This window comes from Notolepis coatsorum (assembly GCF_963971535.1).
Source record: "Notolepis coatsorum genome assembly, chromosome: 9".
In the NCBI taxonomy this organism is placed as follows: domain Eukaryota; kingdom Metazoa; phylum Chordata; class Actinopteri; order Aulopiformes; family Paralepididae; genus Notolepis; species Notolepis coatsorum.
The window spans coordinates 74,434,119-74,578,297 of NC_140173.1; the positions used below are offsets into that span (position 1 = coordinate 74,434,119).

At 41.8% G+C, this 144,179-nt stretch overlaps 3 protein-coding genes across 6 annotated transcripts; all 3 read right to left on the reverse strand.

Annotated features, from left to right (window-relative positions):
* Positions 1–20,482: 20,482 nt before the first annotated feature.
* Positions 20,483–38,465, reverse strand: rel (v-rel avian reticuloendotheliosis viral oncogene homolog). Its single transcript, XM_084321115.1, has 11 exons — positions 38,411–38,465; positions 37,920–37,949; positions 33,218–33,357; positions 32,414–32,562; positions 31,684–31,775; positions 27,854–27,994; positions 27,010–27,114; positions 25,906–26,124; positions 25,073–25,135; positions 24,905–24,970; positions 20,483–23,691 (listed from the first exon to the last, which is right to left on the reverse strand). Exons 1-11 carry the CDS (start codon positions 38,415–38,417, stop codon positions 22,805–22,807), a joined length of 1,899 nt encoding a protein of 632 aa, XP_084177241.1. The 5' UTR covers positions 38,418–38,465; the 3' UTR covers positions 20,483–22,804.
* Positions 38,466–41,895: 3,430 nt separating this feature from the next.
* LOC311234880 (poly(A) polymerase gamma-like) lies at positions 41,896–114,608 on the reverse strand. 4 transcript variants are annotated; one of them, XM_084322139.1, is made up of 24 exons: positions 114,247–114,608; positions 113,255–113,413; positions 112,315–112,381; positions 112,022–112,103; positions 110,740–110,849; positions 109,841–109,894; positions 109,564–109,675; positions 95,614–95,703; positions 95,213–95,351; positions 83,227–83,299; positions 62,110–62,230; positions 61,908–61,992; positions 60,603–60,656; positions 57,397–57,510; positions 52,300–52,409; positions 51,533–51,654; positions 51,007–51,170; positions 50,461–50,564; positions 50,127–50,338; positions 45,327–45,416; positions 45,171–45,230; positions 44,634–44,737; positions 44,350–44,450; positions 41,896–44,124 (listed from the first exon to the last, which is right to left on the reverse strand). In XM_084322139.1, the coding sequence occupies exons 1-24, from the start codon at positions 114,261–114,263 to the stop codon at positions 43,946–43,948; spliced, it is 2,523 nt and encodes an 840-aa protein (XP_084178265.1). In that variant the 5' UTR covers positions 114,264–114,608; the 3' UTR covers positions 41,896–43,945. The 4 variants fall into 4 exon arrangements, with proteins under 4 accessions (XP_084178265.1, XP_084178263.1, XP_084178264.1 ...); XM_084322137.1 differs by having other exon boundaries at positions 45,171–45,416; positions 50,461–50,561; XM_084322138.1 differs by having other exon boundaries at positions 44,377–44,450; positions 45,171–45,416.
* Positions 114,609–133,603: 18,995 nt separating this feature from the next.
* On the reverse strand, positions 133,604–141,789 carry hcar1-3 (hydroxycarboxylic acid receptor 1-3; the record flags this gene model as incomplete). Its single annotated transcript, XM_084321913.1, has 2 exons — positions 133,604–133,833; positions 141,036–141,789. The coding sequence occupies 2 exons, from the start codon at positions 141,787–141,789 to the stop codon at positions 133,604–133,606; spliced, it is 984 nt and encodes a 327-aa protein (XP_084178039.1).
* Between the last annotated feature and the right edge of the window lie 2,390 nt (positions 141,790–144,179).

The window sequence follows — 144,179 nt, forward strand, 5'->3', positions numbered from 1 at the left end:
ATGATTTTCACTATAAAATCATATTTCTAAATGACAGGAAGTTGATAAACTGGCCGGAATAGCTTTGAGCTAACTATCTTTCCCGACCCATGTATTCATTCCATTCTAAACGTAACGTTAGTTGTTCAAAACATTACCCGTCTATATAATTTGTTCCTCAACGTTATATAGACAGGTCATGTTTTGTAAACTAACGTTATGTTTAGAATGGAATGAATACATGGGTCGGGAAAGATAGTTAGCTCAAAGCTATTCCGGCCAGTTTATCAACTTCCTGTCATTTAGAAATATGATTTTATAGTGAAAATCATTACCAAAACGTCCGGAAAAACCTAACGGGAGCATTATAGACGGTCATACAAATGTACAAATGCTATAAGGTGGCAAGAAATGCACTATAAACAATACTTTATGCATCGGCAAAGATCCTTAGCTCAAAGCTATTAAGGCTAATGCTGGCTAACAAGAGGCTAGCGCAAGAAACGACGCCGCAAAGTATTGTTTATAGTGCATTTCTTGCCACCTTATAGCATTTGTACATTTGTATGACCGTCTATAATGCTCCCGTTAGGTTTTTCCGGACGTTTTGGTAATGATTTTCACTATAAAATCATATTTCTAAATGACAGGAAGTTGATAAACTGGCCGGAATAGCTTTGAGCTAACGGATCTTTGCCGATGCATTCCATTCTAAACGTAACGTTAGTTGTTCAAAACATTACCCGTCTATATAATTTGTTCCTCAACGTTATATAGACGGGTCATGTTTTGTAAACTAACGTTATGTTTAGAATGGAATGAATACATGGGTCGGGAAACATAGTTAGCTCAAAGCTAATCCGGCCTGTTTAACCACTAGCTTCTGTTGGCTAATGCTGGCTGAGCAAGGAAACTAACAGTAAACGTTTTTACATGAAATACAGCCCAAAAACCCTGCTGACAAACGTTTGCTTATTAAATACATTGTATACTATAATAATACAAACGTTTCATTGCCTCTCTGTGACGACAAAGTTGTTTAAATAAGGGGAGAAAAGTAGCTAAAACCAATGTATTTGGATGGGACAGGAAGTGCCATTGGCAACCGGAAGTCAGCCGGAAATGGCTACTTTGAGATTGTGCAAGTGGAGAATTGTACAGGAATGTGCAAGTAGATGCGAGCAGGTGCACTCCTCGTGCAGCACAGGAGCGTCCAGGTGGGTGGTGTCTCGGGAGTGGTGGTCCTGGGCACAGGGAGAACAAGATTAGGACAAGGTATGCAACAAGGACAGAGTAGCTGTAAAGTTTTAGAATGAAGGCTCCGACACATTGATTCCTGGTTTGACTCTTTATGAACGTCTTCAAGCGTACAGACACATTCCTGCTGTTATGGCTAGAACTACCACAATAACAATACTCCCGCTGCTTCTCCGTAGTGCACTCACAAGATCACCCGAGTGTCTCGCTCTTGAGGAGTAAAACCTAGAGCGCCCTCTATAGGTCAGAACTAAACATTACCAAGCTCACTGAACATATGAACATAAAGTCAACTATGTGAACCATGGACATTACAACCCTCCTTTCCTTACATTTCTTTTCTTTAACAATAACTACACATTAGTTGAACTCAACAATGTATTTTAGAACATTATTACATTATGCACATTATTCAAAGTCAGTGAGGTATGATGGGGGTCTTCTGCTTTCCCTCACTGGGTACCTGTGACCAGGTGGCTGTGGCCTGGGGCTGTCAGGGCATAAACGTTCTGCAGTGTAGTGAGGATCTATTTCAGTCCAGTCTATGACACCTTGCATGTCAGCTGATTGAGAGTGGTGATCATCCACCTTAGGTAAATTCTTAAAGTGGGATGAGTTTCTGGTGATGACATGATTGTTACGTTTAGCTGTCACCATGGAGCCTTTGATCGCGATGATCTTGTATGGGTGGGGATTGTAAGCAGGGCATAGCTTCCCTTCCTTCTTTTGATGACAGATAACTCTATCACCAGCCTTCAGAGCCAAAGGAACCACATGGCGCCTCCTTTCCGCATTATGTTTCATCCTGTCCTTCGCCATTGCATCTGCTCGTCGTATTTTTGCATCAGTCGGAGACTGATAGTGGACAGCAGGCGTGGGTAGCTTGATCCTCAGAGGCCTACCAAACAGCACATCAGCTGGAGCCATCCCAGTGGAGCAGTGTGGCGTGGCACGGTAGTTGCGTAGAAATGCATATAGAGTCTGTTTCCATGGACGACCTTCAACATGTGTAGCCCGTATATTCTTCTCCAAGGTGCGCATGAACCGTTCTGCCTCTCCATTCGCCTGAGGCCACAATGGAGTTATCTTTCTGTGTTTAAAACCCAAATATGTTGCAAAATCTGCAAATTCCGAGCTCTGAAAGGGGGGGCCATTATCCGTTTTGACCTGCAGTGGAATTCCCAGTGTTGAGAATATCTTGTCGAGTTTAGGGATAGTGGCCCTGGCTGACGTGGACTGAAGAATCTCAACCTCTGGGTACCTTGAATATTCATCAACAACTACCAAAAGATAATCCCCAGAGGGGAATGGACCACAGAAATCAACACTAACCTTTTCCCATGGTGACGATGGCAGTTCAGACATGCAGAGGGGTTCTTGTGTGTGGTTGGGCACAACAGCCTGACATGGGATGCAGCCAGCTATCATTGCCTCCACTTGCTTGTCAATTCCAGGGAACCAGACTTTCTCCCTGATCAGCTTCTTAGTTTTGACCACCCCCTGGTGGCCTTCATGTGCAAGTGATATTGCTCTGACTTGTAAAGAGTAGGGGACGACAATCTTTGTGCCACGCAGTACAGTGTCACCATTAGCAGTCACTGTCAGTTCATCTTTTATTTTCTTGAACGACACAAGAGCAGATCTGTCAACTCCATCAATAGAGTCCCGTTTGTCAGACAGCAACCTCCAAGAGTCATCTTTAATGAGTCGAATTACTTCACGTAGAGTGGGATCAGTTGTGGTTGCATCCTGAATTTCCGCCAGTGTCATCGCCTTGGGTACAGCATTTTCAGTGACAAAGTTTATGTATTCTTCAGCTTGTCTTTCGTCGTCTGACATAGCGTGAGAGATGTGTGATACCTGTGCCGGGTGGCGCGACATGTAATCCGCCGGGTTGTCTTTGCCAGCCTTGTAACAGACTGTGTAGTTGTATGGTTGCAGACGCAGGCTCCAACGCTCTATACGAGCAGGTGGTTTGGATTTGGGGTTATTGAAAATCCATTCCAATGGTTTGTGATCACTGACAAGTGTGAAGGCTGCGCCATAGAGGTATATGTGAAAATGTTCACAGCCCCAGACAATAGCAAGGGCCTCACGTTCTGTCTGTGAATACTTTTGTTCAATGGGGGACAGTGCTCTACTTGCATAGCTTATCACTCTGGCCGGCTCATTTGGACTGTTCCTTTGTGCCAATACAGCCCCAAGACCTACTGGGCTTGCATCAACAACCAGTTCAGTTAGTTTGTGTGGGTCAAAGTAGGTCATCACAGCGTCACTAGTAAGGCTGCGTTTCATCTCATTAAGAGACCTCTGGTGTTCTTCGGTCCACGTCCAATGAGCAGATTTCCTTGTCAGGTCTCGCAAGGGTTGAGTTATGGTGGCAAAATCCTTTATGAATCGGGCGCTGTAGTTTGCCATGCCAAGGAGACTGCGTATCTCACTTGCATTGGTCGGGGCAGCAGCATCATGAATCGCCTGAACCTTCTTAGGATCTGGAGAGAAACCTCCATCTGAGAACGTATATCCGAAGAAGTCAAGAGTGGTCTGTGCGTATGAGCACTTGGCCTTGTTGAGAGTCAGGTTTTTTTCTTTCAGTCGCTGAAAGGTTGCCCTGAGAGCTTGATCATGGGCAGCCCTGGTTTCCCCAAAAACCAGAATGTCATCACTGAGGTTGATGACTCCTGGAATGCCATCCAGGGCCTGTTGAATGGCATTTTGGAACACCTCTGCAGCCGACGAGACCCCAAAGCTCAGTCTCTTGTAACGTCGTAGCCCTACATGAGTGGAGAATGTTGTGATGTATCGTGAGGATGGATCCAGTTCTAGCTGATGATATCCACTGTTTAAATCCAGCTTTGAGAAGAACTTGGCTCCATTGAGTGCCTGTATCACGTCATCTACTGTGGGTGTGAGATGTCTTTCTCTTTCGATGGCACAATTTGGTACCCTCATGTCCACACATAGACGCACACCTTCCGGGTCAACTATCGGAGAAACCCATGGAGTGGGGCCATCAACCTTTTCAATTACATCGAGATCCTCCAGGCGTTGTAGTTCAGCTTCAACCCGCTTCCTCACATGAAACGGCACTCTTCTATGAGGTTGTGTGACAGTAGAAACGTCTTTATTTATGTGTAACTTGACTTGAACCCCATCCAACTTGCCCAATCCATGGAATAGACCATCGTACTCAGTGAGGATATCATCCACTGTATTCGCTTCTGTCTGTTTGCAAGCTGATGTGGGCTGTCTGTCGACCGGTTGTCGTGGAGATGTGAGCTGTTCCTGCTGCTCTGGGGATGTATGAAGGGCATTAGCAATCTTGATTAGCCCAAGTTGACTGGCAGTGTCATATCCGAGTAAACTGCCATTATTTCCTTGTAACACATGGAATGTTGTAGTTGTGAACTGTGATTTGGACTCCACCAGCGAGGTGAATTTTCCCAGGGCAGGTAGTGGCTTACGAGAGCCATAGGGAAATATGGGAACAGTGCATTTGGTGAGTGGGGGCTTATGTCAGTCTCTGGTAAGTTGCCTCATCAATGATATTTACAGTTGCCCCTGTATCCAGCATCACATTTATTTTGCAGTCACCAACCTTTATGTTTGCATGTGGGAGGTCTGATCTAGTTTGAGAACGTGTGTACAGATACTCCTCAGAAGATTCTCTGTCTGCATGTGTTGAGTTTGGTGTGATTTCCCTGTCACTGGTGTGCATATAATGCACTTCATGTCGGCTCTTGAGGAGTAAAACCTAGAGCGCCCTCTATAGGTCAGAACTAAACATTACCAAGCTCACTGAACATATGAACATAAAGTCAACTATGTGAACCATGGACATTACAGTAGCAAGGCTAGTGTGCGTCGTCGTACCTAGGTTGTTAGGTTAACACTGCGATGAGGGAGAGCAGGATCCGTGGGCTGTTGTAGGGGTCTGTTGATCAGGGAATCACTCACAGCCGCGCTGATTGATCTCCCTCTGGCAGTGTGGGAATGCTGAGGTCGGATGTTGCCCATATAAGGGTGTGGAAGGAGAAGGGGTGAGGAAGGCTCTCGCCGTGATGGTGTGGAAGGAGGAGGGGTGAGGAAGGCTCTCGCCGTGATTATGACAACCTGGAGGGGAGAGAACAGATGGTGGAGGTAAACAGTACTCTATCCACCCCCCCCCCTCACAGTGAGCTGTGGTGTTCCACAAGGAAGCATACTAGGACCGCTACTGTTCCTAATTTATGCAAATGACATGTCGTCAGCTTCTGACTGCAACTTGTTCTTGTTCGCGGACGACTCAGCCCTGCTGGTCTCTGACAAGAACAAGTTACAGGTTGAAAAAACCCTCAGCTCAGAACTCGGCAGAATCTCGGCAGTAAGTGGCGTTGTTTGTCTAGAAATGCAGTCAGAGGTTGAGTGCTACACTCTGGGTGCATAGTGGTAGACAGTGGTCAGAAACCACAGGCTCTCATCAGATGATGAACTGGACTGTTAGCTTTTACATCTAGTGAATTTGATTACGAATCAGAATGTAAATGTACCCGTATCCCATTACAAAAAAACACCCTGGTGAATCCACATTCACTGTCACTGAAGCAGCTCCACGGTTCATCTCAAGCCACGAGTCTCTGGTTCCTAGCTTCAGGAGAGACTTGTTCGTGTTCACAAATCAAGATTTTAATGTCCCAAGATCATAGGAGGGGGAGAACATGTGAATTCTGTTTAAAGGTGGATTTCCCCTATCAGGTTTAGCAAATCATAGGCTACACGATCAATGCGAACGTGACTTGATTCGTGCCGTTGTATGGGTTTGTTAGCATTACACCTGAGACAGAAGACTCTCTAAATTAAGAATACCAGTATTATACAAAAATAGATATAAAATCAAGATCAATATTACTGTATCTATCTGCTAAAGATGAATATTACTGTCTGTATATCTCTCTGGTGAAGATGAATATTACTGTATATCTCACTGGTGAAGATGAATATTACTGTATATCTCTTTGGTAAAGATGAATATTACTATATATCTTTGGTAAAGATGAATATATATCTCTTTGGTAAAGATGAATATGACTGTATATCTCTGTGGTAAAGATGAATATTACTGTATATCTCTTTGGTAAAGATGAATATTACTATATATCTTTGGTAAAGATTAATATATATCTCTTTTTTTATCCACTTTTTCTCCCATTTTCTATATTTTCTCCCATCCCAATTTTGTATCATCCAATTCAACCCTCCCCTGTCACGAACGCTGTTTCTTGCCTCCCACAAGCCGGCTGCAATGTGGACTAAGTCATACATAGCACAAGTCCCCTCCGGTACTTGAGGTAACAGCAGTCGCATCTTTTCACCTGCGCAGCTCGATCTCTCAGTGGCGAGGAGTAACGCGTGGGAGGCTCACGCTGCCCCTGACACTTCCTGATTCTACTGCGCAGGCGCACCAACCGACCTGTAGGAGTCGCTGTCCACAACGCCCGATCCCCACCCATCAGTTTCCCACCCCCTAATACGGCCAATGTGTATTAGTATGAACGACCAGCTAAACTGAAAGCAATGTGGAGCGCTGGGCTAGAAACGGGCGAGCCCAGCGTCTCCAGCATTCGTGGCGAGCGCCTTGCCCACTACGCCACGTAGCCGCCACAAAGATTAATATATATCTCTTTGGTAAAGATGAATATGACTGTATATCTCTGTGGTAAAGATGAATATTACTGTATATCTCTTTGGTAAAGATGAATATTACTATATATCTTTGGTAACTTTGGGGGACTACAGCCCCCTCAGCATCGACGGGGCACCGGTTGAGAGAGTGAACAGTTTTAAGTACCTTGGAGCCCACATATCCGAGGACTTGACATGGACCACACACATTTGTTTGTTTGTTTGTTTATTTACACATATAAAAACAGTTACATATATAATACAATATAGTCCACAAGGGATGTGTAGGAGAATTGCCTAAAAACCCTCAAGGGGCTTGCATGTGGCATTCACCAGGAAGCAAAATTACATTATATCAAGATAAATATAAAATATAAAATAAAATCCCCCCCCCCCCCCCCCCCCCCCCCCCTCTGAACAAACAAACACACACAAGCAGGCCTACATAGACACCGAAGTAGGCACCCCATGCCATACGATTTCTGGTATAGAGAAAACAATCAATGACAGTAAGAATATATAATAAAACGAAAATACAATAACACAATACATCAAGCCATCAGACTACAGTTTGTAAAGGAAGTCCATATGGGAAATATTGGTGATCTAGGAGATGAGATTTCAGTGCTCTTTTGAATTTCAGAAAAGAAAATTCCAAAATATGTGGAGGCAAAGAGTTCCACAACATTGACCCTCGGTAGAGCAAACAAAACTGAGATTGGGAAGTGCGAGAAAAGGGTGGTCTAAGCAAACAGGAACTACGTGTGGGGTAATTATGAATTTGGTGATTGTGGGCAAACATGTCATGAAAAAAAGGGGGAAGGGCTCTGTTTAAAGAACTATGCACAAATAAACCAGTCTGAAGATGATTCACTTGATAAACACTGAGGATACCTAACTTATGGAATAGAGGCTGAGAAGAATGACTTCGATGTACACAGCTGATTATTTTTAGAGCTCGTTTCTGCAGACGGTATATGGGCTCAAGTTTGGTCTGATGCGTACTACCCCAAACTAAATTACAGTAATTGATATATGGGTAAACCATAGAGTAATATAACATTGTGGCAACCTCGGTGCTCAGCAAGTGACGTGTTTTTCCAAGAATACCAATACTCTTGGCCATTTTTGTAGTTATGGCTGTGATATGAGGTTTCCATGATAGGGATTCATCAAGCAGAACACCAAGGAATCGTGTAAAACACACCCTAGCTATGGGGATGTCATTGATCACTACTTTAGATGAAGAGTTAAAAATCACAGATTTGAGACCAAAAAAAATGAAATTCGTTTTTTTAATGTTTAGTGATAATTTGTTGCATTTAAACCAAATTGATAGTTTGTTAAGTTCTTCATTTATGACCCTAATGATGGTATCAGGATCTTTATGTGAATAGAATACACACGTGTCATCTGCAAATAAAATTTTCAACAGCCTGTCTGAGACGTTAGGGAGGTCATTGATATATAACAAAAATAACAAAGGCCCAATAATTGAACCTTGGGGCAGACCGCAAAGTAAAGGAAGAAAAGGAGAATTTATCCCATTATAGGATACAGACTGACGTCTATCTTTAAGGTAACTGGTGAACCATAGCAGTGCATTGTTTTTTATTCCAAGATGTGAGAGCTTCTGCAGGAGGATATTGTGATTGACTGTATCAAATGCCTTTGATAAGTCTAAAAAAATACCTATAGTGTTTTCCTTTCTGTCTTTAGCTTTGTATATTTCATTAATTAGATGTGTTATTGCCATATATGTTGCATGTTTCTTTCTGAACCCGTACTGGTGAGTGTAAATAATATTGTGCTTATTAAGATGTTCAATTAATCTTTTATAGACCAGCTTTTCAAGTATTTTTGACAAGGTAGGAAGGATGGATATAGGTCTGTAATGGTTGAAGACGGCTGGGTCATCATCTTTATAAATAGGGATGATCTTAGCTATTTTAAGTTCCAGTGGGACGATTCCCTTCTCCAGTGATGTATTAAAATATGACATAATGGCTTCACAATGGATTCTTGAATGGATATCAGTAATCTGCCTCCAATACCATCATAACCCGGAGAAGAGTCCCCCAGGTTGATCAAGATCTCCCGAACCTCATCCTCTGTAACCGGCAAGAAGTTAAAACTGTCATTGATTGGAAGATTCATAAACTGAAGGGGACTATGGTTACTAAATGGAATCTTTGCAGCCAGTGTTGGACCAACTTCTGAGAAAAAGTTATTAAAGTTATTGGCAATTAATTGCGGGTCAGTGATAATAACCCCATCAACCTTAAATTCATTAGGCAACTGATTACGTTTATTTTTGTTGTTGAGGATATAGTTAATTGTTCTCCATAAGAGAGTCATGTTATTTTTGTTTTTAGATAATTCCATATTGTAGTAATGCTTTTTAGCTCCTCTGATAATGTGGTTTAATTTATTTCTATAGTTCCTAAATTGAGCAAGATAAAATGGAGTGGGATTGAGAAGATATTTTTTATACAATCTACGTTTAGTATTTAGGGATTTGATAATAGCTGGGGTTATCCATGGTTTGATCAGTTTATGATGAGGCTTGGGAGATGCCTGTACAAGGGGAAAACATAGGTCATAGGCCTGGGAGATACGTTCAGAAAACAAAGTAAAAGACTTTTGTGCATCAACAGAGTGGAGGATATCTGTCCATGGATACTCGCCGACCACTAGTCCAAACCTGGTCAAACTAGCTTCATTAAAGCGTCTCTTATATTTAGGATATAGCATAGTTGGAGACTTTTCATGTTCCCTATATAATATGAGAAAGATTGGACAATGATCAGCAATATCCATGCACAGAACTCCTGATTTCATGCTCTTATCCAACACATTAGTAAAGATATTGTCAATCAGAGTGGCAGATGTCTCCGTCACTCTGGTTGGTACTGCAATCATAGGATGAAAGTAGTGGGAATACATTGTGTCAATAAACTCCTTAGTTGAGTTATCATTCTTATGGTTTATAAAATTGATATTTAGGTCACCCATTAAATAGCATTTTTTCCCTTCTTTGGAAATGACATCCAGAACATTTGTTAGATCAGCATTGAATGCAGACAAGCTAAAGCTGGGAGGTCTATAAATACATGCAATAATGGCCTGGTGGGTTTCAACAAACACAGCCTCAGCAGAAAGGGTTAAATACTTTTCGATGTCATGCCTTTCTTTATACACCATGTTCGGATTGAGATATAGAGAAACACCCCCACCCTTTTGGCCTTCTCTGCATCTATGAATATGCTTATAGTTATTGAATTCATACAAATCAGCATTGTCTTTAGACAGCCATGTTTCAGTAAGCCCCATTACACTAAAAGAGAAGTCAAGGTTAGTCAAACAAAGGCATAAAGTATCATAGTTTTTTGGCAGGCTGCGGACATTGATATGAATGAGGGAAAAGTCACTCCTAGTATTTTGAGGGTCAACAGTGGAATTGAATTCGTTCACACTGAAGTAATCAGATATTCCAGAGACTTGTTTCATTTGAGCAAAACAATGTGTGTCAGGGTCATTATTGAATAAAAGGTTTGATGTTGATGAGTCCCGAGATTCACTTTCTGACTGAAGCAACGTAGTGGGCGGGTCCTTCAAAAGTTAATTTACTTGATCATATGGGTTGGAGTTAGAGTTTACATGTAATGAACCAGAGACAGATGTAGGGAAGGTTTGGAGATGAGCGCCAAATTGGTTGTGTGAGGAAGATGACATGATAGATAGGTGGAGAAAAGATCATTAAAAGGGGTCATCATAGCATGGTAGGTTCCCACTGACTTTCACTCGTGTGGTTGGAATCACCCCCTGAGGCTTTCGTGGTTTGAAGATGAATATTACTGTATATCTCACTGGTGAAGATGAATATTACTGTATATCTCTTTGGTAAAGATGAATATTACTATATATCTTTGGTAAAGATGAATATATATCTCTTTGGTAAATATGAATATGACTGTATATCTCTGTGGTAAAGATGAATATTACTGTATATCTCTTTGGTAAAGATGAATATTACTATATATCTTTGGTAAAGATTAATATATATCTCTTTTTTTTATCCACTTTTTCTCCCATTTTCTATATTTTCTCCCATCCCAATTTCGTATCATCCAATTCAACCCTCCCCTGTCACGAACGCTGTTTCTTGCCTCCCACAAGCCGGCTGCAATGTGGACTAAGTCATACATAGCACAAGTCCCCTCCGGTACTTGAGGTAACAGCAGTCGCATCTTTTCACCTGCGCAGCTCGATCTCTCAGTGGCGAGGAGTAACGCGTGGGAGGCTCACGCTGCCCCTGACACTTCCTGATTCTACTGCGCAGGCGCACCAACCGACCTGTAGGAGTCGCTGTCCACAACGCCCGATCCCCACCCATCAGTTTCCCACCCCCTAATACGGCCAATGTGTATTAGTATGAACGACCAGCTAAACTGAAAGCAATGTGGAGCGCTGGGCTAGAAACGGGCGAGCCCAGCGTCTCCAGCATTCGTGGCGAGCGCCTTGCCCACTACGCCACGTAGCCGCCACAAAGATTAATATATATCTCTTTGGTAAAGATGAATATGACTGTATATCTCTGTGGTAAAGATGAATATTACTGTATATCTCTTTGGTAAAGATGAATATTACTATATATCTTTGGTAACTTTGGGGGACTACAGCCCCCTCAGCATCGACGGGGCACCGGTTGAGAGAGTGAACAGTTTTAAGTACCTTGGAGCCCACATATCCGAGGACTTGACATGGACCACACACATTGACAGTGTTGTGAAGAAGGCACGACAACGCCTCTACTTCCTCAGGCGCCTAAGGAAGTTCCAAGTCAGTCAGAAGATCCTTAAGAACTTCTACTCATGTACAATAGAGAGCATCCTGACTGGCAATATCACCTCCTGGTTTGGGAATAGCACCGCACAAGACCGAAGCAGACTACAGAGAGTGGCACGTTCAGCCGAACGCACAATTGGAGGGGGGCTTCCCACTCTCCAAGACATTTACAACAAGCGGTGCAGGGGTAAGGCTAAGAGAATTATTAAGGACTCCAGCCACCCAAACAACTGCCTCTTTGAACTGCTGCGGTCAGGCAAGCGATACCGGAGTCTCATGGCAAGCACAGAAAGACTCAGAAGAAGCTTCTATCCCCAGGCCATCAGGTTGCTCAACGAACAATAACACTATGCAACAACCATCAAATGCACTCACAACACACACATCCATACGCACACACTCACTTTAAACAAACAACACACTGCAGTACCCACTCTCCACACTTTAGAACACCTAGACACACTTTATATTTATTGGTAAAGGATTTGCACTACAACCCATACCTCAGTACACCTTACTGTAAATTGTACCTAAATTGTACCTCATCCCATTTCTGCTTTGCACTATATAGTATTGTATATTAGTATATTGCATAGTATATTGTATATTGTACGGTAACTCAGTTACTCTATTCTGCATCGAACATTGTACATATGTATATACTGAACACTGTGTCTACGTACGTGACTTCTATTTTTACTTCTATTTTTACATGCTATACTATTTTATTTTATTTTATACTTATCTTTTGTCTAGCACAGTCTCTGGAGCGTAACAGAAAGAAGCATTTTGTGTGGCGGTCAGGTGGCGTAACGGAGATTGCGTTCGTCACCATTCGCCTGTTCGAATCCAGCTCACAGCTCCGGGGTTGTCACCAGCTTGGCTGGCCGTTCACACTAATACAATTGGCAGTATTAGAGGGTGGGAGAAGCTGGCGGGGTGGGTCCGGGTCGTTGTAAACAGCAACTCCTACAGTTCGGTCGGGGCGCCTGCTAAGCGCGGATAGGAGCGCTACGCCCTCTCAGTGAGAATCCGCGCTGCCAGGTGAAAAGAAGCGGTTGATTGGCTGGACGTGTGTCGGAGGAAGCACGTGGTAGCCTCCACTCTCCCAGACCGACTGTGGGGGGTAAGTGCGCAGCGACCAGGAAGGGGATTGGGAATTGGCATAACGACTAACATTGGGATGGGAGAAAATCGGAGGAAAAAGGAGGGGGAAAAAGATTAAAAAAAAAAAAAAAAAAAAAAAAAAAAAGCATTTTGTATAAAAGTATTCTGTACTTCTGTATGACAACTATTAAAGAAACTTAAACTTAAACTTAAAGATTAATATATATCTCTTTGGTAAAGATGAATATTACTGTATATCTCTGTGGTAAAGATGAATATTACTGTATATCTCTTTGGTAAAGATGAATATTACTGTATATCTATTTGGTAAAGATGAATATTACTGTATATCTCTTTGGTAAAGATGAATATTACTGTATGTCTCTCTGGTAAATATGAATATGCATATGAATATTTTGACATTATCTTGGCATGTTTCATAAAAACATAAATGAATAAATTATAATATATTGTATAGCTAATTTTAGTGGGTTATTTTTGTGTTAATGGGCCAATTATATAAAAAAAAATAGGGCTGTCAAAATAAATGCTTTAACTCTGGAGATTAATTTAAATTATTTAAAGCGTTAAAAAAATTATAATTCAACGTTCTGAACTTTCAGCAGTATATTTGCTTGTTCTTTTTTTGCATTGACTCATGCACCTTTTTGAAAATCATCTGACATGAAGATGGAACACATTTTTGTTGTTTGATTGATTGATTGAAAACTTTATTAACAGATTGCAGAATGGGTACAATACAGTACAGCTCAATACACACAATTGTTAAGGGGATGCAGACCAGAGAAAGACTTTCGTCTTGTTTACATCAGGGTCCCCCATTTTCAATTCATCAGGACATATATGACATACATGACATACAGATAGACAGTACTGCTACATCTATACATTTATGACATACCAGATTTGCAAATACAGTACTGTTTGTGATACAAAAAGAGTCCAGAAAAGGGAGTATATACATTTGACGTAAAAACTGTACATTGGAGGAGGTTGGGTGGGGTTGTGTGGGGGGGGTTGGGCAGGGAGGGGTTAATATGATTTATATTACTGGTAGTTCATACAAGACATTATCGTCCTCTAAGCCAGGGGTTCCCAAACTTTTTCAGCTCGAGACCCAAAAGAGAAATCTGGTGTTTCCCCGGGACCCAAACTTACAAAAATACATCATGAATTGCCATAACATACATTTATAAACTACTGATAAAGAACACAACAAACCATGAATTTCAAATGTATATGAAATGTATTTATTTATTTAATTATAAAAGTACATCACAGCAATAATCAGAGTGTAATGTTAAGTTGCTCACCACCTCATAACATTATGTACATACAATTTTGTAACACTTTTAAATGAACAAACATGTTCTACTCTCCTTTCTATTTCTCACCCCTTTTTCAACTCTTACCCCCTCCCTCCGTCCCTCAACCTTAAACCCCAACATTGAGCAACATTCTGATTAATTTGTACTGACTTATTTTTTTAATTCTACTGACCTGACATCATGTTATAAGGAGTATAATAATTCATCTATGGCACAATGAAATCTAATGAGAGGTATGTGGCTGGTTGATGTTTTCAACCAGCAGATCTATATGGGCTTGGTTTTTGAAAGTGCTATTCTGAGGTCATGCTGAGCATTTAGTCTGTTTCTGTATTTGTTTTTCAGGTATGCTAGAGTAGAAAACCCAGATTCACATAAGTATGTGGTGCCAAACTGAATCAACACATTCAATTTTATTTTTTATTGGCGACCCAATAAAAACGGCGATCCTACGTTTGGGAAACGCTGCTCTAAGCCAATCTGCACTTTAACATAGGCCTGGGTTGTTTTTATTTCTGTTAGTGCCGCGGATATAAGAAAGTGGTCTAGCCGAGTCAATGTTGATGGTTTTGTTGAACATTTATATTTCACAGGAGAGAAACTGTATTCAAAGAAAGCTATTAAAATAGTCTTTGAATCTAAATATACTTTATTTGTGTTGATTTTACATTAATTCCATGATTTTACTCAAGTAAATATCTGTTACAAGCTTCGGTCTTAAGTAGAAAAATGCGATTTTGTATCTAGATTAATTACAGAAAATTGTGAGATTAATTAGTTAAAATTGTTTAATCTATTGACAGCACTAAAAAAAAATATATAATAATTGTCGTACATTTTGAGGGAATGCATATACAAAGACAGACCCCACAAACACAAAACTAAATCTATAACCAAACCTAGACAATTTCTCTCAAAAATCTTCCCAAATACAGTCACATCAAGGCACAGATGGTGTTATCCTTGGCAGAGGACAATAGATTGTATCAAAGAGCAATGTTTGGACATTCCCAATTCCTCTTGTATCTCTCAAACACTAAATCCATCCAAAAGAAAACAAAACAAAATTGTATTTCTGTTTTCAAAAATAGATGTGCCAGTCTGACTATAGGGCTGCTTCTTCATCTTGCAGGACAGCATTCCTTTACTCTGCCTAGATGAGATCAATTCCAATGTTCCTAAAAGATTACACTATGTATTTTTGTTGGGCAGCACGCTGGATTGGCCTGAAAGGGATGTATGTACTTTTCAAATAATATATTAGTTCCTCTTGCTCTGTGTGTGTGTGTGTGTGTTTGTTTGTGTGTGTGTGTGCGACTGTGCGCGCATGTACATTTGTGAGTGTCTGTGTGGAAAGCTTGTGCGCATCGTGCCCCGAGCCGCGGTGACATGGTTCTGTATGCCTGCCAGTCAAAAAGGGAAGCAAAATGCCCGATTACATCGCTGCAGGAAAACAATGGCTTTTGACTCTTTCCAATTGCTCTCTATTGTCTGCTACTGTAGCTTGTGCTAAAGTAATAAAAAACACACCAGGCTCTATAATCTGGCTTATCTTATTCATTCACAATATAAGATAATAATGCCACTGTTACGTGTGGGTGTGTTTGTATCCTGATCAGGTGTTCCCCAGTGTGATGTGTGATGTCTGGTTGTAGTCCCCTGTCTTGGTCTTGTAGTTCTTTGTCGTTTCCCTCCCAGGTGTATCCATTTGTAATCAGCCCAGGTGTTTCTTGTCTCGTCATCCCCTTGTGAATATGTGTTCTGTTCTCCCCTGTGTGTGGTGGCTGATCCTGTCTGTACAGTCCTGTGGTTTGTTTGTCATCATTTTTATGTTATCCCTTCACTTTAAACCATGGTAAATATAATGAAACATATTTTTGTTACTTTGGCTACCGTTTCAATTTTACATTACATTGACAAGACAACAAGCACTTTTCATTAGTCAATGGTAACGTAATAGCCACGTATACCCAAAGGAGGCCCTGGAGAAGACACGTTCAGTTAGGCCTCTGTCCTTTTCTAGTGGAATATTCACACTATGGCCTCCATGGGATTTTCCCTGCTCTGAAATATGAGTTAAGTCTCGCATGAGGTAACCATTCGTGTTACACGCAAGGTGACAATAGCTATAATTAAAATGTGCTTCAGGAAGTTTGTAAATGGCAGGAGCAGCTAAATTGCACTTATAGGAGGGGAGTAATAACTGTTCTCCATATTTCACACACACTTTGCCATTACAGTATATCTCTCTGGTAAAGATGAATATTACTGTAGATCTCTCTGGTAAATATGAATATGACTGTAGATCTCTCTGGGAAAGATGAATATTACTGTAGATCTCTCTGGTAAATATGAATATGACTGTAGATCTCTGGGAAAGATGAATGTTACTGTATATCTTTCTGGTAAAGATGAATACCGGTATGCGAATATAGTGTATGACATTATCTTGGCATGTTTCATCAACACATACATAACTACATGTTTAAATAAAATATAATAAAATAAAAATAAGGCGGCTAGGTGGTGCAGTGAGTTCGAGCCCAGCTCTCCGCATTGCTATCAGCTTGGCTGGTCGTTCATAAAAAAAAATAATAATAAATAAATTTAATATAAAATAAAAAAAATATTTTAATAAAAAACAATTGGCTCTGCGCAGTTTTGGCGCCCCCCTCTATATCTGCAACCATTATTTTTACATAAAAAAAAATTCTAACATAAGGGCAAATGAGCCAAAAATCTAAAACGGTCGGTCGGTCTGAGCCTCAGCTTTAGGTGTTCACAGTCAGAACATGCTAGAGCGCTGTGCATTGATGGGTATCGGTCAAGTGTTTATAGAATTGAGGGTTGAGGAAAGAAAGACTAACGTTAGAGAACTATGAAGAGGCAAAAGCCATCCGGCCATCCAGTATAAAAAGAGAAGAAAAGAAGAAGACGAGAAACGTGCCAAGGTGAAAGGTATGCAATTTTGTACAACTTCCAAGACCTGCCACACCAAGAGCTGATGAAGCAAGCAGAGGCACTTGTACACACTTTAAACCATGGAGGGAAATCTGATTTGGATGGGAAGGAGCTGGCTCAGGAGTTGGAAAATTTGATGTGATTGATGACTTTGCAGCGAGGAAGGCCAGAAGGATTGCACTGTAAATGGAAACCAGTAGGAGCTACAGGCTAACCTTGAAGTGGAATGATAGGGAGTGGAATGTAAATAGTTATTTAGACAAAGTTATAGTTATTTATTTGTTTGTTTATTTAGCATATTATATTTTGATTATATATGTGTAACATATTTTACAATACATAATTTTCTTTGAAAGCTAATTTGCACATTCTTTTATTGTTTGTTATTGTTATTATTATTATTATTGTGTGTTAGCTAAGTTGTTTATTTGTTTTAATTCTTTAGTGTGCACTTTACATTTATTCTTAGCTCTTGTTCTTGCTTGTAAAAAATAAAGGTGCAGTACTTTACTGTATGACTGTTAACCCTTTCACTGCCACACGACGGAGGGTTAACCCTTTACTATCACACAACCGACGGTCGTGAAAGGGTTTGGGGGGGGGGGGGGCACAGTGGTGAACCTCGGCCTAGGGTGCCAAATGTGCTGATATATATATATTTTTTTAATGATAATAATAATAATAAATAGACCAAATTTTAGGAGACAGCTTCTAAATAAAACTCCAACGCATAATGTAAATATTTAAATTTGTCATACATTTTGAGGGAATTGCATACAAAGACAGACCTCGCAAACACAAAACGAAGTCTATAACCATTTACCATTTATAACCAAACCTCTCAAAAAGCATCAGTAATAAATAAAATCACATACTGAAGGAAGGAAGAGAGGGGAGGAGAAATCATCGTCACTTTATGTGCAAAACACTTCTCACCTACTTCCTGCTCAAACAGCAGCTCGCTCACTCAGGTAAACAGAAGTGGACACGCGTGCGGGTCGCTTCATTACTTCCGGGTCACAAGTGTCTGCAGTGAAAGGGTTTACAAGGTGGAGGGTGGGGAGGGAGGGAGGGGAGGGGAGGAGACTACGGATCAGGGGGCGGAGCTTTTACTGGAACTAGGTGGCTGGGCAGGTCTAGCCTGCCTTTTCCAGGACATGGTTAGCTAACACTGACAGAAAAAGACACTGTGGTCTCCAGGACACACTGTTAATATGCATACACAGAGGAACCACACATAAACATACACACACGTGTGCATACATAGACACATCCACACGAAGACACATCCACATGAAGACACATTCGTAAACAAAGACACACACACACACACACACACGCACACACACACTGGTACACAGATGCACAGGTACACAGACACGCACACTCAGTCAATCGGCACATGCCTGTACACACAAACATGGACAACACACATACTAACAATCACACAGACACACATGTGCGCACACATACACATGCGCACACAGACACATACACAAACAGTACACACACACACACACACACACACACTACAACAACAACACACCATTCCTTTAAAAGGTGCCTGTGTGTGTCAGTTGCACTCAGTTGGAACAGATGAACCAAACTCAAAGGCAGGTTATCAAGTCAATAGAGGCCTTGTACAGAATGCAAAACAACAAGCAAGTTGCTATAGTACTGTATGTGTCGATATATGAGAAATATATAAACAAAAACACTCCAGTGTTTTACCTACTCTACCACTGCACAGAAATTAAACATTTTCTTTTGAAAGTGGTTACCAGTGGTTACAGGCAGCCATGCTGGAAGAAAGAGAAATACACAAGCATTCCGTGCAAGGCCTCTATTGTTGTCGGTATCCTGTATGTTGAGGTTAAATCGCGGTTGATCATGGTTCATTACAACAAGACAGGAAGGAAACGTGTGGTAATATTGCCTTGGAATTTCATAATTAATATGTGTGAATAAATTAGAGAACCATACTGCAAAAAGGAATGTGTGCCCTTTCAACAGTGGAGGGTGTTTTAAGTGATACTGGTGTTACAGAAATAGTCAATAAACCCCCACTAGGTGATCAGATTAGTACTGTATGGTAAATAAGGCCCAAAGGGTCAAAGCGATCATGTCACACCCCCCCTCGTGAGACAAGCTAGGCCCCTTCATCTCAGCAAAAGATCACACGGACGTGGGCCACCGATGGGCCCCTTCTGTCTGTCCCATCATGTCGCCACAACCCCAGGGGGGGGGGGGCTGCTAGCGCCCACAAGGACACCCCCCACAAGAGATCAACCCCCACAAGAAGACGCTGGATTGGACCAGCCATATGTATTATTGGCTAGAAATGATAGGATATAAGGCCCTACATAGGGTTATTCGGGAGCTCTCAGGCCGGACCCAACCAAGAGGGTCTGGGGGCTCCGCCACCGCTTGACCACCCAGAGACTACTGTGAGCTGATGCATTTTACGTGAGTAAATCATGGGAAACACCAATGGTTGTTTATAGATTAGAGTAATGTACAGATCCCTGATCTGTAAACCAGATTTACTCATGTATAATGTGTACAGTAAACCATGTATGTTCAAATTATGTTAACCAAGTGACTGTTTGATGTGCAGTATTGAGGTTTGAGATGCAAACCTGATTGTGATATTTCTGTACAACAGACAGCTGTTAATATTCTCTGATCATCTTTTGTATGTAGAAGTCAACCTTTTATTCACCCTTGGCCCTGACTCAAATAAATCAGTTGAGTTGAAATACAATTCTGGTTTGTCTGGCGTAAACGTTTTATTCCTCATCTGCTAAGTCAGAATGAGGAGACCAACAATTCTATCAAGTATGAATCTTTCCTCCTCCTTCCAGATAATCAATCTCATTGTATTGTGCTACAATAACCTCAAATTATTGTAGAAAGTCTGTGGGAATTTACTACAAACGACATACAGCATTTCACCTCAGGCTCCCGATATAAGAGAAACAGAAACCTCTGCACGGCAGCGTCCTGTGTTCCTCTGTAAATGATGCTGCACGACGTAAAAGTACCTCGGGGTCTCTGAACGTAGCAATTTCGCATGAAAAAGATTAGAATCAAAGAATGGTTTCCCATTCAAATATGAATAATAACATTCATGCAGATCAAATCAAATCAAATCAAATGTATTTGTAAGGCCCGACAACACACATTAATGTCCCCATGGGCCGGACACGTCTTCTTTAAACAAGTCAAGAAGAAACATCACAATAAGTCAAGAACAAAACAAAAACACCATAAAGTCCCCAAAAAATTATAATATGCATAAATGCAACACTCCCAGACTGTAGTTGAATTTGATTCACGACGGACATATTTTTCTTTATACATGTACTTGTTGTTAATAAGTCTTCTTTGTCTTCAGGTTTGTCTGTGTGAGGCTGGGGAGATGAGCGAAGACAACACACAGTCAGGCCTCTGGGAAAACAGGAGACTTTCCATAGGCCGGCTGTCTCATGATGTAAGCCCCCCGGGAACAGCTCTCGTGTGGCGGTGGATTTCCCTCGCCGTAGGTTCCCAGGGGATCAGGAGAGGGCAAATAAGGCCGTGGTGACGCGAGAGAATACGTAATTCATAGTTAATCACGATTAACTATGGACAATCATGCGATTAATCAGATTAAATATTTTAATAGATTGACAGCCTTAATTCTTATTTTTAAATGTGATAAAAACCAACATTGGATGTTTTTTGTGTTAACTCTGTAAACAAGCCTAGTCGCCCATATCCTTTCTGAAGAGTGAGACCAGCAGTATGTCACCAAACTGGGCGGGACTGCAGAGCTCCATACTCGCATCATGTCATCCAAATGATCCGATTATGTAATATCAATCAGCTTTAATTACATTCTCATTAAGATAACAAACTGATGTAAAACCTTGTTACACTTTTGTACTATTGTTTTAACCAGTGGACACATTTTTAGATGGTGAATTGCGAGTGGCGAAATACCACAGTGCAAAGGTGTCATTAACCTTTGGTTGAGTTGTACATGCAATACAGTCAGCGATACATTACTGGAATCTTGTGTGTGTCAATAGAACGTTTTACAACAGTGAGTGCTCTTGCTGCAACCACAAGGAAACAAGGCCTCCTTATGTAATCTTCGCTGTGCCTCGATGAAGAATCAGGTAATGCCCCCATGGGCTGGACAAGTCTTCTTTAAACAAGTCAAAAAGAAACATCACAATAAATCAAGAACAAAAATCCACCATAAATTCCAAATATGCGACACTCCGACATTCCCCAACAAAGGTAAGGAAAAACTCACTCAAAACCTAGCAATATGAAAAAAGCACCACAGGTGTGGAGAGAAACCTTAGATGGGCCGTAATTTAATTTGGAACTGGACCATTTCAGCAACTTGTGGGTTGAGTGCCAGAAATACATGTTTAGGGTCTATTGAATACATAACATCACCCAATGGGGCCCAGGTTAATCTCAGTGAACATTCATTTCATTGGCTGTTAATTAACAGCTGGGGATCACCAACTTGGGTAGGTAGTCAAACTCTTTATTCTACACCAAAAAAGTTATTTGGTTACTAAATAATGAAGGTTAAGTTGGCTGATGACAATCTGAATCCTCTCACCACTTTGCTTATTAGTTTCATGACCTGGATATGATTACAATGTTATTTTATGTACTGGATATGTTTACAGTGTTATTTTATGTATACAGTTCATGGCTTAGTCCCACCACCCTTAGGTCTAAGATCACCATTGTTATATGGTAAGCTGATACTCATGTATACTTTCCTTCACATAAGTATGAATATACAATATTTCAGATAACAAAATAAAACACAGGATCTTCTTTTTATTCTCTTTAATTAAGAATTGGTCATATAAAAAAGTGTAAAAAAAAGTCGTTTTCAAAATAATTTTCTTTGTCTGACAGAAACGACTTTGAGAAGGCATGCGAGTATAAGGCATGTAGGTAAAAGTGATGGGGTGAAAACAACAACAGCTAAGAACGCTAACTCGTTTCGGGTGAGAACAGCCATCAGGTTAATGATACTCTGAGAACTGGGATAGTACAAGTGATCACTGGCATGACATAGTCATTACAAAGGGAATACACAGCAGAGCTGCCACTGGGTGCATTCCCCCTCACTTCCTCAATGGAAGTTTCATTACACTGCCACTTCTTGAGAGCTATAGCTCTAACTATTGCTTTCGCTCTCAACTGTGACTAACAGGAATGTACAGAGTGCATTTAAGTCTAAAGGGAACGACATTAATGTCGGCATTAACCGTTCTGACAATGAAAGAATCCAACTGACACTTGAAACACAAGCCTGCCTTACACAAAAAACGATAAAAGGTAAACACATTGAGACGTCCTTTGTATCTTATTGATAACATTATGACAGCCCGGTTTAGCCTAAATACAGCACTTTCAAAACCCCTCATATCTTCCCAAGAAAAATCAAACATTTTACACATTGGCAGTGAACCTAACTTTACCTGAGCGAGTCTGACAAAGAAGTACATTCATAGATTTAACATATTTTTTTTTTAATAGATTAGCCTTACGCGTGACTCACATTCACTGTTCCTCTGTTCTGGGAGTGGCTGAAGTTCTTTGTTGGCGCTGATAAAAAATTTTCATTCCTTGTAGTCATTTTGCCGACTTACTCTGACCCAATCAGCCAGAGAGGCAAAGTGGACATCACGGGCCATACCGTTATTAGAGAATGGGTTCTGTAGATCTTTGAGGGGTTGGATGCTGCTGTTGCTACCGCCGTCGTGCCTCATGGCATCCATGTTGGTGCCGTTGCTCATGGGCCGAGGGAGCAGGTTGGTGTAAGTGCCGCCCTGACTTTCCATGGGTGACTGCATGAGGGGAGGGTGACTCTCCTGTCCCCCAGTGGTCAGGGGCTCTTGCTTCAGAAAGCCTGGCTGAGGACCACCCCCCACCAGGCGGCTCAGAAAATCATCCCCTTCCATGCCCTCTAGAAATGGGAAACAGGGCAGGCCCAGGGCAGGCCCTCTGTCACCAGATACCACTCCATTCAAGGTGCCCTGAGCCGGGGTGAGGGGATTGAAACCAGAGTTAGACCATTGAGTGTGATGACCCGTATTCTGGTTCCCCTGGGCCTCGAGGGCGGCCTCTTCCCTCCGGTGGTGATGCTGCAGGAGGTGAGCCTGGGAGCTGGGCCGTGCCTGGCCTGCTGGAAGGACCTGGGAGTCTGGCTCCAAGAATTGCAGATCTGTCATGGTGAGCTGGGGCAGGGAGTTACCGCCACCAGTGTCCTGCCTTGGCATGTACCCTAGTGCAAAGTTAGGCTGCTGTTTCATGCTCCCAGATGGATTCATGTGGACAGCACCCATGGAGAGCATTGGATTGGAGTTTGACCACAGCTGGTTGACCGATACATTGGGTCCCTGTGGTGTCATCATTGTGCGCTGAGGTTGGTAAGTCTGGTTGGACATAGCAGCTTGCTGGCGCATCCCAGGGGTGGCGTGTTGCTTCAGGTACATGTTGGTGGGATCTGATGACAGATATAGCAAATGTTAGTGTGATTGCAGTGTGAGACTGTGCTAGTATCTGAACTATATAAAACTTACAGAAGCTTAGCTTAAAGGCTCAATCATTGATCCAAACATAAAACAAATGGGGACATGTCTTCAGTCTCTAGCTGATTGACTGAGCTCTTGATACAAGGATTAACACTAGACAACACGTTAATATCTTTAATTGTGTTTGTTTTTAATTGTTTTTGTGGCTATAAAAGGTTTGTTTACATTAGTGATGGTTTTAAGTATTAGAGTAAAATAGACCTATATTCTGTGTTACAATAAGACATTTCCACAAACTCTACAAGAATGTATAATAATATACCCAAAATGTATATGAAAAAGAAAAAGAAAAAAAAAACTGTGATTGGGGCTTTAAACAAAGCTTTAATGAAACAAGTAGCGACAGCTTTTGATTAGCAATACAAGCCAGATTCAAAGTAGGGGCGTGTGACTAGAGCACGTTATTTATATATATATATATATATTATTATTATTATATATATATTAGTGCTGTCAATCGATTAAAATATTTAACTCGATTAATCGCATGATTGTCCATAGTTAACTCGCGATTAATCGATTTTTTTTAATACCTTAAACGGATCTTTTTCAAGTTCCAAGTTTTAATACTCTTATCAACATGCGAGTCAACAAATGCTTGCTTTATGCAGCCATTTAACACAAAAGGATGACCCTCATGCATTGCATTTGCATCAAATTAAAAACAGAGTGATGCACAAAATAACTTAAAAGAAAATAATAATTTAAAACGATGAATAAAGTGTGCATGAAATAATAGGAGAAAGAAAACGTTAGGAACTTGTTACATTCACCCACACAAGGGCTGAGTAATCACACACCCCCCCTCTCTCTCTCACACACACTCTCCCATCTCTCTTTCTTTCTTGCCCCTTCCTCATCTCTCTCACCCCCCTCTCTCTCTATATATCTCACACACACACTTCAGAAACAAACATAGTATCAATGAGAGCATCAACAATACACCTGAGTGAAGTCTAATACATTTTTTATTTCTTTTCTTAAAAGTTAATCGTGAGTTAAAAAAATAGTGGCGTTAATAGAATCGGGCGATAACGCGTTAATACCGCGTTAACTTTGACAGCCTTAATATATATATATATATAATATAATGTTATTTAGGAGCAGTGTGAATATACTGGGTACCTTTTCTCACGGCCTGGGCCATCAGAGGAGTCTGCCGCACTGCCTTGGGCCTATTCATCACCAGCCCTGAGGAACCAACAACACAACTGACCTTTACTACCTGTACGCACACACACACCACACACACACACGAAAAAGGCTTGAATCTTGATGCACTGGACATCTTACCTGGAAAATTGACCTTCATTAAGTTTTCTCGTCCCCGCTTTTTCGCATTACAACCGTAGGGGTCTGCAGAAAACACAGAAAGACATTCATGTTCAACGCAGTACCAGTGCCGCATGTTGTGAAGACCCACTCCAGGTACATCTCCGAGCAAGCGTCTGAATGTCACTGAACAATGTTCACCCTGGATGGTTAGGTCCAAGGAGACTGTGCTATATCAATAGCTATGTTAAGCCCCGATACAATTCCAATCCTAATGATAAATGAATAATAAATAAATGAAAACAATTAACCCTTTCACTGCCGCACTACCAAAACGGTTAACCCTTTCACTGCGACAATTCACAGAAGGTTAACCATTTCACTGCCACACGACAGCCGGACCGTCGGTTGTGTAATAGTAAAGGGTTAACCTTCTGTCGTGTGGCAGTGAAAGGGTTAAGGGAAAGCTGCGATGTAGGCTATTATTTTCTTTAAGCAGAATTATTCAATTACCAAGCATATCCTAACTACATTAGATATCTGGCTGCATGTTAGCCTAGCTTAGCACAATGAATGGAAGTGGACATGACCGGTTAGCCTAGGCATTGTCCAACTAACACCTCTCCCGAAGGCTAACCGGTCATGTCCGCTTCCATTCATTGTGCTAAGCTAGGCTAACATGCAGCCAGATGGCTTTCTATTGAACGCACAAAGAGGAAACTGGTACCTATCTTCTTGTCTCTCTCTGGAGAAGACGATAAGCAAATTTTGCAAAATGTTGGTGTGTTCCTTTAATAACTCAGATCTGGATCTGGAGTGAAAAGACTCGATTGGTTTTTCCTTCGGCTGTTTACCTTTGTCATCAGGCAGGTAGCGGAACTCCATAGGCTCGCTGACCTCGAGATCGGTGGGCCGGCGCAGCTGCATGCGCACCGTGACAGAGGACGTGATGGACGGGTCGTAGTAGGGAGGGGTCTTAAAGACGATGGCCACCTGGCGATGAACGTCAGCCTGGGAGAAGGAACCTTTGGCCTCCCAGCCCTCGCTGGAGAAGAAACGCACCTCTATGTCATCTGGAGGACAAGAATGGAGGGATGGAAGGAAGAGTAGAGATGAGTGAATGAATGAATGGACACCAGAGCTGAACACAGAATGACGCCTAAAGAGGGGCATATAGAAGAATGGACAGACGGATGGATAGATGGACAGAATGAATGAACAAATAAAAGAGTGAGTGAAAGAGACATCAACAATAGCACCGCATGGTGCGTCAGCAAGGCACACAGGGTCCTGAAAGACCCCAGCCACCCAAACCACAAACTGAGCGCATGCCGTCTGGCAGACGGTAGCGCAGTCTCAGGTCCACATCCAAAAGAACACTGAACAGCTACTTAAGATAATATATTCCTTTATTGATCCCCTTGGGGAAATTCGGTATCATAGCAGCATGGGGGAGGGGGGAGGGGAGGTACAGGTAGTAGAAGACATACAGGTACAGGTCACAGAATTATTAAAATAGAATAAAAAGGCAGTGTAAACAATATAATTATAATTAACTCTGGACATGCATACCGGTATATGAATATATGAAATCTAGCCTTCTGGCGTATTTACATTTTTTATTGATTAATATGCACTGTCCCTTTTGCAAATAAACTTAAACATATGGGCAACAAGGTGCAAGATGAGGGTATGTATGCCCTCTGTTATTTTGCCCTACAATAAATATAGTTACAATATATAATCTAATAATCTAAATCTAATCTAAAAAATTAAATGCTAGAATGCTAAATGCTAAATATATGCAATATATAATCTAATAATCCAATAGTCTAAATAGAATCTAATATATAATCTAAAAATGCTAAATGCTTCCACCAGGAAGCATGTTTAAAGGTTTTAAACATGCTTAAAGGTAGCAGTGAGGTGACTGCTGTGGCCTCAGCAGAGCCCTTTACCTTTCTGTACTTTGTCACACAGCAGGAAGATCTCATCCCCTCCCTTTACACCCCCGCTGTTCCTGTTCACCCGACAGATCCGCAGCTCCGCTGTATTTGGGGCCCCTGACGACGCATAAAACACACGATTTATTCTATGTCCACAGTTACATATTCGCTTGCTCATTTGACAAACAATTCCTTGCTAACTGCTTGGCTCTCCAAACACACACAAATATAGGGAGAGACACATGTAGGCTTGTAGATCTCTCATCAGTATGTGAAACTAAGCAGTGCTGCGAGATTCAACCTTTTTCAAACAATTACCCAAACTATTGTTATATATATATATATATATATATATATATATATATATATATAAAAAAAAAAAGGGATGATATTAGATATTGAGGGCCTGAGGTTTAGCAAAGCTTTTGACTTTCAGTTTACAAATCAAGCCTCACCACATTGAGTCACATGTTTGCAGTCAAAAGAGGAAGTACACTATGGTAACAGGGCTGTTTCAGGGTTAGTGTGTACAGTGAACTTCCTCTCTCTCTCTCTCTCTCTCTCTCTCTCTCTCTCTCTCTCTCTCTCTCTCTCACACGCACACAGGCACACACACAGAGGCACACACGCACCACTATGCACACGCACACAGGCACACAGGCACACACACAGAGGCACACACACACGCACGCACCACTATGCACGTGCACACACACACAGGTACATGCAAGTAATTCAACTGAAACAAACAGACAGAGACACACACATACACAGGTAGACAAACACACACTGGTACATGCAAGTAATTAAACAGAAACAAAACAGACACAGAGTCACACACACCCTGGCCACTCACTGTTGTCATAGATGGGGTTGGTGACTATAGGGTTGAGGGCGCGGCTGTAGTGACCACTTTCATCCTGAAGAAACACCTGGATACACAGACGCACAACGTTCAGGTCATACTGCTCCGTCTGCAACAGCTGCTCCTGGGGCACTGAGGGGGGGGAGAGAGAGAGAGAGAGAGAGAGAGAGAGAGAGAGAGAGAGAGAGAGAGAGAGAGAGAGAGAGAGAGAGAGAGAGAGAGAGAGAGAGAGACAGACAGACAGACAGACAGACAGACAGACAGACAGACAGACAGACAGACAGACAGACAGACAGACAGACAGACAGACAGACAGACAGACAGACAGACAGACAGACAGACAGACACACGTCAATATAATGAATATACTAGTACATTTACATATGTACACATACCCACAAAATGGACCTCAATTATTAGATAACATAACACACAAAGAGATCTGTACAGAGAACTTTTATATATGCACTCAAATATACGCTCAAATGTATTTCTACTTACAATTTGATAATAATGAGTCCTTTTGGTATTAATTGTAGCACAGGATTACATCAACTTTGAGCCTTTTACACATACGGAAATATTGATATGATCATATTTCTGTTAATACCATTGAATGCGATTATGCGATATAACTTTCCCTCCCAAGTGACATGATCAGTGAAATGGTTATAGACCGGATTAATTATTATAAATTTTTTTTGGAGATCGATGTCATACTGTGACACTGAAATGAAAAAATATTTCATCAACTAAAATATTTAGTCAACAAAAATATTCAGTACGTCACACCCCGTGCCTCTCCCAGCAAGTGGCTAATCTTGAGTTTCCGACCCCCCAGTAAGCTAACCATGGATAAATCCAAAAAAAGGAAAGTCTGAGGAAAATAGCGTGGACAGCTTTATTAGATCATATACAATGTGACGCGTGGCTCAGAAGAGGGAGAGGAGATGACATGCGACAGAACGGGGAATTGACCTATCTCAAACCCCGCCTTCTTTTCTTCATCCTACAATCACATTGGAGGATCAACAAAAGAGGGTGGGGTTTGATATAGGTAAATTCCAACCCATGGCTGTGCATCTTAAAGGGGAACTATCTTATAAATGGCATTTTCCAGTGTTTAGCATTGTTTCCTAGCTATGTGGACTTATATTAATAGGATCTATGTCTCTAATTCTCATATTGGCGCATTCTTCCAATTCTCCTCTCACAATATTCACCCTCACTGAACTGAGTCATCTGAAAATGTGCATATCTGTGATGTCAGATATTTATCAGCTGCATAATAATGTGGCAGTTGGTGTGGCAGTTGGCACCAGGCCACACAGTGGTTGGAGCCCAGCCTCAAAACGGCTTAAGATCTTGAGGTAGAAAAATGCTGTTTTTGAGTACTTGATTAGAAATACAAAACAACAAATTATTTTGACAAAATACTTACAGAGGTGTTCCATAGACTCACAGGAATTGTGTAAAAGTGCCCAAATAGTGAAAGAAATAGTAAAATAGTTCCCCTTTAAGCCCACCGGGTCAGCATAAGTAAAGGTCATTTTAGGAGAGCAGGTGTAAGCTATGTCACTCACAAATATCTTACTTCTCTTCCTCACTGTACTGGACAGTGTGTCTTCCACTAGGCTACTTCCCCCTCGAACTACCTCCACTCTGGTTCTGCATAGATGAAACTCTTGATTAGATTTGTGATTTGAGCACAGAAGCGTATCAGGTATCACAGCGGCTAAAAAGCTGATAGCATCACGATGGTTTCAACGGGAAAAAATTTGTAGGAAGGTTTGGATTCTTACATATCTCGATGTGATTTATCTAGAAATATCTACAGCAAGGATTTTAGGTGTCAGTGAATCCAAAATTGCAATGTGGTTAGAAGTGGTGGAGAGAATAAAAGCTAGCATATGAATTGTAGTGCCTGGAAAGGAGCGAATGATAATGGATGGATTATCCAAGTGGGGGTCCGGGGGGGGGGGGGGAGCGAGCGAGAGCATATGTATGTAGGGTATTAGATAGCAAGTATTAGGTATATTACTCGTATAATACATTTATTCAAATGGTGATTTAAATTGGAGGTGTACTGTTAATTAATGCTTGTATATCTAATTTTATGTTGTTATGTTTATGTGTATGTTTAAAAAATAATAAAAAAAATCAAATATAAAAAAAAAGAAGCGTGACTGAGTTCTCTGTTCTGGTGGTGGGGGGAAAAGAGATCCATTATCTACACCAGTGGTTCTCAAACCTTTTCACGTCAAAGAACACCAAGAGATTAATACGTAATTGGCCAAGGACCCCCATTTCATAGGACTGTGTCCCTGGGACCCCCATCTGAGAAGATATTTGCAGTTACATTTAATCCAGAATTCCAAAACGGTCTACACTGACGGTGGACTGCATTTATATAGCACTTAAAAAGGGTCTAGTTGGCCTTTAAATGCTATATTATGACTGCATAAAACACCATGACACCCATACTGCTGCGGAGAGACTTATAATATCAAAGAAAATAGACCCTCCAGGGTTCAAATGAGTTCTAAAACTCCAGGGTAATAAACACGTCAGAGAGCACAGACACGGATGTGTGTATTCACAGGCAGGATATCACAGACACGGATGTGTGTATTCACAGGCAGGATATCACAGACACGGATGTGTGTATTCACAGGCAGGATATCACATAATGTACCATACGATGTATTTCTGAGTAACCAAAAAAACAACAGCATATATTTTCTACTTTTTCTCCCCCATTTTTTTTCTATTTTTCTCCCATCCCAATTTCGTATTGTCCAATTCTACCCTCCCCTGTCTCGAACGTTGTTAGACCATGCCTCCCACTGGTCGGCTGCAATGTGGACGAAGCCTTGCATCACGTGTCCCCTCCGGTACACGAGGAGGCAGCCGTCGCATTTTTCACCTGTACAGCGCGATCTCTCAGTGGCGAGGAGTAACGCGTGGGAGGCTCACGCTGCCCCCGATACTTCCTGATTCTGCTGTACAGGCGCACCAACCGACCTGTAGGAGTCGCTGTCCACAACGTCCGATCCCCACCCACCGGCTTTCCCACCCCCTAATACTGCCAATTGTATTAGTATGAACGACCAGCCAAGCCGGAAGCAACGCAGAGAGCTGGGCTCGAACCCAGCATATCCTGTGTTAGTGGCGAGCGCCTTGCCCACTGCGCCACTTAGCCGCCCTAACAACATATATTTTCCAATTCAGCCTCACAGTTTGTCGCTCTGCGCCAGTTTATCGTTGTCTTTTTACAAGCCTATAAAGTGCCTTTCCCTACTTTTATCATGGTCTCAGAGCAGGGGAACCCCCTTCCCCCCTCCCTCCTCTCGATGAATCCTGCATTCCCAACTCTCACGTGGCATCCTGCACCGGGGCTGGAATTGAGCAACTGTGAGAAAGAATGGGGAAGTAGCCCGGCGCTTGTTTGTACTTGAGAAGCTCAGTCTGCTCAGGAGGACAGAGGAGTGAAACTGCACTGGGGAAATGGCATTGTTGGATAGTGTGTGTGTGTGTATACGTGTGTGTGTGTGTGTGTGTGTGTGTGTGTGTGTGTGTGTATACGTGTGTGTCCACGGTGAAGGTTCTCAGGGTGAGGTTTTCTAACCGCCGTTAACTGCATTTCCACGCGAAAGAGTTAAATTGGGATAGACGGAAAGAGATAGAGAATTGATCCATCTCAAACTCTGCCCTCTTTTCCTCTACCTCCAAGGACGACTGTTGCGATTGGAGGAGCGAGGAGAAGAGGGCGGGGTTTGAGATAGATCAATCAGAGGGGAGGCTTGACACGGAGGACTCACCGTTGAAGGGGTTGACACCTCGGGCCATCCTCTGCATGATGGCGTCTTTCACCTCTCTCCTCCTCACACACTGGATGCCCAGATTCTGGAAGCTGCATGCACAGAGGAACGGAGCAGTGAGACACTGATAGGCTCACAGACACAAAATGGTTTCCTATAGTGCTCCAACAAGTGGTCTCACTAATTCCTTGATAATGAACTGTGTGCGCTCTTCTTTTAAACACAGTTGTCCAGAGTCATCTGGAGCCCTGTGCTAATTGCCATGAAGGATTTTCAAATTACACACAAAGTACATAAACGTACCGATTCATTCATCACACACATAAATGTATATACACGCATTTGCGCGTGCATAACGCGCACACACACACACACAACCTCTTTTTCTCTATAAAACACACACCAAGAGGGATGATGTCACTTGGGGAATTCCCACATTGCCATCCCCATCACAAATATGGTTAGACAATTATGCTGTGTGTGTGTTTGTGCTAATCTATACATGTAAAGGTGCATGTGTATAATCTGAGAGTTCACACTTTCACGTGACATATTCGTTTGTGTATGTGTGCCTGTGTACTGGTGAGAGAGAGGGAATATCTTTTTTTTTTACCCTGTATGAGGACAACACAATGCCAAGTGTACGTGATTACGTGACAATGATAACTTGGTATAACTCGATTTTTCCTTAAGGGGAACTCCCTTTGATGAAGCCAAAGTGTAAACTCACGCGATGACCCTGCGGTCGGGACCAAACTCTGCCTCGTAGTATCCCTCTTTACAGTCCCTGCCCACCAGGTCGTGAGGATGAGGCCTGTACGGCTCACTCTTGGTCACCAGGGACACGCACACCCTGCCCTTACCACAGTAATTCAGGATCTATGGTGGCCAGGGAGAGAAGGAAGGAGGGGGAGAGAGAGAGAATGAGGGATACATACTGTATGCATATGCATCATTAAGCAGGGGAATAATATTCATAAAAGCAAAGGTGGACACACGATTATAAACCAAAGACAGCTGTACAGTGGAAAATGGTTCATCTGAACTTGGCAGTGATGACATGTAGAATAAATGTACCACAATAAATCCACAATAATAAATGGTGGAAGTTTGAGGTGAACAGATGTCGAATAGCTAGCTGAAGTTTGATGCTTCTTATTGTATAACTTAATAATTATAATACTATATATACCGTTTTGGGTGAACGGACTGGATGTCAACTGGCCGTTAATTATGGAACGCTACAGTTGCTTCAGTCTTTTTCAGAGACATAACAGACAGACTGACGTCCACTATAGCATTGCTAATAAATGCATTGCTAATAAACGCTAACAATTTCTATCTCCGATATTCCAAAATCCAAAACACTGACGTCGGTGCATTTTGGGTGGATTGAGACGACTTCCAGTTTTGCTGCAAATCAGATGGGCTTCTTAAACAATGTGAAAATTCCTTTAAGAGGCCCTGATCTACATCATCGACGTCAACAAGAAGCATCTGCGCTGCCTGGCTACGAGTGGAGGCGCTCCCTCACCTGCAGACTGGGGTAGGTCCTGTTGTTGTCAGAGCTCCTCTCCCCTGGGATACTGCCTGCAGAGCGACCCTCACACTTGTACCTGAAACGCATGCCCCTCTGCTTTGGCTGTTCAAAAATCTGGATCTCTGGCTCAGCCACTGCAATAGACAGGTGAGACATCGGGAGTCAGTGAAAATAAGGAAGGGTGGATGGATAGATGGATGGATGGATGAATGGTGGGTGGGTGGATAGATGGATGGATGAATGATGGGTGGGTGGATAGTGGGTGGATGGATGGTTGTATGGATGTCTGGTTTGTTGTACGGATGGATGGATGGATGAATGGTAGGTGGGTGGATAGATGGAGGGCATCTGTATGCAGCATACACCGATAGACAAGTGAGTGAGGCCAGTTTAGAGATCTCAAACGCTAACAAACAAATGTTGCAACACACAACTGTGAACTCCTGAGACCTCCTATGTAATGGCACTGTGACTAACAAGCATTTCTGACTTAAATTAAATCATCACTTAGGTTCTAAGTGATAGAACTCCATAGAGTTCTAAGTGATATAAGTCAAGAGTTCTAAGTGATAGAACTCGATAGAGAACTTTTGACATAGAAAATGTAGGCATGCTGACTGCTGAGTCTGGGCTGTCACATTTTCTTACTTTGGAATGCAAGGTGGTTACTACGGTAGAGCTGGCAAACACATTTACGTCACAATACCACAGGACTGAGAACAGATGCGCATGCGCAGATTTACAAACATCAACATGAAGACAGAAAACACTCATCACAGACAAGCTGGATGTGGCCAATTACTTAAACATATTCTTTACAAACATTAAAGAAAATTACCCTCCCTCCCGCATTTTGGTGTAGAACACCTCCTAGCCTTCTACAAAAACCTAGGGGTTCGCAAAGACAACTTCATATTCGAAATGGTAACAACAGATGATGTGCTCAAAAAACTGAGAGCCCTCCAACCTAACAAGGCCACTGGCCATGACAATATCCCCTCCAAATTCCTCAGAGACTTAGCAGCCACCATCACCCCAGTCATCACCCACATAATAAATGTCTCCATAAAACAGGGACACGTCCCCAAAGATTTCCAAATTGCGAGAGCGACCCCCCTGCACAAAAAAGGCAGAAAATTAGACCCAGGCAACTACTGCCCTGTTTCTATTCTTACCTCCATCTCGAAAGTTATGGAAAAAATAGTCTACGAACAGGTCGAAAAGTACCTTGCGGGGAAAAAAGCTAACCTACGAATTCCAATCTGGCTTCAGAACATCCCATTCCACTGACACATGCCTTCTCTATTTGAACGACCACATCAAACACGAGGTGGACGCGGACAAATACTGCAGCATGGTCATGCTGGACCGCCAAAAGGCTTTCGACACCGTCAATCACTCCATTCTTGATCAACTAAAAGCAATTGGTTTTGATAGTTCATCAGTGAGCTGGATGCAATCCTACCTGGAGGGGAGAGAACAGATGGTGGAGGTAAATGGTACTCTATCCCCCCCCCCCTCCCAGTGAGCTGCGGTGTTCCACAAGGAAGCATACTAGGACCTTTACTGTTCCTAATTTATGCAAATGGCATGTCATCAGCTTGTGACTGCAACTTGTGCCCTGCTGGTCTCTGACAGGGACAAAGGCCCTCAGCTCTGAACTCGGCAGAATCTGCACCTGGTTCGCTGATAAACTATCATTACACCTGGGTAAAACAGAATCCATTCTCTTTGGATCAAATAACAAACTCAGCAAGGCCAACTGTTACCCACTCTGTTACCCACTCTGGTACAGTGGGTGACAATATTGTCACAAGGAAAGATGAAATTACCTACCTGGGTTCCATCCTAGAGGCAAATATTTCCTGTGACAAAATGGCAACCAATGTAATCAAAAAAGTCAACCAACGAACGAGATTATTGTACCAGATCTCCTCTCTGGTGAACAAGAATACCTTGAAGACTAACAGGAGCACTCATTCAAGGGTACTACGACTATGCTTGCACCTCATCGTACCAAAGCACCTCAAAGGCCCTTAAAACAAGGCTACAAACGTCACAAAACAAACTGTCAAACTACTGCTTGGCCTTACTCCTAAAACCCACCTTACCCCTGCCCATTTTGACAACCTAGAATGGCTTAGAGACAGTACAGCAACTTGCAATAGGCCTGGTCTACAAGATACACTACACCACTAAGATACCCAAAGGTCAGTGAATTCCACGACCACAACACCAGAGCGAGTTCCACAAATTATGTTCAACCCAGATTCAGCAGCAGCAGCATCACACCTGGACAAGAGGCAGGGGAACTATGTGAGAATGCTGTTCATCGACTACAGCTCAGCATTCAATACCATAGTCCCCTCCAAACTCATAGCCAAGCTCAGGGACCTGGGCTTGAACTATGACCTCTGCCAGTGGGTCTTGGACTTCCTGACGGGTAGACCCCAGGTGGTAAGAGCAGGCAACTGCACCTCCTCATCCATCACGCTCAACATAGGGGCCCCCCAGGGCTGTGTTCTGAGCCCCCTCATCTACTCCCTGTACACACATGACTGTGTGGCACAGAGGAACAACAACACAATCATCAAATTTGCTGATGACACAGTAGTGGTGGGCCTGATCTCTGCCAACGACGAGAGGGCCTACCTGGAAGAGGTAGAGAATCTGTCGCAGTGGTGTCAGGAGAACTGCCTCTCCCTGAACGTCAGCAAAACAAAAGAGATGATTGTGGACTTCAGGAGGTCGGGGGTCACGGACTACAGCCCCCTCAGCATCGACGGGGCACCGGTTGAGAGAGTGAACAGTTTCAAGTACCTCGTAGTCCACATATCCGAGGACTTGACATGGACCACACACATTGACAGTGTTGTGAAGAAGGCACGGCAACGCCTCTACTTCCTCAGGCGCCTAAGGAAGTTCCAAGTCAGTCAGAAGATCCTTAAGAACTTCTACTCATGCACAATAGAGAGCATCCTGACTGGCAATATCACCTCCTGGTTTGGGAATAGCACCGCACAAGACCGTAGCAGACTACAGAGAGTGGCCCGTTTAGCCGAACGCACAATTGGAGGGGGGCTTCCCACTCTCCAGAACATTTACAACAAGCGATGCATGGGTAAGGCTAAGAGAATTATCAAAGACTCCAGCCACCCAAACAACTGCCTCTTTGAACTGCTGCGGTCAGGCAAGCGATACCAAACTCATAGCCAAGCTCAGGGACCTGGACTTAAACTATGACCTCTGCCAGTGGGTCTTGGACTTCCTGACGGGTAGACCCCAGGTGGTAAGAGCAGGCAACTGCACCTCCTCATCCATCACGCTCAACATAGGGGCCCCCCAGGGCTGTGTTCTGAGTCCCCTCCTCTACTCCCTGTACACACATGACTGTGTGGCACAGCGGAACAACAACACAATCATCACATTTGCTGATGACACAGTAGTGGTGGGCCTGATCTCTGCCAACGACGAGAGGGCCTACCTGGAAGAGGTAGATAATCTGTTGCAGTGGTGTCAGGAGAAGTGCCTCTCCCTGAACGTCAGCAAAACAAAAGAGATGATTGTGGACTTCAGGAGGTCGGGGGTCAGGGACTACAGCCCCCTCAGCATCGACGGGGCACCGGTTGAGAGAGTGAACAGTTTCAAGTACCTCGTAGTCCACATATCCGAGGACTTGACATGGACCACACACATTGACAGTGTTGTGAAGACGGAGTCTCATGGCAAGCACAGAAAGACTCAGAAGAAGCTTCTACCTAACAATAACACTATGCAACAACCATCAAATGCACTCACAGCACACACATCCACACACTCACTTTAAACAAACAACTCACTGCAGCACCCACTTTACACACTTTAGAACACCTAAACACACTTTATATTTATTGGTAAAGAATTTGCACTACAACCCATACCTCATTACACCTTACTGTAAATTGTACCTAAATTGTACCTCATCCCATTTCTGCTTTGCACTATATAGTATATTGTATATTAGTATATTGTATAGTATATTGTATGGTAACTCAGTTACTTCTACTCTGCATTGAACATTGTACATATGTACATACTGAACACTTGTGTCTACGTACGTGACTTCTATTTTTTACTTATCTATTTTTGTCTAGCACAGTCTCTGGAGCGTAACAGAAAGAAGCATTTTGTATAAAAGTATTCTGTACTTCTGTATGACAACTAATAAAGAAACTTGACCTTGAAACTAAATGTCCTGATGAATTGAAAATGGAGGACCCTGATGTAAACAAGACAAACGTATTTTTCTGGTCTGCATCCTCTTAGTAGTTTGTATTGAGCCGTACTGTATTGTACCCATTTTGCAATCTGTTAATAAAAGTTTCAATCAATCAACCAATGAGTCTCTACACACACACTAACTCACATGCACACACACTTGAGATTACAACAATGTAAACTAACCAGCATGTGTTCATTTAAAACCATAGAAATATAAGATGAAAACTGGGAGCACTGGTCGCTGAACGCACTCATACAGAGCAGCTCTGCAATACAAGCAATGTCACTACCCATAAACAGAATTGAGGAAGTGAAAATAGGGACATAGTCAGAGACAGTGCATACTCAAGTCATTTCCCTAGGTATTTATGGGTTTTGTCTTGTATAGGCCGGACAATATATTTGACTGTATAAGAATAAATCATAATGTACTTACTTATATGTTGGCCCAAAGAGGGCATGAGGACTGTTGTGGGGAGAAAGGGTGATTCATTCATTATTGTACACTCTTGTAAATTAAGAAACAAGTAAAAACATTTATCTTACTCAGGAATCTGCCTACATAAAGCTATGGAGTCAAACAATAGGCTATGAGAAGGTGCCATTGCTTGATACCAAGATAAGATTAAATCACATGAATGATTTAGCTACAAGATCTGAACCATAAAGGTTTCAAATGTTTTGTTTAACATGTGGTCCAATAGTATTTTTGTCCCAAACTAAATATTCTACTATATCTACAAAATCGTGTAATTTTCGCGTGGGCTGTTCGTATTTTGGTCATGACCATAGCAGGCGACACATAGCTAGACTTGACACTTCACGGACAATCACAATGTGAACATCAGACACCACTCACTATGCCCATTGAAACGGTCCTCACTCCACTCGTCAGTATCGTTGTCATTAAGAAACGTCACTACTCACCGTCCATGATGTGCACAGCCCTTATAACGGGCTACTGTCTGTCTGTGAAACCAGGACTGAATAAGTGACAGTGTACAGTAAAATTAATATTTGTACAGACGCGCTCGCCTGGGAATTTCCCCTTATCACCGCCCCTTCTTCTGAACTGGCCAATGACAGAGATGAGCGCTTATAGGACACTGTACTTCCGCGTTACATGGAGCTCGTGAGGGGGAGGGTGGAAGTGAGCGCGTGGGAGGTAAATTAATGACGTAATGATCGATTAGCGCTACGTCAAGGGCTCAAGGCTCAACGCGCTCCTTCCCCCCCCCCCTCTCTCTCCTGAGCTTAAAGTGCCGAAAGTGTTGCGGTGGTCTATAGTTCAGTACGCCACAAGTAGACGTAGTAGTCGTTTTATCATGGTAAACAGAAAATACTGAACTAAGACATTCTTTTAAGCACAATGAACCATACGCCACCAACACACAGCAGACACATTTTGGTTAAACATAGTTTCATAGGCAGACTTGTTGGCTTGTTAATGAGTTTGTGTGCGCGCTGCCGCACAAGTGCACGGACAACCTTAGAGGCGGGTAATCCCCTCGCCCCCACATTTGATTTGAAAAGGGGAATCTCCCAGCTCAAATGAACAAAACACAGGGAATCCTCTTTATTCCCATTAGAAATAGTTCAGTACTACAGAAATAATTTTCATGTACGATTCCCTTTTTTTCTTTTGAACAAATGTTTTTTATTTTCCCTTTAACATGAAACTAGACAAACAATACAGTAACAGTAATAATCAATGATACATCACAGGACAATGACAGAAATAATAACAATAATGACAGTCCAGTAATTAAATAAAAATAAATGTAGATTAAAAGACATACAAATAATAAATACAATACATGTGCTCTTGCTCGCTTCCCCCCCCCCCCCCCCCCCAGGACCCCCACTTGGACTATACATCCACTATTTCATTTAACATCAGAAAATTACAAGTTTATATGCTACCCTTTATCTTCTCCACCACAGCTACCCAGACTGCTATGTTGGCTTCATTACACCTAAAATTCGTGCAGTAGATATCTCTAGATAAATCACATCGAGATAGGTAAGAACCCATACCTTCCGGCACATTTTATCCGGTTGAATCCAGCGTGACGCTATCAACTTTTTGGCAGCCGTAAGACCGGACAAAATTAGTCTCTTTACATGTACAGAGGTTGATAACTGAGAAACATCATTCAACAACAATACAGAAGGCAGTGTAGGTATGGTCAGAGATAAAAATTCTGATAATTGAGTGGTTACTTTTTCCCAGAAAATCTTAACAGGAGGGCATTCCCAATACATATGCATAAATGTACCAAGAGCACAGTTTAAACACAAGGAGCATCGAGGGTCATGTCTGAGACCCATTAGGTGCAAAAGTCTAGGAGTCAGGTAAGTCCTATGAACAAAATTAAGATTAATCTGTTGGTGATCCGGGTTGCGTGATGATAGCCGAACGTTTGCCCAGACTGCATCCCAATCAAAATCTACTTCCAAGTTTGGGATATCCTTCCGCCAAGGATATCTAGGGGATAGTCTAGGGCAGTGGTTCTCAAACTGTGGTACGTGTACCACTAGTGGTACTTGGTGGTACTGCTGGTGGTACTTGAAAACATTTCCAAAAAAGCTAAAAAAAAGATTTTTTTTTGTGCAGTCAGGCCACTGAACTTAGAAGCAGGCCAGGCCAGTGTTTCTGGTTGCGGCAGCGCGATAGTTAGATAATCTAAGTGGGGAACAACCAGGAGATCACTGTGACAGAGAGTAATGCAGTCTAAACAGTCATACATCTTTAATTCAACTTCAGCCCTGATCATAACCATTTATTTTTAGATTTCTTGTAATGTCAGATAAAAAATGAAATATTCCCACTTTTCTGAAAAGAGTTGGTGTTAAATCTGACATTACAAAAATCCATCAAAATATGTGTTGCTGCTAATCATTGACACATGCCTAGCCTGTAATAATCCCCCCCAGAAAAATGTACTTTGCATTCGATATATTGTAAATATTTTACTGTGTTTTTTTTAACAATAATTTTGTGATGCCATCACACAAACTGGCATTTAAAGGGTAAACATTCAAAAATGTATTGAATATGTGTTTTCTTTTCTTTTTTACAATAATTTGTGATGCCCACCAGAATGCAGGAAATTAAGTTTTTGTAACAAAATAATTGTGTGTGTATATGTGTGAGTGTGAGAGAGAATGACGGACAATTGCTTGCTGTGTGAGAGAGCGAGAGAGATAGAGATAGAGAATTAAGTACATTTGCTGAAATACAGTTCTTAATTTTCTCACTTGCTATGTGAGAGAATGTTAGTTATTATGTTCTCAATGCCCCTTGCATTGTATGAGTTGTGTGGAAGCGTTTGCTAGTTCTAGTGCTATCCCTTTGTACATTGTGGCTGTGTCTGACAAAAGTTAACTATGAATAATGGTATTAGGAATACATTTGCCTCCTACGTGAACTGTGCATAGCTGAATAGACTATTTTAACGCCGGTCATATGGTGGTACTTGGAGAGCCAGCTACGTTCTCAGGTGGTACTTGGTGTAAAAGGTTTGAGAACCACTGGTCTAGGGGAAGGACCGCATATGAGGACGTAAGTAAGTGACGATAAAAGTCAGAGACGAAGCCTCTCGATGTCTCCTTTTCATAAAAGAATTTGTGAAATCTGTGGTGCTCAAGTAGAATATTTAATGGGACTCCGTGAGCCTTCAAAGCTGCTCTTAATTGTAGATAGAAATTTGTTAAATATATCTTGATAACTGCAGAAACCATAGTCATCAAAGATATCCCCAAATGTGTGCATGCCTTTCTTTTCCCATCTAGGAAATCCGATAGGTTGTTGTGCAATAAGGAGTAAATTGTTATTAAATAGGGGAGAATGACTGCCATTTATGGTGGTTAGTACACTTTTTCTGTGTGTCACGCCATATTCGGATCACATGTGTAATAAGAGGGCCAAATCTCAAGTTGCGATTCCTGATATTTTAGACCATCCATATTACCGGTATATTGTTCTAGAGTTCTATTGTTAGAGTTCGGCTAATTTGTTTTGATGCAAAATTCAGGTTTTACAGTAGTGTTCACTAAAACGTTTATCAAGTATTTCAATTGCAAACAGAGCTTTTGGTTATAAAATGCAATTACATATCAGGTTCAGCTGTCAGTCACATAGGGAGCCCAGTCAATTTGAGAATATAAAAATACTCATTGAGCTACCCCTTTATTGAGGTTATAATTGAGTGGGCCTTTTGAATATACAGTCATTCTGCAAGCATTAAATTGTTCACCTGTGTGTGTGGCAAAAGAAAAATAATATAGGTGTGTATTAGTGACAACGTTCTGTTAAAAGAAACCTTCCAGTGGAAATTAATATAATCCATCTCATGCATAGTATGGCCAAAGGGCCAAGAGGGGCCTGAATAACACAAAAAGGACACATATTTAGGGGTTTAAGGATTTAATGGGTGTATGGGTTAATTTAAAGGAAGTGATACACACATACAAAAATACCCTCTCAATACAATTTAGAAACAAACATCTAAATGACCTGTTTTGTTAATCGGTTCTCGTGAACAGCATGAGTCCTCTGAAACAGTGGTGCAGAGTTCATTCAAAAAACACCTACCTGCTATGAAGGCTATAAAAAAAAACACATGGTACAAATATGCAAATATAAATAATGTGATAAGAAAAAGAAACCAATAATGAAGAATAAGCCTTTTCAAAAAATAAAATAAAAGATGCTTTCTGTACACTTGACCAGGGAAGTCATTGCTGGAAAAAAGAGCTTCCTTGTGTCACACATTTCTCTTCCCTTTCTGAACACGAAGAAAGCAGTTAGTGCATATGGATAGAACATCACAACTGGTGTAAGTGCCCGTACATACACCAATCCTATGCGTCGAGATCCATGCGGGATGATGCACTGGTGCCTCCTCAAAAAGAAAGGGACGGAGACATGGGACCCAAGGCAGGAGAAATAGACGCTCACCTCCCGGGCCACACCGTGACCCAGGAGGCGCTTTTTAAAGAGCCTCCATAGGAGGCGCAGAGGGCTAACACCCATAGCTAAGGGAATCAACTGGCTCTCTCTCTCTCTCTCTCTCTCTCTCTCTCTCTCTCTCTCTCTCTCTCTCTCTCTCTCTCACACACACACACACACACACACACATACTCATCAAAAGCATTGAACCATTTTCACAAAGCACCACAAATCCAGTTGTGAACACGGATCACCTCACAACCACGGCCCCTTGCTATAGAGCCTCACACACAGCTCTGGCTGTTCACCTGTATAGAAGCTGCACTGCCAAGAGTGGATTGTGAAAGAAAACGACAACAAAGTTTCAGTCTGATCCCATCAGTGCAGTGCAGCAGATCCAATAGACCTGTTGGAACTTTACAACATGATCGCTCTAAATGGGGCTCCGGGTGTATTTCCCACTGCAGTGTTTGCTAATACAACAGCCCATGGGAAATACACCGGGGGCCCACACCGTTCCCTAGCGAGGGAACTCTGTTGAGAAAAGAAAAAGAAAAAAAGGTCTATATAAGCTGGTGTGTCTCTGTAGACTGTGGCGGTGTAGTCTACACAGGGTCATGATTGGGTTGTCACCTGTATCCAGGCAAACCCCAGAGAAATCCTCCCTTGTACTGTATCCAAACCTATACAGTGATTTAAAAAAGAAACTACTTAGGGATGGAAACAACATTCTGTTGGAAAAGTAGAGGATAAACTAGAAAAGAAAAAAAATACAATTTTTGAAACTTTTTTTTTCAATTTTTTTTTAGATAATAAAAACTACAATAGAGCGGTCAAAGGACTAAACAGTGATTTACGGCCTTTTTTTTTTTAAGACCAAAAGTTATGTACATCAACATTTACTGTACAGGTTTGCGTTTGAAAAACAAAAGAAAAAAACACGCTCTGGGAGTGTGTGTAGCAAGCATGGATAAACGTTTTAAGGCCTTTTTTAAAAGTCTGTGACTAAACAGAAAAAAAAAAAAAAAAAGGGAATGATAGTTCCTTCTGTGAATCCCTTTTTCTTTTCTTTTGACATTTTTCATCATCAGTATCTAAACTCTGTTGGGGGGGGGGGCAGAGTAACAAAAACAATCCAGTGAAACCTATAGTTTCCATTTCTTGATGTTGGTCAGGAAGTCACTAACTGTACGCTGGGATGGATTGCTCGCTGGCCTTGTAAGGTTTACCAGAGTAGTGATAGAAATGAGGAGAGAGGGAAGAGGTCATCTGTGTTGGGAGAGGACTGGTTTTTGACTGAATGAACGGTGTGTAACCCAGCGGGGAGAGGAACGAGGCCAGGTGTTAATCAGCCGCTTCACACAAAAAAAAAAAAGGAAAAAAAAAACCCTGACCAGACCCGACTTGCTCTCCCCGCTCCTGACACCTTCTCACCAGTGTGTGGCGTATTGCAGAGGCCCACCTCCATCCAGCCATGTGTTAGTACGTCCAGTCTACTAGTTGTGTGTTCAGGCTATGTGGATCCTAGCCTTCTCCGTCTCTTTCAGCCGCTTGGCCTGCTCTTCCAGTGAGGGAGAGTGGGGCCTCTTGGACGTGGCGCCGTTCAAGGGGTCGGGCCCTCGGCTCACTAGTGTGGGGATGGTGCTGCCAACAGGGGGAGCCACAGGCTTGGCAGGAGATGTATGTTCTATGGGGAGAAAGAGATAGGAGAGATGAAGAGAAAGGACAGATGGAGAAAGGAGATTAAGAGAAAGGAGAGACAAATCAAGAGAAAGAAGAGATGGAGAAAAAGACAGATGGGGAGAAAGACGAGAGAGATCATGTTAACCAGAAGTTCCATTTGCATGCCGTTAAGAATTGCAATAACGAAACCGAACACCGCTAGCACTTCTTTCTCACACAGGACACTCACTTGAGCCAATGACAGGGATGGACATACCCTTCTCCTCCCCTGCGGCAGACACGTCAGGTACTAGCGAGTCCTCAAATACGGGCATCTTGGGAGGAGTGATGCTTCACAGCACGTGGAGGGAGAGAAACATTTAAATTAACAACAGAAAATGACAACAGACTAATAACAAAGTACTAGTCTCCAAATCACCATAGTCATCTTCTTCATCACTGATCGCAAGTGTTTTACAAGGCTTTATTCCAGCCCCTCTGTAGGGATTATGGAATAAAGGGAAATTTGCGTACTTGTGGCGGTTGAGCGCCAGCTTGATGGAGTTTTTCACCACGCGACAACTGTTGCTGGCTGGGAGGGGCGAAGAGGCGTCCGGTAGCTCCATACTGGGAAGTCTCTGAGACGACGGGGAGAGAAAACGCTGTCATTGGAAACTTGTTCGCAGTCATTGGAAACCCCAGTGAGGAAACCCGGTCTCATTTGTGACTCTCATTGTGAATCTCTGGGACATATACAGGGTTCATACAGCTTTTCAAGCATCTCAACACTTTTAGAAAGGATCATCCCCCTCAAAATGGGATTTTTTTTCTGCAATGAGCGAAATACACAAGTGGTAGTTCAGCTCTTCACCATCTATTAGACTTATAAGATAGACAATTTGTCATTAAAACAACCGTCTGCGCTGCAGTAAATTCCAAACATGTTTGAGCACTTTACTCAAATTTCAAGCATATTCTTGACCTCAAAAACACAATATCCAAATTCCAGTATTTTCAAGGAATTCAACCCGGTATGAACCCTGCATACAAGGCTTTCCAACGGTAAGGTACCTGTGTCCTTGACGCATCAACAGTTGGAATGGACTTAACCTTTGATGCAGAGAGACCAGTCTGTTGAGAGAGGGAGAGAGAAAGCAAATCAGATCCATTGACAGTCATCAGTACAACTTCGTATAGACATGAGTAGCAAGAAGACATGACACAGACGACATGAGCTCCTTCTCCTTGTGTGATGGAGTCGGCGGATGGCGGGTAGGGTTCCTTAAACGCAGAGTCATCACTGGACACAGTCTGCAACTAAAAGGAGAGGACAGTCAGAGAGAGGGGGGGGGGGGGGGGGGCAGGAAAGAAAATCACCATAATGAAACCAATCAGTCCGTCAACCTCTACCCGATTACCTCATTTATACGGATTAGGGATGGGCATTGATTTTCGGATATTCGTTAAGATTTATTTTTTTAGTTTTTTTATCTGATTGGCAGGGTTGGCAGGGTTCGAAATTAACAGGGGCTTGGGGCATAATGCCCTTGAAAATGGACAAAATGCCCTCGAAAATCAGTTAAGGGGGGCACAAAATGCCCCCGACAGTTGACTAATTATATATATATATTCATCCGGTAATGGAGCGCCTGTCTATCGTACGGTTCAGATGACGCGCAAATAAAAAAAATCATTTGGCGGAGCCGGGAGGTGAGCACTGGCTGCAGCAGCAGCACTGCAGCCATGGGTGCTAGTCAGTTTGTGTACAAATGGCAAGCACAATCTAAATCAATCTTCATTACGACTTTAAAAACATAGCCATTAACACTTTCTATGCCGGGAAACGTCTTTAGACGTCATTCCCGGCCATGCTCAAGTTGCCGGAGGACGCTTTACGTCGTCCTTATTTCAATATTTCAAAAATCTGCGATCGGATTCATATGTCCCCTCCGCTGGCCTGAGATCCACCAGCAGGACGCACTGAGCTCTCTGGCGGTTCAGGAGCGCCATCTGGTGGCCGATCGGCGCAATCGCTTAACAGGATGTGCCATAGAGGTTGTGCTAGACGTCCGTAGTACTTCCGGGCACTCGCTATAGGTCCCGGGACTCTGGCTCGTCACGCTACACAGTGATCGATTGCCAATAACTCGATAAACAACATGATTTGGACGTATATACCATTATACAAGCTGGAGATGGACCGGGTAAATTTACATCCCATAATGATAAGACTTCTACTCTACGATGATCGCCCAACGGCGCGCGGAGACTGGGGTGAGTTTCAGCGTGTAACGTTACCGTCTTCGATACTAACTGCTATTATCAACATTTGACCCACATTAGATGATTGGTATAACGCTGCCCACGGAATTATAAACGCCCCCTAGCCCATCCGGTCAACATCAGATGACGTGTAGTAACTTCTAGAAGTACGTCTAGTTGGAATTTTTTATATCGCGCTGATTGCCATAAAACTGTATTGCATCATCAATATAATGCATTTGGGGCTATAGATCACGTTCTGGAGAAAGCTGCAGAAAGAGATGAAAACATACTTATACATTAGACCATACTTTACTATGAATATGTGAATGAAAAAGTTTAACGTTGCTACACAATGAACAATACATATAGGACTTTGAATGGGCCCTAATAATGGCAATGTAGCAATAGAATTTAAAAAGTTATAGCCATGCAAAGAAGGGGTACTTCTCCATAGACAAATAGAGCCGGCAACCTATGGTATATCATGAATTTAACCCAAGGCAACCAAAGTGTTAAAATTACATAGGCATACACACATCTTAAGTTTGTACAATACAACGCACGTAGCACTGGTAGCACTAGCCCCAGCTAATACAGTCAATGAAATGTTATCGTAGCTACAAGCTAGCAGAGGAGGGAATCAGAGTCTGAGAGGCGGGGTGTTTAAAGACAATGATAGGTGTTACGAAGGATCAGATTAAACCGAATATATATATTTATTTATTGATATATATTGCATAGTATTTGTATATCGTTTGATATCCCCTGTATATTCCTTGTACATATACACGGAATATCCCTTTAGCCCAGACCATAATAGTTCATTCTCCTATTGGACAGCGGTCCACCGGCGCCAGGGACCGGCCTCCGGAGCCAGGTTAAAAGTCACCGTCAAGATGTGTCTGGACATGCCCGGCCTTGCCCAGGGATACGCGACAGAAATGAGATTGGAACTAGTTTGTTCACCGTGCGTATAAATACGGCGCAGGTGAATGTAGAAGCCCCTTAGCCCTTACCCCGTACCCTTCGTCCATTTAGTATGTTACCGATAAGTTGAAGCCTCACCCACGATACAACGTGCGGTGAAGTATGGCCTGTTTGGCCTCAGAATAGAGCATCGAGACCGCGTGCGAATTAATAACTGAATTGTCAGAGTTTGGCGCTATACCGTCGAGTACGACATATTTCTATTAAGTCTTTAATAGTCTATTTGCGTATAGTGTATCGTGCGGTTAGAATTCTACAGTGACCAGCATCTCCAACGCTTTCTCGTATTAGCTAGAGTTCTTATCCAGGCTGGGCCGACCGCATGGCGCTTTCACCCGAGGAGACCTAGGCGAGAACCGTATGGACATGTACACTGGATTAATCTACCCGACGACTGCATAGCCCTTTGCGGCTGGAATATATTTGCTTTGGTCCTGTGATTTATGGAGCGGATAATCGCAGACGCCTGCACGTGTTGGATTTACCCCGAGAGGAGTCAAGTCGAGTCGGCGCCCAGAGAGCCTGAGGCCGACTAGCTTTCTTCCCTGTGGAGCTACAGTCTACAAGAGAACCAAGCTGTATTCGTCTGTGGATCAAGAGGCTACTGCACCGGCTTCTGTACCTGAAGTCTCCCTAGTCATCGTTGACCAGACGTCCTACTACCGACAGATCTTCTACCCCCCCTGCTGGCTTACAACCAGTGGGAACCCCTTCCAGTGTCTCCGCTATATTACCAGTGTACCATAGATATAATTCCCTAAGATTCAGGTTGTATAATTACCTCCTGCGTAACCAGAGAATGGACATTCGTTATTGATTTGCCTACGCATACTCCTTTGCCTTACAAGTGCATTCAAAGAATAATGTAAAGTATCCTATGTACCTTTTGCTCCATTAAATACTTGATTAATACCTTTGACTGGAACCGATTTCATTGTGGGAAGTGTTCATCATATTCATATATCGTGTACTGTATGGCCAGTAATTAAAGTACATAAAGCGGTAGTGGTTTAATGATACCATACTTATCAATACAGTCAGGGAATTGTACCCCTCAGTTACAATAGGCGTTTATTCAACATCCAAGAAGGCTAACATACAACTGTGTTTACTAACTCCAACCGGGACTATTGCCGCTTCCGTGCTGCTTGTTGATGTTATGATCTATTCTCCTCCTAACGTTACCGGAGCTGAAGGTGCCACACGCTAAAATGTCCGTGGGGACCCGGCGGCAACCAATAGATAGTTCCAACTCACCGAATTATGTAATCCACCACAGTTGCACTCAATATTTAAATAATGTTAGTCTAAATAAATGTAGAGATGCATAATAATTTCAAGCAGAAAACGAATCTTTCCATTAAGAACTGACAATCAGGGAATTTAAACATGGTTGACATTGTTTTTTTGTGTTTATATTATAGAAAGGAAAGTCTAGTGCTGGCTGAGCATATTGTTTGTTTGCACTAAGTTAATACGACAAATGTAGCCTATATTTTTCAGTCAGTTCGGTCTTTGTGTGCCAAACATTATTTAAGGCTGTAAACACTAACACTGTAAACCTTTTTTTATATATATATATATATATATATATATATAAATGAGAAGCATGTTTAGATTTGAGTGTTATTTTTTTTTAATAAAAATTAACGTATATCGAACCGAACCGAAAACCGTGACCCCCAAAACCGTGATACGAACCGAACCGTCCATTTTGTGAAACGTCCCACACCTACCGTTTATCATAAAAATTCAGTGCCCCCGAAATACAAAAAAAAGCCCCCGAAAATCAATTAAGGGGGGCAAAAAAAGCCATTGAAAAAAAGTTAATTTCTAACCCTGCTGATTGGTTTATGCAAATATAATTTGTCTCAAAATATATTTGTTTTTACCGGCACATACAATGTGTAGTGTATTGAGAGGGGACCCTATTAACTGTTACACTGCTGAACGGCATGCTGGGTACAGGTAGCTAGCCGGGTGCGTGAATACTTTCGGCAACCAACATGCCCTTCCGCGTTGCTCTGATTGGACAGCGATCGGCCAGCCCTCTACGCTCGTTTTCTCCCTACGACGGTAACGCGCGCATGCGCATTTTCTTTTTGACGGCACTCGCACGCCAAGCAGGTTTTCGCCACACAGCCGCAAGCTGTGCAGGTTTTAATAGCAGGTTTTAATAGGTTTTGCCGCAGCGGCGGTAGATAATAGCAATACTTAGAATAATAATACTAAGACAAATGCACGCAATTGGCACAAGTGTAAATTATGCATTCGTCACTACTCTCTCTATATCAACACATTAATATTAATATTAATAGGTTCCCCCTGGTTAATAATAATAAATGGGCATCACAGAACACGCCATATTAGCAACGCTGGTTAATAATAATAAGCGGGTATAGCATAATACCTAGCTGCATCAGATAATACCTACCTGCATCAATATACGCCGCGCTATATACTATACTCCAACGCCTAACTAAGCAAGATTAACAAGATTAATTAAGCAGTACGTTAACGTGGAAGCTCAGATATTTCAAGCATCAATGATGCAACTTTCAAATGCTTTTGTTCCTGGAAACAACGTTAGCCTTCTGCAACTCCCAAATATCTCGGTTTTAATTAGGTCTTAATTAGATCTTCGATTAGTAATCGAATAGTAATTTTGTGAGTTTTGTTGCCCATCCCTAATACGGATCAAATAATGTTTTCACATCACAGCTCCAAATGATATGAAGTATTTCTTTGGCGGGGTTTGGCCAACCATCTCCTTACCTCCCCTGTGTCTCTCTGCCTCCTGGCGAGGTCCTCTTGTGCAGGTGAATGGGGTCTCTTGGTCGTGGCTCCATTGACGGAGCCCTCTAGACTGCCGGGCGAGGACTCCTCTTTGGGGCTACTGGCGCCTTCAGGCTGCACATCCCCACTCACCACCGTAGGAACCAAGCTGCTGGGAGGAGGGGAGGGGGACTTGGCCTTTGCCACCGGCTCTATAGTAAAAACGAGGGGAAAAGCACAAAGGAACATTGATGATCCCTCTTCAAATGGGAATTGCGTCAAATTACTTTGCAGACACCCATCTTGTAGTCATTGGTGGGAAAGTGGCACTCACTTGAGCCAATGACGGGAATGGACATGCCCTGTTCCTCGCAGGCTTGAGAGGCTGTGGATGGTGGGGAGCTCTCCGCAAACAGATGCTTGAGAGCGTCGACACTGCTGAACACAAGACAGAAACAAACTCGGGACTCACTTTCACATAAGTTAGTTAAATGTCAAATATCTCCTTTAAAAAAAATACGAAAGTAGCCAAACACACACATCGTTACGATAGACCTTATGGAAACCAATGTCTTGATGGGCTTTTGTGCAGTCTTTCATAAATTCATGGCTTGGAGCTACGAGAGTGCAGCCCAGTGAATTTATGGGCATAAATGGTAGTTTCTGGTTATGTCTGCAGGCACCTGATCCAACGCAGGGGTGCGTTTGAAGCTCCTCATTTCCATATACAGAACCAGCTGCATATGCAAGAACTACTGCACTTCAAAAAGTGTGCATACATGGATGTCAGAGAAATCCCTTCCATTTAGACTTCATCCCTATGCACCTCGAAGAGATGCTCCTTAAAACGGGGACTCTCCTGAGGTGTTTGGGGCCGTACCTGTCGTCTGTGTCTGAGGCAGTCTTGGAAGGCAGCAAGCTGGGGGTGGGGGAGTTGAAGGGGGTTCCTGAGTCTGTATCTCTGGAGCTGTCCAACTGGCTGCCATCCAACGACATCCGCTTAGAGCTACCCCCATTGGAGCTGCGGTTCAACTCTCCTATACTCTGAGGTAGAGAGGAGAGAGAGAGATGGAGAGAACAGGGGTAGAAAGGAGAGAGAGAAAAAGGAGATTAAGAGAAAGAAGATAGATGAAGAGAAAGGAGACAAATTAAGTGAAAGAGAACAGGGGTAGATGAGGGGAAAGAGGACAGGGTGGAGAGGGTTGAGGGATCAGAACAATTTATTCAAATTCTGAAAACTGAACAAAGTACAGTGACCGCCTCTCACAATTTTCATATTTATTGCCGAGCTTTTCAGTCTAGTGGACCGTCATCGCAGCACAAACAATAAGTATGAATATCACAACAGATCTAAGTGTTTGTACACAAGTCTTTATTTGAGTGATGAAATGTCATGTTCAGCTTACCCTCTTCTTCCTCTGCACCAGTTCAGGAGGAAGGTACTGGTGGAGCTGTTTCTTCTTCACGTGCGTCGCTTCGATCTTCATCCCGTCCTTCAACATGGTGATGTTGTTGGCCTGTCTGTACACTGCGGGGGAACCATGGGAATTTAAATAGTTTAGGGTGCAGTCACCAATCAGTCTTCTCCTGCCGTTTTCTGCCATACAACATGGCGCTATGACACAGCTCATTAGCCAATGATAAAACACCTGCTATTTGATTACAATCACCTGTTTGCGACCAAGATGTCCATGTAATATGTACTATGAATTGTCACAACTCAATCTTCAGAGTTATTTGGCAAATGGACTGCATTTACAATTTATGCCTCATTTACCCATTCACTCACAATCACGGTGGAGGCAACCATGCAAGGTGCCAACCTGCTCATCGGGAGCATCTAGGGGTCAAGTGTCTTAAGGACACACTCAAGGATGCTGCCGGGAGAAGCCAGAATTTAAATCGTGAACCATCCAATTACCAGACGACTGCTCTACCTCCTGAGCCACCGTCGCCCTTATTTCAGTAGATTTATGGAGTTTTGGCAGCTGATCATCAGCATGGAATGAAATAACTTGAGTGCTGGATATATTTCTTAATTTGATTTTAACTGTTTTGACGCTTTAGCACCTACAGTTTTTATGCATTAACAGAGTTGAGCATGCTAGTGTTTTGTATTGCTGATCAACTACTTACAGGAAGAGGAGGCACATAGTCAGTCAGTAAGAACTACCTGTGTCTGTGAAGGACTGGATGTCAAATGTCAGGTCAATGTTCATACTCTCTGCGTTTTCCATTTTCTTGAAGATGATGCCAATGAACCACATGGACACAAACTCCTTCCTGTTGAATCAATACAAACAGTTGAGTGATTTTTCTTTTACCTCAAAAGGCGACACTTTCTGGCACCTGCTGGCCGCAAGCAGTACTGTTGGGGAATCATTTAGTTAAACCTAAACAGATTATTCACGGAGGCAGACAACAGTCTGTCTGTAGACAGATAGGGGTGAGCGACGTAGACAGATAGGGGAGATGTGATAATGTAGAAGCGTCCTCTTTGCTGTTGTATGCTGGGGGGGCTACATCAACTCAAGGGACACCCAACAAACTGAACAAGCCTGTGAGGAAGGCTAGCTCTGTGGTGGATAGGCCTGCCGCGATAAGCAATAAATCGATTAATTGCCGCGATAATTAAAATGAATGCAATGATTTTGACGGGCGCGATTAATTGCTATTTGCGCGTTTGTTTTAATGATTGTCTATATGAATTGAAAATGGGGGACCCTGATGGAAACAAGACAAACGTCTTTCTCAGGTCTGCATCCCCTTAACAATTGTATGTATTGAGCCGTACTGTATTGTACCCATTCTGCAATCTGTTAAATAAAGTTTTCATTCATTCATTCATTCAGGCGGAACCAGTGCCCCTTGCAGTCTCTCTCCGTGTGGGTTGGCCGCTGGCGTTACTACAGAGCACAGCATGGGAGCTCCGTGGGGCAGTAGCAACGCCACATATAGCTTAACTACATTTCTCAATAGTGTTGCTCCTTTTAACCAAGTAGCGTTATTTGTAGTGTAACGTTAGAATAACACAGAATAACGTTAATACAATTACATGCATCATTGTTTACAATGAACGGGTGGGGCTAGTCAAAGCACTGGAGACGGGGAAAAGTTAAACATGAATTAATTTATTATAACGGGTCGTTTTCGAGTCGTGCTGCAGTGCCTACGCACCACAGCTATTCTATTATATACTGCTTTGACGCTTCCTCCTCATCGTTGATTGCCTGTAGTAGCTGCATCTAACGTTAGTAGCTAACGTTAAAACTAAAAAACACAACCGGACGAGACAAGTTGTCGGCTAGGATAATCACAACAATACTTCCGGTCCGGTCGGTGGGCTTCAAAATAAAAGTCTTAAACCGGAAAAGACGGAGCGGTGGGCTTCAAAATAAAAGTTTTGGGAAATACATTTCTCAAAAAAATTCTCTAAACCGGTCGCAATAATATCGCTTATCGCGATATTTTCGGGGGCAATTAATCGCCCAGCAAAATGTGTTATCGTGGCAGGCCTAGTGGTGGAAGTCGAGGGGTTCATGGAGAACCCCTCCCACCCCCTGTAGGCCAAGATGAGGAGCACGTTCAGCCACACTCATACCCACCCCCACGACCGACACACCACTAACTGCCTCGGCCAGTCCTTCGTACCAGTGGTTGTCACCGGGCTCCACAACTGTGGGCTCCACAACTGTGGGCTCCACAACTGTGGGCTCCACAACTGTGGGCTCCACAACTGTGGGCTCCACAACTGTGGGCTCCACAACTGTGGGCAGGGACTGCTGCCAGCAGCTGAAGAACTAGCTGCGGCAGAACTTGAGAACAACTAGGAATGTCTGACTCTTACCAACTAACCTGCACATATGACATATCATGGCAGTTAGGGTACCTTGTGTATACCGTTTACTTTACTTACTCATAGTATATATGCGACTCTGCAGTTGGTGGCTCATGTCGGAAAATTGGATTGCGAGAACATTATTTTATGAAATGTTTTTGTGTTATTTTTCTCTTCTTCATATTATCAGTTTGAATGTTTAAGAACATATTAACTGTAACGGCTAACAGTTACAATATCTCTAAATAGTAAAAACTGTTAAAAAAAAAAGACAGTTTTGAAATCTGAATTTGGGGGCAGAGTCACATTTACATTAGAATCACACGAGTGGTTTCGTTGGCTAATCTCCAGCCACCGGCCTTTGTTCTCGATAAACAGCACATGGCTTGTGTGTTGAAATTACGGCTATTCAACGGAATCAACTATCAGTTGAAGATATAACGTCTTGGCTTCCGTGTGTCAGGGACATCACATAGCAGGATAGGCTGCACCACCAAACTGCGCACACATGATAATAATAATAGTCTACACGTTTATGTCCAATTAAATGCAAATTCCAATGCTTGTTGAACATTATACCTTAGTCTTTTAGCAGTTTTATTATAAAACCAGGGACAAGCTCCTTTCGCTATTCCACACAACGCGCAACCAGTGCATGTCTGCACGGAGCACACTGGATTATTGAGAAACTATAGGAATTTTCCATAGATATACGATAGATGGATACAGTGACCAATCTAGATATTTCAATATTTGACTTGTTATGGAGTCTTTATCACAAACAGTTCCAAAGATATTTAAAGGGGAACTATTTTGCTATTTCTTTCACTATTTGGGCAATTTTACACAATTCCTGAGAGTCTATGGAACACATCTGTAAAAAAAAATCAATAAAATGCATTGTTTTGTATTTTTAATCAAGTACTTTGGTGCACCACTTTCTCCCCTTACAAAATCCAAGCTGTTTTTGGCTGGGCTCCGCCCATACTCGCAATGCGCTTTGAGTGACAGTCACCCACCTGCACTGGCAGATACCTTTGGGGGGGGGGGAGAGAGAGATAGAGGGAGAGAGAGGTAGGATGGAGAGAGAGAGACACAGACAGACGAGAGCACACATGTGTGTGCATGTGCGCTCGAGTCGCAAGTGTGTAAACAGCAGGGGGAGAGAGCTGAGGAGAGATCGCTCCAAGACTGCAGCGTATGGGCCCCTCTCTCTCTCTCTTGGGGAAGTGCAAGTGTCTGACAGGGAAACAGCTTCCGCATTATTTCCACTCGCTCCGTTTGTCATAACTTCAATGTTACACTAACTTCCTCGAATTGTTGATTGTGGGCGGTGGCTACAATTACAGAAGGAGCTGAGGTTACGCAGATCACTATTCTTGTACGTCACAGATTGACGTAAATTCAGAATGGCTTGGTTTAGTGGGGGAGGATCTTGTTTCAGCTGAACTGGAGGAATGCGCCTGAATGAGAATTTCACACCTAGTCAGTGTTGGTACAACCCCACATTTCTATAAAACAATGCAAACCACTGGAAAAAGGCCATTTATAAGATAGGGGACCTTTAATGTTTTGCAAAACATGTCTAGTGTCGTGTGGGCACGACACTGCTTTAGAGGGTTAATGTCTAGTTAAAATAATATGCAACGTGAGAAAATGCTAAAACTACCAACCCGCGGGAATATTGCTTAGTCTAAGTCTTTTTTTTATTATTATAATTTTTTTTTACCCAGGGACAGTGCACATTAACTCAATCAGCGCCAGAGGTCGCTGTTTACCGTGTGGTAAGAAGGCCACCGCTTTAAAGTATAGGGATACATGGCAGTGTTTGCAGGGCTCAAACTATATTATATATCATAGCTATGGATATAATACTATTGCCCATTTGACATCGAGTATCTATCATTAAATTTGTGAAAAAAAATAATTTTCTCATCCATATATTCCCGTTTTATACCATGGTGAATATGAGTATAGTTTTAGAGTAATCCTGTCTAATCCCAGAAAACAACGCTATGCAGCAATACGTGCATTTCACTAGAAACCGTACCGCTTCACGCCTGTATCAACAATCAATCTGAAATCCGCTATATTATCGGTATTATGTAAACTTTCATCATGCTTTGATCGTCACCAATGGAATACGTTACACACACATACGCTCGGATCGCAGTGAATGGATTCTTGGATCAACACAAGATTGATACCATATAGCCCTTACCTTGACTAGGATGTACTCCAAAAAGAATATTCCAATTATCTGATCGCCATTCCATATTGATATCGATCGTGTTGCCAACATAATCCACCAAAGAACATGAACTGGGAGGGCTCGATTCTCCTCAATCCATGAGTTATAAACGCTTGTCCTGCCCGACAAGGAAAACCCGCCCCGGACTTTTTAGATCGACGCACAGCCCAAGCCAGAGAGTTTCAAAGGATGTGCAATACCGTCCGCAAGACGGCGGTATTGGCCGTTTGCGATCTCAGACTCATTCCCAATGATAATACGATGGATTATGAATGGGAATATCGAATAAAAGAAATAACGATAGAAAACCCGTCTTTTCTCTGGTTTGGTGCTCAAACGTTGGTGAGTTAACCCGACTTTACTCGTGAGTGGCGTCCAATGAGTTAATCAACATCTTCAGTTTCCACATCAATGTAAATGTGCCAGAATTAGCTAATGAGCTAGTTTTCATCTGTAGTCGACCTACCATGCATGTCTTTATGGTCTAAATTATTTGTAGCATGAATAGAACAAAGGCATTATTATGATATAATAATAATAGGCTACATGTATAATATCTAATTAAAATAATATGCAACGCGAGAAAATTGGAGACCTATTTCAGAACATGCTGCATCTATTCAATTCTTTAAGAGAATCCATAATGCAGTGAAGTCTGACAGAGGACAGCTGGGGGAAGTGGTTAGGGGTGGACTTAAGAGCTATTGTTCACACCTAGTAACCGACTGCCAAGGTGTTAAAAATGCAGCCAAACTTTAGATTTTATTTTCCCAGTTCTTCTCTGCTCTGAGGTTTAACTAGATTCAAATAAGCATATCTTCTTCAAATACATAATTTGAACGCTTACATTATGTACTTCCATAATGTGTAAAGATACAAAAAATTACAGAGGGAGACATGTTCCACAAACTGTTGGACTCAAGTCACATATTCAGAATGCAAGTGTTTTATTGCCCATATCTATTGTAACATAATATAACTGCACCTTTGATTACACTGTTTACTTTCTCATTCAGTTAATTATATTGTTGTATTTTTTATCTTTACTATAATATTATTGCCTATATTTATGTATTTCTACTATTACCATGCCCATACCTGTACCCCCCATCCCCCATGCTGCTTTGACAGCAACAATTTCCCCAAGGGGATCAATAAAGGAATATCTTATAATAACTCACTGGTCGTCCTTGGAGCCGGGGAAGGACTGGGGGTTGACGTGGGCCAGGGTGATATACTCGTTCCTCTCCAGGTTTCCTACCAGGACACGTATCTTAGACTCCACCAGACCGATCCTATGAAAACAGTGACAAGACCTCTGGCCAGTTTGAAATCACTTGGGAATTAAATAAAATTTGTATACATCTCGTACAGGGGATTGTCCCCTTTTATCAACATGGCTATAACAGAGACCGGAAGAAGAGACATTGCTCCCCCTAGGTACTTCGGCCATCGGCTCCGAAAAGATATTATGTAAGTAAGTAAACTTTATTTGTATAGCACCTTTCACAGATAAAATCACAAAGTGCTTCACAGAAATAAAACATAGCAACATAGAGGTGAACTCACTACACATAAAACAATTCTGACAAGCATAGGCATAACATAAGAAAATTAAATACCGTACTTTTCGGACTATAAGCCGCGGCTTTTTCCCCCATTTTTCGACCCTGCGGCTTATATAACGGTGCGGCTTATATGTGGACAAAACCCGAAAATCGAAATATTGCTTTTTTTTACTGCATTGAAATGTTATTTATCTGTTCCCTTATTTGCTAAACTTAATACAACTTGTAAATGAGTTAATGTTATTTGTCCGACAGTATTGTGTCCCAATGGGAGTCATTCTCTGTAGAGGTGGGAACTTAAAGCTCAATATAAGAACGGCCATGCACCACCACTCACAGAATCGAGAAAGAGCAATCAATCTGTCAATCCTTTCCGTGTCCGGGCCGGGTGAGGTTTCCCGTGTTGAGTCAAATTAAGCCGCAGGCTCCACTCCTTACATATGGTAATTAAACATTAAAACACATGCGGCTTATAGTCCAGTGCGGCTTATATATGTACACATCATTCAATTTAGCTGCTGCGGCTTATAGTCAGGTGCGGCTTATAGTGCGAAAAGTACGGTAACTAAATATGAGTGCAACATAAATGTCAGTTCTAAAAACAAAACAATTATAAATAAATAAACAAAGTATACAACAAGGAAGACTTGGGAGCCTTGTAGACTTGGGAGCCCCGCAATTGTATTTATTGAATTGGGACAATGCACATTAATAAACATATTGGCAATACACATCAATGTAAATGTGCCCAAATTAGCACAAATGTAATCATCCGTAGTCCCAAGGCAGGTACTCACAAAATACAAAGCAGACCTCACAATTACAAAACACAAAATCACAACCAGTATAACAGTAAAACATTACATACAGTAAAAAAGGATAACCTCTTAAGCCCGGAGCCCTATTTTCTGAAAATCCGCCTAAAATACATACCTAAGTAAATGGAATATTGCTCCACTTCTACAAGGTCCATTCACATATTCTTGGTATCTAGGGACATCTATGGACCTCAGTGAATGTATTCCCAGTGTCAGAAATATTGTGTCTATTACTAGGCTTGCTTAAATTGTGATGAAACAAAAGGAGAATATGCATTATGATTTTTTATATTTCTTTGCATCTTTTTGACAGTGAATAACACCATGCTAATAATGACCAGACATGAGAAACTGCCACTGATCTCGTTCAGTACCTTCTTGAGATCATGTGTACAAAAAATCTAAGGAAATGAATAAAGGGAAAATGAGTAAACAGAAGGTTTTGTAGATACAGTACTGAATTATCCCATCCGGACCAATGCAATTTGAAATATTATCATAGAATATAGAATAGCACCAAGGCGGCTGGGTGGCGCAGCGGACAAGGCGCTAGTCACCAACGCAAGAGACACTGGTATCGAATCCAGCTGTCAGCGTTGCTTCCGGCTTGGCCGGCCGTCATACTGGCTCGATTGGCAGTCAGCGGGAGGGAAGCCGGTGGGTGGGTCTGGGTCGTTGTGGACAGCGACTCCTACAGTTCGGTCGGGGCGCCTGCACAGCGAGGGAAGGATCTAAGAGAGGTAGTGTGACCTTTCACATGTTACACTCTCCCAGTGAGAGTCCGCGCTGCCAGGTGAAGCATGCGATAGTCTCCGCCCTCCCAGACCGACGGTAGGGGTAGAGTGCACAACGACCAGGAAGGGGATTGGGAATTGGCATAACGACTAACATTGGGAGGGGAGAAAAACGGAAAAAGGGGGAAAAAGATAATTCAAAAAAATTAAAATAATATAGAATAGCAGGCTTATAAATTACCTTATTATAGCCAATTCGCACATTTATGGATTGTGCCAAATCTTATATTTGAAATGCCCGAGTTCAATTTGGATTTAGTGTCACCAGGCGTGCATAAGAACAGATAATGAAATCTACTGTACAGTAGCTTTTTATTTGTATCAGGGTGCCACCATTTTTAAACAAATTTCAAATCCAAGTGTTGCTACATGCAAAAAATAGGGAAGATAAACGAACTGCGCTTCAATATATGTCAATAACGTTACGTTTTGTGGTTTATTATCCAGAGTAATAAGAGATTAAAAATATTCATACAGAAGTAATTTGCTTGAAACCCCATAGAGGCTTTTGGGACTGTCGTTCGGAAAAATTCCAACGCTCATCGAAATCTCTCGGTGTCCTCTACAAAATGGCCACACAAAAAACTACAATTCCCGACGTTCAAATGTTCCAAAATGGTCGACTTTGGCGAACGAAACAAGACCAAAAATAAAATCTAATAACACTTTAACCTATTGGTAAACTAACGTATTGATGATAATATACATTATAACGGCTGTTGTGACATGGTTATGATGTTTATACTTGAATACGTTTGAAAAATAAAACGATACTTTTGTCAAATAGTCTGGAGAGATTGATTTATGACGTGATGTCATTTTGGGACCGGTCTCGTCGGGCTTAAGAGGTTAAAGTGCACAGTGAACCAAATGTCTCTGGGAATGGGCACCAGGGGAGGAAACAGATATTATATAGGGTATTACATTGAGTGCTTTTATCTTAAAAAAAAATAGAGAAGTACAAGTTATAATATATATATATATTAAGCATATTTTTGACAATGTACAAAGAAGGTAAGCTAGGCTAGCAATAAGACTATGTAATTTACAATATTGAAAGTGACATCCCTAATATTTAAGCAGTTGACAGCTTTCCCCAGACAACTGTAGGTGCAGCACATATGGCGGCTTCGTCAATGACGTTGTGGCGTTTGCCCTTCTTCCTTTTTAACTTAAGCCTCTTCGGCTACAAGACCACGGCACTCACCATTCCAAGTGGTTCTCCTCTGTGGACGCGCTGGCAGTCAGAACGATGTAATGCCTGCAAACACGCAGCACAGAAAACAAGGTAGGACGGTGGGAGAGAATAAAATCAGTAAAAGATGACAAGACATTCTGTAACTCCACATATGATGTTCATTCTGGTAATGGGAAATGTGCTTACCGTCTTCTCCAAAGTCAGACAAGAAGATAAGATACCAGTAGTGATGCACCGATGTGAAAATTGTGGCCGATACCGATAACCGATATGAATATTTCTGTTCTGGCCGATACCGATATTTACCGATGTCGATATCTCTGTATAGAAAACACTTTTTTATGATAATCAAATAAAGAGCTATTTTCCAAAATGCATTATTTTTTTTTTTAACTTTTGTAACTTATTTTCAGAAATGACTGATATTTTGAAACTATTTAAGGCCAAAACATGTATATATATATAAAAAAAAAAAAAAAAAAAAAAAAAAAAAAAGGATGAATTCAGTAGAAACCCCAGTTTCCTCTCTGTGAATTCAGTAGAAACCCATCTGGCTGCAAGCTAGCCTAGCACAAATGAAGTGAATACGGACCACTATTCTACTACAATCCTGTACAGCCCTGTCCTATATTCTATTCTATTCTATTTTTATTCAAATTTAGTTTATTATATAAAAAAAAAAAAAGATTCTGTTCATGTTGATGCAAACAACCAAGACAAAGTCCTTGTATGTGCAAGCTTACTTGGCAAATGAAGACTTTTCCGATTCCGATTCTAGCCTAGCTTAAAACTCAGGTTTCTCTGGCAAATAGTTAGGCTAACGGTTCATATCCACTTCCATTAATTCATGCTAAGTAAGCTAGACTAGCTTGCAGTCGGATAGCTTTCTACTAAACGCACAGAGAGGAAATTGGTATCGGTCTTCTTGTCGGACTCTGGAGAAATGGTAAGTGTGTTTCCCATAATGTCGGCGTGTTCCTTTAACTCCTCACCATAATGCACGCCAGTGGGCAAACGTGTGACAATCCACGTTCCAACGGGACGACGCACAAGGTAAAAGGACGAAGGACATCTCACAAGGTAAAAGGACGAAGGCAATCTCACAAGGTAAAAGGACGAAGGCAATCTCACAAGGTAAAAGGACGAAGGACATCTCACGTAATGCAATGCGTTGTCACATTGGAACGTGGATTGTTGCATGTTCGGCTTACTAAGTCAAATTCTATAGTCATCTCTACATTGGTTGAATAAAGTCATTCTGATGCTTTTTCATTGTAAACAAAATGAAAATAAAAACATCCGATGGGTACATACTTGTACTTTTGAAAGAAACTGGGTGGCTCAAAGAGCTTGGACCATTCCACTTTCCCCAGAAGGATCTCGTCTGTGACACCGAGACCTGTTCATAGGAGACACAGATGGAGATGTTTGAGTATGTTGTCAGGTATTCCTAAAATACCTCCCAATCTGGGCTCACATTTACTCAACCTCAGACATTGCGTTCAGTCTTCCCTACCATATTTGAACTCCTCGCTCATGATGATGCGTGTCGATGAGGAGACGTTGTACGTGGAGTTCTGCTGGGGGTAGGCAGGTGTGATGATGGGCATCAGGTGATATCTGTCCGATGGGTTTACCTGAGAGCAGGACACAGGAAAGAGGTTAAAAGACTATACCAGTATGTGTGGGGAGAGATCTACATTCAACATATCTCCTGGTCGCAAATTTGCAACGACAAATTGGTAGCTTCTCATCAAAGAAATCGATGCACGCATTGGATCAGCGCTACGGAAACCAGTGAGTTCATGAATATAAACAAGGAAGTACACACAGAGAGAGGTTATATAGAGGTTTCTTCTATATAATTATATGGTCTATCACCATGACGTTCCCATTTGCAAAGAAAACAAAGCAAAACATTTAAAATCTAAAAGGTAATCCATGCTCTGGAAAATAGTCAGGGGAAATAATTTTCTTTTTTGAAAATTGATTTAGTAAATGGGCTAAAGCTCTTATTTAGACCAGTAATCCAGTATGGTCCTTTAACCCTTGTGGCAAGTTTTTTCAACGTTTACAAAAGGAGAAATTATACAATTAATAAAATATAATCCCAATAAACAAAACAAGTGAAAATTGGATGAATAAGAAAAACGTGAACACAAAACACCCGACAGACTGGTTACTCAGTGGAAATTGCCGTTTTCTCAGATAGACATATTAACACTTTGGATGCCAACAACGAGTATACTCGTTATTGCCCGCCATGCGTTGTGCGCCAACAACGAGGGAACTCGTTTTTGGGATCAATATTTAATTTTTTCGCCATGGCATTCATGATTCATCCAGCCTCCCTCCGGGACGCAGCTGGACCCTGTTCTGATATTGCAACACCTCAATACCGCCGCCTGGTGGATTTCGGGCGAGTTACACTCCACGCCAAACCGGAAGTGGCGCTCGGTGCATCAGGGAAATTCCTCCGCCAGAGATATATTGTAACGTGGGTCTAGATACACAATCGAGTGCATTGGGATCGCTTTCTAAACGCAATAATCAATATGATTTCGGCGTTTATTGCGTCATACAAACGGGAAATTGATCTAGCAGATCGACGTCAAATTATTGGAATATTTTTCCTCCAGTCTCATCTGCGAACGGTAAGAGGAATCTAATGTTATTTTCAGCTTGATTGTCCATTTCTTTGTTTGCAATCAGTCTGATCAACGTATCAACCCATACTAAATAAAGCAGTCACTGACGATCAAGGAATTATAAACGACCCCGCCCCCCCTTTCCTTCATGCATGATGAAACATAATGTATACCGATCATATACATTTTTTAATATAGCGTGTATAGGAAAGAAACGCCAATCGATAATCTATCATATGCGTCGGGCCTATAACTCGCGTTTTAGGAATTACTGCAGAAAACCTTAAAAAATACTTATATTCACGACGGTATTAACACAACAATGTATGAATGGAAAAATATAACGTTCCCACATCCGGAACGATAGATACCCGATGTTGAATGGGCCATAGTAATGTCGATATAGCTAGAATATTTAAAAAGTTATAGCCCTGCAAAGAAGGTGAGCCACTCCATAGGATTACAGCACTGGCAGAGTGGTAAAGATGGGCATACTGCAAGGAACCCAATGTGTTAACACCTCAGGCTCAGACTAGGGATGCACCGATCCGATATTGATATCAGATATCGGCCCGATATCACTAAAATAGCTGGATCAGGTATCGGTAAAAAAAAAAATATATATATATCGGAATTATTATTATTCTTTTAATTTTATTATTATTATAATATAATACGAAATAAAATAATAAATAACAATTCAGTACATTTACAGTGTTAATTTGTTACATTTAGTTTCACTAAGTTAGGAAAGTAATGTTTTAAGTCAAGCCTGATGTTGCCTTGCACAAAATGATCCCAGTCTCTTCCACACAGTGAGGCATAGTTTATTAATTAAACAATGGGTATTTACATTTAGTCATTTAGCTGACTCTTTTATCCAAAGCGACTTACAAGTTTCTGTACGACAAGTCATCAGGAAGGGCACAACTCTATTAGAGCCATATGAAATCCGTTTTATTATTTTCCAAATTCCATTTTATTTTTTCCCAAATTCCATTTTTTCCGTTTTTAATATTTCAGAATTCTGTATTTTGCTTTTTATGCTCATTTTACCATCAGAAATAGTGTCTAATAAGTGGGAATGAATAAATGTCCACAATTGAATAAGATATAACAGTCCATTTAATGTTTTTAAGTGCTGCAACTCAGAAATACAGTTCAATTTTACACAATATTTTTCAATTAATATTGTGACAAAATAAAAATACATATTTCAAGTGTAAACAATAGATACAGCTAGCTACTACTGACATTATCACAATGACAATGTCAGTAACCTAGCTATATCTATTATATTGTGATGAAATATAGTAATGCATAATTTAGGCACCTTTAGTTTAGTTTATTTAGTTTATAAAGGACAGTGTATAATGGCAATCGTTTGCATTAAACAAATGGATGGGTGCACTAGATTTAGCAAGAAGCTATCATTTCCATCTATAGTCCTATGTACTGTAACGTTTCATAGCTATTTAAGTTTATTTAGATTATAAAGGGCAGTGTATAATGACAATCGTTTGCATTAAACAAATGGATGAGTGCACTAGATTTAGCAAGAAGCTATCATTTCCATCTATAGTCCTATGTACTGTAACGTTTCATAGCTATTTAAGTTTATTTAGATTATAAAGGGCAGTGTATAATGACAATCGTTTGCATTAAACAAATGGATGGGTGCACTAGATTTAGCAAGAAGCTATCATTTCCATCTATAGTCCTATGTACTGTAACGTTTCATAGCTATTTAAGTTTATTTAGATTATAAAGGGCAGTGTATAATGACAATCGTTTGCATTAAACAAATGGATGGGTGCACCAGATTTAGCTAGAACTTCTAGAAGCTATCATTTCCATCTATAGTCCTATAACGTTACATAGCTATTTAAGTGTATTTAGTTTATAAAGGGCAGTGTATAATGACAATCGTTTGCATTAAACAAATGGATGGGTGCACTAGATTTAGCTAGAAGCTATCATGTATTCATGTCCTAACGTTATAGCTATTTAATCACAATAGTGTCGCAAGTGTTTTTGCGGGTCCAGTCCACGGAACGTTGACAGAATTAGCAAAACACCTTATCACCGGAGGCATAAAAGTCATTAGGATACTGTTCTGCTCTGAATTGAGGGCTTATTGTGGAATTGTTTAGCTTCTTGACGATGTTAACACTGAAGCAGCCAGACGGTTGAGCACCGCGGCTGTAGTGTTGTCACGATACTGGAATTTCAACTTCGATACGATACCTTGAAAAGTATCGATACTTCGATACCATTTCGATACCAAAAAAAAAAAATATATATATATATATTTTTTTTTTTAAATTTTTTTTTAAACAAATTTAGCTTTTGTTGCTGGTTGATTCTCCTCAGCTTCGAGTCTGGTACTATAAGAGAAGATAAATATAACACTTTTAAAACCCTTTGTTTATCTTTAGATCACACATTTAAAAATAACTGTTCATCTCACTTCAATCATTTTTATTGCAAATGCAGAACATGGTATTTTCTCAAGCAGACAGATGTAAACACTGTAATCTGTGTTGCATGTACCTCACAAACTGAACAGTTAGTAACAGTTTTTATTTAAAGATAACGAGAGCAAGCGAGAGAGAGAGAGATCGGTAGATAGAGAGAGAGAGAGAGAGAGGTAGCGGTAGATAGAGAGAGAGAGAGAGAGAGAGAGGTAGCGGTAGATGGAGAGACAGAGAGAGAGAGAGAGGCTATGCTCGGAGCATTTTAGTAATGTTACATTTTCAACAAGATTGCTGCTATTTAAACACTTGGTGGAAACGGGGTAACGTTAACCTTATGTCGACTGTAGTATTGTATGACCTCGACATAACGTTTACACGTTAACGTTACTCCGTTTCCATGCAGTATTTATAACGGTGGCCAGCTAAGCTAAGGGGGCTAACTGCTAGCAGTAGCTAACGTTAGGTAGCTGTAACGTTACAACGAAGCAGCTGTTGATATTATGCGCCATCAGTAGACAACGTATCATGTATTAAACTAGAGTTAATGGTTTAATGCTTCAGTCACAGTGACGTTGAAAGAGCAGCTGTCACGAACCTCTTTCATTTCTTTATGGAGATCGGCGCTGGCACTGCTATAACACCGCTTGCAAATAGCATTGGGGCATTTGTAGCTTGTCCTTCGTTGTTTACTTGAAACCCGAAGTACCTCCAAACAGCACTTCTGCTGCTTTCTTTATCCACAAGCACAAGTTGCGGAGGCTCTGCATTTACCATCTTCAGCTAAAATGTTTGTTTACTAACTGAAGAAGACGGCTCTCTGTGACTCTGTGAGGGGGAGGGCTGGACTCGGAGGAGCCGGGGGGGCAAGCACGCTGAGCGCTCTGAACAGCGCGTCAACAACTTGCGGTAGAACACTCGCCAGCAGTGGTACCGATACTGCAGAAAGTATCGGTACTTCGGGAAATGAGTATCGAAGCCTTTTTAAATATTCAGTATCGATATGTATCGATACTTCGATATTTTTGACAACACTACGCGGCTGTGTTGTGTGTAACACGCTGTAGAGTCCCCGCCTCCCCGGTCGCGTGTGCACCAAACGTTCCACCCAAAAATGAAATTTCAGTCCAGATTAGGCCAAATTCTGCAATATTCCACGTTTTGCAGTTGATTCCATTTTTATTGGTTAATTCCGCGATTCCGTCCGCGATTCCGTGAACGCGGATTTCATATGGCTCTAAACTCTATCAGCTGAGTAACAATGTTCATCAAAGTGTTGAGTGCTACACTGCTACAGTGTAGGTTAGTAAAAAGCAGCTTGACAACCGATATCCTTTGCGTCTAGTAGGCATGGGCCAATGTGTGATTTTGGTGGTATGTGCACAGATGTTTGACCCTTAGTTAGTATGCACACGCACAGTATAATATGCATGTAATAAATAGTTTGTTAATAAACTATGTTACTTGAACAATTTTCACTGTGCTCCTAAATTTCTTTGTGTGCTCATATTTTATTTTATTTAGGAGCACATGTGCTCCTTGGGAATAAGGTTAGCGTAGAGTAGGGCTACACAATTCTTGCTAAAGTAAAATGTGAATGACAATTTTTGTCTCTTAAGAATTGAGATCACGATTCTCTCACATGATTCTTATTTATCAAAGTGAGTTAAACTTAAACATAACATATGAAGTGCTTGACTTACAGCTCTTAGGACTGAGCTCTGCTCTGCGGTAATCATTCACCATTAACCTGGCAGTGCTGTTACCGAGGTGTTAACGAGAGGTGCAATTTTAAAAGAGCTGGATCTGTAAACTTAAGTCTATTGTAACATACAAAATAACTCAAGTCAGAATCGTCATCATTTTAAAAAGTTAAGTAAAAAGTAAAAAATAAATATCGTTTTTTTTATCAAATAAATTGTCATAATTTAGAAATTAGATTGCATAAGTCTATGAATCGAGATCGAGATTTATTTTCGATTAATCGTGCAGCCCTAGCGTAGAGCCCTGTTAATTACTTTGTTTTTTTACTTACTTTCTTTTTACTGTATGTAGCACACTCTCAGGGGCTCATACAGAAACAAGCATTTCATCATAAAATATTCTGTATTTTGTTGTGACTAGGGATGCCCCGATCGATCGGCCACCGATCGTTATCGGCCGATAATCAGTATAAATATGCGATCGGTGATAATGCTTTATTTTCGCCGATCGTCAAAACCGATCGATGACACGGAAAACATGATCCAATTCTCTGCGGAGTTCTCACTCGCTCTTCTCTCCAGTGCTGCTTGCAGCGTACGGCTCCTCCTTCTCCTCCAGCCCCTCCCACACCCATTGTTTACATGGGTGCAGGAGGGGCTGGAGGAGAAGGAGGAGCCTCCGGCAACAGTCTGCTCTAGTAGTGCATGCGACGTGAGCTAACGTTGGCTACCTAACGTTACTGTTTAAACTAAATGACCCAGTGACTACATGAGGCAGTTAACGGTATCTAGCCGGCTAGCTACTGATAGCTCCTGATATCAACAAATGCTCCAGCAAGTCTAGTAGTGCATGATAGCTCACGTTAGCTCACTGTTCAAAACGAAACGTCCCATTAAACTAAATAGTTCACCGACACGTTGTCTTAACGTTATCTAGCAGTAGCTACAGATAGCTCCTGATATCAATGTCTTATAACACTGATTCGATGCGTATTCGAGCTGAGGGCATGTTGAATGTGATCAATAGGGTCCAGCTGCAGCTCCGGAGAATCCTGGCCGTAGCTGGAGGGTACTCGAGTACACACAGACAGTGGAACTGTTTGCAGATAGCGAGCATTTTGACTTGTTGCATGGTGGCGATGTCTCGCAGATAATACAACTACAAGTATGATTATATAATATATATATTTTATAAGAAGAAAAAAAATTATATAAAATAATTTTTTTAATTATTATTTTTTTAATCAAAAACTATCGATATCGGATCGGTATCGGCCGATATGGCTCAAGACGATCGGTGATCGGTATCGGTGGCAAGAAACGTGATCGGGGCATCCCTAGTTGTGACAAATAATAAACAAACTTGAAACATTTAGACCTCAGACAGACAAACACGTCACAGACACATACACCTCAGACAGACATTAATTCCTCAGACAGTAGGGGTGGGAATCACCAGTTTCATCACGATACGATATCGATTCTTTGGACAACGATACGATATTTGCCGATATCACAAAGTCTGTCACGATACGATTCGATTCAGGTGCCTGCGATCGATATGAGGCGATATTATGTGCCCATTTAACACAATCAGTCACATTTAGATCAACTAAAAAAAGGCTACGGAAATATCAATTGACGCTTTTATTTTTGAGCTCTTCCAGACATTTAAATGAAAAACAATCTATTGTTTTTAATACAAATAGACCTCCTGTTCACTGTAAAGTGCCACGTTTTTATATATTGCGCTTTAAACTTTAAGTAAAATGTTTTGGAACTCACAACACGCAAGCTAAAACCCCTTCCTCTAACAAATTGTTCCTACAATTGTTTTATGTTGCATGATGATCATGAATACATTTAGTTTCAAGTTTCTTTAATAGTTGTCATACAGAAGTACAGAATACTTTCATACAAAATGCTTCTTACTGTTACGCTCCAGAGACTGTGCTAGACAAGATAGTATCAAATAACATAGTATAGCATGTAATTTAGAAGAAGAAAATGATTATGTTTAAATATCAACATTATCTGTCCATCCTCAGTAACACACACACACACACAGAATGCCCCTCCCCCAGTCCCCCACAGAAAGGTAGAATGCCCCCACCCCTCCTCCTTCCCAAGTCCCCTCTCCTGTTCTCTCTCACGTTAGCTGCTTAGCTTAAGCAGCCAACATAACGTTAATTTAGATCTGCCCACGCAACGTGGGCATAAAGGAATGGCGACGATGCAAATCATGTTCGATGCATTTGACCCGTTGCAGGGAAAAAACTGCACAGACTTATATCGGGTCGCAAAATACTTAGACGCTGCTCTGCTGTAATGTCTACACGGAGTTGCACACTACTGGGTGCCGGCGGATATGACTCGCGGTATTTTCAAAATAAGAGTATCGCAATATGAATCGATCTTTTTACGTTGCATCGATCCCATTTGATTATTGATAATAGATCGATATATCGATCTGGATCGATGTATCGTCCCACCCCTATCAGACAGACACATTAACACATCAGACAGACGCACGTTTACACCTCACAGACGCATATTAACACGTTCGGGGCCGGCCACGTATAAATCCGTGTTTCGAATCCAATGGTTGAGGACCAACCACGGACATGTCCGTGGCAAGGTTGTTTTGGCTTTTATTCCATTGTATTAACCTACTCAATGTCACCGAGCTGCACTGCAGATCTACCCTCCTCTTCGAATTCTGAAAAGTGCATTACCGGCCAGATCCTCTTAGGGGCGCTGTCTCGATAATGCAGTGTGCCCTGTGGCAGAACGGTGCACTATTTTTTTTACTTTCAATGGAGTTTCCAGTTAGCTGGATTCTGGATGTGCAGCATAGTAGCTTGGAATACCTTTTGCGACGCCGAATTCACTATGCAGTAAAGGAATGTCATCAGCCAATGGACATATCGATCTACCAGATGGCGATCGATAACTGAGAAATGCTCTGGGGGATCCAACCGGCCCATGGTAATATCTTTTTCACGTAAATTACATGCTGATCAGGGCTTGTTTTGATAGCCATCCACCCGATCAACGAATGAGGCTAACGTGGTTATTGGTAATCAATAATCAAAAACGACACCCCCCCCCCCCCTTTCATGCATTCGTGGTGGACCATCATACCGATCATATGCAGTTTGAGTTTTAACTGTAGCTTCTGTATATCCGAAATGCCATTGGATTTAACGTTAGTAGCTATTAGCCCTGTATCTCGCGTTCCAGGAAATATCCCAGCCGAAATCCCTTATAACGCTTATATTCAAGGCGCTATAAAATGAGAACGTATTGATGAAAAAATTATTTCTTTAAGTCATTTTGAAGGGACGGTTTATGGTCTCAATTGACAATGAGAATGGACAGATAGCAATACTATAAAGTATAGATTTAGCTCTACAAACAGCCACACGGACTATGCAAGTCTGTTTAGAAATGCTGGCCGTCTACAGTGATTTTAGACGGATCCAAATGGCCATGAATGTGTTAGCACCTCAGACACACACATTTACACCTCACAGACCCACGTATTAACACCTGCGACACATTAACACTTTCCTTGCCAAAAACGCTGTACAGCGATATTGCCCGCCATGCGTTGACCGCCAGACCTCACTGTACAGCGTTATTGAGATCATATTTCATTTCTTCGCCATGGCATTCATAATTCAGCCACCCATCCTCTGGTGATCCAGTGGGACCATGCACAATATTGCAACGCCTCAATACCGCCACCTGGTGGATGATCGGGCGAGTTACATTCGAGTCAAATCGGAAGTGGCAATCGGTGCATCTGGGAAATCCGTCCGGCAGTCACATCTCGTTATGGTACTCCAAACACTGGCGTGCATATGGATCGCTGCCATAACTCAATAATCGATATGATTTGGGCGTTTATTGCGCCATACAAACCGGAAATGGATCTAGGAGTTCGACATCAAATAAGTGGGATATCTTTCCTCCAGTCTAGTCGGCGAACGGTAAGAGGCAACTAACGTTATTTCCAGCCCGATTGTACATTTCTTTATTTACAAACCATCTGATCAATAAATCAACCCATACTACATAAAGCAGTTAGTGACGATCAAGGAATTACAAACGACCCCCCCCCCCCCTTTCCTTCACGCATGATGAAGCATAACAATACAGATCATATACAGTTACATTTTTTAATATAGCGTGTATAGGGAAGAAACGGCAATCGATAATCTATATATGCGTTTAGGCCTATAACTCACGTTCTAGGAATTACTGCAGAAAACGATAAAAACATTACTTATATTCTAGAAGGTATTTTTGTATGAATGTATGAATGAAAAAGTATAACGTTCCGACATCCTGAACGATAGATAATCGATGTTGAATGGGCCATAGTAATGTCAATATGTGACCAGGTATGGACTTCAGGGTCATGTTGAGGGATCTTCATTTTTTTTTTTTTTACATATTGTGAAAGTACAGATTCATACCTTAAAAATAAGCCATCACTTGAACATTTTGGTGGGATATTTTTCAAGCTACATCCTATGAATCATGGAGATATCAGTAAACGCATTCAGAGATGAATGGTTTTCGAACTTGTGGAGAGGTTCACACCTGTGATTTAATCAACTACAACCCTACCCAGAATGCATTGTATTCCATGGCCCCCCTCTCTCTGGGGACATTAACACCTTGCATCAGGCTCTTTTGTTATGGCAATGACTCTGTCTTGTGGCAAGTTGTTGTGGCAGTTGAAGTATTTGCCTTGTAAGTCTAAAAGCTAAATTACTAAATGTAAATGTATTATAAGGAAAGGTTAACCTTCTGTAGTGTGGTAGTGAAAGGGTTAACCGTCTGTAGTGTGGTAGTGAAAGGTTTGTTGGAAGCCTCACATAAGCCATGTAATGTTGGGGGTCAAGGTATTGGCTGAAGGAAAGGCTACATCAATAAGCATTTAGATGTTTAGATTTAAAGGTTAACCTTCTGTAGTGTGGCAGTGAAAGGGTTAACCTTCTGTAGCTGTGAGATAATTGTTGAATAGATACACAAATGTTCTAGAATGTTTGATTATGACATCATACTGTGACATCACAAATGTTTTCGGGCATTCATAACATTATTTTCTATGATGAATTGAAAATGGGGGATCCTGATGTAAACAAGATGAAAGTCTTTCTCTGGTGTGCATCCCCTTAACAATTGTGTGTATTGAGCTGTACTGTATTGTACCCATTCTGCAATCTGTTAATAAAGTTTTCAATCAATCAATCAAGTTAACCTTCTGTAGTGTGGCAGTGAAAGGGTTAACCTTCTGTAGTGTGGTAGTGAAAGGTTTGTTGGAAGCCTCACATAAGCCATGTAATGTTGGGGGTCAAGGTATTGGCTGAAGGAAAGGCTACATCAATAAGCATTTAGATGTTTAGATTTAAAGGTTAACCTTCTGTAGTGTGGCAGTGAAAGGGTTAACCTTCTGTAGCTGTGAGAGAATTGTTGAATAGATACACAAATGTTCTAGAATGTTTGATTATGACATCATACTGTGACATCACAAATGTTTTCGGGCATTCATAACATTATTTTCTATGATGAATTGAAAATGGGGGATCCTGATGTAAACAAGATGAAAGTCTTTCTCTGGTCTGCATCCCCTTAACAATTGTGTGTATTGAGCTGTACTGTATTGTACCCATTCTGCAATCTGTTAATAAAGTTTTCAATCAATCAAGTTAACCTTCTGTAGTGTGGCAGTGAAAGGGTTAACCTTCTGTAGTGTGGTAGTGAAAGGTTTCTGCCACTCTTCACAAGAGACTTTCCATTCCGTGAAAACCCGCCCTACTCTGCTCTGATTCGCAGACTGTGGGTGGGGGGGAGAAACGCTGAATGTGATTGGATCAGAGTAGCCAGACAGACAGGCAGAGCAGCCAGCCGGACAGTGGAGCACTGAGAGAGAGGAAACGGCGGAGGATTTAACGAGGCGCGTTAATACAATTTTGTTTATCTGGCTTATTGCTGCGGATTCAAGCCAAGTTGCAATAATACAGTACAGCTCAATACACACAATTGTTAAGGGGATGCAGACCCAGAAAGACGTTTGTCTTGTCATCAAATGAATTGCCAGCGCGCGTTCGTCTACAACAACAACCAACGCGTCCTATAATAATAATAACTTGTTTGTTATTTTCTTTGAGTTTCCCTATTGAATTAATTTACTTCTTATACCATTAGGTTGCAATAAATTCACTCGAAGTAAATTCGTTCGCTCATCAAATTCGTGACATTCTAAATGTGTTTTAATGTTGTTTAATTTAATGACAATACACCCGCGGACTCGCGTTTTTTTTTAATCTTTTTTATATGGACAGGACACTGCGTTTGTTGCGTTGCTATAACTTATAACATTAAGATAAAGTGTATAAACATTGTTCTTCTCCCTGCTAAGAAAGGAGAGCGTTTGGCTGTGTGTGTTTCAACACCTCTTAAGTACCTGTTAAGCTGACAGACCCACACGTAAATCCCCTCACCTGTAGTTTTTCCACAGTATTGAGAGACAATACTGTCGAACTATATAACAATAATTACCTCATTTACAAGTTGTATTTAAGTTTGAAAATAAGAGCAAATAAGAGAACACATTATTGACATTTCAAAGATGTAAAAAAAAACAGATTTCGATTTTTTTCGATTTTCTGAAGAGCAAGACAATTGTTCCTTTTCTGGCACTTGTTTCTCACCGGATCAAATCGGGTTTGGTCACGTCGAGTCACATATATCAATAAAATGTAAAATGTTATAGCCCTGCAAAGAAGGTAAACATCTCCATAAGGTTATAGTGCTGGCAGAGAGGGGCATGAGATGGGCAAACTGCCCGGCGGGCAATGTGTTAAAACCTTTGTTTTGACTTGTGCATCTGAATGAAGGTAGTGGACGGCCATTTTGGATAATCACGCTGAATTATTGCGGTAGACGCATTACAAAAACCTTTCTAAAAAGATATATAATTTTCCGTGGGATTTTTATAAACTTTGGACTTCAGGCTATGGAACCGTTATGTTTTCCAGCTCCTACCTCTCACCTGGAACCCCAAAACAGGCATCTGGCAACAAGTCAACAGAAAAGTAAGGAGCAAATATTTTATTTCAGTGTGTTCAAACCTCTGTTTCTTATTACATTAGCACTCAGTGATTTTTCTTTATTGTGTAAGAAACTTCAGAATGTTACCTTTCAAAAAAAGACCAGACCATATGCGTGATTACACAAACAAGCCGCATTTCTCGGAGACACTCTCTGATTGGCACTGACTGACACTCTCTGATTGGCCACTGACACGTTTGCCCAATCCGTGACGAGCTGTGTCTTTGCCCATTTCCACGCCAAACAGCCTGCAAACTACCTGGCGTTCTATCGCTTAGACAAACTCTAACCTTAACCAACTTCGAAAGAGTGCCTAAGCTTAACCGTCGAAAGAACTTGCCGTCACGCTCTAAGACAAACTCTAACCTTAACCAACTTCGAAGAGTGCCTAAGCCTAACCAGTGTAGAAACAGGCGTCAGCCAATCAGAGAGCGTCTCCGAGAAATGCGGCTTGTTTGTGTAATCACGCAGACCATACCCGTCAACTAGGGCTGTCCCCGACTAAGGATTTGAATGGTCGACTAGGATTGGCCAAAATTTGCCATTAGTCGACTATTGGTCGACGTAAAAAAAAGAATAATATTTATTTTAATTTTTTATCATTCCATTTGGGCTGTGGGGGTGGCTTAATGTCTGAAGGAGTCGACTGAAGGCTTCTTGTCCTCTGCAAAAGCATGCAATTGGTCCACTGATGGATACATCTCGATATTTGTCTAGTCTAGTGTGTTCATTAGATGGGTGAAATCCTCTTTCAGTGCCTCTGTGCCTGTTTTCATAGGTAGTTAGCCTCTGGTATGCGTGCCATTAGCGTTAGCCACGCTTCTAGGCCTATTTTTTTTTGGAAAGAATGATAAAAAGATTCAAAAAAAGTAATTTTTTTTTATATTATTATATTCGACTAAGAGGTTGGCCAGTCGACCACGGCTCCTTTCGACCGATTAGTCGACTAATCGATTAATATGGGGTCAGCCCTACCGTCAACCATCCCGTTTTTCCCGGGATTGTACTGTATTTCAACCTTCCTTGAAGGTAAAATATTTCCCCGTATTTTTACAAAATGGCTGCAATTCCCCTCTGTGACGACAGGTGGCAGCAGTGTAGATTAGAACGTTAGCACAGGAAGTCAGACCGGAAGACGGTTGCGACCCGAAGAAGAAGAACAGCGACCGGATAAAGGAGTGGTTTAGCGCGAAATGTATTACATTCTACAACTACCTACCTACAAAAGGCAGAGAAGCTTCTTCTTCTTCTTTTGATTTGTATTGGTATAACCTTCTTGGTGCATTACCACCACCTTCTCTAGCTTGATGTGGTCTTAACGTTGCAATACCGCAGAGAAGCGATACCGGCAATGTGGGGTTGTTCCCGGAGAGCTCACTCTCGGCCGTGGTTTCTCAGTGTATAATGTATGGTGCTCTCCCTCAACATGCGAGTAGGGTGAGACAACACCATTCTTTAGTCCAAATAATACCCTACTTTATACTATATTATTGTCATTCGTTTAATGTAAAGTGTCAACATAATGAAAATATTTAAAAAAATCTGGCATCATCCAATGTTGGTATTTATACCCAAACGTCATATGCAAATTTGTGCATATTTAACACTTTGATACCACTGGTGAACATGGTAAAACGTGGTTAAATGCCAGCACCCACTTCAATCATAGCGTTGTGAATGCATAATCTCTGTCTTAAATTATGGCTATGTGTCTAATCTGCCCGTCGTTTATCAATTACTTGTTTGCAGTCAACATTGTCGAAACGGATTTTTTATAATTTTTTTAACACTTTGAGTGCCGGGACACGTCTTTTCACGTCTTTGCTGGCCATGCTAAAGTTGCCGGGGGACGCTGTACAGCGTCCTTATATCAATATTTCAAAAATCTGCGATCGGATTCATAATGTCCCTCCGCTGGCCTGAGATCCACCAGCAGGACCCACTGAGCTCTCTGGCGGTTCAGGAGCGCCATCTGGTGGCCGATCGGCGCAATCGCCAAACAGGATGTTGAATAGAGGTTGTCCTAGACGACCGTAGTACTTCCGGCGCTCGCTATAGGTCCCGCGACTCTGGCTCGTCACACTACACAGTGATCGATTGCCAATAACTCGATAAACAACATGATTTGGACGTATATACCATTATACAAGCTGGAGATGGACCGGGTAAATTTACATCCCATAATGATAAGACTTCAACTCGACGATGATCGCCCAACGGCGCGCGGAGACTGGGGTGAGTTTCAGCGTGTAACGTTACCCTCTTCGATACTAACTGCTATTATCAACATTTGACCCACATTAGATGATTGGTATAACGCTGCCCACGGAATTATAAACGCCCCCTAGCCCATCCGGTCAACATCAGATGACGTGTAGTAACTTCTAGAAGTACGTCTAGTTGGAATTTTTTATATCGCGCTGATTGCCATAAAACTGTATTGCATCATCAATATAATGCATTTGGGGCTATAGATCACGTTCTGGAGAAAGCTGCAGAAAGAGATGAAAACATACTTATACATTAGACCATACTTTACTATGAATATGTGAATGAAAAAGTTTAACGTTGCTACACAATGAACAATACATATAGGACTTTGAATGGGCCCTAATAATGGCAATGTAGCAATAGAATTTAAAAAGTTATAGCCATGCAAAGAAGGGGTACTTCTCCATAGACAAATAGAGCCGGCAACCTATGGTATATCATTAATTTAACCCAAGGCAACCAAAGTGTTAATAATCGGTTCATTTCCGTTTTATAGCATTTTGAAAAGCCCTCTGCATTTACTGGAATATTCTGGCATACACAAAAAAACGGTAATTTCTTATTTTTTTTACATTTATTTACCCAGGCAATCAAGTAAGAACTAATTCTGATTTTATTTATTGTCAAAAGTATGCATAATGTTGTGTTAATTCCACAACAAGAGATATGTAATAGAGATATGTAATGTTAACACTTTCAGTGCTTGAGCGCTTGAGTGCCAGCGCTCTATTCAATGAGGGTGAGCACATTTGCGAATGCATAAACTATATCTTAAATTATGGCTATGTGTCTAATACGCCTGTCGTTTATCAATGACTTGCTTGCAGTCAACAGTGTCGAAACGGATTGTTTTTTCATCAGTACATTTCCGTTTTATACCATTTTGAAAAACGCTCGTTTTTGGAAATTTATGATTTATGAATAGTTTTCAAATAAACGCTAGATTATCGATAGTATATGTGTACTTATGCACGCTATAGAAGCGGGCTGAAATATCGATTCTCTCATTTCCTGATCAGCGCGCACACACATATGGGACACGTTGATACATCTGTGAAAAAAGCTCAGATTACCCAAAGACTGGTAAAATAGATTCCTTACCTCAGATCAGATGTTATCCAAAAAGATTATTCCAATTCCTGATCGTATAATCAAATATCGATCGAGTTTATTGATTCAGCGTTGGGTACTGTAAATATATATTCCATGCGTTTTCCGGGCCGGCGATCAACTTGGGTCTCTTCAGTTGGCTTGACGGAAAAGTAAAATGAGGAACCACCCCCCCCCCCCCATCATCAGTCTAAACTAATGGGGTGCAGTTACACAGGGAGAGACGATAGGGGGCGGTATCTTCCCAATTGAGCTCAGAGAGACTGCAACACTACCATGAGGCTCGATTGATGAAATATGAATTCAAATCGCCAATAAAAAAAAATACGACAAACAAACGCTATATGTCGTTGGTGGCATTCAAAGGTCGGCATGAACTAAAGACAAAACGCATCGCTGGCACTCAAAGTGTTAATGAGGTAATGCCTATTTTGCATTATATAAACATAAGATCTCAGAAAACTTGCAATAAATTTTTTCTAAGTTGTTATGTACATAACAAACTGGGAAAGTTTCATAGTGATCTCTATGCAAATATTATTTTTGCCTATTCATTTTACAGAAGGGATTGTGGATATGTCTTTTTATCATCCCATGAATCAGGAAATGCTGACTAGTCATAAAAAAAATTTTGCCATGTTTTTTGGTCTAAATGTACTATAAATCAGGCTATGCATGATATATCAACAAACCCCTCTGTAAAAAGATGCAGGGTATATATACAGGGTATCTGCAGGTTTAGCCCAGTCAGATTTAATGCTTTTTAAGACTTTTTAATGCCACTCAGAATTAAATTTAATACCAATTTCACAATAACAAAAATCATGCAACGACACCAATTAGTTTAAGTTTAGGGACACATTGGTCCAAAGATGTTTATTAAAACATAACTTGGAAACTTAAAAATCTTGAACTTAAGGAGTAACTGGATTGGATGAATTTCAACAAAGGGGTGACCAAACATAAATAGCAAATATAGCTATACAAAATATACCAGGGGCCAAGCAGCCACTGTCAGAACACATAACTATTACCACCCTCCCCAGGGTATCAAAAAAGTCAACCAACAAACAAGATTCTTGTGCCGGATCTCCTCTCTGGTAAACAAGAATACCCTGAAGACTCTAACAGGAGCACTCATTCAAGGGTACTACGACTATGCTTGCACCTCATGGTACCAAAGCACCTCAAAGGCCCTAAAAACAAGATTACAAACATCACAAAACAAACTGGTCAGACTACTGCTTAACCTCACTCCTAAAACCCACTTTACCCCTGCCCACATTCAAAACCGCTCTTAAAGAGCACCTACGGGAGGCTGCAATTAGAAACTGGGCACCGTAAATGTCCAAACCCCCCCCCCCCCCTCCTAATGTACAGTCTCCTCCCCATCATATGTATATATTTTCTGTTAGGATCTCTGGGTAACAGTACTGTATATTTGCATATCGTATATGTCACAATTGTAACACTACAGTACTATATAGTATACCTGTATGTCATGTATGTCCCTATGCCATTAATGTCATGTATGTTGTGTATGTCATAAATGTCATGTCACTATAATTGAAAATGGGGGACCCTGATGTAAACAAGACACACGTCTTTCTCAGGTCTGCATCCCCTTAACAATTGTGTGTATTGAGCCGTACTGTATTGTACCCATTCTGCAATCTGTTAAATAAAGTTTTCATTCATTCATCCAGTTGTTTTGTTTTTGTGGTTTTGGTTGAATGAATGAATACTTTGTTTAACAGATTGCAGAATGGGTACAATACAGTACGGCTCAATACACACAATTGTTAAGGGGATGCAGACCAGAGAAAGACGTTTGTCTTGTTTACATCAGGGTCCCCCATTTTCAATTCATAGTCACATTTATGACACTCAACATACATGACATTTATGGCATAGGGACATACAGGTATATAGTACTGTACCGTTACATTTGTGACATATACGATATGCAAATATACAGTACTGTTACCCATAGATCCTAACATACATGGGAGGATACTGTACGTCATTAGGAGGGGGTGGGTGGGAGGAAGAAATACATAGTGGGTGAAGCTCTCATCGAACATAAACACAAACGTGTCCTTGTTTACATCCGTGAATAGATTATTTTCAAGTTAAGACCTCAGCTTCAAGCTTTGGCGTGGAGCCGAATGTTATCCGGACTTCTGTTGGTGCAGATGTTATAGTCCTACCTGAGATGGCGCAGCTGGTGTGGAGGCAGGGGCCGAAAATAAATGCGAAATAGTAGTTTGCAGGCGGTTTTTGCAGAGCGCTCAGCATGTGCGACGCGACTGCTCTTTTTTTTGTTGCAGCAGGGCTTGTGATGGTATTTGACTGGGACCAACCATCGCGCAAACAGTGGATTGTCGAGCCAGTTCTCGTTAAATTGGCACTTTCCCATATTAACGAGTGCAAATGCTAAACTAAACTAAACGTAACGTTAGCGTTATCGCTTCGCCTTGCTAACGTTAGCTATACTCCGTTGGTTCCCCGGCCAACACATTACACAAGGAATTGTGTTGGTTCCGCCCCATTCCGGTCTGCGTGATTCTACAACACGGTCAATGAAAAGTCAAACTTTATCTCCCGTTAACCGTTTTCCCCCAGATTTCATAATAAAACATAAGATGACATGGCATTTTATCTTTCCTTTCTATGGCATTTTTAAGACCTCTGAAAATGGATTTAAGACATTTTAAGACAAACTAAGGCCTTAATTATTGATAAACAAATTTAAGACCTTTTAAGACTTTTTAAGGATCCGCGGACACCCTGTATATAGGAAGAAATGTGGAAAGTATGGTGTGTGTGTAGGTGCTATGGAATGGTACACGTTTACCCTTGCGTGTAAGAAAAACGCATAAAAACTCATTTTTGGGAAAACGCCTTCAAAGTTCTGTATTGTAAAATGCCATACATTTTTACAAACACAATACCTAATCAAACCATTAGTAATTGACAACGTAAACACATGCCTGATAACTGAATAATAATAATAATAATAATGATGTTATTGAACTGAACAGAACTACACACAGGTTACAAACAGTGTAGTAACAGTGTAGTACCCCTAATAGGCAAACAATATTTGAATAGATATCACTATGAAACTTTCCCAGTTTGTTATGTACATATGAACTAAGAAAAAATATATTGCAAGTTTTCAGAATTTTATGTTTATATATGCAAATGAGGCATTTCACCATTAACACTTTCTCTGCCACGCTTATATCCATCAATGTTTAATCACTGCCACCAGTCTAAGCCTATGGAGATGTTTACCTTCTTTGCAGGGCTATAACTTTTTAAATTGTATTGCTAAATTGATATTACTATGGCCCATTCAACATCGATTATCTATCGTTCAGGATGTAGGAACGTTTTACTTTTTCATTCACACATTCATACAAAAATACCGCCTAGAATATAGTTTTTATCGTTTTCTGCAGTAAATCCTAGAACGTGATAGGCATAAATGCATATATACATTATCAAATGCCATTTGTTGCCGATACACGCTATATTAAATTGTTCAACTGTACATGGTCCTAAACGTTATGACTGATCATGCGCGGGTGAATGGAGGGGGGGGGGGGGGGGGGGTTATAATTCCGTGATAGTCGTTAAATGATTTATGTAGTATGGGTGATATATAGATCAGCGCAGTTTACATCGATAATAATAAACAAAAACGCTGAAACTCACAGCAGCCTCCTCTTACCGTTGGGCGATGATACTGGAGCAAACAGATCCCAGTTATGTGATGGGGATCGAGGCGATCCATTTCCGGTTTGTATAATACTAATACACGCCCAAAGCATGTCGATTATTGAGTTATGGCAGCGATCGCTACACATGGACGTGTGTCTTGAGTCCCGCAACGATAAGCGAGTGGCCGGACGGATTTCGGAGACGCACCGAGACCCAACCGTCCACTTCCGGTTTGGCAACTCGCCGATCATCCACCAGGTGGCAGTATTGAAGCGTTGCAGAGTTGTGCCGAGTCCCACAGCATCCCACAAGGCTGTGAGTGAAATATGAATACCATGGCGAAAATATGAAATATGATCAGAATAACGTTGTACGCCGTGATCTGGCAGAATTCGCATGAAATTGAAACCCGTTGTATGACGTTATTGGTGGAGAAAGTGTTAAATATGTGCTCATTTATGGATGCAATAAGGCAAAATTAAGTAAAATAAACAACTAAATGTGTGTTATTGACGTTTTATTGTCACTAGTTTCATAGAAGACATGTTTAGGAAGCAAAATATAACAAAAAAAAGTATATTTGCCTATTCACCTGGGGTGTCTCGCCTTAAATGTAAAAAAAATAATAATAATAAAAAAATATATATATTTTTTATTTTGATAAATATATCGCGATACGCTGAGTACCGGGTATTTTTATCAAATTTAATTTATTACCTTTTTTCAACTGCAAAGTAAAACTTTGTCAACATGTTTTATCTAATAAAATAAAGTTCAGTCTGTTCATCTCACTTCAATAATTTGTATTGCAGAGCATGGTATTTTCTCAAGCAGACAGATGTAAACACTAATCTGTGTTGCATGTACCTGACAAACTGAACTGTTTGTATTACAGTCATATTCCAACTTAACTGAATGCACATGTGTGTGTGTGTACTACTGTACTATTACAGGTATTGAAATAAACAATGCAGCTTCCTTATACAAAACAAATATTTTTTTTATGAATAATTAAATATCGATATTGCGGGAAATGAGTATTGAAACAGTTTTAAATATTCAGAATCGATATGCATCGAAAAATCGATCTGTTTGACAACACTACAACACACAGGACTATGTACAATATAAACAGTGCCTACAATTAAATTAATGAATGAATTAAATAAGAGGTAAAAGAGAACTTAGTGTAAATATTAAATACTATTGTATTCAACAAATTAATTATGATACACCACAATGTGCCCTTTCTATCTATTCTAAATCTATGGCCTCGCGATTCCACGGCTGCGCAGTGCAGACTATATATATATAATATACATACAAGGGGGAGGAGACTACATTGGGAGGGGGCGGGCCGGGGTGAAATATGCCATTTTTTCAAATCCCAATGTTGACAGCTATGGACCAGACTCATGCATGTGGTACAAGTATAAAGTATAATAAATTGCAAATCGCTTTTGTTTTATGCAAAATATGCCCCAAGCGTCAGGGGTTAATGCCTCAGACAGACACATTAACACCTCAGACAGACATATATTAACAACTCAGATAGACGCATGACACTTACTCTGGGATCCCACACTGGCAGATTCAGGCTACTGTCTTCAGGTTGTTTCAAAAGCACAGGATTTGGCCATTCCCTGTGTAACAGAAGCAATGACAAGTGAAAATAAACAAGATTAAGTCAGAACTTAGTATATAGCTGGACCATGTAAAACGTTGCGCAAATCAGAAATAGGTAAAACATTTGATCTTCGCAATTTCTAGTGCTTTTAAATGTCCTCTATCCATTTCCTTATTTGCTCAATTTAATACGACTTGTAAATGTGTTCATTATTGTTAACTTGTCCGGCTGTATAATTTCCCTTGCTGTCTAAAGAACTACAGTTGTGTCATAGGGGAGGGACGGAGTACTTTCAGTCTCGGGTGTCGAAGACAGATGCACAGCAATGACCGCTACCAAATCCCTTTCGAGACAATGGAGGGCAATATGCTACTTTGTTGGCGGTGTGAAAATATGCAGAGGAAGCTTAATATCTTTAGAAACGCATCGGGTGGAAAAGTTACCATATCTCAGCGTAGGAAGCTCTGATCGACTCAGGCTTGGTTTTAAAGGGGAACTAACTTATAAATTGCATTTTTCAGTGTTTAGCATTGTTTCCTAGCTATGTGGACTTATATTAATAGGATCTATGTCTCTAATTCTCATATTGGCGCATTCTTCCAATTCTCTCCTCACAATATCCACCCTCACTGAACTGAGTCATCTGAAAATGTGCATATCTGTGATGTCAAGAGATTTCTCAGCTGCATAATAATGTGGCAGTTGATGTGGCAGTTGGCACCAGGCCACACAGTGGTTGGAGCCCAGCCTCAAAACAGCTTAAGATCTTGAGGTAGAAAAATGCTGTTTTTGAGTACTTGATTAGAAATACAAAACAATGATTTATTTATTTTTTAACTTACAGGTGTTCCATACTCACAGGAATTGTGTAAAAGTGCCCAAATAGTGAAAGAAATAGTAAAAGTTCCCCTTTAAATTGTTCGGGAGACTCATGTGCATACAACTGATTATGCTCATGTCTCGACCACAACGACAGACCGAGCTGCGAGTGAATTACGCAAAGGGGGCCTTGTGAAGTGCCATTCTCCCTTTCTGTGTGTGTGTGCAGTGGCGCTGCTAGGGTCTATTGGGGCCCTAGGCAATCATTCTTAGGAGGGGCCCCAACCAGTGTTTATCTCCATTATGATACAAATAATCTGACGCATACAAAAAATATACTAAATCAACTTTTTATTATTACAAATGTGCAACTTTCAAAGAGTACAGTCCATTATGATGGAAAAGTATTTAGCTTGGTTCACCTGTTTGACTATCTCATCACTTATTTTGTCTCCAATCAGTGCTATGATTTCATAGATGGTTGGGTTAGTGTTGCATAGTCATTGAGCATCTTGATGGCCTGGGGATAGAATGCGGGGTCATTAGACTAAGGCCATGGTTAGACTAGGTGTTTTTGTTTTCTTGCTGAATGAATACGTTTGCTGTCCCTGTTAAAGGGGAACCATCTTATAAATGGCCTTTTTGAGTGTTTAGCATTGTTTCCTAGCTATGTGAACTTATATTAATATGATCTATGTCTCAAAATTCTCATATTGGTGCATTCTTCCAATTCTCCTCTCACAATATTCACCCTCACTGAACTGAGTCATCTGAAAATGTGCGCGATATGTGATGTCATAAAGACACCGCTGCATGTTAATGTTGAGATACAAGATGAGCTGCACACAGTGGCACCTGCACCCCAGGCTCAAAACGGCTCGAGATCTTGAGGTAGAAAAATGCTGTTTTTGAGGACTTGATTAGAAATACAAAACAATGAATAAAAAAATATATATATATTACAGAGGTGTTCCATAGACTCACAGGAATTGTGTAAAAGTGCCCAAATAGTGAAAGAAATAGTAAAATAGTTCCCCTTTAACACACGCCGTGTTTTCCTTTTTACCCCCTTGAATGCCACGGTCCACTCCCAATGTTAACGTTAATATCGCCTAATCTATGTTTTAAATTATGGCTATGCGTCTAATCTGCCCGTCGTTTATCAAAGAATCATTTTCCAGTCAGTGTTGTCAAGGCAGATTGGTTTTTTATCGCTTCATTTCCGTTTGAGAGCATTTTGAAAAGCACCCGTTTTCAGGTGAAAAACAGCCCATTCTGTGATAATCGCCTTTTACTGGAATATTCCAGAACGTTGATATTTGTCGGCCTATTTATGAATCGTTTTCAAATAAACGCTAGATGATCAATAGTATACGTGCACGCACATTCGAGCCGCGCGCTGATAATAGCTGCTTTCATTTCCTCATGGATTTTACAGTGAAACAGCTAGAGCACATATCACAAAAAAGCTTATATGTCCTCGAAAACGAGTCTGATTATCCTAACACTGATAACATAGATTCCTTACCCGACATCAGATGGTATCCAAATGGTATATTCCAATTCCTGATCACCATTCGAAAAAATCGATAAGTATATTGATCCAACGTGTGTACAGTATAACCCATGCTTGCCGCGGCTCAGAGGATCCAGAATGAACTCTGGTAACTCCGGCTGCATCAGTGGACTGGAAAATGTGGACTGGAATATTTTTTTTCCCCCATCCATTTTCATTGAGTCCATTCCAAAAGGGTGATTTACCATCTGGGAGACAATAGGGGCGCTTTTTTCACATCTGATCGCCGGCGGCCCCTGGGTAGGCTAGGGTAGGCTCGCGTGATGAAATATGATTTCGGATCGCAAAAGAAGAAAAAAAAAATCCGAGAAAAGCCGTGACGTGGCTTTCAACGTAACTATCGTAAACCCGAGAAAAGCCGTGATGTGGCGCTCAAAGTGTTAAATAGAAATGCCGTTTTGGCAAGAAAACGTGTTGCCCTACTGACAACGCTGAAATTGTGTTTCAGTTTTGGAAAAACGCCAAAACTCGCCGACAACGTGTCGTGTAATCTGCGCGGAGCCGTTTTGCCCAATGCCCATGCGCAGTAGAGACCAAGGCGAAATCCTCCGCCTCCCAACATGCATGTCAACAAACCAGCAGCCACGCAAGAGTCGATTGCATGAGCAGCTCAGAGCTCCTCTTTCAACATAACAAGCATTAAACAAAATGGCCCAGTCATCTATTCACTTTTGTTTAATACATGAGGCGTTGTCTCTAATGTTATCTAGCTACTGATAGCTCCTTATATCATCAGTTTTGTGCTGGCTAACGTGAGCTAACATTAGCTACCTACCGTAGCTACCTAGCTACCAGACCCCGTTAGCTCAGAGCTCCTCTTTCAACATAACAAGCATTAAACAAAATGGCCCAGTCATCTATTCACTTTTGTTTTATACATGAGGCGTTGTCTCTAATGTTATCTAGCTACTGATAGCTCCCGATATCAGTTTGGTGCTGGCTGGCTAACTAACGTGAGCTAACGTTAGCTGCTAGCCATAATGCTATACTGTTATACTGGCATATTCCATTCACGTTAGCATGTAGCTGACAACATCGGCAATCTTTTTGTGAGACTAAACTATCCGCTCTTGGTGGTCAATTGTGTTGATGTTAGTTTTATTTCATCAACAAATGAGAGGCAGAACACAGTGAATGTATCCGTTTTGTTTATTGCACTTTTATTGCAATAAATTGCTATTTCTTTGCTGAAAAATAAGTGCTACACGGAGGCATTTAAAGATGGCGGCTTGTTGATATTTTTTGCAGGAAGTGTATTGGCACATTCAAGTTCTGATTGGTTGAAAATTGCCTTCACGTTCGCCATCTACTGCTTTGGCATTGTACTACATCACTGTGCGCAGGAGGCAAAACGAAAGTGCTCAGGTTGCAAAACGAATGTCTAACTCGGGTGCCACTATGTTGCGACCTGGAAAAGCGAAACTCATCCTGAAAACGAAACGAAAACACCCTAGGTGTAACCGACGCCTAACAAAAGGCAGGGCTGCCCTCAGACTAGAAGGTGTTAAGTGTACATTGCTTTCTGGGTAAAGTATTCATTATGCATAGCGAGATTAATGGCTCCGGCTAATGCTGGCTTGTAACGTAGCATTGTCAGAGCTTCAGCACTAATACTACAATTTAAAGATGGCATAGTGGACAAATGTAGTGTGATCGGTCCATTACAAATAAAGGCAGTCACAGTAAATTTCGAGCTTCACATTGCTCCCAAGCCAAATAGACAACAAGTTAACCGTTTAGCTAATGCTGCTAAGTAACTAGCTAGCAGGCAAACGTTAGCTGCCACTCATGCTTTATCCCTACATCACGCTCTCTGAACTGTTCAGTGTTCATAAATCCTGCTGGTATTCTGTTCCAAGTGATCCCCCTGCAAGAATGTAGTGACACAGGGCTGTACGCTAAGCTTTTTCACTAGGGGCACACCTGCCCCTAAATGAGAAATTTAGGGGCAAAGAATATTTTTAAATAACTATTTTACTATAGTGCAAAAATGTTTTCCCCTCCTGCCTCATTACTGTAGTCCTTTTATTTAACATTTAAAGGGGAACTATTTTACTATTTCTTTCACTATTTGGGCACTTTTACACAATTCCTGTGAGTCTATGGAACACCTCTGTAATATATATATATTTTTTTATTCATTGTTTTGTATTTCTAATCAAGTCCTCAAAAACAGCATTTTTCTACCTCAAGATCTCGAGCCGTTTTGAGCCTGGGCTCCTAAACCACTGCGCCACGGCCCCGCCGCCTGAACATTAACATGCAGCCAGGGAGCGAAATTAACTTTTTGACTCACCGGCCAGTGGCGGGTAGATGGGAAGAGTCTACCCGCCAAGCATATTTCTTACCTGCCAATTTTTTTGATAAAAAAAAAAATATATATATATATTTTATACAAAAACATTTTTTTTAATAAAATATATATTATATAATCATACTTGTAGTTGTATTATCTGCGAGACATCGCCACCACGCAATAAGTCAAAATGCTTGCTATCTGCAAACAGCTCCACTGTCTGTGTGTATACTTGAGTAGCCTCCAGCAAGGATTCTCCGGCCCTGCAGCTAGACCCTATATTCAGCTAGACCCTACATTCAGCATGCAAGGATTCTCCGGCGATGCAGCTGGACCCTATTTATAACGTTACGGTTATTTTGTCAAATCACATTCAACATGCCCTCAGCTAGAATACGCATTCAATCAATGTTATAAGACATTGATATCAGGAGCTATCTGTAGCTACTGCTAGCCCGGTAGATAACGTTAAGACAATTTAGTTTACTGGGACAGCTCGATCTAACGTGAGCTGGCTAACGCGAGCTAGCTAACGAGGGAACGGAGGTATTATGCAGCTCATGGAGGTCCGATCTAGACTAGAGCAGACTGCTACCATTCTGAGAGCTTAACGTTAGCACTAGAGCTGCGGGCGAGCTGCTACCATTCTGAGAGCTTAACGTTAGCACTAGATGCTGCGGGCGAGCTGCTACCATTCTGAGAGCTTAACGTTAGCAGTGGCACTAGAGCTGCGGGCCGCTCTGTGTTGATACGAGCAGAAGCCAATAGTATCCCGCTGCAGGGCTGGCCCGGCTGGGCGGATATGACTCGTTGCCAAGTTTTTTTTCAAAATAAGAATATCATACGAACCGAATGCTGCTAACTGCCGGAGCCATCGATATTATGACTCTAGCTGCGCTTGGGCCGGAAATGAGACCCGCACAGATTTTCAAAATAAGAGTATCGTTATGAACTACACGTCCACACGCCACACGGCGGGCAGGGCTCTCAGTGGCAAGCGCCAAAAGGTAAAAACTGAGCGCCCCTGGCGGGCGGCAGGCTTTAATTTCGCTCCCTGCATGCAGCGGTGTCTTTCTGACATCACATATCGCGCACATTTTCAAATGACTCAGTTCAGTGAGGGTGAATATTGTGAGAGGAGAATTGGAAGAATGCGCCAATATGAGAATTTTGAGACATAGATCATATTAATATAAGTTCACATAGCTAGGAAACAATGCTAAACACTCAAAAAGGCCATTTATAAGATAGTTCCCCTTTAAGTGAGTTTGTTTTCAGGTTTGTATCTTTTATAATGAACCAACTGAGAAAGTGTGTAAATCACTAATAGAACAAAAACCACAAACTATGTGTGTGCGCTTGTGTAGTTAGTTGGGTCAAGAACCAAAATTCCATGACCATTCTCTGGCTAAGATGTTTTGATGATTGATTTGACTTCTATGGAACTTTTATAAAATATTTAGCCCCTGTGTCCCTCCCAAAAATCCCGGCATTTTTTGTCAGATGGCCAAATCCAAAATACCTGCCGACGCCATCTTGAAAAATTTACTTTTGATCCAGAGCACCTAGAATCATGCATGAATACACTTTTTTGTGTAAGTCAACCATGACGATTCCAATTCTGACATCAGTTTGACTCGGACATAAATTTTACCCAGAAATCCAAGATGGCCACCATCCAGTAGAGCAAAAATGTAGATAGAGACAGTAGAGCGAAAATGTAACTTTTGAATGGGAAGGTAAGATTTGGTCTTTGGGCAGGGCTTCTAACGAACCTTTCCACTGATAGCACTGGTGCTACCAACTTTCCCAATAGCTAGCTAGCAACAACAACTAGTTAGCTAATAGTCATTGTAGCCCTGTGTTTGGGGTTTGTTAACCCTTGTGTTGTGTTCGAAAGCCGTTTCTTTCAGGAGTTATTTTGATAATGTTCTGAGCACAGCCTTCTATTTCAAAAGGTATCTTGGACCATGCCATCTCGCCATTCCTTGACATGAAGAACTCCTGTTGACCTCGCTCATCCAGGCCTTCTTCTTCAACAGACTGCGAGAGTGTGTATGTGTGTGCGTACGTGCGTGCATGTGTGTGTTTACGTTCAAGAATAATATGTGTGTCCATATCCTGTGAGAAAGGTTGAGTTCCCATGGGGGGAGGGGTGCCAGAGGGATTGGGAGAACAGGTGCATGTTGCAAAAAGTAAGTGTTCCCGTGGAGGAAAGAGGTGGGGGTGGGGTGTCTAAAGATCAAATCTTAACTGACCCAAATTTACCCAGAGTTACCCACAACATTTAGATGCAACCCAAACAAGTACCATGCCATTGTACCCTTTCTTGGTCCCTTCCATACAGTGTGTGATGATGAGCGCTATCTACAAGCGCTACAAGGGGAGTGAGCTAGGAGATGTACTTGTAGCAGGAGGAGTTATTGCAGAGGGCTCCGTTGACTGTGCACTGAAAGGCAAGAATTACAAGAGGGGGCTGCGTTGCTTGAGGCTCATCTATGAGGCACTCATGAGTCAGCTGGTAAAGGGGAGGCTCATGCCCAACCTGGCTGATGAGACGAGGGAGAACCTTGAGATTTTGAGAGATATAAGTCTCTCCCAAGAACCCTGTGCAGCTGCACATGCGGCACTGGAGGATGATACTGACCGAGAGCCTCATCACCAATTTATTCACCCAGGTGGAGGCCAGTGACATGGCGGACTACTAGAAGGACTTCCTGTCTATGACAGATGCACTCATGCAGAATGTGCATGCAGTACATATCTGCAACTGGGATGAGTATGTCAGCTCTCTGCGTGCCATGCTGCCATGGATGGTAGTGTACGACAACAATAGGTATGGAAGGTGGCTGCCTGACTTCTGGGCAATGCTGACAGCTCTCCTTGCTGATCAGGTCGCCTTCCTTCGTACTGACTTCACTCAGTCCATCACAGGCAACCCCTAATCCAACATGGCCTGGGACATGTGGATTGAGTGTACAATGAAAAATTAAGTCTGGCTGGCTCTCCATCCTCGAGAATGAGAAGCAGCTGCTGGTGCACTCCAGAAATGTGAACAATTTGGCCAAGATCCGGGTGGCTCACAATGCCCTGGCCAAAAAAGAAAAAGCCAAGAGGAAGCACATAGAATGTGGTCCGAAAAGGATGAGAGAAGATGAGCAGCGCGTGCAGGACCTGGTCGCATGCATGCATGAGTTTGATCTCCTTCCAATTTGATCCAGCCTCACCCACCCTCCGCACCATACAGTCAGCCATGCCTGCCTCCGATGAACTCATCACGGACTTCAACTCAGCCCATGCTGTGGGGGAGGAGAAGTTGACCAGCTTCTTGCAAGACCGGGTGTTCAGTAAGAAAACCTCCCTCCATGCACCTGTCCCTCTGAGCAAACGCTTGACATTTGCCAAGCGGCCCTGCATGGAGAAGCCCGGGGAGGAACTCAAAGCAAGAGCTGCTGAGATGGAGCGGAGTGCTTTCAAGGCAGTGATCGACCTGGTTGAGGTCAGTCAACTTGTGAATCGCTCAGAGTTGCTGGAACATCGTGTTGTTGAGGAATGTGTGGCCTTATTCAACTCCAATGGCACATATAGGAAGACACAGAAGAGCAAGCTCATTCAGAAGCTCTCTCTCCAATCTGTAGATCTTCAAGAACCCTACACCGCTCTTGTCGACATGGGCATGATCTGGAGGATGGCAACCCCATCAGCAGAAGATCGGCAGACACAAGATGGCACCCCATACAAGTGGTTGGACTATGTCCACAAGGTATCATCCATCATCCTTGCCCGCCATGGTGATGCTGTCCGTATTTTCTGTGTAAATGACCCGTACGACACAGCATACTCAACTGAAGATGATTAGCGAGATCTGCGGGTACAAGGTAAGGTACACGTCCCCAACACCTACATGAAGCTGGGCGACCCCTTCCCCTCTGCCAGAGTTCAAAACACTGCTGTGTAGCGTCAGCAACAAGGAGCGGCTACCAAAAGTAATATGCAGCTATCTGACTGACCTTGTTGCACAGGGTGTAGATACAGAGATCGTCTACTCTGTTGGCTCCCACTGTACCAACTTGTCAACCCAGCAACCAATGCAGAACTACAGCTTTGACCAGTCTGAGGCTGACACCATCCTCTTCTCCGCTTAGACAGTTCTACGTGAGTCAGGCTACAGTGGCCCTGTTGTCATTGATGCAGCCGACACCGATGCCTATGTCACGGCAGCGGTCATCTCTCAACAGCTGCCGGGTATGCTCTGTATCAGGAGAAAGCAGGAGACTGACTTCAGCTGTGGCCTGGTTACTGAGGAGATGGCAGACTGTATTGTGCAGCTACACTGTATTACAGGCTGTGATGCCCATTCAGGCTTCTATGGCAAGGGTAAGTCGTCGGTGTATGACAAGGTGGCAAAGAGCCCTATGGCACGGCGGCTGCTCTCGCGGTGTGGAGATAGCCTTGACCTTGAGGAGGAGGTGCTAGAGGAGCTGTTTGAGTTCACACAACATGTTATTTATGGCGACAAGAAGAGTAGCACCATGGCTGAGCCTCGCTGAGGCCTGTGCCACAAAGTGGAAGAGAATGACGAACAAATCATTCATCCATCTCCCTCCAGATGCAGATAGCCTACGCCAACACTGCCTCCTAGTGCGCCACCCCTCCCTGAAGCGACACCCTTCGCCACTCGGACATGGCTGGGAGCTGGTGGGTGGTCGCTGTCGCCCTGTCCGCCACACACGACCTGCTCTCCCAACACATCTACCTGCACCAGGGCCAGCTGAAGAAAGTGAGGAAGAGGAGAGTGAGGAGGATGATGATGAGAAGGGAGATGATGTATGGAGGAGGGGTGATTCATTGGAATTTGATGATTCAGAATCTAGTGAGGCAGAATGCTCTGATTCGGACTGATCATGACATGTTTAAAGTGGTTTCATTGTTGGGGCGCTCCAGTAGCACACCACATAGCGCGCAGAGTCGCAAAGCGGTCATCCGGGGTTTCGTTTCCCAGTCCCGGCGACCATTTGCCACATGTCTTCCCTACCTCTCCTCCCGTTCTCCCTCTCTCACTCTCACTGTCCAGGTCCTGCGTGGACAGAAAAAAGTAAGTAAAAAAAAAAGAAAAAAGTGGTTCCATTGTTAATCTGTTCAAGTTACAGCTATTTAAGAGAGCGTATTTTGAAGTATAATTAGTTATCTTATCATACTGTACACTCATCAATTATTTAGCTGAGATCCTTATGAAGGTAGTTTGTTTAAAGTACAGCAGTACCATGGTAAAATTGGTTTCGACATTAAAAGTTATATTTTCGCTCTACTAGATGGTGGCCATCTTGGAATCGTCATGGTTGACTTACACAAAAAAGTGTATTCATACATGATTCTAGGTGCTCTGGATCAAAAGTAAATTTTTCAAGATGGCGTCAGCAGGTATTTTGGATTTGGCCATCTGACAAAAAATGCTGGGATTTTTGGGAGGGACACAGGGGCTAAATATTTTATAAAAGGTCCATAGAAGTCAAATCAATCATCAAAACATCTTAGCCAGAGAATGGTCACAGAATTTTGGTTCTTGACCCAACTAAGTGCTCCTTGAATGAGACCACCACAACACACACACCATTGCATTAATCAGGAGGACAAGAAACTCTGCATACCTTTGTTTCACAATGAAAAGTGCTTTATAAATAAAATGTATTATTATTATAGTAAATAACCCCATGAAAGGTTTATTATTTTTATGGATAATTACCCGCTTCATATTTGTGATGTTACTGGTTTCAGGGTATGCCTAAAGTGATCAATGTGTTGGGCAGTTTATAGAGATCTGACTATGCCATGTTTATGTATATCCGGGACTTTTTTTTATAAGAATTGAGAGGCCTACTACGGTATTTGTATATGTGACCTTTATTTTGAAAAAACGTGTTGCGACACAACCTTGTTTACATTTGCGCTTTTGACAGTGAAATGTTCAGTTCAACTTAGCTCGAAGGAAAGACTACCGGTAATCAAAAAGGTTTAATTGACCCGTATGAGGCTCTTACGGTGGGACTTTGATTGTTTATAGAAGAGGAATGTAATACTATGCAGAACGAGAAATAGTGATTTTACCAGCAGTAAGTTGCAAGCCACTTTCATACGGGGAACCGTGACAATTATTAGTATTATCTTATTTGCATATTGTCTCATTATTGATACTTTATTGATCCCCGGAGGGAAATTTAAGTAGACAGTATTTAAGTATTGAAAAACATCCTGTGGGCGACTCACCTAATACATGGCTGAACGTTAGAAGTGTCCGTGGCGTGTCCCCGTCATTGTAATCATCACTGCCAGATCAGACTTAATTTAATTGGCTATGGTCTCTTATCATCTCTCCACATCGGACGTGGTCGTCATAAGATGGACTGATATCCGCTCCGTTGTTCTTGCAGAGCAAAATTAGTGGCTTAAACTTATTGAAAGGAAGTTCTTCTTTGACGATGCAACATTCAGTTTCGTTTAGATTGTTCGCTAGGAACTATGGGATTTGGTGTTGGATGTATGGACTCTACGCAGGCGGGACATGGTATTTAATCGCACAATAGACTACAACTACCAAGTTGCGTGGCCCAGATTCACTCGACACGCAAATCTTTTTTCCACACAGGCTATCGCAGTAAGTTCATTCATCGCCGACAGATTCTTTCATAGCACCGGCGTGACATTGTCGCACTGTACAGCCCTGGTTGTAGGCTAATGTTTTACTATTTTTTTTTATCCAATTTGTATGGATTAATTTAGGAGTGAAATGCGAATGAAGGGTTGAAATCACTACTCGCAAGGTTGCCCCCAAATATTACTTTCCACACGCACGGGCCAAATTAAGGGGCAATTTGCAATCATCTCGTCGCAGTGTACAGCCCTGTGACATCAAAAACGGTCTCACTGTGATGAGTGGCAGCTACAGTACAAGTTACCCAGCCGGCTAGCTTGTTGCATTAGCCGACTGGGGCCTGGCCAGAGAGTGCTCCAGGCACCACCATAAGGCCCCACTGGCCAGTTGTTAGACTTCAGTGAACCAGCTAGATGTCTTCAAAGCACGATTGTAGAGCTGGCCCCTAATGGTCCAACCAAAACGATTTTAGATTTAACATTTGTTGTTGAGAAACTAAAATGTTAAAACCATCTCCTACGCAGGACTTAACGTGGCGATGGGTTTCTGCAGCATATTCAACATCAAACGCAAGTGTGGAACTCCTCACCATTTGGAAAAAACCAGGAAGAACTTGTGGACCAGTGTGGCAGCCACAGCATTGGGGTAGAGCTGGCAGGTCCGGGCCACCAGCATGGCCCACGACACCCCGCCCAGAAATCCCAACATGTTGGAGTAGATCCCTCGACCTACAGGTGGAGGGAAGATGAAACAAAGTGGTGTTGCCTCATGAAGCAGATTACTTTCAAAGAGGCGGAACATCACTAATACAGCCAAGTGCATTTGTACTAGTTTTAGTTATATAAATGAGAAGATGTGCATAATATATCAGCACTGCAATTCAGTAAAGGGCGCTCTAAGGTAAAATATGCAAGGAAGATAAGCACACACGTTAGCCAGTTGCCCCAACATGTCTTTGGGCCATCAGAAGATCACAAGGTCTTGACTTACGTTTCGCCCATAGCTTGATGGCTCTCAGTGTCAACCTGAAGTTCTCCTTGTTTGGCACCAGGTACAAGATCTCGTCAGTCACTCTGCAACCTGTATTATGGGGTGGGTGTGGGGTGTTCAGGGTAACAAATGTGTTTATACAATTATAATTCTCTCACCTTTGATTACAGTGTCTCCTTTGTTTATCTGCAATTTCTCTGGGTTTTCAGTATATAGATTATATGAGTTTTCGGGGATAGGGAATCTCAGGGTTTTTCGGGGATAGGGAATGGACAGATTAAATTTCGGTTCTTGAGGTCATGATTCAACTGACAATCGATTAATCATGATTATGTAGGCAATACGATTGATCAGATTCTAGATTGTTATTAAGCCCGATGGGCCCGGTACGCCTGATTGCTTTTACGAACGCGTTCGAGTTTCAGCGCCTCCGATTGGCCAGGTCATGTGACATGTACGCCCAATCGTGGGACCGCAAGTTTACACTGGTTAAGCTTAGGCAAAGTAAAATATATTGTTGGTTTCCTGTTGGTTGTCAGTTTGGCCATGGGTAGGTAGGGAATTTATTTTATTTTATTTTTTTATTTTATTCTTTCCCACGGCGACTATGGATAGGGAATTTTATTTAATTAAAATGTTCACAACAACATGGATGCATGTACTCTGCCAGCATGTTTAATATCCATAATACTAAATGTTTGACTAAGATTTCTATGAAACTTTATTCTAAAAAAAATTAAACATTTATAATTATTTTACAAAACTCATAAAATATATTGGGTCACACCTAAATCGGCAGGGTCGGTCGGCAACCGGAAACCAACTATTAATTTCGTTAGGCCTTAGGCGCTCTTTCGAAGTTGGTTAAGGTTAGAGTTTGTCTTAGAGCATGGCGATAGAACGCCTGCCCTGATTCCAAACTCCAACCTTAACCAACTGCGAAAGAGTCACCTAAGCTTAACCAGTGATAAAATAGGCGTTAGGTAGTTTGCAGGCTGTTCGACCCGGAAATAGGCGCAGAACTTGCCGTCCCACGATTGGCGCACATGTCACATGACCTGGCCAATCAGAGCGCAAAACGGGAACCCGGAAACACGAACGCGTTGGTAAAAGCATAGACGCGCCCGGTACAGGGCCGAGATACATATCACGCCATACAGAATGTATTAATGTTGCGTTTCATTCCAAATGTAGCCAAGAGTAAAGACCCTAACCCTGTCAAAACAGCAGTCAAAGTGTATATTTTCAGCACTACATTAGTTTACCAATGATTTTAAGTGTTATTAATTAGTGAAATATAAGTTTATAGAAATCTCAGCGCATCGAGTCGGAAAAAGGTGCATATTGGGGCGAGGACTTGGCGCAACCTAACTTGAGTAGTCTTTTGAAAGAATAGACCCAGGGCTTTCGAATTTCATAAAACTAGACTTCCCAGCTCACACCAGCCCCTGTCAATCATCTGACATCTAGCGTGAAGCTCTCCCCCCCCCCAGTTACTTTTTTAGATCATATCTCACGGGGAGAACAAAGCTGAATGTTATTGCCATAAAATAGAAGGTAGTTAGTTTCTTTACCTTTATGTGAACGTCTAGCAAAGAACGGTGTTGCAATCTGATGAAATGGCGGAGAAATTTACATTATAAAAAAGGAACTGTACTTACTGTAGATTTCATTCAGTTTTTCATTCACGGTTTTTGCTGCCCCGTCAGGGGCGCCTGGTGGTACTAAATCCAGATTGAACTCTGCCATTAGAAAGGAGATTTGGCCCGATCCATAGATGCACCTTCATGTCATTTATAGCAGTGTTTCTCAACTGGTGGGCCGCAGCGCCATTTTGAGCGAGTCGCGGACACGTGTGTGGGTTTTTAGCCCTAGATGCACTTTTGTTGCAACCCCAGTTATCCCATTAGTCAACCCAAACTTAGGTCTGTTATGTTAACACTTTATCGCCAAAAACGCTGGGACACGTCTTTCCCCGCCATCCTTATTCTGCCAAAGACGCTGGACCACGTCTTTGATATCAATATTTCAAAAATCTGTGATCGAAATCATATTTCTCCCCCGGAGACCTGAGATCTACTGTTGAGCCCCTCTCAACTCTCCAACGGTTCAAGAGCGCCATCTGGTGGCCGATCGCCCAAACAGGAAGTGATGCGCCGGATGTGGTGCTCTGCTCTCTCATATTTCGTCCGGGCACTCGCTATCGTTAGCGGGACTCCATCTTGATACACTGGACATCGATCGGTTGAAAATAACTCGATAAACATGATTGACGTATATACTATTATACAACCTGGAAATGGATCGCATATTTGTACATCCCATAATAGGAAAATTTCTGTTCCACACTGATCGCCCAACGGCGCGAGGAAGCTACGGTGAGTTTCAACGTTATTTTTCAATGTGTTCGATACTAACTGCTCTAATGATCATATCACCCACACTAGATGAATCATATAACGTTGGCCACGGAATTATAAACGACCCCCCCCTCCATCCGGTCATCATCAGATCATACGTATTAACTTCTAGAAGCACGTCCATTTGACATTTTTTATCTCGCGCAGATTCCTATCAAACTATTTCATCATCAATATAATGCATTTGGAGCTATAAATCACGTTCTGGAGAAAGCTGCAGAAAACGATAAAAACATACTTGTACTTTAGACCGTATTTTAGTATGAATATGTGAATGAAAAAGTATATCGTTGCTACACCCTGAACAATAGATATAGGACGTTGAATGGGCCATAGTAATGTCAATTTAGCAATACAATTTAAAAAGTTATAGCCCTGCAAAGAAGGGGAACTTCTCCATATTAAATAGGGCTGGCGGAGGATGGTAAATTATGAATTTAAGCATGGCGATCAAAGTGTTAAGCTAAGAAGCATATATTATTTATTCTATTTTTTTTTCATTGGATTTTTAGCCCTAGTTGCACTTTTGTGTTTATTTTATGTTTTTAACACATTGGTTGCCAACAACGAGATGTTGGTTGCAAATAACGAGATTTCGTTATTTAATCGTTATTTCTTTTATTAGCGATATTAGGGGTGGGACGGTACGCATCCGAACCGTGTACGATACGGTACGACCACCACGGTTCGGGGCGTCTGTGTATCGTACGGTTAAGATGACGCGCACATTTAAAAAAAATCATTTGGCGGAGCCGGGAGAGGTGAGCACTGGCTGCAGGCAGCAGCAGCAGCACTGCAGCCAGGTGCTAGTCAGTTTGTGTAAAAATGGCAAGCACAATATAAATCAATCTTCATTACGACTTTAAAAACATAGCCATTAACATTACATAGGCCTACACACATCATGCCATAGCGTTAGCAGTTTGTACAACACAACGCACGTTTTAACTATGGTAGCACTAGCCCCAGCTAATACAGTCAACGAAATGTTACCGTAGCTACTAGCTAGCAGAGGAGGAAATGAGTCTGAGAGGCAGGGTGTTTAAAGACAATGATGGGCGTTTATTCAACATCCAAGAAGGCTAACATACAACTGTGTTTTACTAACTCCAACCGGGACTATTGCCGCTTTCGTGCTGCTTGTTGATGTTATGAACTCCTCCTAAGCTGAAGGTCCCACACGCTAAAATGTCCGTGGGGACCCGCCAACCCATAGATAGTTCCAACTCACCGAATTACGTAATCCACCACAGTTGCACTCAATATTTAAATAATGTTAGTCTAAATAAATGTAGACAGATAATGTACGTATTTTAAAAATATAATGAACAGAGCAGTGTTGTTTTTAAACAGTACAGTGTGTGTGTGTTAGTTTGATGTATGCTGCCAGTTAATACTTTGACAAATGTAGCGTATATTTTTCAGTCAGTTCGGTCTTTGTGTGCCAAACATTATTTAAGGCTGTAAACACTGTAAACTTATATATATATAAATGAAGCATGTTTAGATTTTTGAGTGTTATTTTTTTTTTAATACAAATGAATGTATATCGAACCGAACCGAAAACAGTGACCCCAAAACCGTGTTACGAACCGAACCGTCCATTTTATGAACCGTCCCACCCCTAAGCGATATCCATTCATTTTTCATCCGTCCAGCCTGACATTATCATTGGGAATGGCTGAGCTTGAAAAGGGCAAATACCGCCCCCTATCGTCTCCCGGATGGTAATGCACATCATTGGATTGGATTGAGTGAAAAAGTGCATCAGAGAAATACTCCGGTCCAGGATTTTCCTATCTCTGGCAAGCAGTGTCGTGTTACCAGATTCACTGGCGAGGCTGGAAGCAGCTTGGATTATGCGTTTCAGACTATAACGTTGGATCAATAAACGCGATCAATATTTGGAATGGCGATCAGGAATTGGATTCATCTTTTTGCAGAACATCTGATCTGAGGTAAGGAATCTATGTTACCAGTTTTGGGTTAATCAGGGTTGTTTTTCACAGATTTCACAACGTGTGTGTGGCGTTAGGCGCGGCACGCATAAATAATTTTTCAGCCCGCTTTTGTATCGTGCATAAGAACACAAATACTCTCGATAATCTAGCGTTTATTTGAAAACTATTCATAAATCAGCCGGAAAATGACAACGTGTTGTGTATTCCAGTAAATGGCTATTTGAGGAATTTCTCTGAAATTACTAGAACTCTCCGAAACTATATTCGTATTCAAAACGGTATAAAACGGAAATGTATTGATGAAAAAACAATCCGTTTCGTAAATGTTGACTGCAAGCAAGTCATTGATAAGCGACGGATGTATTAGACACAGCCATAATTTTAAGATATAGTTTATGCGTTCGCAAATGTGCTCGTCCTCCCATTGATTAACGTGGTGGCATCCAAGCGATAAATCGTCATATCCGGCTGGCAACCAATGTGTTAACAGTGCATGAAAGATTGTGTATTACTGCAAAAGAAAATTGTGGTTAAAAAAGTCACGACTTAATCACTAAGGAAAATGTTGGGTCCCGAGGCTAGACCAGTTGAGAACCAGTGATTTATAGGTCTGATATTCTGATATGCAATGTCAACCAAACTTCCTAAGCAAAGCTAACTTTTATAAAGATGACATATTAGCAACAATTAGTCATTCTGGTCTTATTTTTTGTATTCTTTACAAGTGTTATGGATGTTACCGTTATGGATGTTACATTGCAAGTGACGGATGTTACATTGTGAATGCGTGTTGTTAAGTCTGATTATGACCCCTTTGTTTGAAGTATAATTTACACATTTTAGTTACACTTAGAGATAAAGATGAGCCTGCAATAAGAAATGTTGACCTTTTGGATTTTGAGATAGGTGACAAAATACACAGCGTTATGAATGTTACGGAAATTGACAAGCTTTTCGGACTCACTGAACACATAATGAAAACTCTGAATATCTTTTTCAAAGAATAACATGTTTACTATCACTTTGTAGGGAAGGGTTTGAGGTACCCAAAAAGCACATTCAGGAAAACCTGGCATTTCCTCTCAAGGAATGATCACAAAAAAGTGCTGTTATGGATGTTAAATTTTTGCGTTATGGATGTTACACGTCTGAAATAGACAAAAAACTTTGTTAAGTCCGATTATGACCCCTTTGTTTGATTTAAATCAGAAGTATTTTATGACTCATTGTTTGATTAAAATCCAACATATTCCCAGACACAACTTTTTGACTCATTGGTGGTCTAGGCAGAGCAGTGTCCACGTTAGCCTACTGCTAATCGGCTGCTGTCGGCCATCTCCCCCTCGCGTCTGCTCAGCCTACATGTGTATTTGTTATTGTTTTGCCGAGTATCGTGACAAGAAACCCACCCCAAAAAATACAGAAACCACAAATGAAACCAAAAAGTAAATGAGTATTATTCCAGTATTATTCCAGGGACGACATTTCAAGACAGGCCCCAGGAATGAAGGATGCAGTGACCATAAGGAGTCAAGCAGAGGGTTCAGAAACGCCACATGTTCATGTCCCGTATGGAGGCTTACCGGTGCACTTCCAACCAAGAGGACAAGTCCTGGGTCAGTTTTGATCAGATTCGTGAACACCTCAATCCTCACATGGATAACGGAGGGAGATACCATTTCTCTGAACCAGTCGAGGCAGAGTGAATTGGACTTGATTTTTTATAACTTTCTTTTTCATGGTGAGGTTGACATTTTCATGGAATTGCTCCAAAACTCATTTTCTGATTTAACCGATATTAATATTGCTGTTCTCTGTATAGAAAACACTTTTTTATGTTAATCAAATAAAGAGCTATTTTCCAAAAACGTAATTTATTTTCAGAATATTTTTGTGTGATTTTTGTGATGTCACAGTATGATGTCTTAACACTTTAATCGCCAAAAACGCTGGACGACGTCTTTCCCCGCCATGCGCATTCTGCCAAAGACGCTGGACCACGTCTTTGATATCAATATTTCAAAAATCTGTGATCGAAATCATATTTCTCCCACGGAGACTTGAGATCTACTGTTGAGCCCCTCTCAACTCTCCAACGTCTGGTGGCCGATCGCCCAGAGCGGAAACAGGAAATGGAAGCTGGTGCTCATTTCAATTCGGTCCGATCACTCGGTAATAGTCCCAGGACTCGAGCTAGACACAACGGATAGCAATCCGTTACCAATAACTCGATAAACAACATGATTTGGACGTATATACTATTATACAACCTGGAAATGGATCGCATATTTCTACATCCCATAATAGGAATATTTCTGTTCCACGCTCATCGCCCAACGCTATGAGGAAGCTACGGTAAAATTCAGCGTTATTCTTTAACGTGTTCGATACTAACTGCACTAATGATCATATCACCCACACTAGATGAATCATCTAACGTTGGCCACGGAATTATAAACGACCCCCCCCCCCCCCCCCCCCATCCGGTCAACATCAGATGATCAGTAGTAACTTCTAGAAGCACGTCCATTTGAAATTTTCGCGCAGATTCCTATTAAACTGTATTTGATCATCAATATAATGCATTTGGGGCTATAAATCACGTTCTGGAGAAAGCTGCAGAAAACGATAAAAACACTTCTACTTTAGACCGTATTTTAGTATGAATATGTGAATGAAAAAGTATAACGTTGCTACACCCTGAACAATAGATATAGGACGTTGAATGGGCCATAGTAATGTCAATTTAGCAATACAATTTAAAAAGTTATAGCCTGCAAAGAAGGTAAACATCCCCATAGACAAATAGAGCTGGCGTGGGATGGTTTATTCTGAATTTAAGCCTGGCGATCAAAGTGTTAATAGAACATTCTAGAACATGTATGTCACAGTATGTCATAATAGAACATTCTAGAACAATTGTGATGTCACAGTATGATGTGATAATCAAACATTCTAGAACATTTGTGATGTCACAGTATGATGTCATAATCGAACATTCTAGAACATGGGTGTCAAACTCATGGCCCGCGGGCCAAATCCGGCCCGCCACGTCATTTGATGTTGCCCCCCAAGAGCTCAGGTTAAAAAAAAAAAAGTTTTACATTAATATTGGGTTAAGAAATAGCTGTGTTAAAATAATTGTGGGTTAATGCGTTAATAAAGCTTTAACTTTGACAGCCTTAGTTATTACACATTCTTACACATACATGCATGTTGAACATCTGAGGTAACAAAGGAAAAAAGCCAAAAGCACTTACTCCTCAGACACTTTGACAATTTTACAGCCCAAAATACAAAAAAGATCCAGGCGGAATAGGTAACAAAGGGTTGAAGAAATATTGTCTGAACTGTCAGATGCAAACTGGCTGTGTGACATAACAGAGCATCTCGCTCAATTGAATAAGAAGCTGTAGGGACGCAAACAAGTCCCACCCAAAACTTGACCAATATAGTTGTGAACTGAGACAACCCTTATTTTGTTATTTTTGAGTACAGTTACAGTTGTGTGTTCATGCAGACACATAATAGCAATTTCATTACGAATTGAAAATGGGGGACCCTGATGTAAACAAGTCGAAAGTCTTTCTCTGGTCTGCATCCCCTTAACAATTGTGTGTATTGAGCTGTACTGTACCCATTCTGCAATCTGTTAATTAAACTATCTTCCATTAGTTGGATGTATGGCCTCTGCAAGGTTATGTGCAGCCATTTGTTTTTGTAACATCTGCTACATCTGTCCCATGTGTTCTTTGCAGCTCACAGTTGTTAGTTCTGCCCCTCTTGACTGTGACAAAAAGGTTTTGAACAAACTTAATGTCATAGCTTGTATTTGATGATATTCTTCTTTGTTATTTACTTGAATGGTTTGATCATTGATTGGTGGAGTAATATGGGGTTCTGATAAAATAAAATTATTTGTTAAAATAACATAAGCTAACATATATTTTTACATTTATGCAAATGAATATGCAATATGTATAACTTGAATAAGTAATAAATACAGAAACACCATGTTTAACAATATGTAAATGTGTAGCTACATTTATTTTACATACATTAACATTTATACAGTCTTTGGCCCTTTGAGGGCAACCATAATGCTGATGTGGCCCTCTGTGAAAATGAGTTTGACACCCCTGTTCTAGAACATTCGTGTTCTATATATATTCAACAATTCTCTCAGCATTTCCTGGCATTTTTTCAGACTACAACATGAATCCAGACTGGTTTGACCCTCAAAATGGTCCACCGAAGTCAAACACATGTGGGTAAAGCCCCATATGCCAGGTTTTCCTGAATGTGCTTTTTGGGTACCTCAAACCCTTCCCTACAAAGTGATAGTAAATATGTTATTCTTTGAAAAAGATATTCACAGAGTTTTCATCATGTGTTCAGTGAGTCCGAAAAGCTTGTCCATTTCCGTAACATCCATAACGCTGTGAATTTTGTCACCTATCTCAAAATCCAAAAAGGTAAAATTATTTTTTACTTTATCTCAATAAGTGTAACTAAAATGTGTAAATTATACTTCCAATTCAAATCGATGCCTTGTCAATGGCTGCGTTTACATGGACAGTTTATTCCCCTTTTCATTCGGAATTAACGTTAAATCCTATTTAAAGTTATCATGTAAACATCTGAAAATACTTAATTCCGAATGAAAATGGCCATTCCGAAATAAAATCCATTCCGATGTAAGTGGCCGGTTTATTCCGTTTATCATTCCGAATTAAAGCTTTTTCTGTCCATGTAAACGCTTTTCACGCATTTTTCGGAATTAGTTCCCCCCGGTCTTTCTGCGCATGATCGCGCATAGGCTACAGTACACATAGATGATCGCGAACAGGGGCACATATTGTTCCATAGCATAGGCCTTCAGTTGATCATGACAAATCCTCTCTTACCTTGACGATTAAAAAGCCTCCATAATTTAGTAAATAAAGCTGTAGCCAGCCAGCTAGTATTGATGCTATACAAAATGCTATCCACATTAGCTACATAGCTAACCAACTAAATACAATGGTATCATGAGGTAACGTTAAATACAACATTTGCTAGTCGAAATGACTGGACACACAGGGACAAGTTAAACATCAATCAATTAATTTATTCCAACAGGTAGTTTGAGCTGCATGTGAGCCGCGGTCTTTCTCTCCTCTCCTTTGGAAACTAATGATGATACGTTAGCTAGAAAAAGCACAGAACCGGCCGGCAAAAGTTAAGCTGCTAGCAACAGACACTATAATACTTCCGTCGGGGGATTTCAAAATAAAAGAGCGACGTCTAAAAGCACCGTAAATACGTTTATTTTGTACATTATCTAACGTTAACACGAACCTAAACTAACTTTAGATTAGTTTAGGTTCGTGTAACGTTAGATATTGTAAAGAATAAACGTATTTATCAAGAAATATCTACAGCAAGAATTCTGGGTCTCAACGAATCCAAAATGTCAATGTGGGTAGAAGTGGTGAGAGAATAAAAGCTAGCTTATAATGGTAGTGTCTGTTAGGAGTGAGGGATAATGGAGGTACTATCCAAGGAGGGGTCCGGGAGGGGGGGGTTCGAGCTGGAGCATATGTGTGTAGGGTTTTAGAAAATAGGTATTAGGGGTATGTTCTATATAAACATTTATATAATTGTAATTTCGCTGGATATACACTGTATACGGTTAAAATGTTATTATAGACTTTTTTATCTTGTTTCTGTACTTGCATGTAATTTTAACCACCTTGACTGTTAGTTTCATTATGCATTATGTGTTGAGTACTGACTTTTAATAATTTTTGTTTTGCAATAATAAAAAAAATATATAAAAAAAAAAAAAAAATAAACGTATTTACGGTGCTTTTAGACGTCGCTCTTTTATTTTGAAACCCCCCGCCCGGAAGTACAAATTATGCTTATTTGTCTGCTTGTTATCAATGGGTTGCTACATACGGGGTACAATGTTACATAGGCTGTGCGTCGATGTTGCAGAAGCATAAAGGCAGAGTGTCTGCAACACCTTTGCTTTGTCGATGTTGTGGTGCAGTTGCTTTGAAGTTGCTGTAGCATGTAGAGGCCTTTAACGTTAGCAGAATAGACACACCGAGAGTCTGGTTAATGTTGTTTGGTACGCTAGCACAGTAGCTGAGAATACCGGTCGCAGCTGTTTGTTTACTTCCGGTAAACGTAATGACGTTAACATCCTGTTTACGTTTACCCAATCAGAAGCCTTCCCAGCCCCAAACCTTACGATGACTCGAAAACTCCCGATTAGACAGTGACTTTCATGTAAACACCTTGTCGGAATTAAGATTTGACATGTAAACTTGCATGATATTTTTTTACATCCGAATGATTTGATTACAAAGTTATAATTCGGAATTAAAAGTCACCATGTAACCGCAACCACTGTTAAGTTAAGTTTCCAAATTGTCTCTCTGAATGTAACATCCATAACGCTGGAATTGCCCATCTACAAAACCCTCTGTAAATCATCTGCCCTTTATTCATTTGCACATGTGATCTCAAGAAGGTGCTAAATTTTTATGTCTGGTCAATTTTAGCATGGTGTTATTCACCGCCAAAGGGGAAACAAATAAAAAGAATTATATGCTGCTTTGGTTAATTACAATTTACTCAAGCCTAGTAACAGACACAATATTTCTGACACTGGGAATACATTCCCTGAGATCCATAGATGTTCCTAGATACCAAGAACATGCAAATGGCCTTGTATTTTCTGAAAATCCACCTAAAAATACATACAAGTCAACTTCCATACAAGTAAATGGAAGATAGCTCCACTTCTACAAGGCCATGTTCTGGGTATCTAGAGACATCTATGGATCTCATGGAATGTATTCCAAGTGTCAGAAATATTGTGTCTGTTACTAGGCTTGAGTAAATTGTGATGAAACAAAGGAGAATATAAACAAGACATGAAAAACTGCCACGGAGCTCGTTCAGCACCTTCTTGAGATCATGTGTACAAAAAATCGAAGGAAATTAATAAAGGGAAGATGATTAAACAGGTTTTGTCCACACGGAACCGCGTTCTGGGAGCCTGAATACGCTATTTTCTGAGAACGGGTCCCAGAGCAGACAAATCTGAAGATGCAATAAATCAATGCCACCCTTGCGTTCCCTTCTTTACAAGCCTCTACGCTAGGTATGTTCGATATTGGCTTTTTTACCGATACCGATATTGTCCAACTCTTAATTTCCAATACCGATATCAACCGATACTGATATATGCAGGGTCCCCCCCCCCCCCCCCACAAAAACGGAATAATTTCAGGTAATTAACACTTTGAGTGCCAATGACGAGAATTCTCGTTATTTCATGCCAATTCGTTATTAATCGTTTTTTTTTTTTTATTATTCGCGATTTCCATTCATTTTATCAATCTAGCCTCACGTTAGCACTGGGACTCTGAGCTCGAACAGGGAAAATACCGCCCCCTATCGTCTCCCGGATGGTAATGCACCCTTTGGAATGGAGTCAATGGAAATGCATGGGGAAAAGAAAATCCGGAATCCACATTTTACTTGTCAGGCATGTAATCAGAGCCGATTGCAGTCTTTGTGGTCCCTCAGAACAGCGTGGAATATGTGTTTCGCGCACCCAGCGTTAGGGATGGGAATTGATAGGATTTTATCGATACGATTCCATTATCGATTCTGCTTATCGATTCGCTTCTTTATCGATTCTCTTATCGATACCTGATCAATTTATAATTTAAATAAATAAATTGGAAATGCAACAGAACTAAGCTGGTTAGAATAACAACATGCAACTTGACATTTCTGATTGTCATTTATTGTTGAGCCCCCATGTCAGGGGCGACAGTGGCTCGGGAGGTAGAGCAGTCGTCTGGCAATCCGGAGGTTCCCGGTTCGATTCCCGCTCCTCCCGGGCAGCGTGTCGATGTGTCCTTGAGCAAGACACTTAACCGCTAACTGCTCCCGATGAGCAGGTTGGCACCTTGCATGGTTGCCTGCGCCGTCGGTGTGTGAATGTGTGAGTGATTGGGTAAAATGTAAGGAACAAATTGTAAAGCGCTTTGGATAAAAGCGCTATATAAAAAAGCAGCCATTTACCATGTCAGAAAAATACAAAAACTGTAAAAAATAAAACATTAACTATAACCTACACTTAAATAAAATAATGTATTTGAGATTCTCTTAAAATGTATTTATTTTTTTATTCTTAAACTAATTTAATCTATTGAATAACAGTCGTTATTCCTCTGACTTCTGTCTCACACACACACACACACACACACCACACACACACACACACACAGACACACAGAGCTCCCTCCCCGGGCCCCTGTCCTGTAAGGTATTGGCTTGTGTTGCTACACGGACACGTTTGTATGTTGCACCATGGTACTTCCTGTCTGACGGACTCAGAGTAGAGACTTAGTAAACAAACAATCCGGCTCTTATTATATGTGAACTAAAGAGTACAAGGTTTACACAACAGTCCCCACCCGCTGTTTTATTGTATTTGTACCTGTACTATCCGCTGTCAGCTGTTTCTCTCTTTGTGAGCTTGATTAAATAGCGTTAGCTCACGTTAGCTAGCGATAGCTCCGCGGCTAATTTTAGCTCACCCTAAACTAAATCAATGACTAGGTTCTAAAGCATTCAAGTAGTTTTCACTGCACATAGAAGTAGCCAAACAGTGGGAGCATTTCGGGAGCATATTACCAAAACCCAGGCAATTTCGAGCCCTTAATGAATCAAATAGAGTCTGCCATGGCTACATGCTAACGCTAACATTATTACGCAACTAGGAAAAACCTGGCAGCGATAAGGGAATCGAAAGTCACGGGAGCCACACGGTTCCAGGCATCGGCCAATTAGGAACCGGTTTTCGATTCCCATCCCTACCCAGCGTTGGATCAATAAACGCGATCGATATTTGTAATGGCGATCAGGAATTGGAATAATCTTTTTGGAGAACATCTGATCTGAGGTAAGGAATCTATTTTACCAGTCTTGGGGTAATCGGAGCTTTTTTCACAGATATATCAACGTGTCCCCTATATGTGTATGCGTGTGTGTGTGTGCTGATCAGGAAATAGATAAATTGATTTTTCAGCCCGCTTCTCTAGCGTGCATAAGTACACATATACTATCGATAATCTAGCGTTTATTTGAAAACGATTCATAAATAGGCCGAAAAATGTCAATGTTTTTTGTGTATTCCACTAAAGGGTGTTCATTTTCTGGAAATTTCCAAAAACTAGCGTTTTTCAAAATGGTATAAAACGGAAATGTACAGATGAAAAAACGATTTCGTACATGTTGACTGCAAGCAAGTCATTGATAAGCGACGGGCGTATTAGACACATAGCCATAATTTAAGATGTAGTTTATGCGTTCGCAAATGTGCTCGCCCTCCCATTGACTACAGCGCTGGCACTCAAGCGCTAAATCGTGCGCCCCCCTGCTGGCACTCAGTGTTAAAGCAAAAGTTATTTATTATCCAATTAATCTATGGAATAACTATAGAATACTGAATTAATAAAATAATGGCTGCACAGTCATACAGCGGACATTAAGTGTACCGTTGAGGCTACGGATACAGCGGATGTCCAGGTTCCTCAGGATGGAGTCTCCCCTCAGGTCCAGGTTGTCCGGAATGGACTGCAGGGCCAGTCTGGCAAACAGCAAGTCAATCTGTACACAACCGAGAGGGAGAATGGAGCACTGGATACAGTACGTTTTGTCACCACAGCTCCACTGAGCCTCAATTACTGAAAGCACCAAGGCTGTGGGCCAAGGGTCCGTCTGGGATTGGGGATGATGCTATGCGTACCTCCAACACATTTATCTATTCCTTACCTCTATTCCATCAAACTTGAACTTGATCACTGGCACAAAAGCATCCTCCACAGCCTAAAAGCAAAACACACAAACCATTTCACAAACGAATCCAGGACCAGGCTGAAGTTGTATGGATAATTTGTACATAATGTATATATAAATATTTATTCTTACCGTGTATATAATATCACCTGTACACAGGGGTGTAAAGTACTTGAGTAATTGTACTTTGTTACAATACTTAAGTACTGTTTTGGGGGATTTGTACTTTACTCAAGTATTATTAGGTTTGTATACTTGTACTTTTACTCAATTACATTTCAGAGAAAAAAAAACACTTTTTACTCCTTACATTTAAAATGCAGACCTACAAAGTATAAAGACCAAATCTCACAGGTCCAACTATTTTAATTAGTATATTTGTTTCTCTGGCCGAACTAACGTTAACGTTATTAATCATGCAGCCACACTTTATTTAAAAACAGCCAATCAAATCCCCATCAATGGAAAATGAACCCGCCCATACCCATGCTGATTGGTCCTTGTGCAAGACTAGAAAGTGGGGATCTTTGATTAAACACCTGCTATCAGAAGAATAGACAGTAAGAAAAAAAGTTTTTACTTTTACTTTAGTACATTTAAAAGTAGAAACTTTTGGACTTTTACTCTCAAGTGTGTTTTTAGCCAGATACTCTTGACTTTTACTTTAGTAAGATTTTGAGACGGTACCCATACTTTCACTTAAGTATAATTTCTGGGTACTTTTTACACCCCTGCCTGTACAGTTGTATACTACTATTGCACTTTACCGTTACATTTGCACTCTGCTTGGATGCCAAAACAATTTACTGTACTTGTGTTGTATTAATGACAATACATTTTAATCTAATCTAGTATAATCTAATCATCCGACTCACCCTAAGGTCTTTGATCTCTTCATGCTGCTTTAGCTGCTCAAAGAAAGACTGGAAAAAGTCTGTTCTCTCTACATGGCGTGGAGCCACACACAAGGCATCAATATCAGCTCCTGACACAAAATAAACAAAGTGTTGTCAACTTCAATGCAAACATCATTAACTCTTTCAGTGCCCACCACGACATAACACGTGTTATCAGCCCGCTCCCTGAATGCCCACCACGACAATTAGGAATTAGCGTGTTATTTATTAGCGATCTGAATTCATATTTCATCAACCGAGTCTCTCGTTGGGAAACCAGCCCCATCAGGAGCTCAGATGTGAAAAAAGCACCCGCTATCGTCTCCCAGATGGTAATGCCCCTTTTGGAATGGACTCAATGAAAATGGATGAGAAAAGAAAAATCCGGAATCCACATTTTACTTCTCAGGCATGTAACCCGAGCCGATTGCAGTCATTCTGGTCCCTCAGAACAGCGTGGAATATGTGTTTCGTTGGAGCGTTGGATCAATAAAAGCGATCGATTTTTGGAATGGCGATCAGGAATTGGAATGATCTTTTTGGAGAACATCTGATCTGAGGTAAGGAATCTATTTTACAAGTCTTGGGATAATCAGAGTTGTATTCGCTGAGCTCTCAGCGTTCGCCCTATGTGTGTGTGTGTGGTCGATGGCTTTGAGGAAATCAGAGAATAGATTTTTCAGATCGCCTATATAGCGTGCATACGTACACATATACTATCGATAATCTAGCGTTTATTTGAAAACAATTCATAAATAGGCCGAAAAATTACAACGTTTTTGTGTATTCTAGAATATTCCAGTACAGGGCGTTTATTATGGAATCTTTTAATTTTCCTTGAAAACGAGGGCTTTTCAAAATGCTATAAAACGGAAATGAACCGATAAAAAAACAATCCGCTTCGACAATGTTGACTGGAAAATGAGTCATTGATAAGCGACGGGCAGATTAGACACATAGCCATAATTGAAAACATAGATTAGGCGTTATTAACGCTAACATTGAAGTGGATGATGGGCATTCAAGCACTAAATCGTGCGCCCCCTGCTGGCACTGAAAGTGTTAACACATATCAAATGAAGGTTGATTCTTCCAACAGTAACCTTTCCATTCTATGGTAATTCTTCAGCAATCCCTACATTCATTCTTTAGTATAGGGATTGTTGTTTGTTTTGGCTACAATGTAACAAGTAGCCTATGCTGTTTTCCGGTAGATCACCAAGGACAAACCAGGGTGTAAAGCGTGGTTAAATATATTCACCTTTGGTGTGCACTCCAAGCCGGTAAGAACCGAATGTGAAGATCTTGCCCCCTACATTATTTATTGATGATGGTGGAAGGTTCTGAGGACGAGACACATTTTTTTATTATATTCTAGCAAAAGCACTTTTCCACTGGCTGGCATACAAAAATGTAATTTGTTTACATGATAGTTGATGGCCTTCAACCAATAGACGACGACGTCAATGAATATCATGATATTGTGTCATTCATCTCATAATGCTTTATAGATTAGACAGCCGGTGTTTCTAAAAGCATTCTGTACCGACCTACCTTTGTCTCACTCATATCTGAAATCCATGCTTTGACAAAGTTATTCAACTTCCCAAGAACTGCAAGTCTGGAAGAACAGAAGCAAAATTATTCAACTTCCCAAGAACTGCAAGTCTGGAAGGAGTACAGAAGCAAAATTATTCAACTTCCCAAGAACTGCAAGTCTGGAAGGAGTACAGAACCAAAATGATTCAACTTCCCAAGAACTGCAAGTCTGGAAGGAGAACAGAACCAAAAATATTCAGGTGGTTCATCCACAACACAGACTTCACCAACTACTACTGTGACCTATTATCATAAGCCCTTTTCAAAACGGACACATTGGCAAAAAGTAGCATTTAGTACTATGTCTGGTATTACTGGTACGAGACCCATTCACACTGCCTTTCACCAAATTGGCACCCCCCACATAACCAAAAGCAGTTTTTTGGGGGGCTAAGCTGAGATATCCTTCAGATGAGACATTAGAACAAGGTCCCCTGACACACTATGATTGCTAAAGAACTCAGGGCATCAATCGTTAAGGTTGGGTGCTAGACATTGGTGGTGGTGGTAGATTACCCACTATATTGTAAAACGATTTGTGTCCTTAGTAGTACAAAAAAAGTACTATAGACATTTTCAAACTTGAACAACATGAACATTCTACATGGGCCCAAGTTTATTTCATGTTGCAGTGTTTGCCAATATAAATAGCTGGCAAGCAATTCACATGGTGTATCTGAAAAGGTCTATACAAATGGCATCATTCATTCTGTATATAGGCTGTGCAATGGGTAAAGGAGACATAATTAAGATTTACTGGAAGGTGGCTTGTTGGTAGTCTCCAATATTTGGGTCTGACATTTTCAAGATTTTTTTCTCTCCAGAGATTCAATACACATTTCCAACAAAAGCATCACAAGTCAGTGTAACAGCATCGCGTAGTTGTCAATGTCACCTGTGGTTCAGTTCATCCTCATCTTCAAATACCCCAAAGGGCTTCATAGAGTCGCTTAGCTTCTTGGTGTACTGGAGGTCCATCTCCCGAGGAGGCGCATGGCTGATGGCTGAGGTGATGCCATAATGTTTCTGAGGCTGCTGGCCACTAGGCATGGTGCTGTCAGGGAACAACACAGAGCCACCAATAAATGGTTGACAGGCACAACAATTACGCGAATGATTGAATACTTTATTGAACAGATTGCAGAATGGGTATACAGTACGGCTCAATACACACAATTGTTATGGGGATGCAGACCAGAGAAACAGAGACTTTCGTCTTGTTTACATCTAGGGTCCCACATTTTCAATTCATAGTGAATTGTGTTCTGATACCATCAGATAGTTGTTCCATTTCCTTAGCATGCCATGGCCAGACTTAACGTTACTCTGTGCAATTGTGAATCTGAGAAACCAGCTGCGTACAGATGCTAACAATAAGACAGCTAGGTTAACACCAAACAATTGCCGTGCGTTGGCTCGCTTGCTAACTAGCTAAATGGCTAGTGGCTACAAGCAGATCGGAAACGCTAACGAAGGTTAGCTGGAACTAACGTTAGCTAGTTAATGGAACACTATTATGAAGAAGACGTGCGTTAGCTAGCTAATGCTAGCCACTTTTCAGACTGTTCCCGAGTCAATTGCTTCTCACAATATATCTAACTAAAGACAACAACCTAACGCCAGTCGCCGCCATTTTTTGTTTTATAGACTAGTTTAGCAAATGTTATCTAGTAAATAATTACTTTCCAAAACAACCTGAATTTAGCCAGCTAACTTAGCTGTTAGCTCACGTTAGCTGCTACACGGGAGGTTCCAGGCCTTCTATAGTTTTGTTATGATAGCTAGCTAGCTAACGTTACATAGCATATTCTCTTTCAGTTAATCTTTAATATTAGCCAAACAATTCCATAAGAGTTAAAATGCCATATAAACAGAATTATCACGCACCTTGACATTTCTTTCATGACACTTCGATGAGCCCCCTTCTCTCTCCCCAACAATAACTTGTAATGTTAGCAGCACAACATGTCAAGTGGAGCAGTTTCGACCTGATTTGTAACAATGGTTAGAGCTAACAGCTAGCTAACGTTACTGGAGAAGCAGCGCAAAGAGTCAAATCTTCCCACCACTAAAAAGATGACTACTTTTGAAACTATGGGATATTTAAATATCACTAATTCGATAACATAAAATGATAGTTTAACATTTAAAGCCCCCGGCGTTTGCTGTTGTGGCTCATTTAAGTTTTTTTTTTTTTTTTTTTAATAAGTATACCGTTACTAGATTCGGAGTCGGTTCAGTCCTCCTCTCTCTTCTGTGTTTTGGCGAATTGATCAGCAGCAGGTGCACTGCATACCGCCACCTACTGTACCGGAGGGTGTAGCGTTCTACTATAAAGTTCCGAACAGTGAACACAAACGTAAATAAATGGGTACCCCTTCAAGGAGTAACATGAGACAACAAGTAAATATGAGTTTTGAATTGGTTTTGCTATATGTTGTGGCTATATAAGGCATACTTTATATTAGTGATGGAGACTAAAAAGGTCAATATTAGGTCTACGATTTACAATGGGATAAGGATGTTTTGTATTATTTTTCATCAACAGATTAAACTGTTCAGAAATGCATGTGAATATACCCCACATATATAATTATAAAAAAAAATATATATATATATATATATATATATATATATATATATATATATATATATATATATATATATATATATATAGAGAGAGAGAGAGAGAGAGAGAGAGAGAGAGATTGGGTCTTTAATTAAATGTATATTGATCCTACCTTCTCAGTTGTCCTCCCAGCATGCTTTATGTCAACTGTGTTCTGTCACTGCCACCTTGATTGATTGATTGAAGATTTTATTAACAGATTGCAGAATGGGTACAATACAGAACGGCTCAATACACACAATTGTTAAGGGGATGCAGACCAGAGAAAGACTTTTGTCTTGTTTACATCAGGGTCCCCCATTTTCAATTCATCATGACATTTATGACATACACGACATACAGAACTTTATATATCATACTGGCTCACGTCTCGCTTCGCCTATGGGATGCTCTGTGCGCATGCATGCACTATTTTGAAAACTCTTCACATGCACCTTGGCTTTACATCTACCTAACCACGCCCACCTCCGGCTCCGGCCAGCATATAGCCCAGGTGGCGTGATCGCTATTCAACAATGGAGATGGAGGGTTCCCCCTCTTGGGGGGGCCCTCCAAGAGAGGAGATGATGTTTGTATTGTGATTGTATGACAAGAGGAGCAGAGAAGAAGGAGACAGAGACGATAGAAATGTGTTTTGAAGATGAGAAGAAGAAGAAGAGGAGTGTAAACTTTCTCAAGTGTGGGCAAAGCAAGAATTGCGGAGGGCAGTAATACGCCACGATGCGTCTACACTGCCGGAAATTCAAATAAGAAGAAGAAGAAGAAGATCACCCTTCCTCATTTTCAATACCGCAGTTTCTGGAACGTTAGTTTAGTTTAGTTAGTTAGTTAGTTAGAGATGTAAGGATATTCCACAAAGTCCTTTTTTCAGGACTCCCCCAGCGCGTTCAGAAAGGGAAGCGCTTGGGGTATCACTGCTCGTCATGGAGTTTTCCTAACAGACCGGCGATTCCTCTTCGGAGGATTGCTGATATGCTATGGCGCGGTCGGTGGAAGGCTTTTGAGCCAGGGGGAAGACTCGTTTGTCTTTCCTGGCGTGTCCCCCTCTGATTAGACTGGGGACCCCTGCTTCCACGCCCTTATATGGGCAGCTTCCTACCCCAGTGTTCACATGCTGTCACCTGGCAGCAGTGTTAATTTTGGCAGCTATTTTCATTTTAGTTTTAGTCTTAGTCATGTGTCAAGCACTCATTTTTCGTTTTCATCATATTTAGTCATCTGCATTTATTTTTCGTTTAGTCAGTTTTAGTCAACTAAATGTCTGAGCATTTTAGTCTTAGTGTTAGTCCCGATTTTGTCTTTTTTGTTTTTGTCTAGATTTAGTGGCAGAAAACGGATGATTTTTGTCTAGTTATAGTATCGTATAGCTCCGCGCTGCGCCTACTGGAATATATCCCTATCAGTCTATGCACTGAATAAATCTCCACATGCACCTTTACACACCTATTCGCCTGGCCACACCCCCATCCGCTCCTCTACATAAGCAGGGGTGTGGCCATACTAACAGCTCCTTCCTTATTTTCACCACGGCGAGTGTCTGTTCACACCACTTGAGTTTAGTGTAAAATAATTGTTGAAGAGGAGCTGCGTGGACATTATTTCTTGTTTTTTCTCTCTCTCACAACTCCCAGAACTGTCACTCTCCTCCCTCGAATATCATGCAATATCTGTCTCTAATCCTTTCAATCTCACCATTGTTACACTCTATCGCCCTCCAGGTCCCCTCGATCACTTCATAGATGAGCTGGACATGCTTCTAAGCTCCTTACCGGAAGATGGTACCCCGCTCCTTCTATTGGGCGACTTCAACCTGCCTGACTCATCTCAGTCGGTCCCAGTGGTCTCCCTCCTACAACAATTTGACCTGACTCCCACTGCCATGCCTCCCACCCACAAAGCAGGCAACTCCTTGGATCTCATATTTTCCCGTAACTCCAGCATCATTAACACCACGGTAACTCCCCTACATGTATCTGACCATTCCTTCATATCCTTCTCACTAACTCTCATGCTTAACCGAAAGGTCTTCACCCCAACTCAAACCGTCTCACTCAGACGTAACCTGGCCTCCCTATCCCCCTCCACCCTCTCCTCTGACATAATATCCGCTCTACCTTTGAGTGACACCTTCTCTGCTCTCCCCACAGAGATGGCAACCTCCACCCTCCTCTCAGCCCTTGCAACCTCCTTTGACAAGCTCTGTCCCCTCGTTGAGAAACCTGCCCGCCGTTCCCCACCCAGTCCATGGCTGACGGATGCAGTGAGAGAACAAAGACAGGTCTTGAGAGCGGCTGAGAGGAAGTATAGAAAGTCACGCCTCACTGCTGACATCGACACATATCACAACCTCTTGTTAACATTCTCCAAAACCATTACTAATGCCAAAGCTTCTGACATGGCTGACATCATACCTCAACGACAGCTCCTACCAAGTGTCATGGAGAGGGACTCTGTCGGCCACCCGCCCCCTCCGGACGGGTGTCCCCCAGGGCTCGGTCCTAGGACCCCTTCTCTTCTCCCTCTACACTAAATCACTGGGTAACATTATCACGTCTCATGGCTTCTCATATCATTGTTATGCCGATGATACTCAACTCTTCCTCTCCTTCCCTCCCTCAGATATCCACGTCTCTGAGCGGATCTCGGCCTGTCTGTCCGACATCTCCGCCTGGATGACGACCAACCACCTCAAACTGAACCTAAGCAAAACAGAATTGCTCCACCTGCCGGCCAAATCCTCCCCCCTGACCGACCTCTCCATCACAGTCGAGAATGCAGCTGTGACCGCGTCCCCGACCGCCAAGAACCTTGGTGTTGTCCTCGACGACCAGTTGAACTTCTCTGCTCACATCGCAGCGACAACCAGAACCTGCAGATTCCTCCTGAGCAACGTCAGAAGGATACGCCCCTTCCTGACAAAAGAAGCCACTCAACTCCTCGTCCAATCAACAGTCATCTCCCGCCTCGACTACTGCAACGCACTGCTAGCTGGCCTCCCGGCCACTGCCACCAAGCCTCTTCAACTCATTCAAAACGCAGCGGCCCGTCTGATCTCAAACCTACCGAAGTCGGCCCATGTCACCCCACTTCTTAGGGACCTGCACTGGCTCCCCATTGCTGCACGTATCCGCTTCAAGGCCCTCGACCTAGCATACCGTGCGGCAAAGGGAACCGCTCCCGCCTACCTCCGGTCAATGGTCTCTAACTACACACCCTCAAGACCCCTACGCTCTGCATCTTCTGGCCGCCTCAGACCTACTCCTATCCAAGCTCCCGGAGGGTCATCAAAGAGAAGCCGCCTATTCTCAGTCCTTGCCCCACAATGGTGGAATGAACTACCCATCCCAGTTAGGACAGCCGAATCCCGTCCAATCTTTCGCCGTCGACTAAAGACTCACTTCTTCAACCATTATCTGAAATGATTTATATAAAAAAAAAAAAAAAAAAAAAAAAGATCTAACCCTGACTAACCTTACTGTCATGCACTTGTCCTAATAAACTAACCTACACTGTAACACGCAACACTTGATGAACATTGTTACTCAGCTGATAGAGTTGTACCCTTCTTGCTGTCTTGTCATACAGAACTTGTAAGTCGATTTGGATAAAAGCGTCAGCTAAATGACTAAATGTAAATGTAAATGTAAAAGGCTAAGATATAATGTCTTCATCGGAGGGTTCGAGCGCTCACAACGTCACCCTTCACGTGATGGTTCCCCCGCCAGTGGACGGTCGGCCGACAGGCCGACGGCTCCTCTGGTGGCTGAGGATTTGAGACGCAAGCTCTTCGCCTCTGCTCGCTCCCGTCGTAAGATGGTGAGCTGCAGGGGCGAACGGCCTGGCTTTGGGGAACTGCTGGAGCCAGATGAGGGTGCTTCTGCTCTGTCTCCTTGTCCGATGGAAAGGGATGGTTTTATGGAGGGAGCGGGAGCGCTCTTGTTTGATGCCCCGTTGGAGACGTATCACTCTCCCCCTCAGGGTGTGGCAGGGGGTGATATGTCTCCTTGGGGTCCTTCGTCCTCCGATGTTGGGTTAGAACCTCCGACTCGGAGACGGGATGCCCAGCTATCAACCACGTAGGATGGTGGCGCCACACATGGCAGCCTCCCGTACGTGAGGGACGCGGGCTACATGGAGGGAGGTGCGCAAGGGGAGTTGCGTGCCTTGTTCCCCGAGCTCATGGCGGCCGCCGCTGTCGCTAATGGCGTGGCGTTGCCGCAGCCTCTGCCTACACCTGTCCCCGATGACTTGATAGGTCATCTCTGGCAACATCGTCCTGTGAGGGAGACAGGTGTTGTCTGCCCATTCTTCCCCTCGATGGAGGCCTACATGCGTCAGGGACAGGTAATCTGGCATCACTGGCCTTACCCGTTCCCTAGTGGCATGTGGGTTGTGCGCTTGTGTAGTCGTGGGTTCTTCTGTGGGAAGGTAAGTCCCACGGTCTGCTCACCCTGTGCGTTTGAGTTGCTAAACCCCTCTTCGCACAGTCGGATCCGTTCCCTCCCTTTCCCCACTAGGGGGGTCCGGGGGCTCGGGTCCTCCCCGGTTCTGACGGTTGTTGGGGGCCTCAGCAGGTACATTTGTCGAGCCTCCGCTCTGCTCAGCTCCTGTATTCCAGTAGGCGCAGAGTGGAGCTATACGATACTATAACGTACGGTTATATCTATAACCATAGTTATATGAGTATAGTGACGCTCTGCGCCGGACTCACTGAGGACCCCGTAGTCTTCGCCTTGGTGGTGAAAGACTTGGGAAGGAGCTGTTAGTATGGCCACACCCCTGCTTATGTAGAGGAGCGGATGGGGGTGTGGCCAGGCGAATAGGTGTGTAAAGGTGCATGTGGAAATTTATTCAGTGCATAGACTGATATAGGGATATATTCCAGTAGGCGCAGAGCGACACTATACTCATATAACTATGGTTATAGATATAACCGTACGTTTTCGCTAATGAAAAAAAGGCATTTTATATTTTTATATTGTAAATAATGATCTGATCGCGACAGCTCGAAAGTCTTAGCACAATGGCGCCCGGCCACGGAGATGTCCGTGTTTCGAATCCAATGTAATAACCTACTCGATGTCACCGAGCAGCACTGAAGTACCATACTCTTTGAATTCGAAAAAGTGCATTACCGGCCAGATCCTCTTAGGGGCGCTATCTCGATAATGCAGTGTTCCCTGTGGCAGAAGTTGTCTTGTTTTTTCTGGATCTCCAATGTAGTTTTCTGCTAACATGAAGCTATGCCTATAGCCTGTAGCTTGGAATACGTTTTGGGACGCGGATTTCAGTGTGCAGTAAAGGAATATATGATCAGCCAATGGACATATCGATCTACGAGATGGCGATCGATAACTGGGAAATCCTTTGGAGGATCCAACCGGCCCACGGTACGATCTTTTTCACGTAAATTACACGCTGATCAAGCCTTGTTATGATAGCCATCCACCCGATCAGCGAATGTGGCTACTGAGGCTAACGCGGTTATTGGTAATCAATAATCAGAAACGACGCCCCCCCCCCCCTTTCATGCATTCATGGTGGACCATCATACCGATCATATGCAGTTTGAGTTTTAACTGTAGCTTCTGTATATCCGAAATGCCATTGGATTTAATGTTAGTAGCTTAGAGGCCTGTATCTCGCCTTCCAGGAAATTTACTAGACCAAATCCCTTATAAGGCTTATTCAAGACGCTATAAAATGAGAACGTATTGATGAAAAAAAAAATTCTTTACGCCATTTTGACGGTTTATGGTGTCAATTGACAATGAGAATGGACAGATAGCAATACTATAAAGTATAGATTTAGCTCTACAAACAGTAACACAGACTATGCAAGTTTATTATGAAATGCTGGCCGTTCAGAGTGATATTAGACGGATCCAAGTGGCCGCGAAAGTGTTAAGGAGGTGCGTTCTAAACGCCCCATATTTATCCCAGGCCGGTGGAGCTGTGATCAATCCTACCGCCCTCGCTGCTGTAGTGCTCCCGAGGCTCAAGACGACATGGTAATATCACATCGAAGTCACCAGTGTAGTGCCGAGAGATGAGAGTCGGAGACGGTGGCTCGAGGCATAGCGAATAGCATTTATTAAGCACAGAAATACAACATGCTACTGCATGCTACGTTGCTTGGAGTCGACTGACTCCTCTTCTTCTTCTTCTTCTTTTGAATTTCCGGCAGATTAGACGCATCGTGGCGTATTACTGCCCTCCGCACTTCTTTTGATGATCTCTTCTTCTTCTTCTTCTTCTTCTTCTTCTTCTTTCTTGGCATATTTCTTCCCTCCTCATTTCTTATACTACACTAGTGGTGTTCCATCTTTAGGCCTCTTCAACTCACACTTTCTCCTTCTTCTCTGCTCCTCTTGCCTGTCCAATACTAATACATACACTAACGCTATATCCTCTGGTACAACTCTGAAGCATGCAGAAATGTCAGCACTGCCTCTGTGATCAACTGGTGGTTCTCATTATCCATGCCAAAGAATGATTTAAGAGAGAAGGAAGATACTCCCAGCTCTACCAGACTTTTATAAAAGATTTCCCTCTCTTTCCTATACCTTTCACATTTTAGGAAGACATGCCCGACAGTTTCAGTCTCTCCACATTCACACACCCCATCTGGATGTTTGCCCACAATGAACAAGCTACTGTTCAACCCACAGTGCCCCAGCCTCAGTCTACACATCTTCACCCTATCACTCCTTGACCCATATCCCTCCACCTTGATCTTGACCCGAGGCTGCAGAGAGAAATAGTGCCTTCCCTTGGTCCCCCTTTCCCACTCATCCTGCCACTCAGCCTCAACTCCTTTCTTTATCTTATCTCTGAGTTCTACTCTTCCCATTGAAATACCTATCTCTTCCTCCCTTCCCAGGCTCTGTTTGGCAAGGGAGTCAGCCATCTCATTCCCCGCAATCCCAGCGTGTCCCGGGACCCAACAAAACTCCACTGACCAGCCTGCCTTCGCAATCCTATATAAAACCAACATTATTTCCTGAATGAGATCAGGGCGAGCTTTAGACCCACCTGCACTCAGAGCCATCAGTGCAGCAGCCGAGTCAGAGCATATAATCACCTGGCTTGGTCCCACTTCCTCCACCCACCACAATGCCCAGAGAGAATTGCCGAATATATATATACGTACACAAATGTTCTAGAACATTGGTCATGACATCATACGGTGACATCACCAATGTTCTAGAATGTTCGGCTATGACATCACCACAAATGTTCCAGAATGTTCGATGTTCTAGAATGTTCGGCTATGACATCATCACAAATGTTCCAGAATGTTCGGGGGGAACATTTCCGTGGGTGAATTATGTACCATTACAATCACTACACAATTCTATTTATTAAGTATAGTCTAGCCAAAACCCTATCAGCTGATTCACAATAAGTTCAGTAGAAGGCTAGAAGCCCAATAGTAACCAAACATTCCTTGAAATGGTCAATAGATTCAGAAATAGTCAGACATGGAATGGAACATATTCTGATTTAAATTGCTTATTTTTTATTTTTAACCAACAAAGCAACATTAGGATAGTGTAAATACACAGTACACACTGATTGCAATTCTCACTGGTACCTACTGTACAAATGTCACACACGTCACACACACATTCCCTTTTGTCCCTCGAGTACCGTAGATCGCTGATGTCACTTTAAACGTAAAACTTAAAATGGCGGCCCCCATCAGAGCATTCGGCTAACACAACGCTTAGCGAACCTGCCACCGCACTTCTATGTGCATAAAGTGTGGTAACAAAATATCACAGCCCCTAAGACTGGGAGCGTTCTAACTCTACTGAGCATGTACCCAACATTATATGAAAAATAAAAAGTCATTACGATGTTTTAGTGCGCTTCAAGCGCTAAAGGGATTCATAACAACTTATAGCAGGGTCAATCTCAGTGTTAGTACTCGTCTGTTTCTTTTCTTTTCATACCAACATTACCTTTTTAAGTGAACGTGGTCTTGTCCTTGTTTTACTTGTATCCATGTGTAATGTTGATAGTAGTGGGTGTACACAGATGAAAGAGAGCAAGTCTGTGTCTGGAATATAGGTCCCGACTACCAGGCTCTTCTCCGAATTAGCTCTTCTCGCAGTCGCAGCCTAGCCATCCTCTCAGCTTTCGTCGTCTTAAATGCTATGTTCTTTTGGTAGAACTGTTCGGCTGCCGCAGGAGTGTTGAGAGAGTAGCAGATTCCGTTCATGGTTATTGGTATAAGCTGTAGTCACGAGAGACCTGGGACGCGGTTTTTAGCCTCACGTAGCTTGGCTTTTTAGCCATAAACGCTGCAGAGTATTCCCGGAAACGGAAATGCTGAAATAATAACGTGAATTATTCTAAAAGTTATAATTATTTTGTCTCATCTTGTTTTAGTCAACATAAATTAAGAGAGAATTCGTCATGGTTTTTGTAAACTACATTTTTGTGTCCTCAGTTGTGGTCAACAATATTTAATTAATTATTTAGTCATGTTAGTGTCACATGATCAACATTAACATCACGTCTCGTTGTCGTCGCAGGAAAAATCTTCGTTGACGAACATCTTTCGTCAGCATTTTCATTGACAAAATTAACACTGCCTGGCAGCAATCGGCGCAGCTGAGAGTCATCCGCTCATCACCAACCCCGATATACTCTACGCATCCTGCCAGTCCCGCAGTACATGAGATACCATGGTTTTAGTTAATGCTGAGGGAGAAATAGCTGACTACAGAGAGAAGGCCCCCCCCCCTCTCTCTCTTTCTCTCTCTACATACTTTACCCAGTTTGTCTCTGTGTGGGGGTAATTTTTTCTGTGTGGGGATAATCTTGTCTCTGTGGGGATCAGTTTGTCTCTGTGTGGGGGGACAGTTTGTCTCTGTGTGGGGATCACTTTGTCTCTGTGTGGGGGGACAGTTTGTCTCTGTGTGGGGATCAGTTTGTCTCTGTGTGGGGGGACAGTTTGTCTCTGTGTGGGGATCAGTTTGTCTCTGTGTGGGGGGACAGTTTGTCCCTGTATGGGGGTCATTTTGTCACTGTGTGGGGGTCAGTTTGTCTCTGTGTGTGGGGACAGTTTGTCTCTGTGTGGGGGGACAGTTTGTCCCTGTATGGGGGTCATTTTGTCTGTGTGGGGGTCAGTTTGTCTCTGTGTGGGGGGACAGTTTGTCTCTGTGTGGGGGGAAAGTTTGTTTCTGTGTGGGGGGACAGTTTGTCCCTGTATGGGGGTCATTTTGTCTCTGTGTGGGGGGACAGTTTGTCTCTGTGTGGGGGGACAGTTTGTCTCTGTGTGGGGGGACAGTTTGTCCCTGTATGGGGGTCATTTTGTCTCTGTGTGGGGGGACAGTTTGTCTCTGTGTGGGGGGACAGTTTGTCTCTGTGTGGGGGGACAGTTTGTCCCTGTATGGGGGTCATTTTGTCTCTGTGTGGGGGGACGGTTTGTCTCTGTGTGGGGGGAAAGTTTGTTTCTGTGTGGGGGGACAGTTTGTCCCTGTATGGGGGTCATTTTGTCTCTGTGTGGGGGTCAGTTCGTCTCTGTGTGGGTTGTCAGTGGGATACTCTGTGAGGTGTGTGTGTGTGTGTGTGTGTGTGTGTGTGTGTGTGTGTATGTGTGTGTGCGTGCATATATGTAGGTGTATGTGCATGTATGTATATTATATTTATTATATTAGTCGTTGTGTGTGTGTTTTAGTTTTTCGATTTCTGTTTGATTTATAGTTAATACTTTTATACAGTATGTTTATTTCCAAGCTAGTAATGTTTTGGTGACTTCATCATTTATAGTTAATCATTTTATACAGTATGCTTATTTACAAGATAGTTAACTAATGTTTTTGGTGACTTCATCATCAATGAGCTGTATTTATAGTGGAGTAACTTGTGACAATAACGGTGGTTTATAAATTCAAAAAAGTCGATCTCTCTCTCTCTCTACCGGAGTCTCATGGCAAGCACGGAGAGACTCAGAAGGAGCTTCTACCCCCAGGCCATCAGGATGCTCAACGACAATAACACTATGTAACAAACCATCAAATACACTCACAGCACACACATCCACACGTACACACTCACTTTAAATAAACAACTCACTGTAGCACCCACTTTAACACACTTTATATTTATTGGTAAAGAGGTTTGCACTACAACTCATACCTCATTGCACCTTACCCTAAGTTGTACCTCATCCCATTTCTGCATTGTACTGTATATTGGGGAGAACACAATTTAAAAGTGCTAAATGTATGCACTACCATGAGAAGACACTGCATCTCGATATGTTGAGTGAAACTGTGGAACAGTCTAAATGTGGTGCTAAAGAAATGTCCAAACATGAGACAATTCAAACTGATGTATAAGGAAATGATGTTCACAAGGTACAGGGATGAGGAAGGGACTTGATATTCACGGGTGTTTACATTTTTATTTTATTTCTTTCATGTTTTACATATATAGTTTTTGTTTTTTTGTTTTGCATATATATATATATATATTTTTTTTTTCTTTTCTTTTTTATGTTTTAAAATAGTACACTCATTTGAGTAGTGGAAAAGGGGTAGGATTAAATAAGTGTATACTTCTTCCTACTCCTTTTCGAACATGTAGATTGAGTTGTGTTTTGCTTTTGTTATTGTTTGTTTGTATTCATTGCATGTTCGAAATAAAGATTTCAAATCAAAATCAAAAATATTGTATTGTAACTCAGTTACTTTTTCTCTACTCTGCATTGTATATTGTATATATGTATATTGAACACTTTTGTTTACACTTGTTTACGTACTTGACTTTCCATTTTATACTTATTTTATACTTATCTATTTTTATCTAGCACACTCTCAGGAGCAAAACAGAAAGAAGCATTTCATATAAAAGTATTCTGTATTTTTGTATGACAACTAATAAAGAAACTTGAACTTGAAACTCACACACACACACACACACACACACACACACACACACACACACACACACACACACACACACACACACACACACACACACACACACACACACGTCTTTACCGTACAATAAAGAAATTATTGTCGGCACTAAAAAGAATATTTCCTGCTTTATCTAGGCCTAATGCCCTGACATAATGAAAAATGTAATGCATTAATTATTCTGAATTCCACATGATTTGAAGATATGCAGATAAGATAACATGTTTGTTACAAGGTAATCATGAAGTGAAATAAAGGGTGATGTGAAGATTGGAATTTAATATAAATCTAGTCCCAAAACCACATAAAAGGATTTTCACTACAGGATGGTGATGTATTTTCACTTTATTCACATTGGATAAACCTCACTTTCACCATGTAGAAACTGACTTTTTAGCCTGCAATATCATAAGCATTAATACAAAAGCATAGGCTATAAAATAATGCCAATCCATTACGACAACAGACACATATACACATTTATTCACTTTTACATCTATTTAGCAATTTGTGTTGTGCAGCCATAACAAAATCATTATGTCATCTGTAACAGGAAACCTCTGACAGTATTCTATGTATAAAATATCTAATTCCTCTCAAAAATAGATAAGAACAATATATAGATATAAAACATTAGATGCAACAGGTCATAATGAATATGAATTCTGGGATCTAACCATATAGACACAGTCTTGAGAACCACCTATAGGCATCTGTAACGTTCTGGGTTTCTGTCCTCTCCCAGGACTGGAGACCCTACCGCCATTCTGGAGTACGTCACCCTGTTCTAAGCAATTAGCACTGATTGACTGTCACCTGTGGGTTGCTGTCACTAATTGCTGCGTGTGGTATGCTGGGAATGTGGCCATATAGTAATCTCATGTTCTCTGTCTCTTTGTCGGATCTTCAAACAGAACCTGCGTGCAGTCGGCCACAGGACAAGTGCTGGAACCTCTTGTCGCTGTTGTTTTGATTTATTCTCTCCTTAACACTTGTTTTTTTATCGGTTCATTTCCGTTTTCTAGCATTTTGAAAAGCACTCGTTTTCACGGAAAAAAGAAGACATTCTATGATAATCGCCCTTTACTGGAATATTCTAGAACGTTGTCATTTTTCGGCCTATTTATGAATCGTTTTCAAATAAACGCTCGATTTTTATGTGTACGCATGCACGCTCGTGCCGCGAGCTGAAAATCGATTCTCCTAGTTCCTGACCGCTCGCACCCAAACATAGTAAGCATGCATGAAAAACTGTCATGGTTAATGGTAGAACAAAGACTAAATGTAAATATCATAATGTTTTTTAGAAATATATATAAGAACAAAAAACCTGCTTGTCTATATGATGAGATACAATTCACAATCAACAGACACAGTTACTCCACCAGGCATGTGTCAATGGAAAGATGTACTGTAAAGATGCCAAGAACAAATGCAATGAAAAGAACTGTGATGTATAGAGCCATGACTGCATGGAATTCCTTACCACCTGCACTAACTAGGGTTGAAAACAAACAGACATTTAAAAAACACCTTAAAAATCATATAAGAAAGAGTGGTACTGTCAGTTAAGTAAACATAGTGGGTGATTGAGAAGATGCATGGGTATGTGTGATTGTTGAACTTAGATTTTTAATATATTTGTATATTGTATTGAGATGTATTGTTTTATTGTATTGTATTAATTGTATTGTATTGATTTGTGTGGACCCCAGTAATAGTAGCCTATGCCTGTGGCAATGGCTAATGGGGATCCGAATAAACTAAACGAAACTAAACAGTCAAACAGCCTGGGGGACACATATGGGAAACGCTTATATCTCCGTGAAAACGGGTCTGATTATCATAAGACTGGTAACATAGATTCCTTACCTGAGATGGTATCCAAATGGATTATTCCAATTCCTGATCGCCATTCGAAAAAATCGATCCTTTTATTGATCCACCGCGTATACTGTAAAAACACATAATCCCCGCTGCTCTGGGGCTCCAGAGTGAAGCTGATCGACGCCGGTTGCATGAGTGAGAAGTAAAATGTGGAGTCCGGGTTTTTTTTCTCATTCATTTTCATTGAGTTCAATCCAAAAGGGTGAATTACCATATGGGAGACGATAGGGGTGCTTTTTTCACATCTGAGCGCCTGGGGTGGCTGAATTTCCAACGGTAGACTCGGTTGATGAAATATGAATTCAGATCGGTAATAAAAAAAAAAAAAGAGAAAAACCGAATATTCTCGTGATGGGCATTCAATCTAAGTGTTAACACTATCCGTGCCGGCCTTGTTTACCTTTTTACCCCATTGAATGCCATCATCCACTTCAATGTTAGCGTTAAAAACGGATAATCTATGTTTTAAATTATGGCTATGTGTCTAATCTGCCCGTCGCTTATCAATGACTTGTTTGCAGTCAACATTGTCGAAACGGATTGTTTTTTTAATCGGTTCATAACCTTTTTATAGCATTTAGAAAATCCATCGTTCTCTCAAAAATTTCGGAAAATTGAAAGATGCCCCCATAAACGGCATTTATTGGAATATTCTCGAATACACTAGACACGTGTACTTATGCACGCTATAGAGGCTGGCTGAAAAATCTATTATCCATTTCCTCAAGATCACACACACACACACACACACACACACACACGGGACATGCTGATATCTCAGTGAATACAGCTCTGATTACCCCAAGACTGGTAGGTCTTGTCAGATGTTCTCCAAAAAGATTATTCCAAATTCCTGATCGCCATTCCAAATATCGATCGCGTTTATTGATTGATTATTGGCTGCTGTAAATATATATTCCAGGCTGCTGTCCAACTCATAATCAGATCCCTCATCATCAGACAGCTCGCCAGCACAATGGAGCCAGTCGGCTCCACCTCTACAGATCCCCACAGGGATCTCCCAGTATAATCGACTGACCTGCAGTTACACAGGGATAGACGATAGGGGGCAGTTTTTTCCCATCTGAGCTCCTACAGGGGCTGCTGTACCAACGGGAGACTCGTTGATGAAATATGAATTCAGATCGCTAATAAAAAAATCAAACGACAATACACGTCGTCGGCACTCAATGGGGGGTCTGATAAGACGACAATACACGTCGTCTGCATTCAAAGTGTTAACACTTTCAATGCCAACGACGCTATATGTCGTTTGTTCATGCCGACCGTTTATTGCCAACGACGCGATATAGCGCTTTCTTTTAAAATTTATTAGCGATATGAATTCATATTTCATCAATCTAGTATCACGTCAGTGCTGCAAACTCTCTCTGAGCTCCATTGGGAAAATACCGCCCCCTATCGTCTCCCGAATGGTAATGCACCCTTTTGGAATGGACTCAATGAAAATTGATGAGAAAAGAAAAATCCGGAATCCACATTTTACTTCTTAGGCAAGTAATCCGAGCCCATCAATGTTATGGTTTGTAACCGACCTCAAACGCAACGGCACAGACAGGAAGTTCAGAGTTAGCCAAAAGCTAGGGCGTATTTATTTACAGAGTCACAAGATGGATGAGGTACAGTAATCAAACAAACAGGGATCTGGCATGGGACGATGTAGCGGCTCTGCAGATACTCCCAGTAGATAGTGGTGAGGAATTGGCATGTGACGTTGTAGCGGCTCTGCAGATACTCCCAGCTTTCACTCACGGAGGAAAACGGAGAGAGAGAGAAATCAGAAACACAGCCCAACGAACACACAGAGGCAGAGAGGTGACTGAGTCCAGTATTAATCCCAAGTGACTTGATCTTCGGTGTACCACACACAAGTTAGCTGAGTCCAGTGAAAAACAACACGGTATTCTTCAGTGTTATTCTAACACACAAATTAGCTGAGTCCAGTGCGAAACAAAACGGAATTCTTCAGTGTTATCCTAACACACAAATTAGCTGAGTCCAGTACAAAACAAAAACGGTATTTCTTCAGTGTTCACCAAACACACAAAAAACTGAATAATCCAAAAGGACTCTTTCCAAAAACTCACCAGAGCGCAACGCGTAAAGCGGGCAGATAACGAGGCGCAGCTCCAAACGGGGAACCAGGTTCTCCACAGCGGTTCTCCACAAAAAGGTCCTGGAGAGAAAGAAGACAGGAACAGCGACGGGGAAGGCAGGTATATGCAGTTGTATTCCAGAACAGTAGTACTCAAAACGACCCGGCATCGAATGACAGAAGGTCAGAGTATATGAATCCTCTGGGGCGCTGATTAGAACACACATCAGGTGCGTGATGGTAATTGATACTTGACTTAGAAGTGTGCGTTCGGCAACGGACCAATCATCACAGAATCCTCACAGTACCTTAAAGGAACGGAGCGTGTGGCGGGGAACGGACCAATCATCACAGTACCTTAAGAAGCCTGTGGTGGGGAAAGAACCAATCCTCACAATCGGACTCAGAACAGCGTGGAATGCATATTTCCAGTATGCAGCGTTGGATCAATAAACGTGATCGATATTTGGAATGGCGATCAGGAATTGGAATAATCTTTTTGGGGAACATCTGATCTGAGGTAAGGAATCTATTTTACCAGTCTTGGGATAATCAGAGCTGTTTTCACAGAGATATCAGCGTTTGCCCTGTGTGTGTGTGTGTGTGTGTGTGCGTGTGTGTGTGTGTGTGTGTGTGTGTGTGTGTGTGTGTGTGTGTGTGTGTGTGTGTGTGTGTATGCTGATCAGGAAATGAGAGATTCGATTTTTCAGCTCGCTTCTCTAGCGTGCATAAGTACACATACTATCGATAATCTAGCGTTTATTTGAAAACAATTCATAAATAGGCCAAAAAATGACAATGTTTTTTGTTTAATCCAGAATATTCCAGTAAAGGCTGTTTATCACGGAATCTTTATATTTTCCTGAAACTTTCAAAAAACTAGCGATTTTCAAAATGCTATAAAACGGAAATGAACCGATTAAAAAAAACAATCCGTTTAGACAATGTTGACTGCAAACAAGTCATTGATAAGCGACGGCCAGATTAGACAATTTAAGACGTAGATTATGCGTTCACAAATATGAGAGCGCTATCATTGAAGTGGGTGGCGGCATTCAAGGGGGTAAAAAGGAAAACACGGCCAGCACGGAAAGTGTTAAAGTATATCGTCAGCTCAGTTGACGCCTGGTGTCTGTTTTGTTATCGTTACAGTATCTTGCTCTGGTGATTCTTATATTAAAAAGAACACACATTTTGAGAAGAGCAACCACATCTCCGTCTCCTTATTCCTTCTACTATTGGAACTCAATTCCTACCTTGAACCATAACAGGCATCTATAATACATGATGGAACTATCTTATTGGAATACATTCTCTTCAGATGAGCTCAAACGGAAGTACAACTATGCAGTAATCGTTTTATAGGTGGTCCATATTTTCTACCTATTTCTTAGACTATTTGGTTTGTCCCTAGTTATCGGATTTGAGTGGCCTAGATAATGATGACTTATGAATACTTGAATAAATAAATTAAATATTCATTATTTTTGGGTCTGGAAATTAACTGATTGAAGGGAAATATTTCCAACTGTAACTCTCAGTTGCAAAATAGCTCAAGAAAATATGTTAAACGATGAAATAAATAAAGGTCTAAATCAAGCATCGCATTTAGAATATGTCGAATGTTTCTCTCACTGTTTCAGTTTAAAACAAGCATTATATTGCTGGTGAAACAGTACTAATTGTTATGGAGATTGATGAATTAGGAATAGTTTACCCAGGTAAGATGGCTGCATTTTCATCCCACTCCATCAACAGCAATGTCTCCTCTATAGTTGCATCTCTATGGGGGTAGGCCTGTTCTCAGACCAGTGGAATACATGGAGTTATTTACCAGTCACACAGTGAAAGGGCAGATGGCAGCCAGGATGTCCTTCTGAAGGAATATCATCTACTGCACTTGGGCCACATGCCCTTAACTGTACAGGCTGTTCACTTATGCAACCATTTAAAACCTAGAATCTGTGCAGTGACGTAGCATATCCCATACGAATAGATCATTTAATTCAGATCAATATTCTAATTGGGCAATCAAAGATTCAACTGTTTACACAAGTTTCGGGTCTCATAACTTATCAATCAACTTATGAATGAATTAATTGAGGAACGAATGAATTAAATAACAAAAAGAACAATGAAAAGATACAATTAAAATACAAAGAAAAAAAGGAAAAAGAAGAAATAGGAAGAAGCAAGGTGCGTATTACCCCTTAGCTTAACTTTTGTAAATGTTTATGGTATAAAACAATTGGTAGAATTTAGTTTGTTCATGGATGTTGAGAAATCACTGCAAGTTGGAAAATGCAAGAGATAACTGGTTGAACTGGTCAAACTAAAGGTGGTGGCTGAGAGGAGGATGAGGAAAAAGCTGGACACTATACTGGAAAATCCCTCCCACCCGCTCTATGAGGAGCTAGCCAAGATGAGGAGCACGTTCAGCCATAGACTTATCGCTCCACGACACACGACAAACAACCTGTCTTGGCCAGTCCTTCGTGCCAGTATAGTCATCAGGCTCCACAACCATGGGCATGGACTGCTGCCGATAGTTGGAGAGCTAACGGCTGGTGAACTTGAGAGCTGTTAGGACTATCTGACTCTTAATTATAAACACTGCACAGACTCTGGTGTAGCATGTTAATATGTTATGGACCATGTATACTATCATCATTATTACTACTGTCTGATTGAATTCTGCCTTTCACTACTGTTCACTACTTATTACACTCATAGACACTAACAGTCATCACTATTATCACTATCATCATCATTACCTTGATCTTTGTTCTATTATTATTACATATTCTGCTTGTACCCCCCACCCCCATGCTGCTATGACACCTGAATTTCCCCAAGGGGATTAATAAATGAACGCTTGTCTTCACTTGACTTTGTTTATTCGAGGGAAGCAACAGTTGTGATGGGAGGATCAAGAAAAGAGGGCAGGGTTTGAGGTCAATTATCGCAGCAGGATTATGCATGTGTTCACATTGAATCTACTTCATCTTCACTTTGTGGAAAATGACTCTCCGGCCTACAATATCATAAGCACCGATTACAAAAAGCACCATAAACCTCCTACTACATAATAAAAACCAAACTACATATTACGACCACACAATAGATACCTAACACATTCATATTATTGCGTGAGGTGGAACCACAAAGGTCTAAGGGCTGACCCCTATTAGTCGATTAGTCGACTAATCGGTCGAAAGGAGCCGTAGTCGACTGGCCAACCTCTAAGTCAAAAAAATAAAAAAATAAATTATAATTCATTTTTATTCTTTCCAAAAGAAAAGAGGCCTAGAAGCGTGGCTAACGCCAATGGCACGCATACCAGAGGCTAACTGCCTACGAAAACAGGCACAGAGGCACTGAAAGAGGATTTCACCCATCTAATGAACACACTAGACTAGACAAATATCAAGATGTATCCATCAGTGGACCAATTGCATGCTTTTGCAGAGGACAAGAAGCCTTCAGTCGACTCCTTGAGACATTAAGCACCCCCACAGCCCAAATGGAATGATAAAAAAAAAATTTAAAAATAAAAAGATTTTAATTTTTAATTTTAGTCAACCAATAGTCGACTAACGGCAAATGTTGGCCAATCATAGTCGACCATCCAAATCCTTAGTCGGGGACAGCCGTTGTTTTCTTCACCGCAGGCTCTCACCCAATGCTGGCTGGGCTACCGTGGCGTCTCAGCTTCATGCTCAGCTTGTTGATGGAGCTCTTGAGGGCATTACTGAACATGGAGCTGGAGCAGTAGATCAGAGGGTCCAGGCTGCTGTTCAGGTAGGTGAAGCCGATGGACAGGCTGAATAAATGGCTCCATAACTTATAGGATTCACAGTCCTTACGGAACCTCTGGATAAACACTGCAAGCCCCGTGAAGATACCTGTGGTGGTGGGATAGGCACACTTCTAAATATAAAAGTACCTACTCTGGTAAAAAGTTAAAAAGTCCACCAGGCAACATTCAACTTAAGTAAAAGTAGAAAGGTATTTGATGTACTTAATTATGACAAACGCATTCTACGTGTTTGACCTTGTATGTTCTTCAGTGCATGCTCTTTGAAAGTTCATCATTTCACATTTCAGTAACACGTGTTGTATGTGAATCTCTTTTTTCCTCAAAGTAGCTAACTTCAGATGCTGTACATGTAGTGGATTAAAAAGTAGGATATTTCCTTTGAAACATGGAGGAGTACAATTGAAATGGAAATACTCAAGTAAAGGAAAAGTACCTTGAAATTGTACGGTAATTAAAGAACAAGTTCAGAATTTTGAAACCATAGCCCTATTTCCTACTTACCAATGTTGTCAGTAGAGTCCTTTCCCATGCTGGATACCACAAACTAAAGTCAATGGGTAGCTATAAATTCGGTGTCTGATAAAATTCAAATACTTCTGTCACTCATTTGCTTCCATAGAGTAGGTATCAGTGTTCATTTCAGGGCTTGTATAGACTGGAGCATGGCCCTATTAACTTTGCATAATGTTTGTGGCTAACTAGGTGCAGCTGTGGGTATAGTATGAAGAACAGCCAGGATTCGACTCTACTGACTGAGAACATCATTAGGAAATAGGGCTAGGGTTCCAACATTCTGAACTTACCATTTAAAGGGAAAATCCACCCTAAAATAGAATTCACATGTTATTTCTATAATACTGTAGATGGTGGCACTATAACTACTAACTTTACGCATATCTCAAGAACCGTTCATCTGATCAACTTCACGGCCGACTCGTATATTGCTAAGGACACAGGGGAGTGCAGTGTAAAATGTTTTGCCATTTGGCCAGATGGTGGCCCTATTGCAATAAGCTTTACATTTTGGGTTGTAACCTTTGAAATCCTATCCATTTAAGATTTTTTTTAGCAATCGTCATCAAATTCAGTAAAAAGCATCTCTGGACCAATCCAAAAAAGTAAATTTTTCGGATGTTTGATATTACATACAGTTTTGTTTAGCCCCTTTCGTGACTGTGATGCACGCCAACAAGGTTTGGCCGAGTGAATACACAGTCACTTGCTCCTCAATGGGAAACCAACCTAGATTTACCATGAAGGACTGGTTCTAACCGAACCGTTCGTTATACAAGTATCACAGATACATTTCAAAGGTACTCACAGTTGCATGAGGGTTTCGAACAGAGAAACGCTAGGGTTTGAAAGTTCGGCGTTGCTAATAAACATTTTAAATAATCTTTATAAACTGGTCAACACTGCTCAAAAACGGCGTTATTTCCGTATTTGGCTGCCTGGTGCGCCTGCACTGTGATCACAGCGCATGCGCATCAGGCACCCAATGCCGGAAATAAAGCTGTGTTGACCAGTTTATAAAAATTCTTTAAAATGTTTATTCTCAAAGTCAACTTCCTGTCTGTTGTTGCTAGGCAACTGCAGCGTGGGGGGAAACTGCCCCGCCTGGTACATTGTGTACGGGTCATTTAGTGCAGAAACGGATCGTTAAAGTGTCAAATTAAAGACTATCAAGCGGAATTTTCTTCAGTCCTTCACAATGCCAAAGAGCTGCTGTGTTACGCGTTGTACTAATGACAAAAACAGAAATCCAAATTGCAAGTTCAAGGAGGAAAAAGTGGCTGGTGGCTAACTTTCGGCTAACTCGCTCTGCTGTTGTGGTTGTGGTAGCTACATGCTAAGCTAACGTTAATTACATAATATCGAACCGATAGGAGCTTATCTTATCTAATCTTACGTGGATGTTTGATCGGGTAGTGGCACACGTGGTACCACCACGTAAGATTAGATAAGATAAGCTCCTATCGGTTCGATATTATGTAATTAACGTTAGCTTAGCATGTAGCTACCATGACCACAACACAGAGCGAGTTAGCCGAACGTTAGCCACCAGCCACTTTTTCCTCCGTGATGCATCAGCTGGTATTATATAAAACTTGCGATTTGGATTTCTGTGTTTGTTATTAGTACAAAACGTAACACAGCAGCTTCAATTTGGGTATTCGAGAGTTGGCCATGTCTGTATGTGTTTTGTATGGACATTATGTCAAGTCAATCAGGGGGAGATCTTTGACTCATATCTCGCCTTAGAATCACCAGAAAGGCTTTCGAAATAGTGAAATGCCATGTTGGCCTCAATATTTTCAAAACAAATCGTATGAAAATGTTATGAAATGAACAAGAATGTGATAAAACATGTAATAAAAACGGACCTCAACGCATGCATTTGATGGTAGAAATCCGTATGGTCCCCCTATACCAAGATGGCGGCGGTCTCGTGACATCAGAGTGTCTTCGAGAATGTGCATCACAGTCATGAAAGGGGCTAAGTTTTGCTATAGCTGGCCCACAAAATTGCTCAAATGCTGTGGGCAGGGCTTATCTTACAGACAATGTCATATCTCCTGAATGCTTTGTGCTATTAATAATAATTGATCATTTATTATAATTATTTTTTTAAATTATTTTATTGCAACTACATTTAGTGAACATAGATATGATTATGATGTCTGATTGACCATGATAGATTTGGCGCCATCTAACCAATAGGTGGTGCTGTAACAGCATCATCTAACTATAAAGGAAGGAACCTCTGTCTGTGTGTGTGTGTCTGCGACTCCTGAACCCTGCCTTTGATTGATTGATTGAAAACTTTATTAACAGATTGCAGAATGGGTACAATACAGTACAGCTCAATACACACATACGCCTTTAGGAGTATTAGCGGTGTAGCGGTGGTCAGCCCAATATAATCAAATATTGGGTGCCAGACAGGCTAAACCTGTCAATCCTGTCAATAAATCAAATAAGCTAAATAAAGTAATACTGTCCAATACCGGTTAGCTCTAGTAACCTCCACTACAGAAAATGTGCTTGTGATAAGGGTTCGAATAAGAGGCAGGCAAACAGTATTTAGTGACATTTATGCTGTATTCAATTATACACAAAAACAAGTGCAACCAGATACATAAAACACAAGTGCAAAACGGCAATAAGTAAAACAGTCCAGATTGTGTGTGCTCAGTGAGTGTGTGTGTGTGGGGAGGGGGGGTAGCAGGCTGGGGTATGCTGAAGTGGTGGCTGAGGAGAGCTTGGAGATTGGTAGGGGGAAGCTGGGAGAACAGGGACACTGGAGATCTTGAGTAAAGGTGGTCAAGTCTGGGATAGTTGAGGGTTTGAAGAAACAGTTCATGGAAGGGGTTAACTTTCCAGCACTGGTGTCCTCTCTTTACAGGTGATACTCTCTTTGATCTGCCATGTTGTAGGCCACAGGATACATGATGAGTCTGTCACCGTTTCCTCCAAATCAACGTGTTCTTTGCCTTCTTAAATCGCATTTTCGTCTCAGTATTTCCTTTGCTCTCACTTCACTCCTCTATCCTGCTCGGCTTCCTTGCTCTGCTTCACACCCTCTGCAATGAATCAACTCAGCTGAGTCCTATATGGCAATTAGACTGCCTGTCTTAAAGGGGCAGTGCCAATAGGCCACTCTGCTACAAGTATTATCTTGTTATGTCTGCCCTTTCATTCCAGTAATCTATATTTTGTTGGTAGTGTGGGCCAAATAAATTTTGTTTCTGAGAGTTATAGTTCAAAAGTTACAGACCAAAGCGTAACGTTTGTTGTTATAGCACCACCATCTGGCCAAATGCCAACAAATCTGACACTGCTCTCCCCTGGGTCCTCGGCAACACACTTGACACAGACACACGCGCACCTACACAGACATGCAGAGGTTCCTTCCTTTACAATTAGATGATGCTGCTCATGATTAGCATGTGGGTAGTCTTTCCCTGAGAGCATATTAGCCATGTTAATAGTATTTATATTGAGTAAGCTATACATATTTCTGCTGTAATGATAACTGTGAATGTTTAAGTGGTAATGCTTAGCATAATTAATCTCTATTAATGTTTGACTTACACATACTCTGTATGTCCTATTTACTTCAGAACCACCCACATAGTCTTGGAGAGATTGGACAGCAACTATATTAAAAAAAATAGGATGTGTGTGACAGCATGTGTATAAATCTTCTCTAAATTTGGACATCGACTCAATGTGTTCTAATGGGACATACTGTAGTGATTTCACCGGTCAGACATCAACACCTGAGACTCAATGTGTTCTAATGGGACATACTGTAGTGATTTCACCGGTCAGACATCAGCACCTGAGACTCAATGTGTTCTAATGGGACATACTGTAGTGATTGCACCGGTCAGACATCAACACCTGAGATTCAATGTGTTCTAATGGGACATACTGTAGTGATTTCACCGGTCAGACATCAGCACCTGAGATTCAATGTATTCTAATGGGACATATTGTAGTGATTTCACCGGTCAGACATCAGCACCTGAGACTCAATGTGTTCTAATGGGACATACTGTAGTGATTTCACCGGTCAGACATCAACACCTGAGATTCAATGTGTTCTAATGGGACATACTGTAGTGATTTCACTGGTCAGACATCAGCACCTGAGATTCAATGTATTCTAATGGGACATATTGTAGTGATTTCACCGGTCAGACATCAGCACCTGAGACTCAATGTGTTCTAATGGGACATACTGTAGTGATTTCACCGGTCAGACATCAGCACCTGAAACTCAATGTGTTCTAATGGGACATACTGTAGTGATTTCACCGGTCAGACATCAGCACCTGAGACTCAATGTGTTCTAATGGGACATACTGTAGTGATTTCACCGGTCAGACATCAGCACCTGAGATTCAATGTATTCTAATGGGACATACTGTAGTGATTGCACCGGTCAGACATCAGCACCTGAGATTCAGCCTTTTGGTTCTTCAAACTCAGAACCTCTTTTAAAATAATTTTTAAACAACTCGTTGTTGTTGGATAGCAGGTGATTCAAGAGATTTGAGGTCATATTTTTCAAAGTGGAAAGTACAGTAGGAGACGTCGGGGCTCGCCTCGCAATCCAAAATTATGAAACAGCACTGAGCAAGAGTCCTGACTTTTGACATTGAATGTTCTTACAATGCACACTTAAGCCTTGAACACAGTTTGGATGGATTACAGATAATGTTCTTGTCATCTTTTGACAAAATCAAAGTAATAGTAACCAGTTGTTTTTTCTGATGGGATAACTGTAATATTACTGAAATTGATTTTCTCGTTACTGAGAAAAAGTTATATTATTACTAGGGATGCTCGATATTGGCTTTTTTACCGATACCGATATACCGATATTGTCCAACTCTTAATTTCCGATACCGATATCAACCGATACCGATATATGCAGGGTTTCCCCCTCCAAAATTTTTTAATAATTTCAGGTAATTAACATTACATATCTCTTGTTGTGGAATTAACACAACATTATGCATACTTTTGACAATAAATAAAATCAGAATTTGTTCTTACTTGCTTGCCTGGGTAAATAAAGGTTATAGAAATGTAAAAAAAAAAAAAAAAAAAAAAAAAAATATTTGAAAACCGATACCGATATTTTCCGATATCACATTTTAATGCCGATATCGGCCGATAATATCGGTAGGCCGATAATATCAGACATCCCTAATTATTACTGTAACGCATTACTACCCAACACTGGTGACGATGTCATCAAGAGACAAGTCCTGGACCTGCTCCATTGACAGTGAATAGTGGAACAACACCTCTAGGACACTATGACAGAACCCATGTTGATTTTACTTGGATATCGCTACATTTTCTAACTCATAGCTCTAAGCCCTACATTTAAGCAACACTCATTTGGATGTAATAGCCAAGTGTCTCTTGATGACATCACAGATTCAAGTCTTGATGCTCAGATTTCCAGGAGCTGTCTATGTTAAAGGAATAATTCAGATTTTTGGGCAAAGTTTTATGAAATCCTGTACTTGCCAGTAGTGTAGTGGATGCAATGCAATTAGCTTACTTACCGAGTCCCGTGGGCGGAGTTCTGGACGGTTTCAGAGCGAACTGAATCCACACCACAACATGTAGGCAAATGGGTTACCTATTTCTAACACAAAATCATAATCCTCTAGCACTTTGTATTCTGCTATCATTTGCCACAATTCTTTCCTTGAAATGTATTACTACGCACTGGAGCAATTTCACAGGTAAGGTGAGTAACCATATGCCTGCATGTTGTGGTGTGGATTAAAACCTTTTAGATTTCATGACCCTGTTTCTGCCGTTTTCTGCCTGTCTAAGGCTTCCCGGTTCATTCCAACCACACGACTCTGTAAGCTAATAGCTTTTCTTCAATTACACTACTGGCAAGTATTTCATACAAGTTCATAACAGGCGCCCCCCAAAAGTGGCAATTTTTTTACTTAAACTTGAGGACTGCATACTTTTATTGCAAACCAAAATACTATACTTTATACTTATAGCACATGCACGAGCCTGGTCTCTTTTGAAAGATAACATTCTGAAGTTTCTGATACAATAATTCACTTTTAGTGCTAATGAAATAGAGTAACATAGGTCTGAACTTGAGTTGAACTTGAACTTGTGTACTCACGTTTTTCTGTAGTAGGTATGGCTGAAAAAACACACTGGGACCATAGCCTGAAGTCTTGTGTAGTACATACAAATCCGTCCAGAAATGAGTGATTAGGAGCGATTCTGGTCAACTGTGTAAAAAAAAATAAAAGCTCTGCAGGTTTCCATTTTCTCCTAGACTCCAATGCATTCAGCGAATTTTTTACTTCCTGTTTTCGCTCGTGACTTTTCACCTAGATCCCTGATTCGCTGGGGTATCATTGGAAAGCCACACTCATTGGTTACAACCCTGTCCAATACTTTTAGAGATCACCAAATGATTGACGGAGTTAGAGCCTCGGGAGTCGGGAGTGATATTCGAAAAAATTTAAAGTCTGCTAAAGACTTTGGCGAACGCCTCACATATCGGCATGCAACTCGAGAACCGCTGAATGGATTTTGTTGCCTGAAAGGGCAATCGACAGGCAACAGATAGGGCATTAATTCGATATACATATTGTATTAAAAATATGCACACCCGAGGTAAACAAATCTGAACTATCCATTTAATATATCTGTCCAAGATCATTGAAATAACACCGTTTTAGGGTGGATTCTTCATTAGAAGAACAGGAAAAAACTGAATACCTGGCATGAAACAGATGACGAACACAGCAACAATCACCCCCACTGTCCGGATGGCCCTGCGCACCTCTCTCTTCTTTTCCACCTGCCGCTGGCGCTTGTCCATCTGCCACAGGACACAGGTGATCCGGCCTGAGCAGAATAGCAAGCCCAGCAAGGGGAGGAAGAACTCTACAATGTAGACTACCTCGTGTATCACTATTCCAGGCGGTTTCTGTTCGTAGGAATTGAAGCTCCGACAGAGGGAGGAAGTGTTGCTCTGCTGGAGGAGGTTGGTGGCCAGCAGGGGGACCCGGAGAGAGATCACCATCGTCCAGATCAGGCCTGCTACCCAGCTCGCCTGAGCAGTCGTGATCTTGTTGATGCAGTGATGCGGGTGGACCACCTTAAAGTAGCGGTCCACTGCCACGGCAGACATGAAGGCAATACTGGCTGAGCGGTTGACCGCTAGCATGAAGAGGTTGATGCGGCACCAGACCCCTCCAAACACCCAGTTCTCCTCTCGAAGGAAGTTGTCGATGCGGAAGGGCACGGACACCAGGAGGAGGGAGTCAGCCAGAACCAAATTGAAGAGGAACAAGGTGTGGGGCTTCCACTTCAATCGAAAGCAGAATATCCACAGCGCCAGCATGTTCCCTGGCATCCCCACAATCAGCTCAATGATGAGGATAGGGAGCATGATAGGGAGCAAGATGGAGTCCACTGACATCTGGTTGGGTACATCACAGATGAATGAGGAGCTGTTGCTCATATTCATCGTGTCGGTAATACCAGTCACTGAAGCTGCCGCTGTTGTCTAAATCTATTTCAGGAAACTCTCACACTCCTTTCACACAAAATGTAGGTGCTTGACATTTGCAACACCTGTCCAAAAGGAAACAGAATGAGAGAGTTATTAGTGGGAGGGGGGGTCTGGTCTTTTGTGTGTAACCCAGATTCGCAATTGATAGGTTTGTTGTCAGAAGCGGTGCTGGTTGGCCGCGATGAAATGGGCTCTGCCTCTGACTTCGAGGCAGAGTATTCGCCTTTGTTAACTCTGAGAAGAAGCACGGATTTTCCTTGCAGACAAAAACAACACATTGGCAGAGAAATGTGCTGATAATGCGCTGGAAACTCCGTTAGTGGCACTCCAGGATAATCAGCGGAGATTTGGGGGTATTTACTAAGCTTGATGGCTTTTTGTAGGAACAGAATGCAGCCAGGAGGCGCTCAATGATCTTTCGTGTGACAAGCTACTGAAAGTCAAGTTCACTGGACACTGGACAGGCCCTCGCAAAGTTCTGGATATAAGTCCGGAACGAGTACCAAGTGTTGTGTAATGCTGCGCTGATAAAGCATGTCCCCTGCGCATCAACATACCTATGTGAGGGCGGATTTTCAGAGTAGAAGCGGATCTCTGCCAAAGCGCACATGAGCGCATTTTCTTTTCATGTTCTGGCAACATATTTTGGCTAAATATGCCTCGTTTTATAAATGTGTATACAGAACAATTCCATTGCTTTTGTTGATAATATTCATTCATTTAATTGATAGTGCTGTAATTTCATTTTCTAAACAACATGCTTTTATTTTGATATTTCTTATCTCCACGTTGAAATTACGCGATACATGTGTGGGGTCGCCAAAGAAAATCCTAAATAAAATGGGGTTGTGGTATAAGAAAGTTTGAGAACCCCTGATCTACATGCTCCACAGAACTTGCACACACCTGGAGAGGCTGTGCAGTAAGAACTGTTAGGACTATCTGACTCTTAATAATAAACACTGCACAGACTCTGGTGCAGTGTGTTACTACGGTCTCGACCATGTATACCGAAGGTTATCCTATAACCCTAGTTACATGAGTTCTTGTGAGCGTTCTGCTCTAGTGGGATGACCTCATTGTCACCTATTGTGACCTTGAAAGCTTCCGCTATATGCACCTTCACTTGTCCGGCCACGCCCACTCCCGCCCATGCATATAAGCGAGGGGTGTGACCGTGCTTCTTCCTTCCCGAGTCTTAACCTTCATTCGGAAGACAATCAGGGGTCCTCAGTGAGTGAGAGCAGAACGCTCACAATATAGGATAACCTTCGTTACATTTAGTTCTTGCTCCCATTCTGCTCTAGAGAGCCCAACAAATGTACCCGTGTGTACCCAAATGTACCCTTCCTAGTGAGGGGTGGGGACGGGACGGGACCCTGACTGTGCGAAAAAGGGGACAGCACCCAAAAAACGCACAAGGTGAGTAGACCGCGGGACAGAAGGACCTGCGACTACCCCACTGCACGCCCGCGCGCTATCAGAGAAACGTACGCAAAGAAACAAAAGCTTGTGTTACCGCTCCGACACCTCGTGGGGTCGGGGTTGTTAAACCCTGACGCTGCCTGCAAGGCGTTTTGTGGGGCCAGGGTTCCGACGTGTCGTGGGGTCGGCGAAGCCTTAGCAGCGGGGCACGGAGGAGGTCCCAGCCCCACGGACCACTCAAAGGCAGGCCTGCCGCAGAGTCCAGGAGCCAGGACCTGACAAAAGGGACCTGGTGAGGTCAACGAGGCCGTGGCATTGAGACCTCTCCAGGCGTTTACTCGTGACACCACCCTTTACACCGCCAGCACATCAGACAGGACACAACAGGTGGAGGCCCTTCTCCGCCTGGCACGCCGCGAGGACCCCCTGAGGAAGAGGCTCTGAAAACTCCCGGAGGAGGAGGCTCTGAAGAACTCCCAGAGGAGGCTCTCTCACTGAGGGGGAGGCTCCGAAAAACTTCCTGAGGAGGCTCTGAAACTCCCTGAGGAGGAGGCTCCAAAATTCTCTGAGGAGGCTCTCCCCCATAATCCTGTGGGGTCAGCTGGCATACCGGGGAGACAACCACTCCAAAAGAGGGGGTTGGTCCCTTAACCCAGGCCGACAGGTAACAAGAACAAAGAGAGGGGGATAGGTACACGTTTCAACAAAACACCACAGGAGGCACCACCGAGCCGGTCTGTATACGTAAAAGCACAGCTCACGGTGGCCCACCCATCGGGCGTGAAGCCCCCCTGTTGACGCTTGATCTGCCCCGCCATTTCCCCCCGGAAATGCATGTGAGCCCTCGAGCTGACAGATTCATTTTCACGAGCAGCCCTCGCCTGGTGTAACGTTTGGGCTTTTGCCCTCACTTGGGAGTA

What these genes read in the sequence shown, in the direction of transcription:
- rel (XM_084321115.1), bottom strand. An exon ending in GGACCTACCCCAGTCTGCAG is followed by an intron (nt 32,563 to 33,217) that starts GTGAGGGAGCGC and finishes TGGCCACCATAG; the next exon opens with ATCCTGAATTACTGTGGTAA. An exon ending in AATGAAGGTCAATTTTCCAG is followed by an intron (nt 24,971 to 25,072) that starts GTAAGATGTCCA and finishes TTGGTTCCTCAG; the next exon opens with GGCTGGTGATGAATAGGCCC.
- LOC311234880 (XM_084322136.1), bottom strand. An exon ending in CTGTATCCGTAGCCTCAACG is followed by an intron (nt 95,704 to 109,563) that starts GTACACTTAATG and finishes CCCATAATACAG; the next exon opens with GTTGCAGAGTGACTGACGAG. An exon ending in GAGGAGAACCACTTGGAATG is followed by an intron (nt 57,511 to 60,602) that starts GTGAGTGCCGTG and finishes CTGTTTTCATAG; the next exon opens with GATCGGTCTGGTGGAGTCTA.